The 144,179-nt window shown below is 33.5% G+C and overlaps 9 protein-coding genes and 1 long non-coding RNA gene across 33 annotated transcripts; 4 read left to right on the top strand and 6 right to left on the bottom strand.

Moving 5' to 3' along the window:
• The first annotated feature begins 20,128 nt into the window (after positions 1-20,128).
• Positions 20,129-24,382, top strand: LOC120086971. Of its 2 annotated transcripts, none has more exons than XM_039043803.1 (7): positions 20,129-20,493; positions 21,117-21,424; positions 21,528-22,253; positions 23,010-23,141; positions 23,238-23,441; positions 23,665-23,865; positions 23,955-24,382. In XM_039043803.1, the coding sequence occupies exons 2-7, from the start codon at positions 21,128-21,130 to the stop codon at positions 24,081-24,083; spliced, it is 1,689 nt and encodes a 562-aa protein (XP_038899731.1). In that variant the 5' UTR covers positions 20,129-20,493; positions 21,117-21,127; the 3' UTR covers positions 24,084-24,382. The 2 variants fall into 2 exon arrangements, with proteins under 2 accessions (XP_038899731.1, XP_038899730.1); XM_039043802.1 differs by having other exon boundaries at positions 20,129-20,918.
• An 86-nt stretch (positions 24,383-24,468) lies between these two features.
• On the bottom strand, positions 24,469-29,348 carry LOC120086973 (probable histone H2A variant 3). Its single transcript, XM_039043804.1, has 2 exons — positions 29,086-29,348; positions 24,469-25,026 (listed from the first exon to the last, which is right to left on the bottom strand). Exons 1-2 carry the CDS (start codon positions 29,191-29,193, stop codon positions 24,730-24,732), a joined length of 405 nt encoding a protein of 134 aa, XP_038899732.1. The 5' UTR covers positions 29,194-29,348; the 3' UTR covers positions 24,469-24,729.
• A 16,929-nt stretch (positions 29,349-46,277) lies between these two features.
• On the top strand, positions 46,278-46,634 carry LOC120086132. The gene has a single exon (XM_039042596.1). It carries the CDS (start codon positions 46,278-46,280, stop codon positions 46,632-46,634), a length of 357 nt encoding a protein of 118 aa, XP_038898524.1.
• A 10,574-nt stretch (positions 46,635-57,208) lies between these two features.
• LOC120086754 lies at positions 57,209-60,780 on the bottom strand. Of its 3 annotated transcripts, none has more exons than XR_005484316.1 (4): positions 60,622-60,780; positions 59,940-60,351; positions 57,922-59,699; positions 57,209-57,531 (listed from the first exon to the last, which is right to left on the bottom strand). XR_005484316.1 is itself a non-coding variant. In XM_039043541.1 (4 exons), exons 2-4 carry the CDS (start codon positions 60,324-60,326, stop codon positions 58,435-58,437), a joined length of 1,089 nt encoding a protein of 362 aa, XP_038899469.1. In that variant the 5' UTR covers positions 60,327-60,351; positions 60,622-60,780; the 3' UTR covers positions 57,209-58,434. The 3 variants fall into 3 exon arrangements, 2 of the variants coding, with proteins under 2 accessions (XP_038899469.1, XP_038899468.1); XM_039043541.1 differs by having other exon boundaries at positions 57,209-58,597; positions 59,161-59,699; XM_039043540.1 differs by having other exon boundaries at positions 57,209-59,699.
• Positions 60,781-84,784: 24,004 nt separating this feature from the next.
• On the bottom strand, positions 84,785-86,617 carry LOC120086627. 2 transcript variants are annotated; one of them, XM_039043365.1, is made up of 3 exons: positions 86,480-86,617; positions 85,546-85,975; positions 84,785-85,454 (listed from the first exon to the last, which is right to left on the bottom strand). In XM_039043365.1, exons 2-3 carry the CDS (start codon positions 85,936-85,938, stop codon positions 84,795-84,797), a joined length of 1,053 nt encoding a protein of 350 aa, XP_038899293.1. In that variant the 5' UTR covers positions 85,939-85,975; positions 86,480-86,617; the 3' UTR covers positions 84,785-84,794. The 2 variants fall into 2 exon arrangements, with proteins under 2 accessions (XP_038899293.1, XP_038899294.1); XM_039043366.1 differs by having other exon boundaries at positions 85,546-85,957.
• Positions 86,618-88,017: 1,400 nt separating this feature from the next.
• Positions 88,018-94,043, top strand: LOC120084461 ((6-4)DNA photolyase). The gene is made up of 14 exons (XM_039040244.1): positions 88,018-88,499; positions 88,602-88,673; positions 89,350-89,430; positions 89,565-89,744; positions 89,816-89,887; positions 90,167-90,253; positions 90,404-90,502; positions 90,581-90,664; positions 91,390-91,476; positions 91,600-91,671; positions 91,764-91,877; positions 92,205-92,292; positions 92,620-92,715; positions 93,533-94,043. Exons 1-14 carry the CDS (start codon positions 88,143-88,145, stop codon positions 93,727-93,729), a joined length of 1,686 nt encoding a protein of 561 aa, XP_038896172.1. The 5' UTR covers positions 88,018-88,142; the 3' UTR covers positions 93,730-94,043.
• Positions 94,044-99,038: 4,995 nt separating this feature from the next.
• On the bottom strand, positions 99,039-100,557 carry LOC120084462. The gene is made up of 2 exons (XR_005483728.1): positions 100,000-100,557; positions 99,039-99,910 (listed from the first exon to the last, which is right to left on the bottom strand). It is a non-coding gene; the product is annotated as an uncharacterized LOC120084462 (long non-coding RNA).
• Positions 100,558-106,443: 5,886 nt separating this feature from the next.
• Positions 106,444-109,813, top strand: LOC120085217 (39S ribosomal protein L41-A, mitochondrial-like). The gene is made up of 4 exons (XM_039041110.1): positions 106,444-106,863; positions 107,167-107,231; positions 108,452-108,534; positions 109,566-109,813. The coding sequence occupies exons 1-3, from the start codon at positions 106,719-106,721 to the stop codon at positions 108,521-108,523; spliced, it is 282 nt and encodes a 93-aa protein (XP_038897038.1). The 5' UTR covers positions 106,444-106,718; the 3' UTR covers positions 108,524-108,534; positions 109,566-109,813.
• Positions 109,814-111,544: 1,731 nt separating this feature from the next.
• On the bottom strand, positions 111,545-114,319 carry LOC120086091. 2 transcript variants are annotated; one of them, XM_039042532.1, is made up of 3 exons: positions 114,162-114,319; positions 111,911-113,111; positions 111,545-111,779 (listed from the first exon to the last, which is right to left on the bottom strand). In XM_039042532.1, the coding sequence occupies exons 2-3, from the start codon at positions 113,095-113,097 to the stop codon at positions 111,776-111,778; spliced, it is 1,191 nt and encodes a 396-aa protein (XP_038898460.1). In that variant the 5' UTR covers positions 113,098-113,111; positions 114,162-114,319; the 3' UTR covers positions 111,545-111,775. The 2 variants fall into 2 exon arrangements, with proteins under 2 accessions (XP_038898460.1, XP_038898459.1); XM_039042531.1 differs by having other exon boundaries at positions 111,545-113,111.
• Positions 114,320-117,024: 2,705 nt separating this feature from the next.
• LOC120086166 (geranylgeranyl transferase type-2 subunit beta 1-like) lies at positions 117,025-140,540 on the bottom strand. 19 transcript variants are annotated; one of them, XM_039042665.1, is made up of 11 exons: positions 140,386-140,538; positions 132,101-132,149; positions 131,703-131,785; positions 129,173-129,339; positions 128,853-128,959; positions 126,114-126,193; positions 118,452-118,600; positions 118,028-118,161; positions 117,838-117,936; positions 117,649-117,724; positions 117,025-117,503 (listed from the first exon to the last, which is right to left on the bottom strand). In XM_039042665.1, exons 3-11 carry the CDS (start codon positions 131,729-131,731, stop codon positions 117,397-117,399), a joined length of 948 nt encoding a protein of 315 aa, XP_038898593.1. In that variant the 5' UTR covers positions 131,732-131,785; positions 132,101-132,149; positions 140,386-140,538; the 3' UTR covers positions 117,025-117,396. The 19 variants fall into 19 exon arrangements, with proteins under 19 accessions (XP_038898593.1, XP_038898583.1, XP_038898595.1 ...); XM_039042655.1 differs by having other exon boundaries at positions 129,173-129,323; XM_039042667.1 differs by having other exon boundaries at positions 131,703-131,777.
• Positions 140,541-144,179: the final 3,639 nt, after the last annotated feature.

The following is a 144,179-nucleotide window of genomic DNA, read 5'->3' as shown; positions in this document are numbered from 1 at the left end:
CTATTAATATCATAAATATCTAAATGGTCCACTTGGTGGATTAATAGGTCCACATATATCACCATGAATTCGTTCTAAAAACGCAGGTGATTCAGTTCTCACTTTAACTGGTGATGGTCTAATAATTAATTTGCCTTGAGAGCAAGCATCACATGATAATTCATTACATTGAAGAAGTTTTTAGCTCTTCAATGGATGTTCATTTGAATTCTCAATAATTCTCTTCATCATTATAGACTTTGAATGACCCAATCTATTAATGCCAAATAGAAAATATATCTGGATTTATAAACTTCGAGTTCTTTGTTGCATATGTTTGAGTATTATACAATTCAGATGATAGAGCAAACAACTTTTCCAGTATACATTTTTTATTTGAGATAGTAGACTTAATGTATAGATATTTCACATTCTTCTTACTATCAGTCTCAGTATGTGATGCTTTATTTTATGATGTGGAATTATGAATGAAATGCGATGATGGAATTGCATTGAGCAATCAAGTTTTCTCAGTGGAATCCAAGTGTAAACCCCATTGAGTTTCCGGGTAAGTCTAGGGTCGAACTTAGGGACTTGAAAAATAATATGCGGTGGTAATTTTTAGGAAAATCTTGCAGTAACCGGTAACTCAAATAGTTGTTAGTTTTGTTTGATTGCGGTAATAAAAAATAAACAAATGCGGCGGATTTGAGAAAAGTTTGATTGTGTGATAGATGCATTGAGTATGCGGATGAACGGGTTGAGAAGGCCTTTAGTTAGCGTTACTAGGAAATGTATCAGACCATGCGATCATGCTACATCCATGCACAGAAAGTCATTTTCCAATGCAAATGTTGTGCTCCTAAGTCTAGGACGCATGTGTTGAATGCAAAAATGTCCATAGAGCTTGTCCCTAAGTCTCTACTCTTTTCCTATGCGATGATGCAAGATGCACGAAGGCAAGGTGACCGCACACAATCATATCCTATCTCTATGATGCATGTGATGCATTAATAACAAACAGTGTTTATTCCTAAGCTCCTATATCTTGATTATGCGTTCTAATCTGACTCTCCCGAGCCTAGATTCTAACCTGACTTTTTCAAGCCTAGATCCTGTCCTTAGACTACCCTCCCGAGTATCTCTAATGGATGAATGAAGTGTACATAATACAAGATAATCGCATAGAATGAAGATCCCCAATTGTGCTAGCTAATTGCTTTTTAACCCATTCAACATATTTAGCTACTCATGCGTAAATAACAGAGAGTGAACAGATATAGAGAAGTAAATTCCATTTCTATAAATGAGTTTGAATACAAAATAACAATGGAAGGTAAAGGTAGAGAGCCTGGTAGCAATCCATTGTTGATCGAGGCTTTTATACTGGCAATCTCTATTTGGTTCAAAAGATATTCCTGCTACCGCAGGAACTGGCCCTCTCTCTGATCTTGAAGCTTCTGACGCTCTCCCAAGCTTACCGGAACGATCTGTCAGCACAACCTTCTTCTCTCGCTTCCGCCTTAAAATAAAGGAAAATCTAAAAACAAGGCTAAACTATCTAAGGAAAAATTCTCTAACTCTGGACTGTTTTTCTGAAGGCTACCTTCGGTATTTATAGAGCTTCTCGGGTGAAAGGCGGCTTCCCTCTTATGATTGCACAAATGGGATGGCTTTAATTCTCTGACTGATGCGCCAAATATTTGTCATCGAAAAGCTGAGTGTACTTGTTATCGTTAGCGGCTGTCAACTTAATTTGGATTCGACCATCATCAGCTTTCTGTCCCATCGTGATTAATTATGCCTTTCACCCAAATGCGCCCACCAAGTTACGCCGCTCTATGCGAAAATCCTTATTGAGCAGATGTTTGCGAACATAAATCACCGCAAAGCCTTGTGATAATGCTACGTTCGTCCATTGATTTCTTGTGATCGCTCTTTCCGCCTTGCGTCAATGTATATTCTACATAAAAATACAAAAATCAACTATTTCTATGCGATAAATGCATGCGACCACAATGTTATAAACTTAATGCTTTTTGGACGCAATCTAACATATTTCATCAACGCAAACCCTCATTGTTTAATAACTTAGTAATGTAATAACGTGCATTTCTGCCCGTTATTAATATGATAACCATTGCAACTTATATCTTTAAAACTTAGAAGAGTTCTATTTGATTGACTAGAGAATAATGCATTGTCAATGGTGAATTTTGTTCCTCTAGGCAAAATAATATTTACTTTTCCAAATCTTTCAATTAGGTTTGCAGAACCTGATATTGTTATTGACTTTTGCTTCCAGCATTGTCAATTTAAAAAATTATTTTTTATTTGTAAGTATTGTGTGTGTAGTTGCACTATCTGCCAGACATATATCTTCTTTGTTCATTTTTTAATCACCCCACGTATGAAAACGATCCATGTTTTTTCATTAAAAGAAAATAATTACAATGAGAAAAACAACCCTTGAAATATACAAAAGTTAACATTTACTTTTTTTATTAAAGAAAATGAAGATAGATAAAAGAAAACAACAACATTAAGTCTAGATATTCTCAAAGTCAAAAGAAATACTTGATGTTCCATCAACCGTGTCAATATTCTCTTCAGAAGATTCAAAAAAATATGCCACATCCAAATTTGTAATATGGGACGGGTCAAATATGTCATTATCCTGGTATGCAAAAATTGTTTCTACATTTTTCCTTTTTTCCTTTAGGGAGACTTGATAGAGGTCAACTGAGTGTTTTGACATACAACAGGTATGTGACTGATGCTCAATCATTCCACATTGAAAGCATTTATTTTCAACACTATTTGAACTCTTATATTATGGAGTTTTTTCTTTGTGATCATCATTTTGTGTGGTTATTTTGAAATTTGAATGATTAGAATGACCACCACAAAAATAATTATTATTTCTTCCTCTGCCATGGTCCCAACCTCGACCATGATTATTAACATTCAAAGCATTCATTTCAAGGAATGGTGTTGTTCCAGTTAGTCGAGATTTGTGGTTATTCATCAATAACTCGTTATTTTGTTCGGCCATGATAAAACATGAAATTAGTTTAAAATATTGTTTAAAACTTTTCTCTCGATATTGCTGCTGCGGGAGCATATTTAAGACACGAAATGTAGAAAATGTGTTTTCTAACATATCGGTATCAGTAATTTTCTCTCCGCATAACAACAATTTTAAGTTGATTTTAAATAATGTAGATTTGTAATCACTTACTGATTTAAAATCTTATAGCCTCAAATGCATCCACTTATAACGAGCTTTAGGAAGAATAACTGTTTTTTTTTTTTGTGATCATATCCTTCTTTCAAAATTTTCCACAAGGTACGGGGTTCTTTTATTGTAAAATACTTCATTTTCAATCCCTCGTGGAGATGATGACGAAGGAAAGTCATAGCTTTTATTTTGTCATAAATAGATGTTGTATTTCATTCTTTAATTGTTTCTCATCAATATGTTTGCTTTTTCAAGATCCACAAAATGTCACTATTTATAGGCAAAGTGACAAGTATGATGTAGTCTTACATGAACACCAACCATGAATAACTACAACACACGTAGATAACATGAAGAATGACACATAACTTTTAAGACGTTAAATATTAGACATCGGTTTTTGTAATAAAGATTTAAAGGGAAGGTTGAGAGATTTTATTTAAATATTTTTATTTATAATATTTGGTATTGTCTGTATATGAAAAAGAAAAAGAAGAAAAAGGGGGGGCTAGCTGGCAAAGAGGTTAATTGGGAGAATGGGAGGCGAGAATGAGATAGGGAAAATCCTTATGGCAGAAAGGGGGAAGAAAAAGGGGATAATAAGCATGACACGGTGGCCCCCACAAGTGACAGGCTGTACATGAATTTCCACGTGGTACCCAAATTACAAAAATTAACCCAACCACCATTTTCTGGGCCCCACCTCCTGACTCTCTGTCTCTGCCTTCTGTCCCTCACACTCTGATGTGACCATACTCACTACGGTATCTTTCTTTTTCTTTTTTCTTTTTTTTTTTTTTGAAAAAATGCGCAATGCAAATGCAATGACAGGTTCAATTTTTAAAAACTAAAAACTAAAATAATTATGAAATAATTAATGAAAATTGAATTTGTTTTTTAAATTAAAAAATTTTCCCGACAATAATCTCCGAATCAACCCTTCATCGTTTAACGGTCGTCTTCTCGGGGATCTCGCTCGCCTGCTTCCCCGCTTCCCTTTCTCCGCCCCCACCTTTTTTTTAAGCCTTTTAATTTATAATTAATATATCTTATTTTCATTCTCATATATTTCCCACACTTGTCTATTTATTATGTCCTTATATTTTTCTATTTTGTCTATTTTAATTATGTTTTTTTCCCTCCTTACTTATCGGTGGATATTATAGGAACTAAATTATGCTTCCATTTGAATTAACTAAAGAAAAAATATATATTTTTTAAAAAATTCATTTTTATTTAAACACTTTTTATAAAGTGGATTAAAATACATATAAAAAACTATTTTGAGTAATTGTCAACACTTCAATTTCTTCCAAAAATGATTTATTTTTTAAATTAAAACCTAAAAATATATTCCAAATACACCTCATACTTGTTAAAATTTATGTTATAAAAAAAATTTGATTGTTTTAGCCTAATATTTTCGATCATAATTTTCAAATATATTAATTAAAAACTCCTAAAATAAGAATTATATCAATTTAAACTTAAATTTTTTGTAAGTGTATCAGTTTGTGCCTCTCTCAAATTTTATTAAAAATATATAAAACTTATAACTATTTCAATTAAATTTTCTGATTTTCAAGAGTGAATTAAATTAGACCTTTTATTAGTATCGACTTTGAAAATCATCAATGCATCAATTATTATACGTGTGTTAACTTCTTCAAACATTGGATTAATAAAAAAATGAACAATTTTCAAAGGAAATTCTAACCCATAGTCTAAATTGATTTGCCTACGAAAATTTGAGGGATTTAATTGATAAAATTATAAGTCTCAAATAATTTTTATTCAAACAAAGATTGAAAGTGTAAATTGGATTCATTTACCAAAAAAGGTTTAAATTGATATTATTAATAGTTTAGAATTTTAACTTATGCAACTCCCAAGTTTAGGTATGCATTGATATTTTACCAAATTTTTAAATACATCATTATATCTAATAATTTTTATTTTTTTTTTTTTTTGTAGATTTGTATGAATGAAATTGAATTTTTATTATATTTAGAATTTTGTAAATATGACTAATTTGAGTGATCACAACTAAAATAGACCGTACGAAAAAAATATAAAAACTAAATTGATATTTGCACAACGGAAAAGATTGAATTGTCTCCCAAAAAAAAAGTGTAATTATGCATGGCTTGAATTGTCTTCCAGTTTTATATAATCTAATATTTAAATATAGATGTTCAAAGATATTTATTTTATTCAGAAAAAAAAATAATAAAAAGAAAATTGTTTTAAATGTCAAAATGCTATAAATATTTTTTAATATAGCAAAATATCACCTATCATTGTCTATATATGATAGATGATAATAGTCTATCAGTATCTATTATTGATAGACAATAATATCTTGATGTATTTATAAATATTTTGATTTATTTTTCTATATTTGAAAATAGTTCAAAGAAAAATTCTCAATACACTCTTTTTAATCGAAGACAAAGTATCTATTTTTTTTCCTACTGTGTCACTGATGTTGTGAATTGCTTTCAAAAATGAAAATTTTATTACATACGAAAAAATTATTCAGTATAACCACTTAATCTAAATTCAAATATCAATGCTCCTAACGACTAGATATAAAATAAGAGACTTGTACAAAAAAAAAAAATCAAGATACTCTTATTGTTTCTCTTTTATGAATCTAATGATTAGTATTATTAAGAGGCAACAAAATTAGCATGACCTTCTTTACTAGAAATCGAAGGTTTGATCGTTTATCCTCACAATTCTTATACTAAAAAAGACATTCTGGCAACCTCGTCCGATAATTTCTCTCAAATTTTATTCTTTCATTTGGATTTTATAAAATCTTTTACCCACATATGTTGTTGGAGCAAAAACTTTTTAAGCGACCAACATGGAATTGCTCGAAGACAAATGTGCTTCAACCATATATATGACATTGAAATAGAAAATGCATTTGAGTTGGCATTATATAATAGTCATCAATTCTTTTAAAATTCATTTCAATTTTTTTGTTTTTAAACTTTCCTTTTTTATGCTTGTATATTTTCAAAATTGGCCACTTGCAAATATGAAAATTTCGTCTAAATTAATTGCACATATATAAAAATATATATATATATATTAAAAATTTGCAAATGTGGAACCATTTGATTTCAGCCCACGGTAAAAGACTAAAAATCCCACTATTAGTGTTTTCTTGAAGCACAATCAGTCCCACTATTAGTTTTTTTTTATCAATGATCCTTTCTTAAAAACTTTTCTACTACTGACATTTTATCCATGCGAAATACTAAAATTATCTTCAGTTTTTAAAAATCCTCAAACCGCACCACATTTCTTCTTCCTTCAACAATTTCTTCAGCCCTTCGTTCAATGTGCATTCAATACAATACCAACATTCCACCAAAACATTTATTCCCAACTAGTATTCTACCAATAGCATTGAATAACATTGTTAGGAAGAGAATGGAAGGTCAGTCTCAGTATTCATTTTCTGTCGAACTCCCCATGAAATTCTCTCATTGTTCTCTCGTAGCTTTCTCTCAGAGTTTCAGTTCAACATCTTCGTTGATCGCTTTGATCGTCAGATTTAGAAAAGAAGAGAATGTAAGTGATATTCTATGATTTCTTGTCCCAGATCACTTTCATAATAAGTGTCATTTAACATTAAATAAATGATCGTGTAGTAATATATACATGATCGTTCATTACAATATAAATGATCGTTTATAAATTACTAGATGATTGTTTGTTACAATATAGACGATCGTTCATAAATTACAATACAATCGTATAGTACGTTATAAAAGATCATATAGTAAGTTATATAAACGATCATGTAGTAATTTATTAACAATCGTATAATAATTTATAAACGATTGTGTAAACATTTATAAATGATCGCATAGTAATGTATAAACGACCGTTCAGTAATCAATGATTTGTTTCTCCCATTATAGATCAACGATGCTACTTCGCATCTTTGTACGATTTGGTGGAGATCGGGATGAGTTCAGAAGAAATTATATTAGTGGTCATGTGAAAAGTCTAAAAGTCAGAAATGATATAATAGTCAGTGAATTAGAGAGTATGATGCACCAACAACTGAATATCGATCCGGATATGTTTGATATACACATCAAATGTTGTTACAATTTATTGGTCCCAACTCGATGATGAAGACCTTAGCTTTTTTTTTAGAAAGTAGTGATGCATCCCAGATGCCGTTATTTGTATCAGTTACACCTTGAGAAAGTCATGGAATACACACGGAAAATATGTACCAACATTGCAATCCAACCGATCAACCCATTTCAAACAGTCAAAATTGTGGGTTTGCAACCATTCTGACACGCAACAACCATTCTGACATGCAATATTCATACTTGTATAGAGTTTAATTGCAGCGAGATCTCGTGCTCCCATGCAATATCTATAGCGACCCTGAGAAATATTAATGTTCAAACATTATGTGCAAAATGGTTTATAGTTGAGTTTGTGCTTGCTGCTTATGCCAAACCAATCTTCCTAGCTGGAAACAAACAAGAATGGCGTCGAAGACCAAATTTTAAAGATTTTGAACCAATTCTACCACCGCGAAAGAGTTTGTATATTCTTAAATTTTATAGATTTTCTAGACGATCGTTTACATATTCTTAAACAATCTTGCAGATAATCTTAAATGACCCTTTACTTAGTTTTGGGTGATTGTTTAGTTATTTATTTGCTTAGTTAAATGTAAAACACCAATTATATTCTACAAATTTTGCACAAATTTATCACAAAAATATTACCATAAATATTTATTTGTCCACAACTGGGTAACATATTATTTCCTATACAATTCCATATTCACCTGGGTTAAATCAGCCCTATCAGCTCTAGTTACACACTTTTCTATAAATTTAGCACAAAATAATCCACAATCCAGAGACTTTGCCTCTTGGAGGATCGTATTCGATCCCCTAACTTCCTATTGCCTGTACTTAAACTTCTTATGTTGTTTGTCGAATCCGAGAGAAATCAATACGGACGGTATTGCTCTGGCCACAAGCATCAGATGACACTCAACTATGTCGCCACTAATGTAGTTCGTCATGGAATCAAATACAAAGATTGTGCACTCATGTAGATCGATGGCAAGCATGAGCCAGTGTTGTTTGATGTTGATTGGCTCAAATACGTAGTCAACGTTCGTCCATGCTGGTTTGTATTCTTCATATTATCCGAGTATACAGTCAAGGAAGAAGTGAAAGTCTGCCCAAAACCTTATGTGTGCTTCTTGATCCAACCAGCCTGCCACTTTGCCATCCTCTATTTCAACACCGTCTGGCCGGATCTTAGAAGCAACACCCTCTGACTCCATCAAGGCATCTTGGGAAAGGCAAGATATAAATACATGCTTAAGTCTGAAGGAAATCAAACACAAGGATTTTTATGAGCAGCAGAAAGATCATTCCAAATTACAATCATGTATGAACATTATAATTATAGTTATAAAATGAAACAAACGGTTATGCATTCATTATAGAAATTACAGCATGATAGAACAAGAAATCAAGCAGAAATCTTTGTACACATTTATAGACTCATCTCCACGCTCCTTGGTCACGAACACTCGACCACAGCAACCTCGAACGCTCGAACAACACGACCGCTACACAACACGAATACCGCGCACTCGAACTCAGCGATCGCCTTAGTCACGAACACCCCAACAGTATGAACGGCCTCCACTGAATCTCGACAGTATTGAGTTGAGTATGACACCACCAAGACGGCTACCTTAGTATTCTCGATGTGAGAATTCAGAGGGTGGGCTCTGTGTGGACTTGGTTTGAGGCAGAAAAAGAAGGAAACAACAATCGTGTAAACGATTGAGCAAGTGGGAAAAGACAGAACCTATCGTATAGGTCGATGCCTAATCGTTTAACAAAAGTTAAGCGATCGTCTAGCAAAAGTTAAGCGATCGTCTAGCAAAAGCTAAGCGATTGTTTAGCTCATCGCTTAATTACGTATCTGTCGCCTACAAACACTATACGATCGTTTAGCTTTGTCAAGCTGTCGCTTAGTAAATCTTATTTACTTGACAACTTCCGTGAGATTCTTTTTCTGAGAGAGAAATCTCAAAATCAATTTTTTCAACATTACTAAAATTAGGAAAATAATTTTCCTTTTATCTCACGGTTACCATGAAACCATCAATAACCTCCCACTCAATTGGTTATTAGAGAAAAATATTTAATTATCCAATAATTAATATTATTATAAATATAAATGATAACCAACTTATCATACTATATTTATAACCTATAGTTTCAATATTTCATCTCATGAAACATATAAATCATAGCTCTTTTTCTATTCTATGGTACTTAATGTAAATCTCATTTATATTAATCCTCCATTAGATGTATCTCATACATCATACCGATCATATCATATATAATCAAATTACCTCCTATCAATTTGAACATTTCAAATCAACACCAAGAACTAATCCTCAACTGAATCCATTGAGCTACCAAGGGGACCTTAAGGACCTGTAGCTTGAAGCTCCAACAGCACGTGAATAACTGACTAAACTCCTTAGTCACGGGATCCACCATCCGTTAACTGCCAGGCACTCCACTAAATACCGATAGTTAAACTCTCTTTACCACAGATATATTACGTGTCCATCTTAACCAATCAGCAGTGCGGCAACCCTTCACAGATCACTTGTAAGTACAGCTGGGTCAATAACCGTTATGCCCCTGTAGTTACATCTATCTCCTTAAGTACCACTAATCCCTCTAATGGACATAAGTCATGGTCCTACTTTGACTGAGTCTTCTCCTCCAAAGAAAAACTGAGCCACTATGTTCAAGCCTCGGAATCAGCCCTTAAGGGAGCAATCTCTCAATTTATCTCTGCTTCGGGAAAAGAGTGAATTCCATCTTGTAGATTGAGTTCCCAGCTCCCAAATAAGGCAAATTCCCAAAAAGGTAGGCATGTTGAGTTGGTAATCTAACCACTCTCACCCATACTAATCAAAGGACCGCCCTCAAAGGTAGGAGTTCCCAAAACACTTAGAATTTAGATCGTGTCACCTATGGTCGTTTAGGTGAAATGTAAGTCTCTAGTATCAACGACGTTATATATAAAGTCTAGTCGTCTCGTGGTATGGTCTTATACAAACTCTTTGTATAGGATACCTCCGCTCGCACGTCTTCATATGATTGGTCAGGATCTAACATCTATAGTAGTTTACAACACTTGTACAAAGGAGATCGTATCCGTAGTGTCACCAAGATCAGGTATCCCACCTTAATCCTTATACTACAGATCTATTTAGGTTATCACTTAAGGCATGATCCACTTGTATATCACATATACATGCTTAAGTTCACATAAGATAACCATGGAGCTTTGTTTATTGGATATGAGTAAATGCTAGAATGAAATAACAATTATTTTATTCATCAAACAATGTGTATCACTACAAACAACAAGACTCCGGGAGAATTAGGACACCAATCCCAACAAAGTTAATAGTAGTTTCAACAAATATGTGAAATTTCCATACCGTGAAGCTCGAATCAATTACCATGAATCAAATCATACAAAGGTCAGGTTTCGAGTGCAAATGTTTATGCACGTGCATCAAGGAGATCCATAGTCTGGTACAACAAAGAAAAGTATAAGTTGAGCTTAAAAGTTCATAAAAGAAAATTATAACCGATCGTTTAGAAACTTCTAATCGATCGCTTAAAATTTTCTAAACGATTGTTTAGAAGTTTCTAAGTGATCGTTTAGAAAAATCTAAACGATCGTATAAAATTTTTTGAAAAATCGATCTTGGTTAATGAATTAACAGAAATACTCACGTCTCCAAGCACCTATATATTTTGCTCAAACGTTTTGAAGAAATCCTTTGTTCTGAATATATATACTACCATCCACTCCTCGTTTTTGTTTTATGATGTATTTTCCATTTATTGTATGCATTCCATAAAACATCAGGGACTAGGAAGCATGAGTCATAGGAATGAACGGTCCTTATGGGGAACTCAGGTACAGAAACCAAAGGGTTGATATTGTTAACACTAATGACCGATTTCAGTGCCACTATAGGTGGTCCACCTTCTTCAGATTCGGGTTGCGGAGACCTTGGAGGTGAATGAGGTTGAATTGTTTCTGAATGTGGTTAAGAATGGGGCTAAGAAGATTGGGGCTAAGTTTTAAACTTCTTCCCCTTTTTGAAACACTCAGGTGTGAACTTGGCTGGTTTTTTCCTTTTTCGATGTTCTCGATCATTTATTTCTTATATGTAAATTATAAATTAATGGCAGTACAATTTTAAGAATAATAATTCATGCAATAGTCGTACCTCGACTTTAGTGGCATCATTTTCAGTTGACGTCCCCGAATTGAAATGGACCCTAACACTGAATGCTTCAGTTGACATCCCTATAACTGGCTCCAATGTTTCATCAGCGGGTTTGAGAAACTGGCTTTTCATTGAGAGTCGTTTAATTGATGGAGGTGTTCATCAATTCAGATATTGGATCCTGATCGTTGATAGTTTTGGACTACTCATTGATCATCCCAGCTGGCTATTCACTGTGGGTTTCTTGGTGGGTCTGAGGGGGATCTTGTGCATCCGTCTGTGGGGGATCATCATCATTACGAGGTTCTTGATTATTGTTACCATCATCATTATTATCATCACGAGGTTCTTCATCATGATGAGTCCTTATATTATTATTGTTACCATCATCGTTATTATCATCAAGACGACGTGGTCATCGGCAATCTCAAATATATTGCTATCAAACTGGGTTTTCTTTTCGTTTCCAATCATCACCGTTTCAATGAACAGTGTCAATGCAACCTTGACAGCATCTTTGTCATTAATAAAATGCTCTTGAAGGCAATCTCTACATCCTTGCAAGAACTATCCTTTCCATTTGGGTCCTTGAGTCCATGAATGAGTTCTCGCAACCTTTCATTACTTGTTTCTCTTTCCACCGTTTCCTTGGTTGGCCACAACCTAGTTATCAAGTTAAAATCCTCTTGGGAGAATGTTACCTTCTTCCCTAGAATGTTGAATGAAATAATGTCTGGATTCGCATCTGCTACATTCCTTAACAGAAAGTAGTGCAAAAGTTGTCCATTGAAAACAAGATCTATATCCATTAGAGGACCAAAGGTCGTTTGCCTATACAGTCTCATCTGTTCTTCTGTCAAATTTTTCTCAATGACAGGAGCAATTTTGTGGACTTGGCAAGCGACTGTAACAGGAAAATATTTCTCAGTAGAGACGACCATCTTACCAATCTGAAAATCGTGTACATTACAAGAATTAGTAAGCAATCGCATAACAAAAACTAAGCAATCACATAACAAAAATTAAACAATCGCATAACAAAACCCAAATGATCATATAACAAAAACTAAACAATCGCATAACAAAAACTATCACATAACAATTAACTAAACGATCGTGTAACAGTTAGCTAAATGATCGCACGATATGAACCTAAACAATTTGATCGCTTAGTAATCTCTATTCGATCGCTTAGTAATATCTAAATGCTCGCTTAATATTCTTTAAACACTCGCTTAGTATTCTCTATATGATCGGTTAGTATTCTCTCAATGATTGATTCCGAATGAACACACGATTAAACCCTAAAAGATAGTCAAACCTAAAATATCAACATTCATTCTTTAAGGAAAAGAGTCTCGTGTCTTTCAGATCACGACGACGGTGACAATAGCGTAGAGACGACCGACGAGAAACCTGCGAGGAATGCTCGGCTTCGAAGAGAAAATGGGAGCAAAATCGAGAGAAAACGCTTCGAAGAGAAATGCTTTGAGCAGGAAATGAATGAAATGGAGGGAGACCCTATCGTTGTAAAGTATTCATAGAAACCTGCGTTCATCAAACGGTCTGAAGGTTTTTTTAAAACTGTGGGTAATTTTGGAATTTCACATAGGCAAAAGGTCAGTGGTAGAAAAGTTTTTAGGAAGAAGTCATTGATAGAAAAGTTTTTGGGGTTTTGGTCATTTGTGAAATTTTCCTTCCCTTTTAGTTTTCCGATTTTTTTTTTTTTTAAAAAAAAACCCTAAAAAAACAACGATCAGCCGCTTCCCTTCTAGTCTTCCGGTTTCAATTATTATTCTTCCTATTTCATTGTCTTCCATTTGGTCTTCTAGTTTGGAAAATTTAGGCTGTGAGAAAGCAATCAATCAAGGAAATCTTGAAATCGATCATTAGAAGTGATCGCATTTCAATAATTGTTCTTTTGGTTTCAATAATTCGACTGTGAGATACCCTTTTTTCCTTTTATTCTTTCGATTTTGATGATTCATTTTAACGAAAACAGAAAAAGTGAAATCGGCCATGAGAAAGCAATCGTGTGAGGGAGAATCAATCAATTTTTGGTAAAATCTCTATTCAATAGTGTTGAAATCAGTCATGAAAACACAAAGTAAGAAAAGTAAGTAAATGTATAGTTTCATTGCTATTTTTTATGTCGTTAGAATATATTGTTGTTGATTAGAATCAAATATTGTTTTTAGTGTTTTTTTGTTGTTGTTGATTAGAGTCTATCAGTGATAGATTTCTATCCTTGCTAGACTTAAAGAATGGTGAATTTCTTTCCTTTGAAATGTAAGTAAATGCTTCGTTACATTGTTGGTTTTTTTTATAAAAAAAAATAGAATTCATCAATGATAGGTAGATTCAAAGGATATTTAATTTGTTTTCGTTATAATGTGAGTAAATGTTTAGTTGTACTATTTTTTTTCTTTTTTGGAATCTATCAGTGATAGGCTTCTATCACGGATAGACTTGAAGGATGTTGAATTTGTTTTCATTTGAATATGAGTAACTGCTTAATTACACTAATGTTTCTTTCTTTCTTTCTTTCTTTTTTTTAAGTAGCATCTATCAGTGATAGGTTTCTACTGATATATTTGAAGTATGTTGAATTTGTTTTCATTGAAATGTAAGTAAATGCTTAGTGCACTACTTTTTTTTTTTTTTTTTAGTCTGTCATTGATAGGTCTTACTCACTGATAGACTTGAAGGATGTTAAATTTGTTTTCATTGGAATGTGAGTAAATGCTTAGTTGCACTACTTTTTTTTTTTAGTGTTGTTGATTAGAATTTATCAAGGATAAAAACCTATATTATTTGCTATATTATTTTATGACGGATAAACTCAATATATATTTATTAACTTCTAAATTAATGTTAACATTTTAGGTTGTTTAAGCAAAGGCAAAAATTAAAACTATAAAAATAGCAAATAATGCTAAAAATGTTCAATCTAAACCAATGTTGGGGTATGCAAAAGACCAGAAGAAAACTTCTCCAAAACAAACATGTCATTTTTCTAGAACAAAGGATTATGCACCTGAAAATCTTTCAATAATGATGTAGTACGATAGTTTGGTGGAAATTGTAGTATATTAAGTTTGTGGATATTCTAGAACCTTAGTTTTGTGGACATTTGTAGTATCTCAGTGATAGAATAGATTGATGGTAAACTTCACAATGACATTACCTTCACATGTACTTGGTTTTGTCATATGAATATAGAAAAGTGTTGGATCACATTTTAAATCCTTGCAAGTTTATGTGATTTTATGTTTCTATTGAGTAAACTTATAAGATTAAAAAGTTGTGACTCTTTAATGGATGCTAAAATCTATTAATAATAGACTATATCAATGATAGACTTGACATTACCTTAATATATAATTGATTGATCATACTAATATAGACAAATATTGGATCATAAGTTGAATCTTTGCAAATTATGTGCATTTTTTTTTATTGAGAAAATTACATATTAAACAACTATTATTCATAATGGGTGCTAAAGTCTATCATTGACAGTGATAGACTTCAAAATGTTGGATCACAACTTGAATCACTGCAAGTTATGTGCGTTTGTGCTGTTTATTGAGAAAAAAATATGTTAATCTTAACACATGTTGAAGTCTATCGTTGATAGAGACTATCAGCAATAGACTTCACAGTGATGTTACTTCATATTATAACTACTTGCTTCATAGCAACAACTCCGATCATTTATATACTTCAAAATATATTGATAAAAATTGTAGGTTATCATCGAAAGACTTAAGTCACAAACAAATTGAATGTATTTACTACTAACAAAAATGAAAAAATGAATGTTCTTTTTTCCTCAAGCAAAATGATTCTTATCAACATTGTAATGTCACATCATTGTAAAAATGGTAGAAAATTACACTTTCTACGGTTGTGACCAACACGGCGATAATGACTGCATTTTTAGCAACTTTTCTCTTCGCCAATTGATAATATTATTAGTTTTCAAGGTCATCCTGCTCGACACTTGAAAACTAAAGGTAGTACATTCATGTCAATTCATATAGACTTTCAATCACTTCCATCAATCATTGAAATTCAACTTCATTAATAGCATTAACATGAAGAAAATGACAAACATAGTCAACAAATTAATTAAGATCCAGCTCTCAAAGTTTATCAGTGATAGACTATATCACTGATATATGTGTATTATTGATAGATTTCTATCAGTGATATAAACAATCACTAATAGGAGTCTATTAATAATTGGGTCTATCACTAATAGATTTTTCTATATTACCCACTAATTAAATAAATTAATATCAACACACATAAATAAGTTACTCTTATTGTGAAGCTTCTTGAATTTTGATAACATTCTACCATTACACTCATAACATTGATAGAAGATAGAGTCTATCGGTAATAGACTAATATCATTAATAAATTAGAATACAAGTCTATCTCTGGTATATAAATAGACTCATACATAGAAGTACATCACTGTTTGCAAAAGAAAAATAAAGCCTCAACCTAAAAACCAAAGTTAACTCATGAAGTCTCAAAAGAAGAATATTTGTGGATGAAGTGATAGACTAATATACCTCATATCACATGAAGCCCTAGATTTCATCTCAGAATGAAACAAATTTCAATTAAACAACAAAATCATCAAATTAAATTAAACAACAATCATCAAATTGACTAGTAGAGTCAACATACTTCATTGAATGGTAATGAAATCTACAAAAGCACTAATTAAATAAAAATTTAAAAATTAAATGAAGTTGAATGGAAAAATTGAAGAAAGAACACACCTAAAAACAAAGATGAAATCTAATAGAATGAGGGGGGAAAACTGTAAACAAATCCAAAGAGTTAGAAAATTTGATCATATTAACAAATTCAATAATAAAATTGATTCAAAAATCTTATCGCTAGCCTTGTGAATCAGGAGCGAGAGAGGACTGTTATGGTTAGGGGTGTTCGTGGGTTGGATTGGATTAGGTAGAAGGACTTTTTGGATCCAACCTAGTTGTTCAGGTTGTTAATTTCTTCGACCTAAATAACCCCGATGAACCCAACCCAACCCAACCCAAATATTTCATGGTTGGGTTAGTTCGAGTTGATCGGGTTATTTTTGTTCTAAAAGAAAGTAAGTTGTTAATATGTAAAAATTTGATTTAATTATTTTGATATATTGAATTAACATTAACAACTCAAATTCAATTTATATAATGAATAATTTCTTTCCAAAGTGCTAAAAGACTATTTTTATGAGTTGTTGGAGAATAAATTATCCAAAAAATAATAAAACTTAAATAAATAAATAAATAAATATATATATATATATATATATATATATATATATATATATATATATTATTAAGTGGGGGTTTGTTTTTTTTAAATCTAAGGTTTTAAAAAATATACATTATAAAATTAATAATAAGTTCGGGTCGGCTTGGGTCTGAATCCATGAACCAACCCAACCTATAAAAATTTCATTTATTTAAACCCAACACAACCCAAATCGCATGAGTTAAATTGGATTGATCGATTTTTTCGAATCATCAGGGTTTTTAAACACCCCTACTTATGGCATTGACGATTGAAAAGGAGAAGAGAATGTTGGGAAGAGGAAGGGAAAATCGCACATAGGTATGATGCTTGTTATGCATTTGAGAGAATGGGAAGAGAAAATCGCGTGAAGAGAATAGGAAAATATTTCCATTTGGAATCAAGGTTATTTTAGGAATATAAAAAATGTAGTAGGATATTGAGAAAAATGGTTATATTTGCAAATTGTTTTAAAAGATTCTATATTATTAGTTAGTTTCCATGAAAAGGATACCCATTACAATTTCCCACCATAATATATCATGCGAGTTTATTCATGTCTTCTAAGTTTGTCACAAATATTTGATGTCAAATCATACTTTAAATATATTTGGAAGTGATCAACAAAGTCAATATTTTAAAAGTGTGCCACCAATTATCTTTATTTTTTTTAATTTGAAATTTATGATAATTTGTTATTTTCTGTTTTGTATTGACCTTAATAATTATATTAATTTTAAAACTTAAAAATAAATTAGACAAATATCAATTTATATTCTCGAACTTTGAATATTATATCAATTTAAACTCTAAACTAAGAATTGTATCGATCTAAACTTAAACTTTAGGGATTGTATCAATTTAAACTCTAAGCTTTGGGATTTATATCAATTTAAATCTCAAACTAATAAGTATATCAATTTAAATCATAAATTTTCATAAGTGCTATCAATTCAAACTCTGAACTTTCATAAATATATCAATTTAAATTCTGAACATTCATATGTGTATCCAAATAAAATATAGTGGAGGATTTAGTTGATACAATTATAAAAGTTAAGAGTTTAAATTGATATAATTATCAATTTAGGGTTTAAATTGATACAGACATATAAATTGATATTTGCTTAAATAAATTTCTAAAAGCTTAATTTTGCTCATTCAAATTGATTCAAAAATTGAAACCTAATCATCTAAAAATGAAAAATCTTCCCAAAAAGAGGCATAAGTATTTAATATATAAAGCTTCCATTTTTACGGAAGCCATTGTTTTTTTTAATTATTATTATTATTTTTTTGTCTATCATCAAATCATTATTTCCTAAAAAAAGGACTATTTATTGAGCGTTATAAAATCAATTAGATTATTAATATTAAAGGGCCCACTTCCAATTTGTCCAAAAACGAAAAAGGTATTTTAGTAAAATGGAAAAATTGTGCCAGCTTTGCAACAGAGTGGGCCGTGGATTTATTAATTAACATTATTTTTACAGTTTTTTTTTTCTGGGTACCGTCCTATGGGCTATGACTCATATAATATATTAATTAATTAAATAAAATAATTAGGTTAAACTTTGATAGAAGTATTTATGGGTAACTATTTTGTTGTTTATTTTTAGTTTTTTAAAAATTAAGCTCCTTTACTCCTTATCTCTTAGTATGATTTGCATTTAATATAATAGTTGGATTTTTAGCTAAATTTAAAAATAAAAATAAATTTTTAAAAGCTGTTTTTTTTTCTTTCTAATTTTCAAATTTTCAGTTGATTTATTAAATCATTTGTAAAAAGTAAATAACGATGAAAGAAATTTGAAGGTGGAAATAGTGTCTATAGACTTAATTTTTTAAAATAAAAAATCAGATTATTACAAAACAGGGTCTTAGTCATTTGAATCTAGGCCACGTTTACCCCACTAAAAACGTAATAGATCAATAAAAATAAAAAATGAGTCTCATTTGATTACTTTTTGTGTTGTTTACTTGTGTTATGCATTTGTACTGACACATGGGCTTTACATTCAAATTTGTGCTAAAATAATGCAATCTGATTGGTGAATAAAGAATACTCAATCCGATTGCACTTGAGAATTATGTCCTATCACTATCGTTAACGCTGTAGTTTACAGCTACCATTATTGTCACTATTAGAGCTGAAAAATTATCAATTTTGACATCTTTATTGCTACTGTTACTGTTACTATTTAGGTAAAGGTAGGTAGAGGTAATGGTAACAGTATATTTGACAAAATTCATAATATTAAGTAAATGTAATCAAAACCAATCCAATTGTGTTTTCGATTCAAGCTCATTACAATTGATCAATCAATCAAATTTCATTACAATCGCACCAATTTTCGTTACGGTTTGATAAATGTGGTCTTAGTAGGTAACAATTTAATCCCTATACTTTTAAATTTAAATTTGTAATATTTAATTCATATACTTTAAAATTCGAAACAATTTAGTCCACATTATGAAAATTTTTGTCAAATTTAATTTTCAATTTTGTTAGTACAATGATTGCGATGATGGGTCTCGAGACTTTAACCTTATAAGAAGAATGATCATGTCAGTTACGAGCTAAACACACTTTAGCTTGATTTTCAAATTTGATTACATAACGACTCAATCTTTTCATAAACCAATATTTTCTATGAAGATAATTTATAAACGTGTAAATCTATAATTTATAAATAGGTTTGGCTCTTAATTAATTTATCAATTTACAAGGGTAAGAAATTTTAAAAAAAAATGTTAAATAAAATTTTTTACAATAAAGACATTATTAAAAAAATTAAAATATAAAATTTAAATTGATATTTACACTTTATAAATAGAAAAATCCAAAAAAAATATTTATACATTTAATTCATATACTTTCATAATATTTATGTTGTGTACTTTTGATTTTTTTTTTTTTTTTTTTTTGCGTGTAAATATTTTTTAATATTTTTTTATATTTAAAAAACCCATTTTTTAGCTTTTGAGATTAAATTATTATGAATTAAAATACATGGAATAATATTACAAATATGCAAACTTGGGGGTTAAACTAAATCAACCAATAATAATAACAATAATAATAAAAGGGGGAAAAAAAAACCGCCCTATGATCCCTCACGATGCTTACGAAGATTCGTAATTTTCAAAATGTTATTTTTTTGAAGAAAAATATTATTTTAACATTTTTATGAAAATATATAATATTATTATTTGCTTTGTAAGTGCAGAGCTAAAAAAGATATAAAGAAACGAGAAACAGAAACAGAGAGAGAGAGAGAGAGAGAGAGTTGGAATTCAAAATCGAACATCATTCTGGAAACGTTCACAGAGAAAAGGAAAAGTTTTTTATTTGAAAGCTCCATTAATCCATTGATCTTCTCTGTAAACAGAGAACAACTGATTTGAAGCCCTAGCCATTGTCCATCTATGGCGTTCTTATTGGCTTTCCCCCAATTTTTCCGGCTTCTTTAAGATTCTAATCTTTACCCCTTTAAGTCGCCGCCGGGAAATGGCCGATAAGCCGCCGCCCGCAGATGGGTTCTTAATTCCGCCGCCGCCGGCTAGGGTTTCACTGTGTTCTCGGAGTCCCACATAGGTTTGTTGTTGTTGTTGTTGTTGTTGTTGTTGTTGTTGTTGAGTTTTTCTTCTGAGGAGATTTGTCCGATCAATCGGAGGCATTTTTGAAGGATTTTAGGTTTGTTGGGTTTGTTTTGTTTTGTCTTTTTTCCTTTTTTGGAGGGGGCTCAATCGAATTGATGGCGAAGGGTGGGTTTTTTGTCGATAAGATTCGGAGATTTTTAAGGACGTTGTTCTTTATGGTGGCTATGTTGGCGTCACTACTCGTGTCGTCGTTGCCTGTTCTCGTGGCCATTGGAGACATGTTGGTGCCTTGTATTTTGATCTCCAGTTTTACATGTGTTAGATGCTATGGCTTCAAAGAGCATTTGCATCGATACGCTTTCAAAAGCTCTTTGACTGATATCCCTTTCGTTTCGATGATCAGATCTCTGATTATTATCTGTATGATCCTGCTTCTCTATCATTTTGCTATTTCTGTCAATTTTACACCTGTATCTCTCATTTTCCATTCAGTTTACATTCTGGGTCGTTGAGAAATTAGAAAAAATAGAGATAATTGTGCGTTAATTCGATTATCATCATCAGGGTTTCGGTTTTTTGCCCCCCTTTGTGGTTAATGTTTCTGATGTTTGATCGCAGGTGTTTATTCAATGTGTGATGGCCCTGCGCTTTCAAATGGTCCTTACCTTGGAACAGTGACTTTATGTTCCTTCATCTCCATTCTTGTTCTTTCTATCAAGGTTTGTGTCTTTACTGTAAACTCCCAGTTGGAGGCTGAAGCTTCATCTTCACCCTCAAGGCAGAGGCTTCACTTAAAGAAATCATGGGGCATGCCAGTTTTGTTTCTATCTTCAGTAGCCTTTGCCCTCGGCCATACGGTGGTAGCTTACAGAACAAGCTGCAGAGCACGTAGAAAGCTTCTATTGCATCGAGTTGACCCAGAAGCTGTAAGTTTAAGTCTTTAACTACATAAAGAAAAGGCATGTTCATGCCTGTTTCATAAACTTCTTGTTGAACCTGCTCTTATAATCATCCCATATGACTTGACAGGCCCTTTCTTGCAAAAATGTTTTCTCTGGCTATCAGAAGATCCCTCGATCTCCAACTCCTTCTGGGTCAAAAACCCCAAAAAGTGACAGTGAAATCAAGTGGAAAGTTTCAGGTAATGCCCGGGATGAGAGTGAACTGCCGGTTAGATTACTTGCTGATATAGATAGTTTGTTCATCATATGTCAAGGCCTTACCATTCATTACAAGATCAGCTTGCCCGGGTCGCCACCGCGGTCGCTATCCTCTGCTGCATTTCTTGAACCCGGTTTTAGTTGCAACTCTCCAAAGAAGGCCATGGGGAGGCCAGTAGTTGATAGGCATCCATTTACCGTCTTATCAAAAAACCAACACAACATCCATAGGAGCTATAGCAATCAGTTTCACAGTTCGTCTCTCTATGACCCACTATTAGATGGCTCTGCATCGAATTCTCCTGTTCTTTGTGATGAGATTCCTGTGATAAGTCTAGATGATGTTGAAGAAGAGGAATTTGGCAAATGTAGCTTAGATGGAAACTTAGAGAATAACGGGCAATTTGGTATCATATTGGTGCACGGTTTCGGAGGAGGAGTGTTCTCATGGAGACATGTGATGGGGGTGCTTGCAAGGCAGACCGGTTGCAGAGTGGCTGCTTATGATCGGCCTGGTTGGGGATTAACCTCTAGGCTCCGTGCTGAAGACTGGGAAGAAAAAGAATTGCCTAATCCCTACAAGCTTGAAAGTCAGGTAACTAGGATCATGCATTCGTTTTTTTTTTTTCCCTCCTTTTTTTGGTTAGAGCTGTTGCTTGTTTGTGATTGATTTGGTACTCTGCATTTTTCTTTCTGGTAGAGCAGTAGAGCTACTGCTTGTGATTTGGCACTTTTCATCTTGTTTTCTGACCTTTTACTGTCTTCAACAGTGGAAGAAAAAGGTCTACCATTGAAGTATAGATCTCACTTTGCTGTAACGTTGTTTTCCTGTTATTTCTGTCATCATCATTTAACCCATTTTGATTTTAGTTTTCTGTTTCAAAAAGTTGGGCTTGTTATTTCACCATTTCTTTAATATGATTCACTTTTTTCAGAAAGGTATTTGAATATTCAGCCAAATCCGGAAAACAAAAGCAAAATTTTTTGAAGAAAAACTACATTATTTTGTAGATTTCAAGATTTGGATTAAGTTATGAAAATATTTTCAAGTAGACTGCAAAACGAAGAAACCACATATAGAAGTAGTGTTCGTAAGTTAATTTTAAAAAACAAATGGCCGTTAATATTAAACTTAAATCTCATTTTAATCTATGAGCTTCCATTCTATATCCTCAATATTAATGATTCATTAATCATATTAAGCAAGAACCCAATTCATTTGGAAATCCAACACATTATTACACGAGTAAATGAACAAAAGATGGTGCTAGTATCAGCTTTTTATGGAGTGAAGTCATTTGAAAGTATCTTTTGTTGGCTTGATTGGAATAGTAATGGATGGTTTTTTCAGGTGGAGCTACTGCTCGCATTTTGCTCAGAAATGGGGTTTACTTCAGTGGTGGTAGTGGGCCATGATGATGGAGGACTGCTTGCTCTCAAGGCTGCGCAAAGGCTTCAAGAATCACCAATAAACTCATTCAATGTAAGATTTCTTTGGTGGGGTTTCGATGAAAGAAGTAAATTAAGTGTTGGAGTGGACTATTGCTTAGTTCTTCTTGGCTTTTTGTGAATTGTGCAGGTTTCCATTAAAGGGGTTGTATTGCTGAGCGTGAGCTTATCAAGAGAAGTGGTTCCTGGGTTTGCAAGGATTTTGCTAAGAACATCACTGGGGAAGAAGCACCTGGTTCGGCCTCTGCTTCGCACAGAGATAACTCAAGTTGTGAACCGACGTGCTTGGTATGATGCTACCAAGCTAACAACTGAGGTCTTAAATCTCTATAAGGTAACATCACTACAGAACCTTTGCACCTTCATTTTGCTTTCCGTTAGTGGTTTTAGATTTCCTTTTTTCTTACCCTTTCATTGCTTTACCTTTATTATGAACCAAATTCTTAGAATCTACGTCTTTCCTTATCCTCTTATTTCTTTTTTAATATTTAAAATTTTATAAAATACTTCAACATAAACCGCTAATATGGTATGTTTCTGTTTCTGAATGGAAGCAGAAGGCGTTGTGTGTGGAAGGGTGGGATGAAGCACTGCATGAGATAGCAAGATTATCGCACGAGACGGTACTTTCTCCTCAAAATGCCGAAGCTTTGGTGAAGTCTCTTGAAGAGATGCCTGTGCTGGTGGTCGGTGGTGTCGAAGATGCTCTCGTCTCCCTCAAATCTTCTCAAGTTATGGCTTCCAAACTCCCGAATTCGGTATGTCTCTCAATTTTCTGTACTCTCTTTTGTTTTTGTTTCATTGAATCGATAAAGTTAACGAGGATGGGATTGTTATTACAATGCAGAGATTGATAACGATATCTGGATGCGGACATCTTCCACACGAGGAATGCCCCAGCGCCTTACTTGCTGCACTCTCACCCTTCATCACTAGAATTCTTTTGCAAAAGCCTCAGTCCCACACCCCTCAATAGGAACACCAATATCCACCATCCCTTTTAGGTTTAACAAAAAAGAAAAGGATAGACAAACACCCTTTCTTCTTCCCCCTTATTTAAGAATATCACTCACCCACAAGAAAACTGGCAAAAAGGTCATTTCTTTGGGTGACAGTTTTTGAGGTCCCTTTCCAAAAAGCCCAAAAAGGCTTTGTTGTATGTAGAAGAAGACTGTTATTTCCCACTCCGTGTTGTGGAGATAACCTTATATTTGTACATCTTTTTTCTTAGATTAGATTTTCCAAAACTCAATCAAGAAAGGAAACTTATCCAAACTGTTTTCCCTTTAATTCTTTTTCAGCAATGAATGTGGGAGATGTTAAATATACATATAAATAAATGGCAAAAAGGAGAATAAGAATAATGCAAAGTCATCAATTACATTGGCGGTAAGTAAATTGGAATTGGACAGTGTCAAAGCAACCCAGAAAAATGAAAAAGATTAAACTTACAAAACGAGCAATATCTTCTTATCTCCTCCCCCTACTACTAAATGGATAAGTAATCATCACAAAAGTAGAATTTGATAATATGACACTACTAGATTAGACCAGACAATAACATGACTGAGCATTATGACAACCGCTCAACTAAACTGTAAGATGAAGATAAAACAGACAGCCTATTCCTTGGAGGATTTGTTAATAAGTGACTTGTGGATGTGGGGGATCACTCCTCCACCAGCAATGGTTCCTTTAATCAGTGTGTCCAGCTCTTCATCTCCTCTGATTGCAAGCTGCAAATGCCTTGGTGTTATACGTTTCACCTTCAGATCCTTGCTTGCGTTCCCGGCCAGCTCCAACACTTCTGCAGTCAGGTACTCCAAGATTGCTGCTGTGTATACGGCTGCTGTAGCCCCGACCCGTCCATTTGCAGCAACCCTTGACTTTAGTTGCCTGTGGACCCTTCCCACTGGAAACTGCATCATCCAGCCATTCAACAACATACCCAACAATGAGAAAAATGTGAATTAAAATAACAGCCCAAATTCCAGATTCCACATTCTAATTATCTCCTTATACTTCACATAAAAATGCTGCTAAGTCATCTCAAAGAAATTACCGGCAATTATGCTTGTGATTCGCTATAGAAACACAGGTGAAATTCTAAACATACCACAATCCGCGGCAAAAAAATTTGTAGTACACTAAAAAGAGCATATACCAATGAAGAAACTATGCACAACATTGAAAAGAAAGCATTAAAACAAAAATGTACATGGAGGAAAATGAGAAGCTAGTAGTTAAGAAGATATACAACAAGAAGGGCTGGAGCACCAGATTCTAATTCAAAAAATTTAAAAACACCACTCTTCTTTACCAGTGACATTTTATCCACCCAGTCCAGTCCATCAAAAGTTGTGAACTGATCTCTAATAAAAGAACAAGAGGAAAACATGGAAAAATGGGCGACAAAATTCATTTAAGGCATAACAAAATAGATATTATATATGTAATATGTAACACTATCTCCTTCCTCATTGGAATGTGACATTACCAGAGAGGCTCAACAGGAATGAAGAAAGAGACACCTCTCATTGATGATGTTAAAAACATACAAGAATCTGATATTCCCTCACAAAGAATTTTGAATATACAAAAATGCTATATTCTATAAACAGGTTCCTGGTTTTCACTTTACCGACTGATAATCATACAACACAAGGCATGAAGTAGACCATTGTCAGGATTCCTTATTTACATAAACTTAATTGATGATTTTCTGACGGTGTAGACAAAAAAAAGAGTTCAGGGAAGAAAGGGGTTGTACATACTCAAAAACCATTCAAAAGGCACTTGATTATCAACTGAACTTACCAAAAGAAAGTCAAAATTCCCAGACTTCCACAATCTGCAAAATTTTTACGTCTGAGTTATGCTACAGGGGAAACCCTATGGGTGAAGAAAGGATGGAGAGGTCATCAATTATAAAATTCCATATCAGCTAAAGTTATATAATCATCACCTAAAGTTATATAATCTCAGTCCAACACCCAAATCCTCATCATCCAACACCTCGTCAATTCTTGGTATGACTATCGTGAATGTTGTGTCATGTACAGTTTTTGAACTTTACAAATGTTGTCTCATCGTTTGATCCAATTGTCTATACAGAACTTAAGACTCATCAATCATCTCCACTGGCATTCTAGGCTGGCGTGAATGATTAGTTGTTTTTTTTTTTTCTTTCTTGACTGATGACTGACCAACAACTTCTAGTACAACCCTGTTGTCAGTTGTTAATAAACTACCCAAAAGATTTCTAGCCATATTCATCAACAATGATCTTATGCCACAATTAGAGAGTTATTCTACCAAATATTTTAACAGCCTTTACAAATCAAAGCCATATTTTTTAGCTCAAAATTCCAATACCAAGGCCACCAAAGTCCATAGGAGAATTTTCTCCATCCAGAAATAGACCTTCCCCTTAAAATTTCCAGATAACTTTTTAAATTAACATTCTGGTGGTAGAGAATTTATAAAAGGAGGCAGTGTACAAGAATATCGGTTAAAATTGCCTATATATCCATTTCTATTTTGAAAGATACAAATCCTAATTACCATAACTTTCCACAACTTCGTCAGTCACCAGGTTCACACAAATCTGCTACCCCCACCCAAGAAGTCATTTAATGTAAACATATGCGAAGAAAAAACTTTATATGAAAGATTTAGACTGTGTTCCAGACAAAATACCAGCAAGTATTGTCTAAGAAAAAGTAGCCCCATCCCCTAATCTAATAAAGTTCGTGCAAAATATTTAACATACTCTGAAATCCTCTTAATGCTTGTCTTCATTATCAAAACAATATAGAAGTGTCTTGCAATATTTCAACTGGGGCACTCTATTTAGACCTTGTTCTGCAGTGAATAAAACCCACCACATTTTTTTGTACCATGACATACGCCTCCATACAATCTGTTTTCCACTCTTACCTTAAAATTTCTTGTCTTTGGAGGTTAGGGCAAGATAGTCCACAAGATGGCCAAAGATGCCACCTACCAGAAAAATCACTAATAGGGTAATAATATCTTGATCAAATAAAATTCAAGATAAATTTTTCCTTTTAATAAATAATAATAAAATCCACCTCCATATGAAAGAGTTCAAAGACCACACACACCAAGCAAAAAAAAAAAAACACAGATTCCTACCATCTTGATCTAGCAACAATCAGTGAGGCAAGATGGGAGGAGTGGCAAGGAATGGATGTCCAATCAAGCACATGTGGTGGGAATTACCTAGAAGCAAGACAAATGGTTGATGATAATGAGAAAGATCTAAAGGAGGTCAACACCAGTGACATAAAGCATGATCGGAACCAGAATCATTAAGGAAGAGAGATCAAAGAAACCCTTCCTTTGATTGAACTGCACATGTAACTTGCAAGTTCCAGAGAGGAATATATTAGAGCAATGGCGGGAGAAAAAAACAAGTGAATAGGCAGACAACTAGCGGAAACATCATTGATGCTGTAGCAAGGGCAAGAGCTAATGGTAGCTTTTTAGTTGGGTCTTGACTTGAGTTATTCAGGACCCAACCATCTCTCCACAGGTCGAAAAATTTAACAGGATTGTTGAGACTCATTTTCCACCAATAGAAGTAAATAATTCAAGCATCACGGTTGTGATGAGTTCTAGAGTCGTGTTATACAGATTAAACTATGGACTGAGCTTTTTGTTACAGGTTATTTGCAACAGCTAACAAGGTTCAATCTCTAGGAGGAGAGTACCTATGGTTTGAGGAGTGTACCCATGGACTTGAGGAGTGACTTGAATTTCATTACAGAAATAAAGAGTGGAAAGGCAAGAGATGGGAGAAAAACTTATTGCCACTTTTGATTTTGCTCCATATACGTTTTTAAAAGTTTTCAACATGAGAAACTATTGGTCAAACCCACATTGAGTACAATGTTTATTTCTATCCCACTAAGATAAACGTTGTGTATACCTACTGGTATATGGTGGTTAAGCATTGTCCTTAGTTTCTTGAATTACTTAGGATGATGCAGATACTTGATGTTTTCAAGTTTTCAATACAACTTTTAGATCAATGTCCTAGTTTCTATCACTCTAACGGTAGGAAAGACTAAACAGGTTATGCAACATGTACACGAATAAGTTGTCTAAAAGCCTCGAGAACTGGGAACCATTGAATTTATGATAGCGACATATCTAAACATAAAAAATGGTCAAATCCAAATCCACCTTCAATATATTGATCTGTAACGTCTTTTGACAGACAACTTCAACAGCATGAAGAAAAGATCTAAGCTTCATGCTTCACACTTGGGCCTATCCTATTTGGGAATACTTCTATCAACAATGAACAACCAACGTCAAAAACTTACAAGTTATCAGCCTAAGTCTAAGTCTAAGTCTAACAGGTTCCCATTTTTTTTCCACCCAATACATTATCTCAACAAAAGAACCTGGGCCGTAGGACAATTTCTCCAACCACGACGAACATTAACAAACCGAGATTACACGGGCTTAAAGGGAATCAAAGCAACACATTCAAAATAGAGCAGACTCAAAGGCATGCATCTACTTCTAACATCAAAGAGAATGACTTGGACGCACCCCTCTAGAGATTCTCAAACGAACACCTCCTAAACATTCATCAACACTCGATCTCATACTGTTTCTACTCCACTAAGCAAAACCCATAACAAAACAAACTTAGAAGTCGCCATACTCTTCAAGAGAGACGAAAAAACAAGAAACAAGGGAACAAAAGGAGGACCCATCTGCAATAAACAAATATAAAACATTCAAACACATAATTAAATTACCCCCACCTCCCCACGCCCCAATGTCCAAACACAAAAACGCATCTAAATTGGAAAATTTGTGGCTTTGTTGTAGAAAAAGAGGCATAAACCTAAAACAAGCAGCAGAAACACAGATCCAGAGAAAACCCACAAAGGGAAGGTAGAAAAACAAGTGATGAAAGTGTAAAGAAAGAGGAAGACCTGGAGACCAGCGCGGGAAGAGCGAGAGACGGGTTTCTTTTTATCTTTGTCCTTGTTGTTGGAGGCAGATTTGCCCATTATCAGACCCTTGGCTCCCTTCCCCGACATTTTGCAGCCAAAAAATTAGGGTTCTTCTCTCTTTCAGTGGAAGGAGTAATGGAAGAGAAGATTTTTTTTTTTTTTTTGGAAGAGAAAGAAAAAGAACCGATAAGGCACGACGGCAAGCGAGGTAGATAAAAAGTAATGCCTCTCAAACCCCAACCCTCTCTTTCGATAACTCGACGAAGACTTCGAGATTCAGTTTCTCTGACCCTATTTGACCAAAATACCCTTCTTCTTTTCCAATATTATCTTCTAAGTCCCGTTTTCGCCTTCTCCTCCACTTTCCCTTTTTCCCTCAGCTTCATTTTTTGGATTAAATTATAAAAAGATGTCTGAAATTTATATTTTGTGGCAAAAATGTCCTTCAAATTTCAAAAATTTCAAACATACCCTTAATTTTTTTAAAAAATTCAAAAATTACCTTTACTGTTAGTTTTAGATGAATATCATTACAATTTTATTTAAAAAATATCCCTAAACTTTCAAAACGTTTCAAAAATACACAACTTAATAAAAGTTCAAAAATACTTTCACGGTTAGTATTTGAATAAAAACCGTTAGTTCCTTGTTGCAATAATTATTTTAAAAATTAAAAACTCTACTGATCAATTCATTTAAAGTTTTTTTATATTAGAAAATAGCTAATTTTAAAATAAATTATATAGATATCCTCCCTTTTTTTCTTCATATAGCTACTCTCATGTTTCTCTCAAGTTCGAAAATTAAGAGAAATATGAAAATATCTATATGTACGATAAATAGTCAAATACTTTTTTTTATTTGAATATTTATCATTTTGATGTGTTCCAAGAGAAGATTTTGATTTTGAAATTTTGTAAATTTTGTGGTATATTATGTTTTAACTTAAAATCTTCATTTTGTTTATTTTGGTTGTTGAGAACATTGGTGTAAGCTATGAAAAGTTTAGAGAAATATGAGAATATCTATGTGAAAAGACGAGGATTTCTATATAATCTATTTTAAAATTGGTTTTTTTTGAACTTAAGAGAATTCAAACAAATTGATTGTTAAAAGTTTTTTTTTTAATTTCTTTAATTTTTAAAGTCATTTTTGTGATGAAGAATTAACGATTTTTTTACAATAGTAACGGTGAAGGTATTTTTGAACTTTTATTAAGTTAAGAGTATTTTTTATATGTTTTGAAAGTTCATGGGTATTTTTTAAACAAAACTTTAACGATTTCCATCTGAAACTAACGACAAGGGTATTGTTTGAACTCATTTTGAAAGTTTAAAGATATTTTTAAAACTTTTGAAAGTTCAGAGGTATTTTTAAAACAAACCTTTAACGATTTCCATCCAAAACTGTATTGTTTGAACTCTTTTTGAAAGTCTAATGGTATTTTTTAAACTTCTAAAACTTCATAGGTATTTTTGACAGAAAGTGTAAAGTTCATAATTTAACCTTGTTTTTTAATTTTGAAAAATATTTTTTTGGCAAATTGTAAAAGTCACCCCTAAAATATGATGGTAGTTGCAATTACATTTTTAAACTTTTAATTGTCAAAATTAGGTCTTTAAACTTCTACAAGTGTTAAAATCAGACCCTCGTATTTACAATAGTTGTAGAAATTGGACCAACATATAATAAAAATTGAACTCTTAAAATTATACAAATGTTACAATTTGTACAATTATGTAAATTTGAATATATGTCCAATTTGACTCAATTACATTTATATAATATTGAGGGTTCAATTTTTAAAATTGAAAGTTTAAAGGTATAATTGCAACTACCACCATACTTGAGGACGATTTTTGTAATTTGCACTATATATATATATATATATTTTAACTTTTTGTCTATATAAATAAATAGTAATTATGTCGTTTATTTCTTTTATATATAAGGGGTACTATTGAAATTTTTGAAAGTTTGATATTTTTTTATATATAAAATAGAAAATTTAAAGGTATCTATAAATCAAAATACAAAGTTTAAGGGTTTTCTTCTATAATTTAGCCTCAAATATTCGGTATTTAGTGTATATGGATGATATATTTCTTTTGGATAATATATGTCTAAACAAGTTTGCACACGACTTGGAAAATTTAATGAAACAGTCCGTCAAATCTTATAGTATTTGAGGGTTGAGAAAAAATATGTTATTAAAACGTAGATAGAAAAATTTAAATATTTGATCGTGTAGTTAATATAAATAATGTGTTTAATCCGTTGAGCTATCTACCATATAAGTTGGAAAAAAAGGGTTAAATTATACAAAATTAATTATACTTCAAGACTTTTAAAAGGTTTGATTTTAACCTCATGGTTTTACATGGTTTCGAGTTAAAAAAAAAAAAAAAAAAAAAAAAAAAAAAAAAAAAAAAAAAACATTTTCATTTTTTATATATAAAATGAAATATAAAAAAGTTTGAGATTGATAAAAGGTTAAAAATTACTTTTAGTCTCTAAACTTTTATATAAGTAATAATTTAGTCATTGAACTTTGATTTGTAACGATTTAGTCCCTATACTTTCAATTTTGTAACAATTTAATCCATAAACTTTACTATTTAACAATTCAATCCTTGAACTTTAAAATTTGTAACAATTTAGTCCCTGTTGTAAAAATTAATGTTAAGGTTTAATGAGATTTCACGTATTGTAAATCCTGAACCCTAATTTCCCTATTTGTGTATGTTCACTACTGAGACCAGTATGGTGAGTAGGTTAAAGTGATAATTAATGTTTAATTGTAGGGAAAAGGGTGAAGAGTTGGAGGAAATGTTTAAGTTTGGAAGCTTGACTCTCAGGTGAAGCTAGAAATTGGCTAAGTGTTGCCCATCTGTTGGCTTTGTGTTAGGCATGGGAGTTGAGCCATGCGTTGGCCTTACTTATTTGTTGAGGTTAGTTGGGCTCTTAAGGAAGCCAAGTGTGACCGAGGGAGGTGAAGCCATGCATTGGTTGTGCACGCCAAGAGGAGCGTGTTGAGAGCAAGCAACCCTATGTGTGGACAAGGCATACGACAGGATCGGGTGTGTGCAAGCATGGGCGTTGGGTATTGGAGTGTTGCGCATGGACAATCGCATAGCTACTTGTGGCTCTAGATGACGAGCTAGGCGATGTGCTACACGATAAGCGTAAGTACTAAACAATGGGCGTGATGTGCTAGACGATGGGCGTAGGCGCTACACGATGAGCGATAGCGTGAGCATAAGACTATGAGCGACAACGAGAACTATGCAATGGGCGCAAAGCTAGACGATTGAGGCATTGTGTGTGAGAGGACCAGTCTGGGCGTTGAGCGCAAGGTGTTGGCTACTTAGTGTGTGTTTGAGTTGTACACTAAGTAAGGCTGACTATGCGTTGATCAAGCTTGACATGCGATGAGTAGAGCTTGCGTTGGCCAGGCTTTGCAAAGATGAAAGGGCTAGAGTTACGATGATTGAAGTCGAAAGGAGGCCAAGGCATAAAACACATGCGTTGGAATAAGTTTGCGTGATAACCATGGTGTGCGTTGAACCTAATTGAAAGCATGCATTGATAGTAGGTGAAGTAATCAATCTTAACCACCGATTAAGAGGCACCAGTTATCCTAAGCTCCGGAATTAACTCCACTTGAAATAGAGGTGTCATGCTAAGCATTTATGATCAAGGGTGGGAGGTAGTATAAAATGAAGGACAAACTTCAAAAACTCAGTTTGAATAATTCCTCCATACAAGTTGAGAGATTTTGGTGTCTCTGAAAAGCTCTGAGAGTCTAGTTTTAGAGGTAGTGTTGTTGGAAGAAGATGTCACCAAAATAAGGCTGGAGAAAGAAGAAAGTGACAAGAGGTTCATTTCACGGGTGAATATGGGCCGTTGATGAAGATTTGAGGCTCCAGGATGAACAACAAAGAGTTTGAAGCTGAAAGTTTAAGGTAAGCTTTCTAAGACAATTATAAACAAGTTTGTAGAAGGAAATTTCTTAAGATGAGCTTTATAATTCGAGTTATTAATGAAGTAAGAAGAATCTGGAATTTTATGAACAAGCAGGTAGCTGATTGGGTTGTGTAAGTTGGCAGCTCACAATAGACGCTCGGGCAAACTAAGGGCTAAGCACTACCATGCGTTTGACCTGCTATTTAGGTTGAGGAGGCTTGCTTGAAGTCTTGGATGCATAGAGGCCTTTGTGAATTACCATGTGTGACTGAAGGAACACTTAGAGCAAGTGTTGATTGCTTAGTGGGAATGTGTTTGTGAGGTGTGTTGCCCGCATAGCAAGAGCCAAAATCTCAAGGAAATTTCTAAATACTTGACCTATAGCCAGGTATGCGTTTGAGTGAAGGTCTTCTAGAGGAAGGATAAACACAAGTTTAATTAAGAATTAGTCTAAAAAAGGAGACCATTGCTAGTAGCTAAATATATGTTGTTGTGTCTACAAGATTGACACCATTGCTAGAAGCATATCAACCTTTAAGAAGTAGCCCTAAAGTTATGAGTGACTAAGTATTTATAATGTTTTTAAAGAAACCGTGATTTTAAGAAATATTATTCTCATTAGCTATTTTACAAAGTAGTTTTCCAAACAAACTATGAGTTTATGTTTCAAACACATGCCATGTGTGAAAGTATGTTGTAAAACTATTTATGTGTGCTCATATGCACAAAACATGCATTAGTACATTTAAAGATATATTCCTATGTGTTTAGCTTCACATGCTTTAAAGAATAAGTCTTAGTATGACTAATATTACTTCAAGCTCGATACTAAAGGACATTGAGAAGGTATCCAAGTAACTCGATACCGAAGGACACTGAGAAGATATCTCGGCAATAGTACCTAAGGTATGATGGTATTTAGTTATAACCACGTGCACGTAGGTAGTTTGACGTCAGAGATTGAGCAAAAAGGTTCTCTATCGACTAAGGCTTGACGTTGGGACTTAACCAGAGTAGGGTTACTCTCAACTAAGGATCAATTTAATGTTTTATGATGAAAACAACTTTAATGTTTAATACTTGTAAAGTTTATATGTTCAGTACAAGGTAACTGTAAAGTTTATATTTTAGTACAAGGTTACTGTAAAGTTTATATTTCAGTACAAGGTTATTGTAAAGACTTATGTTTCAGTATGATCTCTTTATTGAGATTTATGCATGAGAACTCGTTTTTTTCTTAAGTCACTCACCGGGCTAGTAGCTTACTCCATTTTTTAAATGTTTTCTTTCCCCCAGGTAGCAGTCAAATCCTCCGAAGATAGCTCTACATCTGCTTTGCCACTTAAAGTCAGAAGTTCTAGTAACCCGTCAGCTAGGTGGTCACTGTAAATGTCTGTACATATTTTGTAGTCGTTTCATGTAGGGACTAAGTTTGGGAGTTGGAACTTATGATACTTGTGTTGTAATTCTGTAAATGTTTTGTGTTACTGGTTAATGTTTCTTTTGTTGGGGATGATGCTCTAAACTCTCGTTCCCTATAGTTTGTAAACACATTTTTGTACGAACACTTGTGATGTATAATATATGATTTTTTTTCTTCACTACTTGTCTATAGACCATTGGATATTTTATTTGCTTTACCACAAACCAATAAACTAAAATCCTTGGTTGTCATTATGTAATTAAGCATGTATGTGGTGACATACAACTAAATCATGTCTTAAGTGATAACCAAAATGGTCTGTAGTATATGGATATAGGAGGGAAACCTTATGCTGGTAACGATACGGATGCGGCCCGCTTTGTAGAATAGTTACAAGTGTTGTGACTTGCTATAGATGGTCTGATCCTGATCATTCGCATGGGAACATGCGAGCGGGGGCGTTCTTGTTTGTATAAGACTTGACCACGAAGTGTTAACGTCTCGTTATATAACGTCGTTTATGACAAAGACTTCACTTCACTAGGATGACCATAGGTAACATGACCTCAATCTTAAGTGAGTTGGGAACTCTTGCCTTTGAGGGCGGTCCTTTGATTTACATGGGTATGAGTGGTCGCCGACTCAAACCTACCACTTTGGGGATTCGTCTGATTTGAGAGTTGGGAACTCTACACAAGATGGAATTCACTCTTTCCCCAAAGCGGAGGTAAGCAGATAGATTGCTCCCTTAACGGCTGATCCCGGGACTTGAACGATGTAGCGCCATACACCTTCTCATGGTCCGAGAGGTATCCATACATAGTATGACTATGTTGTATTATTCATTAGAGGGGTCAGTGGTACTTAAGAAGTTAAATGTAACTTCCAGGGCAAAATGGTAGATTAGCCCAGTTGTACTTACGAGCATCTATGAAGGGTTATTGTACTGTTGATTGGTTATATCCGATGGACACAGAAATAAATCTGTGGTAAGGAGAGTTCATCTTTCGATCTTTAGTGAAATGTCTGGCAGTTAACGGATGGTAGATCTCGTGGGTAAAGAGTTTAGTCAGCTATTCACGTACCATTGGAGCTTCAAGCCATAGGTTGGTAGCTCAATGGATTCAAGTTGAGAATCAGCTTTTTGGTCAGTTTGAAATGTTCAAATTGACAAGAGGGAGTTCGATTATATATGATATGATTGAATTTATTAATTATATTTGATATTATTAACTTTATGTATGAGATATATTAATTGGAGGAAATTAGATATAAATATGATTTATATCTAGTGGAGAAGAAAACACTATGGTTAATATGTGATATTAAACTATAGGTTAATAAATATAATATGATTATATTTAATATATTTAATTAGACAATTATGTGATAATTGGTCACCGTTTTCTCCGTAACCGTGTGATAGTGGGAGGTTTCTTTCAGTTTTCGTAACTGAAGAATAAAATGAAAATTGTTTTCATTTTGCAAAATAATCGAGAAATCATGGAATTCGCTCAACTAAAGTGTATGCTACCTATCGCTTAGTCAATTAAGAGACTATATGATAGCTCAAATTTACTACATGATCACTTACATGCGCGCGCATCTTCTAAAGGATCGCTTACGTTTTTCTAAAGGATCGTCTAGCGCCAAGCATTTTTCAAACGATCGTTTACACGATCGTGGCCTGTTTTCTAAACGATCGTATACCTTCGTCTAAACGATCAAATACGGTCTATGCGATCGACCTACCTTCTCTCACTTGCTTGGTCATGTTGTACGATCTTCATATCCTCCTCCCCTCTATCAAACTCCAACAGAGCCCACTCCTTGGATTCTCACACTGAGATTATCGAGGGTTCTAAGTGGTGGTGTCGTCTCAATTTGTTATGTTCGTGTGGAGACCGTTCGTGAGTAGACGACCGGGTGTTGGTGAACGATTGCTTGACGTTCCAGCAAGAGCAAGAGCACCAGTTCGCTTGGAGAGAATGAGATTTGTTGTGGAGAATTTTTTTTCAACTGGTACGTATTTCTTGTTCTCTTAATTTTGGTTTGAAAGCATGCCGGTAATTTGTAGTTTAATGCATATCTGTCTGTTTGAATGTAAATGTGGTAATTCTGTCACAATGTCTTTGGAAAGATCCGCTTCCGCTCATAGGTACTCTTGTATAAGAGTTCCTTCATTGTTGGCCTTAGTGGTAGCCGCTGAATTTGAGATTGCTTGTTATTATCAAATTATTTAAAAGAGAGTTAGTAGGCAGTAAGTGTCAGAAAAAGGATTGATAACTAATGTAGTCATGTTCTTGCCTGGGCTAAGAGAGTAGTCAGGGAGGGGGTGTGTCATGTATAAATAAACCGTTAAACTAATCAGAGACTTAATATTACAAAGTACAAAGTTTACATCATAAAGTATTAAAAATTGACATCTAATTTTGATAATTTTTTTACGTTAGGAACTAAATTGTTACAATGTCGAAAGTACAATGACTAAAATTCAGGAACTAGATTGTTACAAAATTAAAAGTGTATGAACTAAATCGTTACAAACTAAAATTCATAGACTAAATTGTTATTTTCATGAAAGTCTAGGAATCAAAAGTATTTTTTAACCTCGATAAAATGGCATTCAAAACTTTAGTGCAAATCTGTCATAAAATTCTAAGGGTTTTTTTTTTTTTTTTTTTATGATTCAACCATTATTTGAACTTTTTTTTTTTTACAATTTAAAAGTTCAACAATTTTTTTTTTTTTTTACAAGTTTCAAAATTTTAAAGTAAAATATTTACATGATTTGTACTTTAAAAATAAATCATGTAAGTAATATGAAAATATCTTTTTAACTTATAAACTATAATCTAATGTTAGCGGATATTTTTAGGTGCCACGACGTTTGATGGAGCCATAGATCCAACATATACTGAGGTCTGGTTGGACTTGATTGAGAAATGCTTTAGTGTTATGAGATGCCCTGAGGATCGTAAGGTCGAGTTAACGACGTTCCTGCTGCAGAAAGAGACTGAGAAATGGTGGAAAGTGATGGAGACCAGGATGAGTAGTTCAGGAGCTATGTCTTGGCCTGAGTTTAGAAAAGTATTTAATGATAAATATTACCCTAGTTCTTTCAGGGGAGTAAAGAGGGATGAGTTTCTTAGGTTGAACCAAGGATCGATTACGATCGTTGAGTACGAGCAGATATTTATAGAGTTATCTCAGTATGCCCTTCCGATCATTGCGGAAGAGAAAGAGAGATGTAAGAGATTTGAGAATGGCCTAAGGAGAAAGATACGTACTCTCGTTATCTCTACAATTAATTAGGTGGATTTCACTCAGTTAGTAGAGACAACTATCAAAGTTGAGCGAAGTGTAGTGGAGGTAGACCAACTTCAGAAAGGTGCGGGGCAGCACAGAACTTTAGTAGAGACGAGATGTAAGAGTTTTAGATCCCCGTTCTCTGGACAGTTAGATATGAGGAGTCATGGAGGCGCGAGTCGGCAGGGTTCAAGTTGGAAGAGGTCATGACCTGCAGCTGAACCGAGTAGTAGGTCAGTAACAGGTTGTGCTAGCAAGTCAGTAGCTAGTACAGGGAGGAGGTCACTATGTGCAAACTGTGGTAAGCACCGTACAGTGATATGTTATGGCGACAGAAACGTTTGTTACCAGTACGGATAGGCGGGGCACTTCAAGAAAGATTGTCACCAACTAGTTCGTGAAGCACCGGGTGAATAAAGAGTAGTTACCCAGGTTGTAGACCAACCTAGAGCGACCAAAGCCAGAAGTAAGGGATCCGGCGGTAGTTTTTAATCAGTTTGGTTTTTAGGTTTGACCATAATGTCTACTATGAAAATTTCATATCAATTAATTAGGGCATATATCAATTTACACCTCTAAACTTCGGAGATTGTATCAATTTAAACCCTGAACATTTATAAGTGTATCCAAATAAAACATAATAAAGGGTTTAAGTCGATACAATTATGAAAGTTCAAGGTTTAAATTGATACACTTATGATACTTCATGGTTTAAATTGATACAATTATTAGTTTGGGTTTTAAATTGATACGATCCTTAAAGTTGATTGTTTAAATTGATACAATTTTAGTTTAGAGTTTAAATTGATACAACACCCAAAGTTCATAGGTATAAATTTATATTTATCCAGATTATTTCAACCACAATATGTACTATGTTAATAACAAATAAATTATTGTACAAGAAAAAAACAACAAATAAATTGGTTAATAAGGAAAATTATTTCAAATGGTAAAACTATTGAAAACTTTACAAGATATAGCAAGATTTTAGAATTACCAATGATAGATGTTGATAGACACTGATAGACATCTATCAGTGTCTATCAATGTTGATAAAAGTCTATCAGCATCTATCATTGATAGTTCTAAAATTTTGCTATATTTTGTAAATAGTTCTGGTTCATTTTTCTATATTTAAAAACAACCTCTTTTATAATGTCATTATTTATATAATTGGTATTGCATAATTCACCTACGCCCTATGTAAAAATTTATAAATTGGCACTTCATAATTTGTGTAAGGTGCTTAAAAATTTGATATATTTTCGAAAATAATTAGAGAAAAAATTTGGTCTGTAATAAAAATGAGAGCAAGACGGCACACCACGACAATACGAATGTCGAGAAAATATAATATAATATATTAAAATGAAATAAAATAATAAAATAATATCATATACAAAATTAAAATTGTTTGAAATTTTTCTCCAAGCTTTTTGGATTTCTCACCAATATGCATACCGTATTGTCATATGACGAAAAAGAAGACTCAAGCAAAGAATAGCAAGACGAAAGTTGCAAAAGAAAAATATTTCCATTGCAATGAGGATGAGCATTGGAAAAGAAATTATCCTAAATATCTTACTGAAAATAAGGTTGAAAATGCAAACCAAGGTTAATTTAATTTACTTATAATTGAAACATGTTTAGTGGAAAGTTCTCATTTGACCTGGATACTAGATTCAGGCGCCGCTAACCATATTGCACTTTCTTTCAGAAAACTAGTTTTTGGAGGCACCTGACAAAAAACGAGATGACTTTCAAGGTGGGAACAGGTGAAGTCATCTCGGCTGAAGCAATGGGAGATCTCATGTTATTTTTTGGAGAAGCATACATTTTGTTAGAAAATGTGCATTATGTACCAGACATGAAAAGAAATTTAATTTCAATCTCCTGTTTATTAGAACATGTGTATAAAGTTATTTTTGATATCAATGAAGTATTCATTAGTTCAAGAGGTGTTCAAATATGTTCTGCTAAACTTGAAAATAACTTATATATGTTGAAATCAACTAAGGTAAAAATTATTTTAAAAATTGAGATGTTTAAAATAACTAAAACTCAAAATAAGAATCGAAAAATTTCTCCTAACGCCTATATTTAGCACTTAAGACTTGGACACATAAATCTCAATAGGATTGAGAGATTAGTAAAAAGTAGATTTCTAAACCAATTAGAAGGCAATTCTCTACCTCCGTGTGAATCATGTCTTGAAGGTAAAATGACCAAAAGATCTTCTATAGGAAAAGGTCTAAGAGCCAAAGAACCTTTAGAGCTTGTGCACTCAGATCTCTATGGTCCGACGAATATTAGAGCTCGAGAAGGATCTGAATATTTCATCAGTTTTATTGATGACTATTCGAGATATGGTTATGTTTACCTGATGCGTCATAAGTCTAAAACTCTTGAAAAATTCAAAGAGTACAAGACAGAGGTTGAGAACTTATTAGATAAAAAGATTAAGGCATTTCGATCAGATTGAGGTGGTGAGTATATGGATTTAGAATTCCAGAATCATTTGATAGAACATGAAATTCAATCCCGACTTACTACATATAGTACAACATAACAAAATGGTGTAGTATAAAGGAGAAATAGAACCCTGTTAGACATGGTTCGTTCGATGGTGAGTTATGCCTAGTTACCTCAATCTTTTTAGGGATATGCAGTACAAACTATGGTATTTATTTTGAACATGTTTCTCTCGAAAAGTGTTTCAAAAATACTATATGAGTTATAGAGAGGGCGTAAAGGTAGCTTACGTCACTTCAGGATTTGGGGATGTCCAACACATGTGATGGTGCAAAATCCAAAGAAATTGAAATGACGTTCTAAAGTATGCCTATTTATAGGATACCCCAAAGAAACAAAAGGTGGTTTGTTTTATGATCCTCAAGATAATAAAGTGCTTGTATCGACAAACGCTACATTCTTAGAGGAAGACCACATAAGAAATCATAAACCTTGCAGTAAACTAGTATTGAATGAGATGTCTAGAGAAACAGAAGACAAATTAACAAAAGTTGTTGATCAAGCTGGTAAACTGGTCCGTCACATCTTTCTTAAGAATTGAGAATACTTCGACATAGTGGGAGGGTTGTTCAACAGCCTGACCGATATATGAATTTAACAGAAACTTAGGTTGTCGTATCTGATGATGGCTTAGAGGATCTATTGACCTTTAAACAAGCAATGGAGGATGTAGATAAAGACAATGTATAAAAGCCATGGACCTTGAAATGGAGTATATGTACTTCAATTCAGTCTAGGAACTTATAGATCAACTATATGGGGTGAAACCTATTGGTTGTAAATGGATCTACGAGAGAAAACGAGACCAAGCTGGTAAGGTACATACCTACAAAGCTAGACTCGTGGCAAAATAATTTATCCGGAAAGGGGGCAGACTATGAAGAAACCTTTTCTCTTATTGTCATGATCAAGTCTATTATAATACTTTTATCCATCACCTTTTATGATTATGAAATATGACAAATGGATGTCAAGACAACCCTTCTAAATGGCTATTTTGAAGAAAGTATCTACATGTCTCAACCAGAAGGGTTCATTGAACAGGGTCAAAAGCAAATAGTTTGCAATTTAAAAGATCCATTTATGGGTTAAAACAAGCATCTCCATCTTGAAATATAAGATTTGACACTGTGATCAAATCTTATGGCTTTGAATAGAATATTGGAGAACCCTGTGTTTATAAGAAAATTGTCAACAAAACTGTAGCTTTTCTGGTTCTATATGTTGATGATATCCTACTCATTAGGAATGAGGTAGAATTCCCTGATGATGTCAAGAGGTGGCTAGCATCGCAATTTCAAATGAAAGATTTAGGAGATGCACAATATGTTATTAGAATCCAAATAGTTTGGAATCGCAAGAACAGAACGTTAGCACTATCTCAAGCATCTTATATAGACAAGATGTTTTTTAGATATAAAATGCAAAATTCCAAAAGAGGTTTATTACCTTATAGACATGGAATTCACCTGTCTAAGGAATGGTGTCCTATGACACTTCAAAAAGTTGAGAATATGAAAAGAATTTCTTATGCATCAGCAGTCAGAAATTTAATGTATGCCATGTTGTACACACGCCTAGACATATGTTTTGCAGTCGAAATACTGAGTAGATTTCAGTCCAATCCTGGATATAGTCATTGGACTGCTGTTAAGAACATCCTAAAATATTTTTGGAGAACGAGAGATTATATGCTCATGTATGGCTCTAAGGATTTTATCCTTATTGGATACACTGATTTTGATTTTCAGACCAATGTGGATTCCAGGAAATCTACTTCAGGATCAGTATTCACTCTAAATGGAGGAGCTATATTCAGGAGAAGTATAAAGCAAAGTTATATTGCTAACTCTACATGGAAATGGAATATGTAACTACATGTGAAACAACCAAAAAAACAGTATGGCTTAGAAAGTTCTTGACTGATTTGGAAGTGGTTCTAAATATGCATCTGCCAATCACCCTCTATTACGAGAATAGTGGAGCAGTTTCCAACTCAAATGAACCAAGAAGCCATAAGCGTGAAAAGCACATCGAGCGCAAGTACCATCTCATTCGTGAGATAGTACATCAAGGAGACGGGATCATCATGCAAATAGCCTTAAAAGACAATTTCGTTGATCCGTTTATGAAGGCCCTCATGGCTAAAGTGTTCGAGGGTCACCTAGTCGGACTAGGACTACAAGCTTCATAAATCTAGGGCAAGTGGGATAATATATAGGTATATAGATGCCCTAGTTTATCATATTTATTCTACTATACTCAACATAGTATATTTGTATATTTGAAACCCATTGAAGTTCTAGTCTGAGAGGGAGTTTGTTGGATTATATGTCCTAAAATTCGTAGTTTGTAACTTTTAAACATATTACTATTTACAATAAAGATGTTATTGAGAGTATTTCAATAAGGTTGGTATTGAATATATAAATTGCATTAATTGATTTTCAAATCTAATAAACTAATAAACCCAAGGTTACAACGTGAATGCTTCAACTTTATGTAGAGACATAAATAATGATCAAGTTTGAGTATATAGCCAAAATGGTATGTAAATATATGGATAGCTGTGGATGCATTATCCTGAGGACACTATAGATGCGGCCCGCTTTGTATATTGATACACACGATGTGATTTCAAAGTCGTTCATGTGGAAACATATGTGTAGGAGCATCTTATGAAAAATATGTTTGCATAAAACTGAACCATGAAATAGTCACTTTTCGACCGTTTACTGTTAAAACTAACTATTTCAATTCGATGACCTAAGATAACTCGATCTCAATCCTGAGCTAGCTATGAAGTCCTATTTATTCGATATTATCCCTTAATCTGCATGGGTGAGAGTGACTTAATATTGTTATGGGTAACTATTTTGAATTATAAAAATCTAAAAATAGGAAAAAAAAACTATAACTATTTTGTTTCTAAAATTAACTTTAGGAACATTATTCATCTTGAATTTATTTATTTGGTTATTTACTTTTTATTAATATTGTTATGGGTAATGCTAATGTGGGTTTAGTTCAACAGTAATTGACATAACCTTTTCAATTATTGTTGGGCTAAGTTCAATTTAGATTTTTTTTTTTCATTTTAAAGAAAGTATACATAGTTTCATAATACGAGAAAGAAAAAAGCATAAATGGTTATTATTATTTTTTTAAAATCAGATTATTATTATTATTATTAAACTTTAATTTTTAATCACACGCCATCTTACTTATATTTATGGTTAAAAAATACTTTTGGTCTCTATACTTTTATGAAAGTAATAATTTGGTCCCTAAAATTTAGTTTGTAATGATCCAAATTCCGTAACAATTTAGTTTATGAATATGTAACAACTTAGTCCTCGTACTTTATCGTAACTAGGGGTGTTCATAGGTTGGGTTGAAAGACTTTTTAGACCCAACCCACAGGTTATAAATTTCTTCAACCCAATTGTTCAGATTATAAATTTCTGTAACCTAAATAACCCTTATTAAAAAATGAACCCAACCCAACCACGAAATATTTATGTTGGATTGGTTAAGGTTAATCGGATCATTTGTTTAATTTTTTGTTATAAAAAGAAGCACGACGTAGATATGTAAAAATCTTATATAATTATTTATATATATTAAATTAAGATTAACAACTCAATTTCAATTTAAATAGTGATTTTTTTCGAAAGTGCAAAGAAACTACTTTTAAGAGTTGTCAAAGTATAAATTATTCAAAAAAATATTGGAATTAAATAAAATTAAAATCAATATATGTATAAAAAAAATTGTGTTATAAGTAATAAAAAAACATATTTTAAAGGTAATAATAAATTTGGGTTAGTTCGGGTTGGTTTGGATTATATTAGGTGAACCCATGAACCAACCAAACCCGTCAAATTTTCATTTATTTGACCTAACCCAACCCAAATGAGTTGATAACTTAACCCAAATTGCACGGGTTGGGTTGGGTTGATCGGTTTTTTCGGGTTATCGAGTTTTATGAACACCCATAATTATAACAATTTAGTCTCTAACGTAAAGGAAATCAACAAAATTAGATGTTAATGTTTATTAGTTTATGTATTTTATAAAAATATCGAGTCTCTAATTAGTTTATTGATTATTTATACAAAAAATTTTAGTAAAATTTAACCATAATTTTTACTATATGAACTAAATCATTACAAACTTTAAAGTAAAATGACTAAATTATTATATAATAAAATTAAAAAATTAAATTATTATAAAAATAAAAGTATATGGACTAAATTGTCATACATCAAAATTGAAAAACTAAATGGTTAGTGGTATAAAAGTTTGATCTTTAACCCAATGAATTTATTATTACTATTATTTGGACAAAACCAAAACAGCCTTACTTGTATTTTTTCGTTATTTAAAAAAAGAAAAAAAAATGGGGGTGGGGCCCAACATGTAATGGTCAAATAAAAGTTCGAAAAAGGAGCTGAAAAATCTTAAAAAAGCACACAACTCTCGTGAAACAGTCCAGCGGGACCACTCGCCACGTCATCCACGCATCCCAAACCTTATCCATTTTTATTTACTCTTTTACCCTTTTCCCGCTCCCTCATTTTTCCATTCCCTTTATACCCTTCCCGGTCAACTCTCACACTGCGACCGTACAAGTCACTATTAGATGTTTAAGGTTAATTACAACTTTACATTCTTAATCCCTCTTTGATGGTTCATTAGTAAGGATGTCCTACAAAATCGCTCCATAAATGACGCTTTTATAATTATGAATAATAGGGAATTGTGAATTTCTAAGATCATAGTCTAAAAAGTTGATAAGATATAAAAATATTTTTTAGTAATAAGATCCACAAACCCTTTTAACTAAACAATAAGAATAAGTGCAGTTCACAACTCGTACGCCTCAACTTTTTGAGGCAAACATAACTTTAATATTTTTATCGTCGTTGTTTTTACTCTCGCTTCTTGTTTAATTATACTTTTCTTACTTTTTTTGGGTTTAATAAATCTTTCAATTTTAAAAGATATCTATTAAATTTCTAAATTCTTGATTTTGTATTAGTTAAATCTTAAATTTTTATCTAAATTTAAAAATTTATTAAACAAATAATTGAAGGTATAAAGACTTGTGTGATATTGTAAAGTTCAATAACCTAATAAAAAATTGAAACATTAGAAAGATAGGAATTGCTTTTAAAATTAAAGTTAAACAGGTTAGACATTAGAATTTTAGTCTTATTTTAAATGTCAAGTTAATAAATATCCCCTAAACAATGAGGTTGGTTCAATTATATCTTTAAATTTTTTAAAAAATTTATTTAAAATCTTAAAGTTTGAAGTTTGAAGTTTGTTTCAAAACAACCATTATATGCTTTTGCCATTAAATTCATATATGGCAAAGTTTGTATATGCTTATGCGTATATATATATATATATATAAAAGATAATAATAATAAAGACACATAGTACATCTATGAAACATATCTCTTATTATTTTCTTTCGTTCAATATAACACTTCTAATTTTATGTCATTTCATTCCAGATTTTTTTTAAAATTAATTTTAACCCTCAAATTTACTTATGATAGGTATATGTTTAGATTTATTCATTTAAATAATATAAACATAAACCGTCTTTTTTGTCCATGAATTTGAATGACAAAAAAAACTTTTAAGGTGTTTTGAAGGGAAGAAAATTCAAACTTTATCTACTTAAATGAAAAAATTAAAAGTTTGGGATGTAATTGAAATTAATCAATAGTTTAGGGGTATGTTTGATAAATGAACCTATTTTATAATTGAAAAGACCCGAACCGGACACGGTCAGCCGATTTCATATGGTTTTAAAGCACCTGATTACAACCCACCTCCCTCTTCGCTTAAATACCGTCCTCTCCCGGTAACTTTATCAATTTATCTTTCTTTTTCCAATCCCTACCTTTTTTTTGCTTCTCTCATGGCGACCAATCTTGCCGTTTTCCATCCCGCTCCGATCAGAGCTTCTTCTTCTGGAAAATCCGAACCTAATCGCCGGAAGGCCACCGCGCCAAAGTGGTGGTCCCCGATCTTCGGCTGGTCTTCCGAACCGGATTACGTCCTTTCTTCCGCCGCGGAACAGTCGGTTCTGAATGCCGAACCGGAGCTCGAAGGTGGAAGAACCAGATCCAGATTTGCACCTGGATGCTTCACGGAGGAGAAGGCGAAACTTCTCCGAATGAAAACGCTGGAGAGCTCCACTTTCCATGACATTATGTACCATTCGGCGATCGCGTCGCGTCTCGCTTCCGATTTGTCGGACCGAAGCAAGAAATAGATCTACGAAGTTTGGCGCAGTGAGGTATTGTATTGTGTTTTTGGAAATCTGTATCTGTACTGCCTTTTTTCTGTAAATCATCGTAATAACGAAAAATTTGGGGAAGGACGTAATTCTTCATTTCCTAATAAATTTACCTCTTCTCTTGCCTTTTAGAACGTTTAGATTACGGAAACTTCATACCTACTGCAACTATTTTCCGTCTGATTATTGATCGACGACGATTGATTTTACATTGTTTTCTCATTATAATCAGTCTATTTGCATCATTGAAATGGCTGTAGATGAATCATACATCTTGATGTTGACGGCCTAGAAATCTACGCCGGCTGTTGTTAATTTTACAACTAAATAGTGATTAGTGAAGTGATTATCTAAATCTTTCCTTATCGATTCTTCTTGGTGTCAATGGAGTTGAGAAAGAATTTGATGAGATGTTTGAGTAATCATCTCGAGTGGATAATTTACATAATTTTTAAATGGATCTTCACTGTTTAAGTTGGATTATCTATAATTGAATCCAGACGAATTTTCTGTACGGTGAATGATCTAGTTTTTGGATCGAACAATTTATTTGTTTAATTGAGGAGGAATTATTACAATGGTTGTTCTTTTATGGAGAGCTAAAAAATCCCCATCGGTTTTCATTTAATTTGTTACAAAATCTGATGGATTTGAAGACTTTCATGAATTTAATTGGAATGGATTTTGTTAATACATTCAGTTAATCGGATTACAATTCAATTGATCTTAAAAAAATCGTCGTGACATTTATTAATTATTATTTTGGATAAGGTTATTTAATTTAATATTTATTTCGTTAGTTGGGCTTAATTTTCACAATTATATTCGATGTAGTTGAAAAGAAAAAAGTTGAATTAAACAAAATATTATTCTTTTTATTTCTGAAATAAATGTTCTATAAATGAAAAAATTTTAAATAGTCTAACTCAAATATTGAAATTGCCGTCACTTTAATTTGAATATTAAAAAAAAAAATTATGAGAGTTTGTGTTTTGATAAAGCATAAACTATTTAACTAAAATACATTTTATTTTCTTGAAATGTAAGGCGGAAATTTCGGTCTATTATTTTAATCTGCATATTAATTCTGGAAAATAGAAAAAAGTATTTAAAAGAATGACGAATGTCTTTAATTATGTCAAGGGGAGGGTGCTGTTCTATCTAATATATATATATATTTTACTTTCAATAACAAAAATCATGATTATTTAGATTAATTAATTCGAGCAGTTGTTTTCGAATTAGGTCACGAAGTGTAATAAATAAATAATCACAAAGAAGGGAATCTCGATGACTCACGAACACGAGTGATGATAAAATAAGCAAAAATTCTTTCTTTTAGCTATGACTAAATGTTAAGTTAAGAAATGTATTATTATTATTATTATTATTATTTCGTGAAAATATCAGCTACATACAAGTTAAATCACCAACATTACGACGACATTAAATCCTCCTTTAAAATAAGAAGGGGGAATTACTCAATAAATTGAGAAAAACCATCCTAACTTATTATTAATTTTTTTAAAAAATATGTTGTTTTTAGAAAAAGTATTTCAAATGATAAAAATATTTATAAATATAGCAAAATTTTAAAATCTATGACATTGTTACACCCCTGTTACACACCAGGATCTATCCTTGATAAATTTTAAAATTTTGTTATAGTTTTAATATTTTGGTTCATTTTACTATATTTGGAAACAATCCTCGTTTTTATTTATGATACAATTATTTTTCATATATTTATATTTATTTTATATTCATAATTTTTTTTGGTTAATTCATTCTCCAACAACTCCTAAAAATAAATTTTAAGCACTTTAGAAAAAAGATTATGATATAAATTGAAATTAAGCTATTAATCTTAATTTAAGTATATGAAAATAATTAAATGAAAATTTGACATATTAACATTTTATTTAATTTTAAAATAAAAAATTGAAAAAATGACCCAACTAATCCAAATCAACCCAATCTAAATGTTTTATGATTTTGTTGGATTGGGTTCATTATTTAATAAGAATTATTTGAATTGAAGAAATTTATAATCGAACAATTGAATTGGTCTAAACAGTGTTTCAACCCAACCTAACCTAATCCAACCTACGAACACTCCTAATTTAAATAATCTTTGCATAATTGGATTCAACGATCATGGGATGGCTAGAGTTAGAAAACAGAATACGAATTTTTCCTCTGCTGTATATTTGCTGTACATTTGATAAAACCAATACAAGGCTTTAAATAGCCGTTGGAGAGAAAGAATAAAGAGATGAATGGAATAATTTAAATACAGGTGTATACTTTTGATTGGTTGAGTGTAAATATTCTTTCTAATCAATTACTCTTCTAGAAGGAAGGTGACTTGGCAGTGGTGCAATTGACTTGGAGGTGCCTTTTATGTATGTGTATTACTTACTAGACTGCTGACATGGCTTTCTTTAACAGCTAGATGGATGGTAGAACCTCCAAACTTCTCAAAGTTAGCAAGTAAACCCTCTATCCAATTATTTTTGGGTTGTAAACATTTTCAATTTAATTAATTCAACCTAGCAAATTGCAACATAACTCAATGGATAACCTATCAATCACCCAAATAATTATTAAGCTAAAAAATATAGTTAATTCAATCTATGTGATAATTTGAATAATTTAGCTTATTTGAGTCAATAAAATCCCAGTTTAAAGTCATGTTTGATTACTATTTGATTATTGACAATTATACATGTTTTCTCAATCTTCGTTTACAATTATTTTCATCTTCTCTATTAAAGATTTCAATGCAAAATCAAAATCTAAAAACATAAATAGGTTTTGAAAATATGACTTGAATTTTATAAGCATTCCTTAAAGCATTTCTAATAAGTAGAAAACAAACTAAAATTACCTACTGGTGAAAAAAATATTTATAAACTTAATTTTTAAAAATAAAAAAATCAATAACCATAGACATTTATAATCAATTTTTCACACATCTAGTCCAAAATAAAACTAGTAGATAGAACTGACGAGATGATGTTGTTCACATGTTTATTTCAATGAGAGTTTCACAAATAACCAATATTGAATTGAAGAAAAAAAAACAATCAAACCGACTGAAATTAACAAATTCTAATATGAAATCCCTAGTACTTTGTAATATTTAGGAATTATTTTTGGGTTGAGAATTCCTAATTTTAAATTACTACAACACACAAAATCAATTAGCATTACTCCAATAGGAAGAGTTGGAGAAGATTACCGTAATGACCCGACCTCTTGAGTACTCTGACAAAGGCCGTTACGACTAAATACATATTTAAAACTCAAATATTTTGTTCAAAAAAAAATTCATTAAAACAATAAGGATAGTTAAACTCGAAAACAAATAAATAATAAATAAATAAAACTTTTATTCATAGTTTTTCCAAAATAAACTCGAAAACAAATAAATAATAAATAAATAAAACTTTTATTCATAGTTTTTCCAAAATAAACTCGAAAACAAATAAATAATAAATAAATAAAACTTTTATTCGGGGTTCCCTAAATAATATTCATAAAGAAAACATTCAAAACGTTAAAATTTGCTGTCTCACATTAAATTCTAGTTTCAAAACATTCAAATGACAAAAACATAGACTATGCAGAAGCGATTTCTCTTGTCCTCTGTCACTTGCCAGCTTATTCCTATCATTCCCTGAAAACATAAAGGAATAAAGGACATATAACAATACCTAGTAAGTGATCCCTTTACCGAGATCATGTTGTACATTCACATGCAATGAATGGTTGTGATTAGTGGAACTTTCATGGTGAAGTTATTCCTGAATAGCTAACTAAGGGGATAATCTGACTCGCCTTAACTTACATGTCTAGTGGCCTAGTAGCACATCGTCAATCATGGGAAAAGAAACATAATCGTGTACCTGTCGGTTCACGCATGTCTAGAGCCTAAAGACACACCGTCAATCATGGGAAAAGAAACATAAACATGAACTTGTCGATTCATGCATGTCTAGCAGCGTGAAGGGGGATTAGACTATGCATCCACACGCAGTGAATGTTGGGCTTGTGGCTCAAACAACTACAATTGTTTCAAATAATGAAAAGAAATAAAATAACGTTCTGTCTTGCCTTGACTTGCATGTTTAGTGGCCTGATGGCACACTGTCAAACATGGAAAAGTAACATGAACGTGAACCTGCTGATTCACGCATGTTTAACGGCCCAAAGGTTCACCATCAAACATGAAAAAGTAACATGAACGTGAACCTAAAGATTCATGCATGTCTAGCGGCTCGAAGGCACACCGTCAAACATGGAAAAGTAACATAAACGTGAACCTCTCGATTCACGCATGTCTAGCAGCCCGAAGGCACACCGTCAAACATGGAAAAGTAACATGAACGTGAATCTATCGATTTAGGCATGTCTAGCGGCCCCAAGACACATCATCAAACATGAAATTAGACCCGTAGGTCCTCTGAAATAAAACATGCATTAAGGCGAGACGGTAAACTGTCATATTGGTCTAATCACGCATCACAAACATAATTTCATGAGTAACCTCACAGTTCAGATCATAGCATAGCATGAAAGTACAAACATGCACATAATACTTATAAGTGTCATGCAACAAGTATATCATAAAGACAAAATCATGCTTCTAAAGTCCATTAATTAATTTTATAAATCTAATCTAGGCCGCCTGACACGAAGGCACCGATAATAGTACCACTTACCTCAAATTAAGTCAAGGACAGTTATCTCGACAACCAACTCCAACAATTCACTTGAACTAAAACCAACGAAAGAACCGAACGATCGTAAATCCTGCTAGAAAGCACGCCACTGAACTCCAAACTTCGAATAGTAAATGTTCAAAAACTCGTTTCCCTTGTTGGACATGACCAGAAATGCTCTCAAACTTCAATCTAAAAGCGAAACGTAAAGGATATCAATCAATTTGGGCCAAAAGCTAATGGGTGGTCAAGAACCTCCAAGAATTCTAAAACTTACCCAAAATATCAATTTCGGTGACAATGGCATCAGCGGTGATGGCAACCATAGATAGACAACGGGTGTTGCTTTTGGATGACATAAATTGTTTAGGCTAGCGGCTGGTAGTGAGGGTCTTGCATGAGGAGGGTTTGCGAGAGTGGAAGGGAAGGGGAATTTCTAGTTTTGTAGATTTTATTCAGTAGCAATTACGAACAAACCAGAGCTTCAAACAACAATCCAACCGTTCAAAATAAAACTCTATATGTCTCAAACAGACTGACCAAATTTGAGCACGATCCAACGGTTCAAAATCCGAAAATCGACAATTTTAGGGAAGTTATCGCTGAAAAATCGAATTGCTTTCTTCTTGATTTCTAGCCTCTTTTCACTCTCATTTAATTCTGAAAAAGCTCAATTCTTTTATTTTTTCAAATTTTGAAAAGAGAAATAAAATATTTTATCACATTATCTCCAAAATCTCCAAAGAATCTATTAAATAAATAAATCGATTAACTTTTTAAATGATCTTAATTTAGGCTTCAAAAACCAAAATTAAATGGTATAAGATCTGCAAATGATCCAATAACCACCCTTCCTTTTTTTTTTAGTAATTTTAAAATACTATGGTGGTTCCGTTGCTTTATTATTTCGTTTGTTATTCAACAATCCCAAAGTTTCTTTTTTTAAAAAAAATAAAAAATAAATATTTTGTAGTCTTTCATAATAGAAATATTGTTAAGAGTCTTTTGTCGTAAAAACAAAAAAGTTTGTGACGCTGAAAGAGGCCTCCGATAACTTAGCTAAAATCGGAAATGCCTTTTATCTCATACTACTCTTTTGATACATAACCTAATGGTTTAGAAAAAATGACAAGAAAAAAAAATTCTCATATCGAATTCAAATTAAATCATTCCAAATATTTAAATCAATTCAAAACCACATGAAATTAATTAACTCCTTAATTTTTTTTAAGTTGGTTTTAAAATCCAAAATCAAAGGGAAACAAAATTCAATATTGTCAAGATAATTAGTTCGAATATCTAATCAATTAAATTCAATTTAACCAATAAAAGTTTTTCAATTATTTCAATTTAATCCCAATTTTTCAAATGAAAGGTAAATTTAAACTCAATAATTTTAGATAATTAACTTAAATTTCCCTAAAATTCGAGATGTTACAATTACGTTATAATTGAAGACAATGAGAAGAAACGCTCTACAGGTAAGTTGATCGATCTTGCTGAATGCTGAAACATGCAAACAAATCATGAACTACAAAGGTTGGAATTGAAATTTAATTATTGACACATAGAAAATCTAATTCCAAAATTCAAAATCAGACGTAAAGTGTTACATCCAAACTCAACCTATTAACCAATTAGCTAAACGATGGTTCTACACCTACCTAAAAAGAACATAGTAAAATAACAATCTAATTAAGTCATAACAAGGACCCAAAAGTCAAAGCATACACTAAAAATAAAGTATGTACTTGTAAAAGTTACATTAATGAATGTTCTAACCAAGTTGAATCAATATCATCTTGTAATAAATTTAAAACCAATTATAAAGTTTTTTTTTAATCCATTTTTTGTTTGTTGAATCATCTCTTTTGAGTCCACCTTTGTTTACATGTGAGAATTAAGAGCTAATTTAGCTTATTGGCCTTTGAACACGTGATGTGTCTTAGAGGTACAACAAAGACATATTGAAATTTGTTTAGATCAAACTACAACTTTTTTTTTTTTTTTTTTTGTCAATATGAACGTAATTCAATTGGTATAGTGCATACTATCAACCTTGAGGTTAGAGGTTTAAATCCCCACCCCACACTTTAATTACAATACATTTGAAAAAAAAATCTTACAACTTTTTGTTTATCGTTTTTGAGTTTGATGCTTTAAAAAACCAAATTGATTGAAAAGTGTGGTCCAATCCACCCGTTTTGTTGTGTGTTGCTTGGTCAATTTCAGCTTGCAATCTTTTCAGAAGAAAATGAAGGTTATCTACTGCACGCCAGATATTGTTAAGAACAATGTTACAACATTCCTCAAAACATTAGATAGTAACAAACATAAATAATAGAGATACCGAAGTTTGATAACCTAGCTCGGTGAAATATTGCCTATGTTTCGGCAAGCAGTGTGTCCAGGAAAGATAACTTTATTAATATAAATGTTAAGCAATTACAATGTTGTACTTATTTGTGACAACAACATGATTATAGTGACATCCGTAAAGCTTAATCACTCAAATGTTCTCCTTAAGTTTGAGGTTCCCTCTCGAAGTGACTTAAGCTCCCCTTAAATTGTGAGCCTCCCTCTTACAAGAACTTTTATCTTTTCATTTCAAATCAAGAGCACTCTACTTAAGCCTAAGCTTGAGAATCCCTTCTCAAGACGTTGAGAAACAAATCTATACGGTTCAAAGTAAATCTCCAAACTTATAGCAACACGACTTTAGTCTTTTAAAAAATTGACTCACACACTTATGAAAACTTCTCACCAAACAATGACGCACCTAATTCTCATGAAAATGGCCAACGTATAGAACACCAATCACGATTCTTTTATATATGCAAAGCGTAAAGTTAAGAAAGTAACCCTAGTTACCAAAACAGTTGTGTCAAAAAAGGCAAGAAATCTGCAAGAAGACTATTGACAAAAATTTTCAAATAAAGAAAAATATATTCCATAGGATCAACCTTTCCAAAAACAATCCTTTTGTCAGATAGAACATAGACAGAAACAAAAACACCTCGAATAACATCTACCAGACTTAAACAAATATTACGAATACAACTCTAATATTTTCCAGTAGGAATACATTAGCTAAGAAAGCATAGTAGTAATGTCATTTTAGGGAATTTAAATTGATGATGTATAGACTAAATTAGAACTTATTCAAATTCAATCAAAGCATATAATATAATCCACAATTTTCTTAAAAAATAAAACTGGATAAGGATGTTGAAGCGGAAATACTTAACAGCACACAGGTAGTTTAGAATAATCATAATAATAGCCCACAAAATAGCCCACAGAACCTCCACACCGTTTTTTCAACTCACAAATTTAAGGGGCTATGACTCATAATCTTAATGCAATAATAAATATTTGAAAAAGAAAGAAAAAAAAAACTATGCCAAAACTTTCAAACCTTCTCTCTTTATTTGCAAAGTACAATAGTTTTATTTTTTTAAAAAAAAAAATCAATAAATAAAATAATCCTCATACTTTGTAGGTTAAAAACTATTTTTTTTTGGCGGTTTGGTTTAAAGTTTTATAAATATCTAGAAATAAAGGATGCCAATAAGATGTCTGGGAATGGGAATAGAATGTTTGAGAATAAAAAATAACTGTATTTAGTTGTGCATGAAAATGTTATTAGAATCTTATGAACGAAAATTGTGTTGCATTTAATTTATGAAATTAAACATGAAAATCTTATTATAACGATAACAGATTAATAAATTAAAGAATAAATAACATCAGGATAAAAAAATTAATTATAAATCAATAATAATTTTAATTATAAATATTTGAAGATTGAGTAATTTATAATTAAAATTAATTAATGAATGTATTTAATGAACGTCTTACTGATTGCAATGCTTAATCAAGTTCATCTTTCTTGATTTTTTTTTTTTTTTTTTAAGTTAATTACAAAACAAGTTAACTTCATTCCTCAGAATCTAATACTTAATCAACTTCATTTCTTGATTTTTCTAAAGTTATTTTTTTAAAAGTTAATTACAATCTAAATAGTGTTTTGTAATATGATATGCTAATAAAGAATGAAGTAATAAAAAATAATCAAAATAAATAATTAATAATGATTATATGTTCATAATGAACGATCAAATTAAAATTAATCTAAAAAATAATTACTTGATTATTCACAAAAAAAATAAAATATTCAATATTATTATTGAAAAAATGAAATCTTATACTAATTAAATTTAACTAATCCGAGTTTACTAATTAAATATATTTAAGATATTGTTAGCTAATAAATTAATAATTTATGTAAAAAAATAATTCCATTCATTTAATAAATTTTTATTATAAAAATAAGTTAAATAAATATTTTAATAGATCATTATTGATTTATTAAAATTAATATTTATATTATTTTTGTTAAATTAATATTAATTAATTTATTAATTATATTCAAAGTGAAATTATATAAAATGAAAAATATATGGCAAAGGGTAAGAGAACCCACAATTTTGGAAGGGAATAGAAAACTCTTAGTGCATATTCCCAGGCAAAGAGTTAAAAACTGTAAAACAAACCTGGGATTTGGATATTTTTGTCAATTTCGTGGTAACAATTTTGTTCTTGTACTTTTAATTTTGTAACCATTTTATCATTGGACTTTTGTGTATAACAATTTAGTCCTTGTATTTTCAAAATTATTAACAATTGTTACTATAGTCTTAAGTTATTATAGTTGAGTTATAATAGTTTGTGCTTGAGGTATAGATCATTTTAGTTTGGGTTATAATAGTATGTGTTTGAGGTGGAAATTATTTTAGTTTTAGAAGGAAATATACACTGTAGTAAAGAATAAAAAAATGATAAATGTAAAATAGTAAAAAAAAATATAGCAAATAATAAATAATACAACAAATCGAGATTTTGAAATAGTGTTGATTGTACTTAATTGGAGACTATAAAATAATATTTATCGTAGCAAAATGTGGTTATAATAGTCTAAGGATAGTCCTCACCCCATTAGTCTCTAAAGTAAAAAAAATTCATCAAAATTTGATGTCAACTTTTATCATTTTATGATGTAGACTTCGTATTTTATAAAAATATTGAGTCTTTAATTTGTTTGTCATTTTATTTTAAAAATCTTATCAAATCTTAACACTAATTCTACAATAAGGACTAAATCATCATAAATTTTAAAGTACAATGACTAAATTATTACATAGTAAAGTTGAAGGACTAAATTATTACAAAATTAAAAGTATAGAGACTAAATCATTACAAACCAAAATTCATGACTAAATTGTTACTCCTACAAAGGTTCATGGAATAAAAGTGATTTTTTACCTACTTTGTAATATGCATACTTTATAACTATTTATTTCTTGATTTTTTTTAAATTAATTACAAAACAAGTTTTTTTAAGCATCATGTGATAACCATTTGGGATTTTAAAGTTAGACTTGCTTTTTTACACTTTTTTTTACTATTTTTTACTATGGTTTTCATCTTTCTTAACTAAAGACTTAAATTTTTAATCAAATGCTAAAAATAAAAACAAATTTTTAATAACTTTTTTTAACGTTTATGAGCTTAATTTTCAAGAAAAATAAATAAACAAATATTTATCAATTGAGACTTAAGATTTTGAAAATTTTGATTATGTAATGATAATTCTAGAATTGGTTTCTTTCACATTGAACTAATCAGATAATTGATCACATCATTAATAAAAACTCAACATATGTAGACTAAAATAATCCAAGATCCCCCGGCATTGAAAAAGTTATAATCACATTATATGTAAATAAAATACTTGCCGAAACGAACTTAACTCAATTAACATATAATAAGTATTAACGACTATGAGATTGATAACTCAAATTTCTCCGTATTGTACTAAAAAAATATGTAAATAAAATACATGCTAATAAATCTAAGTTTAAAGATTGAATGAGTCACCTACTGGATTCGATAACAAAGAAATTAAAAAGCAGTGGTGGAGAAGGGAGCACGTTGCCTGTGTAAAGCACGAGGGCAAAATCCTCTCTTTACCAGCATCACCCGCCGACTCCGGCATGAAGATTTCCATGCAACAATGAGTAGCTGAGCATTCTCCTTAAACTTTGAAGCTCAATCTTCATTAAGTTGCTCAGCCGCTTCATTAACTGATAATAAGTTGAAAAACTAAATCATTAATTTCAAAGAAGTTAAACTTTTAATCTTCCAAAGCATTATTTTCTAACAATGTGAAATACAATTATAAGAGTTGGAAAATCATAAACTTCTGTCATTCACTGTCAGTGAATAGCAATGTCGATTTTGTTTGAAGATAGTTACTTTGAACTGCTATTCTCCGCCTTACCCAGTTGCTTTGCCAACTGGTCAGAAGAGGAGTATGAAAGATCAAAGCTATCTCTGTTCACTAAGAAAATTATCAGGTATTTGAAAGATTGCAGATAAAACAAACAGATATGTTTCTCTTCATCAATTATAGTATGTTTAAATTAACTTCTATGTGCTTCTAAGTGCGAAAATAATTTTTTTTAAACACTTACAAGTCCTTAGTGTTGCAGTTTGATGAGGATAAGAAAGGACCATCACAACCATTGCCCCTGTCGCCTGAAAAAATCTTGGCCACAATTGTTCATTCACAATACAAATTTCTACAGCATAAACGGTTTTTTCTTTCTGTTACCATAAAAAAGAACACGATCATTCCCTAACTGCAGGCCTGTACTGAGTTTAATCTACATTGTCCAGAATCCAGAGAGAATAACAAAACGAAGTATACAGCAATATGGATGTACGTAATGGTAGAGATCAAAAGTAGGAGAAGGTCAAATAACAATTCATAGCAACTGTGAAACCTACAGAAAATTTACTTTTATATGGTTTTCAGAATAACCCAAATGAATCAGGGGGGAGTTGAACAGAGTCTCTATATAACCAGTATTCAATTGAAGTTCTACGAACATAATAGATACAATGTCTAAATACTGGGGATTGTTATCATTTTTTCTTTTCTAAAATTGACTGGTTTCAGTTATCACCTTGCATCTCTACTGCTATCAAGCATAAATTAAATTAGATTTCAGGAAAGCATAAAAAAGCAAGAGATTACTCAACCAATGGCTTGCCGTAAGCACATAGGCAAGAAATTTGGACGTCATATCCCATGATGATCTACCGAGAAAAGAGCCAAGTATTTCCTCAAATGAAGTGCGCCATAGGCTGCCGAGGACATTATAAGATTAGATAGTTTACAACACAATAAGTACACAGTATACCCTGAGCAGATAAGAGGAAATGTAAGGACCCTTCACATGAAGTGGACAAAATTCATCTATGAACTCTTCAATATCCTAATGCTACCAAACAGACCGTATAAGTGAAACAAAAAGAGTGAAACTGATATTACAAAAAAAGAAAAAAGAAAAAAACTAGAAAGAAGTATTATTAATAACAGCAAGCCATTATCGTTTCCCAATAGTATATACAAATCAATTGGGTGCTTTCCAAGTTTCCAAACAAATGATGCACAGTGAAATCATACCCCACAAAATGATATCAAGGGATACAGAAGTAAAAATTAGAAGCAAAAAATAACTGTTCAAATCAATCATACGGATGTCCTTTTATTAGCAGACATTAGATTTCTCAGCTCCATCAAATATTCATCATTAGATACGTGAAGTGAAGCACGAATGTTTGACACCTCCCCTTCATCTTCCCAACTTAGAGGTCCAGAAGCATATAATGCCCTAATAAAAGAACGAAATACACTTAGCTCTGACCTGTGGGGTCTAGCTAATACTTCCTCATGGGAGCATGAATTTTCTTCCCCATGTCCCCTTCCTGTAGATGATTCCGCGTCACTGTAATAATCCATATTCTCAACTTTTTTACTACGACGAGCTACAGAAACAAATGGCACATTGAAAAAATCATCAGTGGAACTATTACTGCCGACAGAAGATGTACAATTATCTGTGTAAATGTGGGTTGAAGTTCCTGGAATAAGGTTGCCCTCTCTCAAACCAGCATCACCTGTAGTGACTTCGGTATTTTCAGTCGGAAAGTTTGAGCTCAATCTTAATCTAATTGTGTTCAACTCTTGGGTTGAGTACATATTGGTAGTTACCGCTGATGACCTAACATCTTTTTCAGTGACTTTCCTTTTCTGAACAGATACTTTGTGATCTATGAATTGACTAGGCAATGGCCTCTTTCGAGGTCCTGTAGGAAGCATTACCACAAGCTGTTGATCCTTGCTTCTCATCATGTTTGGCTCTATCTGCCTATTTCTAGACAATGAACCTGAATTTTCCATGGCCTGCCAAAGAAATATCGTATGAGATGACGGTTCAATAATGGTTTCAAGTACAAAATAATATGTAATTTGTAATACAACGCATACAGACAAATCACAGTAATCCAATAAGACAAAAAATCTGGCAAGCAAACATATGACTTCAGAATCCATATTACATAAACAAAAACACTGCAATTGTAAACAAAGTAAAATATGAAATAGGGTTTATGAAACTTTGTATGAACTTGTTAGAAGATGTACCTTCCCTAGGAGAATCCATTGTCCATCATGCCAAGCTTGTCGCATTCTCAGATTAGATTTCCTAACCATGACGTCTAATGGTGATCCAAGTAATCTTACTATATAGCAATTAACCCCAACGATCTTCAATATTTTTGCTTGTTTCCAGGAGGAATTATGGAAAGCTTCAGCAAGATCACCAACATCCCAAACATTTGAACCTTCAACAGGGGGAGGACAAGGCCTTATCGCCTTCCTCGGTACCTTCTCCATGGCTTCCTGGGATGAGAAAAATTTCACGCTATACAAACGACCATTCCCAGAAATAATTTCGGCACAACTCCATGAACCATTGGAAGCCTCCTTCTTACTCAACACCTCAACTTGATCCCCCTTCCTTAGTCTCATTCTTCCAATTATCCTAATTCTAACCCTGTAAAATCAACAAATAATTTTAAAAAAAAAAAAAAAAAAAAAAAAAAAAAAACGTTTCTACTCATTCAACCAGACAAAAATAGTAGCAATCAACATATAGAAAACAGGATATAAGTACAGTTTACAGAATCTAAAAAGAAAAACGAAACTCAAAACCAAAAAAAGAAAAGGGAAGCAACGTAGAAAAGCGAACGGAATCAAAAGAAGTGAAAATGCGGAATTGAAGTAACGAAACAATAAATTTAGAGGTAGAGAAAGCGATCGATACCTGAAGAAGAAGAATTAAGGCGTCTGAATCTTGCCAAGAAATTCTACAAAATTGAGTGAAAAGCAAAAACTTTTTTTGAGAGAGATTTTATGAGCAAAGAGTAATTTATAAAAACAAGTTTAAAATTCCTAAACCAATGGGGACTGGGAAGTAATACGGTGGTGCCGTGGTGGGGACGCTCCCGAATACTTCGCTCTCTAATTTCCTCCGTCTCTTGGCTGCTCTGTCTTGGCGGCGAAATCATTTGGGCCTATATCTTTGGACTTAAATATGGGCTTCGGCCCAATTCTCAAACTCAGCTTAATTATCCTCGTCCCTAATCTATGCTATCCCGGTCTAATTTTAGGTTAGTTTTTTCCTTGAATTTCCTAAATTTTTTAAATCTATCTTTAGTCCCTAAACTTTTATAAATAGGTTTAAAAATCTCTTAAATAATTAATTATTATTATTTAAAAAAATATTTCTTTTTGGTCCTTCAATTTTAAAGAATTTATACCTTTGGTCTCTAAAACAACACATGACCTCCTTTACTTGTTGACACTTTTCATGTTGGCTCCAGAAAACAATTCCAAATTGTAACATCCCAATTCCAGGAAAATTTAAGTTAATTATCTAAAATTATTGAGTTTAAATTTTACTTTTATTTGAAAAATTGGGATTAAATTGAAATAATTGAAAAACTTTTATTGGTTAAATTGAATTTAATTGATTAGATATTCAAACTAATTATCTTGAAAATATTGGATTTTGTTTTCCTTTGATTTTAGATTCTAGGGTCAACTTAAAAAATAATTAATTAATTAATTTTATGTGGTTTTGAATTGATTTAAATATTTGGAAAGATTTAATTTGTATCAAAAATCTTATGCCCTTTAATTTTGGTTTTTGAAGCCTAAATTAAGATAATTTGAAAAGTTAATTGATTTATAAATTTAATAGAATATTTCGAGATTTTGAAGATCTTGTGATAAAATATTTTATTTATCTTTTCAAAATATGAAAAAAAAAAAAAAAAGAATTGAAATTTTTTCGAAATTAAATGAGAGTGAAAAAAGGCCAAAAAAAATTGGGGAAGAAGCAATTCGGTTTTTCAGTTACAGCTTCCACAAAATTATCAATTGCTGAAGTTTAAACTGTTGGATCATGCTCAAATTTGGTCAGTCTGTTCGAGACATATAGAGTTTCATTTTGAATGGTTGGATCGTTGTTTGAAGCTCTAGTTTGTTCGTAATCATTGCTAAATAAAATCTGTAAAACTCGAAATTCTCCTTCTCTCTCACTCTCGTAAACCCTCCTTATACAAGACCCTCATTACCAGCCGCTAGCCTAAACAATTTATGTCGTCCAACAACAACACCCGCTGCCTATCTATGGTAGCCACGAGTCGACGCGCCATCAGCGGCCACTAACCAATCTTTGTCGAAATCTTGAGAAAAACCTTGGATAAGACTTATTTTTCCTTATAATTTGGGAAGTGAAATTCACCCATTTGATTTTGGGTAAATTAGTAACCTCTCTTTGGTGTGAAACTTAGATTCAATATTTGAAAGTTTTGAGACATTGACCATCGAGCTAGAGACCATTTTTAGTTTTGCAAAAAATTGGTAAAGATTTTGGGTAAATTGTTGGTTGGTTATTCTTTTGGATTGAGAGTAATAGTGAGAAAATTAAGTTATTGATTTTGGATTTAATTTTTGATCAAATTGGCTAATTGAATCAAGTTTTGGAATTTGTTTTTGACCAAGCCACAACTTTGGGTTGATTCAAATTTTTCAAAAGTTTTAAGGAATTATTTATGTGGACTTTTGTGACCAAGTTGAGGTAAGTGGTACTATTACCGGTGTCTTTGTGCCAGGCGGCCTAGATTAGATTTATAAAGTTAATTAATGGACTCTAGAAGCATGATTTTATCGTTATGATATACTTGTTGCATGACAGTTATAAGTATTATGAGCATGTTCGAATTTCTAATCAGTACTGAAATTATGTATGTGATGCATGAATAGACCAATAGGGCAGTTTACCGTCTCGCCTTGACGCATGTTTTATTTCAGAGGACCGACGGGTCTAGTTTCATATTTGACGGTGTGCCTACGGGCCGCTAGACATACGTGAGTCGACAGGTTCACATTCATGTTATTTTCATGTTTGACGGTGTGCCTACGGGCTGTTAGACATGCGTGAGTCGACAGGTTCACATTCATATTATTTTTCATGTTTGACAGTGTGCCTACGGGCCGTTAGACATGCATGAGTCGACAGGTTCACGTTCATGTTATTTTTCATGTTTGACGGTGTGCCTACGGGCTGCTAGACATGCGTGAGTCAATAGGTTCACGTTCATGTTATTTTTTCATATTTTAAGGTGTGCCTACGGGTCGCTAGACATGCGTGAATCGACAGGTTCACGTTCATGTTATTTTTCATGTTTGATGGTGTGTCTACGGGCCGCTAGACATGCGTGTCAAGGCAAGACAGTACGTCCTTTGGTTTCTTTTCATCATCTAAGGCAGATGTAGTTGTTTGAGCCACGGGCCCATCATTCTCTGCTCGTGGATGCATAGTCTGATCCTAGTAATGGGATCACTTACTGAGTATACCTTTCTTAATTTATGTTTTTCAGGTAAGGATAGGAACAGACCAATGGGTGACGAGAGGGACCTATGATCGTGCCATATGGGACATGTAAATCGCTTCCGCTCAGTTTACGTTTTCAAACTATTTAAAAAAAATTTATTTGAAACTCGATATTGGTCAAAATTTTATCTGTTTAAGTTATTTTTTTTCTTCATTATTTTAGGGGGCCCCGAACAAAGGTTTTACTTATTTATTATTTATTTTGAAAAACTGTCTTTATTATTTTAATGAAATTTATTTTCTTCAATGGTCAAAATATTTTGAATGTAAATGTGTAATTATGAGTAACGACCCTTATCAGAGTACTCAAAAGGTCGGGTCGTTACAATTGGTATCAGAGCCTAAGTTTTAAGTTCTGTAGACTGACTTACAATATAAGTCTTGGTTTTGTGTCCCTTATGGTTATTCACGGATCATTCGTCCTCGCCAGATATGTAATTTCATTAAATGTTTTATGGAAGATGTGTTTAAAAGCCTTCATGTCTAAGCTTTATGTATTGACTGGTTGTTATTACTAGTTTAACGACCTGAAAGAAGTTAGTATGAGATGGCTATTTTGTTTTGGTGTTATGGAAAGAAAGAAGGATTATAATAAGGCCATTTGGCATTAGTTTAATTCGTGGAAGGACCGTTAGAAACAGACATATATTTCGGTTCAGGGATATTGAAACCCGATAGAACTATGAATTGTTATGCACTTATGACATGAAAGAAAGAAATGGCTGTATTTGGTTAAGCTATAGAATAAGGTAGGTGAATTGGAAATTCACTAGGGAATAATATTAAATTTTGCATTACGAGAATAAAACTAGTGGTGCTACAAGAAACTTTATCACAAGGCACACACGTTCTTAGTTACGAGATTAAAGTTTCTTTATAAGGTAAGAAAGAGGTGAAGAAGAGACTATAAATTCTATTAAGGATTACTAGATGTTGAAGTCAAAATGTTCCAAGAAAATTTTTGAAAGGATTAATAGGTCATGATCACTTTCATGGTATTGAAGTTGGTGGAGCGAGTAATATATGATGTTTTGGTTTTTTGTGTAACGTGCCTAAAAGGAAGAAGAATTACCAGATGGAGCATAAAGCGATAGTATGAGGAACTCTTTACAAGACCTAGGTAAGATGAATTGGTCAAGGAATGCCAAGATGGTTGAAATTATAGTTGCCTTTAGATGGGAGAAAACGAGTTATTGGATTGAAATTCTTAAGGTGCTTGAGTTTGAACTATGTGTTTGTTGCAATGAAAAGGTTCAAGTTTAATTAACCATATCAAGAGGAAGGATAAACGTTTTGAAGTTTAAAAGCAATGTTATCTTGTAGGGATACCCTACTAAAGTTCCAAGTTTGGAATGAAATTTGATTTTTGGAAAAGATTATAAAGGGTCACATGTCTTGGTTGAGGGATTATGTTTCACTCGGAAAGTAAAAAGTGCACTTTCAAGTTGTTGGGTTAAGCAAGGATAAATGTGAAGAAAATAATAGTATTCAAGGAAAGGTTTTATTCATTTGGGGAGATAAATGGAAATTAATGTGTTCAGATTCTCAAATAGTTAAGAAAGGTTTGGATTTTAAGATATGGTATGGGTGGATACAAGGCATGGTTTGGTGTAAAATAGGAATCTCTCATTACCATTTGGAACTTTGCATTGCAGTATGCATTGTTCAAATATATATATATATCTTGCTTAGGTTGTTGGATTGTAGATTGTGAAAAGGGATTCGAACTGTCTCTTATACACATCTAGATGTGTATAAGAGACAGGTCGCATGTTTTAGTACAGATATATTTCACTAGGAAAGTGAAATAGAGCATCTTGGATTTATTGGTCTTGGAAAAGATAAGGGAAGATGAAAGGATTTGAGAAATATTTTATTGTTTTGAGAAGGTAAGGGGAATTAATGTTTGAGATTAAGAACAAGGGTTTGGTTTGGTGTCCAATAAAGGAAATATGTGTTTATGAACCTCTAGAGTTGGTATGAACAATCTCATTACTATTTGGAACTATGGATCTTAGTATTTGTTAGTTGAATTAATATCCTGCCTAAGTTATTGGTCATGGAACACTGTTTTAGCATGAGAATTTGATTAAGCTAGACTATCACGCATTGGAAGAGTGCTTAGCAATCTTCTTCAAATTATAGTGGAGTCAAAGGAAATAACGTTTTATGAAAAGATGTTTAGTAGCAATAGTTGCTAGAAACTATGGAGATGGAAGGGGTAAGGCCTCGTTAAAGAAGAAGAAGACGTTGAAAGGTATTAGCAAGGTTTAGATGTTTTGATTGTGGACACGAATATCTAGAACAAGAAATTAATGAAGCCATCGATTTGATTTGAAGGTGAAAGTAATCTAGCTCCAAGTAAGAAACAAGCTATATAAGTATTAAGGTTGAATAAATTTGATCTCCTAGAATGACCCCTAACACTAGAGATGAACTTGAGTTGAGAGCAACTCCTATCCTTAAGGCTCCTCATAGAAGGACCTTAGTAGAGTTGGAATAGCCTAAGTCACTGATACAAGAACCATTTAGCAAAGTGTTTCATATGTGCCTTAATGTTTTGTCTTGGAGCACATCAGCTTTGTTTATTAGGAAAGAAAGATGATCCATGCGACTTTGTATCAACTATTACGAATTGAATATGATAGTGTTAGATCAACACCAGTACGCAACGGAAGAAATCAGGATCCATAAGCATTCTAATTCATTAATTTTGGTTGAAACAAACATGCTAAAAACAAAGTATAATGGGTTTCATGAACATACCTTGGCCGAACCATTTAAATCTTCATTTTCAGCTGCAAAATCCTCTGAATCTTTGTGCAGACCACCACTAGATCTTCCCTACCATCCTCTTGGTGCTCTAGATAGAGTTGTGGGATTCAAAATAGGTTGGAATCAAAGGGAGTATGAAGAAAGCTTACTGAACCAACCCATTGAAGAACACCTTCTTCATCCGAATTTTTTAGCAAAAATTCAGTCGGTTCACCACATCTTTCTTCACTCCAATCTCTTCAATATATTACAGACTATCATCAAAGAGATGTGTTGTATGGGATGCAGCTCATGCTTGGAGTAAACCAAATGAGAAGGTGAGTTCCTTGTAAACTACTTTGAAGATGACTTGAAAAACCCATTTTCAAGTCTTGTGTAATTTTTCAATTTTCAAAAATCCATTTTGATTTTAAAATCATATTTTATTTCTAAAATCAAAATTTATTAATTTTACAAATTAATTTCATAAATTAATTTAATATCAAATATTAATTAATTTTTGCACAATAATCATCTTCATACATTTAAATCATATCTAAATATATTTTCTCCAAATCCATTTGATTCTAATTTGAACGTTTCAAATTAACTTATCACGCTATTCTAGAGTTAATCCATTTCCGAGCTAGTAAGAGGACCTCATGGACCTATAGATCATGGGCTCCAATGATCCGAGATTAATCGGCTAAACTCATTAGACCGATCTAACCTACATTCGTTAACTAATGGGTCACTGTAGATATATTATGTCCACTCGATATAACCATGATTAGTAAGTTAACTCTTCACAGGTTGTTCGTAATAACGGCTAGGTCAAATCTCTGTTTTCCGAGTTCCTCTCATACCAAATGAGAAGGCGGGATCCCTTGTTCAAGCCCCAGAATCAGAACTTAAGGGAACAACCTCTCTACTATCCCTAAAGTGGGTAGAAGTGAATTCTCTCTTGCAACCTATGTCTTCAGCTATCTATCCGGTCTTACCCCTGAAATAGCTGTCATATTGAGCCGGAACTGTTGAGCCAACCCTCACCTATGTAAATCTGAGGGCAATTCCAGATAAACAGGAGTTCATAGGTAGCACAGGATTAAGGTCAAGTTACCTAGGTCATCGCTTTGAAATAGTCAGTCTTAAATAGTAAACAACGTTATGAAGTAAGAGTGACTCATTTCGTGGTCCGAACTTGTACAAACTCTTTTGCATAAGGACACCCCTACTTCTCATGTCCAACATGAATGAATTAGGATCACATCGTTTGTAGCACTTTACAACTTCTTGTAACAACTACAGAGTTGGCCGTATCCAACAGTGTTACCAGAATAAGATACCCAACCTTATCCATGTACTATAAATCATTTTGACTATTTACTCGAACCTGATCCACCTTTATGTCAAGTTCAAGTATTCATCCAATGGTCAAGGGACGATTTCTATTCAAGTAATAGATATATTCAAATAATAGATATATTCAAGTAATAAATCTATTCAATAATACCTTTATTGAATTTCCAGCATAAGCTCCATTGTTTATATACCACGAGTTTTAGGACATAAAACTCAACAAACTCCCACTTGGACTATAACTTCGGTGGTAACTTATACATCTAATATATAAGACCGAGTTTCTGAGTTTTATAGAGAAATACAATAACTAGGGCATCCCATACCCATCTTTTACCATTCGGTATCTCTATACCCGATATTTCTCCCACTTGCCCTAGGTTATCTGGTATTCCTAGTCGTACTAGGTAATTCTCAAACACTTTAGTCGAGAGAATTATTGTAAACATTATTAGGTATACAACAGGCTTTTGATAAAACTATAAGGGGATTGCATCTTAATCTCAATAATGGTAAGGAAACACATTTTCCTCCCACTACATCAAGGTACTCTCAACTTCTTGAGCAAGATGCATATGACCCGCCTCAAACACTCTTTGTTAACAGTCAGATCTAGAAATCTTTAAACTTTCTATACTTTAATCTAGCTATTTAGATATTTGAATATCTACAAATAACATTTAAAAATTTGATTCTCAACAGAGGTTGCTAGAACAAAGATAATTTTTGAAAATGAACATTTCATTCATCCCAAAAATATATACAATTTGTTCTATACAAGATTTAAAAATTAAAAACAAGTAGCAACTTCTCCCACTGGATGAGCTGAGCAAATGGTCCCAGGGTCAAGTTAGCCTTGTTACCTTTTCTCTGCTCTCTTATTGACAAGATATTGAGGGCAGTGTCTCCTCCAGTGTCTTTCATCGTTGCAATGGAAACATTTTCCTTTGCAGTGTTATCCTTGCCTTTCAATCTAATAGGCTTCTTTTTCCCTTTCCCTTTGCCTTTCTTCACAAGAATACTCTAATTCTTTGAAGAGGAAGCAACTTCAGGCTTGGAGGAAATTCCTCATTTCTTGGTAGTAGTAACATTTACTTCTGGCATCAGACACTTTGTTCTCAATATTGTCTGGTAAGTCTGTAGCTCATTTAGCAGAGTAGTCAAATTTTATTCATTAATGAATTCAAAATTGCAGAAAACTCTTCAGAAGAGATTATAGAATAAAACTAACTTGACTTCTCTCATCTAGTACCGTTTACTTCTGTCATATAAAAGTGGACCATCATGTCCAGGACATGTTCACAAACATTGGTCCCCACTTTGAAGCGATTGTTATAAACGTACTTAATGGCATCCCTCGCAGAGATTCCATAATCTCTTTGGCAGTACTCATATCCTCATGCTTCTTTTGTCAACACATCAGATAAGCTGGCGATGATATAAGCACAGGCTATATCATTAGCCTTGACCTATTTGTCATATACATCCCGAACATTTTGGTTTGTTTTTGGAGCTAGGAATGGGAGGACGGTCATCAGTTAAGACAAACCGCAAATTGTCTATCACAAATATCGAGTTCAAATTTGATTTCTAATTCATATATTATCCCCAATAAGTTTATCTGACGTCAACACTTGTATTATTGAACTTGTCATTCTGAAATTAAATATCCAATCAAGTTTTAGCAATTTTAATAATTTACCTAAGATTATTCTTTTGCAACGATACTACATCAAGGCATTCTTGACTAAATACTACCTCCAGAATAACTTATACTCCGACAGTCATTTAGTTACCGCTTTTGGTCAGACATTATTAACCCTTAATAATTCTGTAAGTGTAGACCCGCCATTTTCGGACGTCAGAGGCCATTAATGACCAAAGAAATCCTATCCATTTCTGGAGCTTAAGTTGTTTTGAATCCTATATTACAACCCTCCGAGGGGATAGCCGTCGTTAAACAACTAGCAAAGGGTCGCTTAAAGCTAACCAACAGGTGCAACATAGGAATCTCACGGTCCAAACTAATGGAGGAAACCGTAGGATATGTTAACACATTTTCTTCACCCACTTACTATGAACTACTTCCTCCGTTCACCTTGGTATTGACGCATACATTCTCTTTTCGAAGGGAGGTCACTCCTAGGGTGACACGAAGTGTCATATGAATCTCACAGTGTGAACTATGTGAAGATGTGGCAGTTGAAATCATACACTTGATTTCTGTTCGAACAACTTCCCCTTATTCACCCGAATCTAAATTTAAGCTAAAAATACTCTCCGAAGGGAGATCACTCCCAGGGTGATACGAAGTACCGCTTAAATCCAGACTGTGAACTCTTAGGGATGCAAGAGCTAAGAATAACATACCGCGTATGTTATTAATATCCCGCTAAAGTTTTCTAATAACTCTATCATATAAAAGTTATTCACTACCACTGAAGTGTTATAATGTTTGGGTAACTACATACTTAGGTTCTTTTTCGGCTAAATAAAAATAATCTTAAGTCTATGTGGTTTATCCATGTATAACTCTTATAAATAGACTTAAACTTACGATGTCTAGGTGATAAACGCTTTTATTACTTCACATTGCTCACAGATACTCATAAAACTGGTTACCAACGCTCAATTATTCGACCATAATCCCCAGGTAAGAGGTGTTCCATAGATCATCAACTTAAATACCCCCAACCTTTGATAGGATTATATACCGGTTGAGTTTTAACCCTAGTTTTACAAGTTTAACGACCTATTTTAACTAATTAAAACAAGTGCTTAACTTACGTGAGCATGCAGCTGTTCTTCGTTATGGATTTTAAATGTCTAACCCAATTTTATAGTAGCTTATAAAACTTTAGACATGCTAAACATCCACAACATACAAACATTCAATATCTAATATAACACTTATATTAAATACAAGAAACCCTAACATGCATACTATATATTATAACAAATTATAACATACTTTCAATGCATGTTGCATGCTTCCTATAGTGGGATTTTAAATCTAAATGGCATACTATATGCACATACAAGATTTATTTAATTATAACATACATCCAATGCATAAATAATTAAACACGTACTGATATGGTTTTAGTTTTGGCAAAAACAATAAGCAAAAACCTAACTATTACAAAAACAGCTTCAATGCTGCTCGAACCGCTCCAAAACTGCTTGAACTGAACCTGAACTGTATGAACCGGACCAACCACAACCATTTGAAGCTGAACCGAACCAAACCTTAAGAGAATCGGCCGAACCGACTTCTCTTGCTCTCGCTCAAAATCTCGCCAAGTCTGATCGTCTAGTGTTTGCTTGATCGTTTAGCAACCAATGCCTATCGTTTAACAAAGCTACACGATCGCATAGTGTTCGCATTCTATCATATAGTGTCATCGTCTAGTGCCGGACGATGCTACACGATCGCTTAGTGTCAAACACTATCACATAGCTCCATCGTTTAGCACCGTGTCTTGATCGTTTAGCGCGCGTCCGAGGTAAGCGATCGCCTAGTGCTATCGCATAGCAATCAACGCATCGCTCAGCTGCCGTTCATAAGTAAATGATCATGTAAACGATTGCTCAACGCCATCACATAGCTCTTGTTGCATCATTTAGTTTCCAATCAAAGGTAAACGATTGTGTAAGCAATCGCTCAGTGCCATCGCTTAGCTCCTACCCGAAGCTACACGATCGTGTAGTGCCATCGCATAGCACAACAACGCATCGCTTAGCTCTAGAGGTAGACGATCGTCTAGCGCACAACACCTAAACGATTAATGTCTGATGCTAGACGATCGTCTAGCTTTTCTTTCATATCGTCTAACGTATGAAGCTAAACGATCATTTAGCTACTAAAGCTCAATGACGATATGAACAGAGTTTGATTGTCTGGAATCTGCAACTCGGCCCCTTCTTTTGTTTCTTCGAATTATAACTTAATTTCAACTCTAATGACTCCAAATAAATTACACCCTTAGGAAGACATTAAAGCTCATCAAGCAAGAGGCAATTATAAATTTAAACAGGAAATCAAAGAGAAATTAAAGGCCAAAACTCATAAAACCATATCATTACAGCAGTTTCATATTTTCATACAAAACATCCACCAAACCAAAATTAATCCGAATTGAATGCTTATAAGATGCTCCGATACCAATTGTTGGATCAACACCAGCACGCAGCGGAAGAAATCAGGATCCATAAGCATTCTAATTCATTAATTTTGGTTGAAAAGAAACATGCTAAAAACAGAGTATAATGGGTTTCATGAATATACCTTGGCTGAACCATTGAAATCTCCATTTCCAGCTATAAAATCCTCCAAATCCTTGTGTAGACCACCACAAGATATTCTCTACTATCCTCTTGATGCTCTAGATTGAGTTGTGGGACTCAAAAATAGGTTGGAATCAAAGGGAATATAAAGAAAGCTCACTGAACAACCCCATTGAAGAACACCTTCTTCATCCGAATTTTTTAGCAAAAATTCAGTCAGTTCACCACACCTTTCTTCACTCCAATCTCTTCAATATATTACAGACTATCATGCAAAGAAATGTGCTACATGGGATGCAGCTCATGCTTGGAGTAAACCAAATGAGAAGGTGGGTTCCTTGTAAGCTACTTTGAAGATGACTTGAAAAACCCATTTTCAAGTCTTGTGTAATTTTTCAATTTCCAAAAATCCATTTTGATTTTAAAATCATATTTTATTTCTAAAATCAAAATTTATTAATTTTACAAATTAATTTCATAAATTAATTTTCTAATAAAATTAATAAATAATTATTTAGACAATTTAAATAATTCTAATTAATTTAATATCCAATATTAAATTAATTTTTACACAAAATCATCTTCATACATTTAAATCATATTAAAATATAATTTCTCTAAATCCATTTGATTCTAATTTGAATGTTTCAAATTAACTTATCACACTACTCTAGAGCTAATCCATTTCTGAGCTAGTAAGGGGATCTCATGGACCTGCAGATCATGGGCTCCAACAATCCGAGATTAATCGGCTAAACTCATTAGACCGATCTAACCCACATTCATTAACTATGGGTCACTTCATTAAAGCCCATAGTTGAACTCCCCTCACTATAAAATATTATGTCCACTCGATATAACCATGATTAGTAAGTTAACCCTTCATAGGTTGTTCGTAATAACGACAGGGGTCAAATCTCTGTTTTACCCTTGAAATTACCTTTTGTTCTCAAGTCTTCACTAATCCCCTAATGAACAATTGTTTGGTGATCCAATCACAACATCGAGTCCCTCTCATACCAAATGAGAGGGCGGGATCCTTTATTCAACCCCCAGAATCAACACTTAAGAGAACAACCTCTCTACTATCCTTAAAGCGGGTAAGAGTGAATTCCTTCTTGCACCCTATTCCCCAGCTATCTATCCGGTCTTACCCCTAAAATGGCAGTCATATTGAGCCGATACTGCTGAGCCAACCCTCACTTATGCAAATCTAAAGGCAATTCCAGATAAACAGGAGTTCATAATTAGCTCAGGATTAAGGTCAAGTTACCTAGGTCATCGCTCTGAAATAGTCAGTCTTAAATAGTAAACAACGTTATAAAATAAAAGTGACTCATTTCGTGGTCCGATCTTGTACAAACTCTTTTGCACAAGGACACCCTCACTCCTTATGTCCGACATGAACGAATTAGGATCACTTCATTTGTAACACTTTACAACTCTTTGTAACAACTACAAAGAAGGGCGTATCCAATAGTGTTGCCGGAATAAGGTACCCAACCTTATCCATGTATTATAGATCATTTTGACTATTTACTCGAACCTGATCTACCTCTATGTCTCCACATAAAGTTCAAGTACTCACCCAATAGTCAAGGGACTTTTAATTTTATTGGATTTCTATTTAAGTAATAGATATATTCAATAACACATTTATTGAATTTTCAGAATAAGCTCCATTGTTTACATACCACGATTTTTAGGACATAAAACCCAACAGATAGCGTATCTCGGTTGCAGGGGATTGTCAGGGCAATTAGGTGCCGAATCCGAATTCTGAATCCTAGACTTGAGATTCCATGAGAGGTATGTTTTTTGTTGCATGGACAGTGAGGTGACCCACTCTATGGAATGTGAACATTCTCAATATAGATGTATGCAATCATAAAGGTCTTTATCTTAGAAACTAGCATTAAGTAATGGTTACAACTATTACGAGGTTATGATGATGTATATTTGGAATGACAAATGCTCTACAGTATATGGGGACTTCAAGAGCTTCATTTAAGTGAGATTTTCAAACTCGTGCATAGGAGGGTCTAAATGGTGATATGTGTTTGTTTTAAGATTAAAGAGTAACATGATATTGTCTTAGATAAGTTATATAATTCATGGTAGGAGGTGAAGACTTTCTGAAACTTGGAGACAGTACTAGTTAGAAGTTCTTTGGCAGAATTATCGGTTTGAAGAAGCGATTTGGAAACATGAGGATGAGATAAGAACTAAGTATAACGAGCCTTTAAGGACTTGAACTTTCGAGGATGAAAGTCTTTTAAGGAGGGAAGAATGTAACATCCCTAGTTTTAGGAAAATTTAAGTTAATTATCTAAAATGATTGAAAAGCTTTTTTTGGTTAAATTGAATTTAATTGATTAGATATTCGAATTGATTATCTTTGAAATATTGAATTTTGCTTCCCTTTCATTTTGGATTTTAGGGCCAACTTAAAAAAAAAAAAAAAAAAAAAAAAAACTTAAAAGAGATAATTAATTTAAATATTTGGAAGGATTTAATTTTGGTTTTTGAAGCCTAAATTAAGATAATTTGAAAAGTTAATTGATTTATAAATTTAATAGAATCTTTGAAGATTTTGGAGATATTGTGATAAAATGCTTTATTTATCTTTTCAAATTTTGAAAAAAAAAAAAAAAGAATTGATATTTTTTCGAAATTAAATGAGAGTGAAAAGAGGCCAAAAAATTGGGGAGAAAGCAATTCGATTTTTCAGCGACATCTTCCACCAAATTATCAATTGCCGAAGTTTGAACCGTTTTGAACGGTTGGATCATTGTTTAAAGCTCTGGTTTATTCGTAAAATAAAATCTGTAAAACTCGAAATTTCCCTTATCTCTCACTCTCGCAGACCCTCCTCATGCAAGACCCTCACTACCAGCCACTAGCCTAAACAATTTATGTTGTCCGACAGCAACGTCCGCTGCCTATCTATGGAAGCCACGAGCCAACGCACCATCAACCGTCACTGTGCGATCTTTGCCGAAATCTTGAGAAAAACCTTGGATAAGACTTATTTTTCCTTATAATTTGGGAGGCGAAATTCACCCATTTGATTTTGGATTAAATTAGTAACCTCTCTTTAGTGTGAAACTTAATTTATTGATTTTGGATTTAATTCTTGATCAGATTGGCTAATTGAATCGAGTTTTGGAATTTGTCTTGGACCAAGCCACAACTTTGGATTGATTAAAGTTTTCCAAAATTTTTAAAGAATTGTTTATGTGGACTTTTGTGACCAAGTTGAGGTAAGTGGTACTATTACCGGCGCCTTCATGCTGGCCTAGATTAGATTTATAAAGTTAATTAATGGACTCTAAAAGCATGATTTTGTCGTTATGATATACTTGTTGCATGACAGTTATGAGTATTATGAGCATATTCGAATTTCTAATCAGTACTGAAATTATGTATGAAATTATGTATGTGATGCATGAATAGATCAATAGGGCAGTTTACCATTTCGTCTTGACGCATGTTTTATTTCAGAGGACCAACGGGTCTAGTCTTATGTTTGACGATTTGCCTACGGGCCGCTAGACATGTGTGAGTCGACAGGTTCACGTTCATATTAATTTCATGTTTGACGGTGTGCCTACAGGCCGCTAAACATGAGTGAGTCGACAGGTTCACGTTCATGTTATTTTTCATGTTTGACGGTGTGCCTACGGGCCACTAGACATGCGTGAGTTGACAAGTTCACGTTCATGTTATTTTTCCATGTTTGACGGTGTGCCTACGGGCCGCTAGACATGCGTGAATCAACAAGTTCATGTTCATATTATTTTTCATGTTTGACAGTGTGCCTACGGGCTGCTAGACATGCGTGTCAAAGGCAAGACAGTACGTTAATTAGTTTCTTTTCATCATCTTATGTAGTTATTTGAGCCACGGGTCCATCATTCTTTGCTCGTGGATGCATAACCTGATCCCTGTAATGAGATCACTTACTGAGTATTTTTATACTCAATCTTTCTTAATTTATGTTTTTCAGGTCAGAATAGGAACGGACCGATGGGTGACGAGAGGGACCTGTGATCGTGCCATATGGGACATGTAAATTGCTTCCGCTCAGTTCACGTTTTCAAGCTATTTAAAATTTTGTATTTGAAACTCGATGTTGGTCAAAATTTTATTTGTCTAAGTTAATTTTTTTCTTCATTATTTTAAACTGTCTTTATTATTTTAATGAAATTTATTTTCCTCGATGGTCAAAATGTTTTGAATGTAAATATGTAATTATGAGTAACGATCTTTATTAGAATACTCAAAAGGTCGGATCATTACACAAATTCATCATCTTATATTCAGAATTGAGATAGACCCATAAAATCAATACACTTACATTCCAGCTAGATGTAAATTGCATAATACTCCAATTGAGATGGGAGATACAACAAGTTCATAATTAAAATTAAAAGAAATGGAGATACACCCATAAAAATAATATTAAAAATATTTCTTAATTAGCATCAAACTAAAAGAGGAATTGATGGGACTGCTTCATATTTTGGTTGTGAATCATGAGAGAAGATGAGAGGAGGGAGAGGAAGAGGGAGAACAGAAAAATATTAAAAATATATATTTTTTTCTATGTCACCTTGCCATATGAGCAATTTAATCAATTTAATGAGTAAATTTAATAATTTATTGAATTGAGAGACCTTTTAAACCTATTCTTAAAAACTCATGAATCAAATTGGCAATTTTGAAATATTAGCAATCAAATGCATCTATTCTTAAAATTTAAGAATTTTAAATAATTATACGTCAGTTGAAATTAGAAAATAATTTTAAAATATATATATACTCTCTAAAATTAAATTAAAAAATAATAATTTTCTAAGTTTTAAAATTTTTTTTGAGGACTTTTATTTTTTATTTTTTAAATTAAGGGACTAAAAAAATATATTTTGAAAATTTATGAATCAAATGCATTGTTTTTAAAAGTTTGGAAGTTAAAAAAATACATTATGTAAACTTAGAGACTAAAAAGGTAATTTTTCATTCTTCCTAATAGTCTTGAAAGGTTTTAACTCCCGGTCTTTATAGTTTTTAGAAATTTCAAAATCTTCATTGTCACTAATGTCATGATTTAAATGTGTGAGGGCTAAATTGAGTTAGATCGTAACTAACATGAATTCGTATTTTTTAATTCAGATATTTAAATTATCGTAATTTATTTGTTGTAATGACAAAAAAAAAAAACATTAAAAAGATTTAAGAGTGACTAGAGATGTCTAAAAAATCCACGGGGCCGGATCCTGAGGCGATGAATCCTCTAATACATGGGGAATGAGAGAGGGAAATTTTTTTTTTTTCCCATTTATAGTATGGGGCCAATTTGTGCCGCCCAACTTTTGCATATATTTTGGAGACCTTGTTAGGATAATCATTGATGTTTTAATTATTTAAGTTTGAGACTTTATTACTTTAATTCATTAGATGTTGTAATATTTAAAATAGAATGTTCTAATTGTCGAACTTTAATTTTTATGAATTATGAAAATTTAGTATTTTAATTATATGTTTTTAAATTACATGTACATTATTGTTTTTATTAGAAAAATTGATAATATTTTATTTAAATGAAAATTGTGCTAGAAATATTTTAAGAATTGTAAAAATATATATATTTAATTGAAATAAAAAAATGGTTAAAAAGAATAAAAGCAAGGAATTCCCACCCTTTTCTCGTAGTTTTAGACAGAGCGAAGAAGGAAGAGATTTCTACTACTTATTTCGTATGGAATACTTAAGATCTTATGGGTTTTTTCTCCAATTTTTTTTCATAGAACCTTGAGAATTGAGGTCACATATTTATGAAAATAGTGTTAATTTCCATTCCACTAGAAAAATTAGAACGTTAACAAAAATAATTTATAGTTATGTTCAGTTAGCATTCTCATAAAAGAATATCAATTTAATTGAGCTAACATAGTTGATTTCTATTTAAATAATAAAAGAAAAAAACTTAAAACTAATTTGTTCGAAATTTCAAAGTTTCTTGAAAGTTACTTGAAATTTTGTCGAAATGGGGAAGAAAACAAAACTCTCCCTTACAGAAATTTTAAAGCCTTCAAAATCTCGAAATTTCTAGATAAATTGAAATTTTACGCTTTACAATATACCTATCATTATATTTTCTCCAAATTTCTCTCTTCAACTTATCTCCCTGACCTAATATATTTATTTTTAAAACTTCTCAGTTTTCTTTCACTACTATTTTTTTCTGTTAGATAAAAATATCGTTAACTTTTCTATCTAAATTTTTCTCTCACTGCAATTTTTCTCTGTGTGAAATACCTTTTTTATCGGACCTTTAATATTAATATTGTTGTTTTTAAAACTTATTAGAGAAATATTGTTGTTTTGAAACTTATTAGAGAAATATTGTTGTTTTGGGAATTCGAGACTAGAGGTCGAACGTTGAGAACTCGACTAATGTGGAGGTCGAACGAGAACTCGACGAACAAAGAAAAACTTGGAAATAATACATAAGCCGAAACTTCAACCCTCGACAAGGGAAATCTTGCGAATCTTGCTTAGGTTGTCGAAGGTTGAAGTTTCGACACACATCCACTATCGAGATTGCAGGTTTATTACTTTTCTTTTTCCCTCATAGAGGAAATAAAGTAATGAGATGGTATACTATATGTATCTGTGTACTCGAGCTGCTTTTAACAACCTATGAATTTTATTATCATTTCGAATTAAATAGAGGCTTGTGGGATTGACGTGAGGGGGTGGGGATGGCTATATTTCTGGGAGCGAACTCCAGACGAATATGAAGCGTATGGATACAAGTTATGCCTTGGAATGAAAGACAATTCCGAATTAGATTTGTCTACAAACAAAAAAGTAGATCCATAATCAAAAAAAGTGTTTGTGATTGTTCCAGAAGAAATGAAAGCTAGTAATCATCAATGGAAAAATAACAACAATAACAAAGAGAGCAGATATTGAGAGAGAGAGAGAGCGAGCGCGCGAGAGCGAGATCTTAGAAGAGAGTGAGAGTGAGATTGAGAGAGCGAGATCTTAGGAGATAGCGAGAGTCTTCACTTTATTTGAACTTTCCATAGAAATATATATATATATAAGAGAAAAAAGAGCTAATAATCATTAGATTATAATTGAATATATTAGATTATTATACTATAGTTGAATAATCATTAGACTATAGTTGAATATATTAGATTATTATACTATAGTTGAATAATCATTAGACAATAAATTGAATATATTAGATTATTATACTATAGTTGAATAATCATTAGACTATAATTGAATATATTAGATTATTAGATTATTATATTATAGTTGAATAATTATTAGACAACAAATTGAATATATTAGATTATTATACTATAATTGAATAATCATTAGACAACAAATTGAATATATTAGATTATTATACTATAATTGAATAATCATTAGACAATAAATTGAATAAATTGAATATATTAGATTATTATATTATAAATTGAATATATTAGATTATTATAATGTAAAACTTTAATTGATTACAAAAAAAAAAAAAAATTGAATATACAGTAGATTATTATAAAAAAAAAATTTGAATATACAATAAAATGAATATTTAAATAAAAAAATATTTATTATTCAATCCCTAACTATCTGGAGCCCGTCTTAGTAACGAAGGACACTTCCTTCGATTATATTCTAACTGGGTTACAAAATCCACATCGTTGTCGAGTAGCTAGTTCTGTCCAATCCATCTCGTTGTGATAACGTGAACTTTTCGGGTGTCAGTTTATGTTTATCGTGTCGAGTGTTAGTTTCAAATTCAAAAGTTCAACAAAGCAATTGAAGATATCAAAGGAATAAATCGGAGCTGCCTAAGTTTTTTTGACAACATTATTTTAGAGCAATGGACTTGCACATGATGGAGGATTCAGATATGGGTGGGTGACGACAAATCTATCAGAGTGCATAAATGGAGTCCTCAAAGGAGCTCGAATGTTGCCTATAAATGCTCTTGCTCAGATAACATTCTTCAAATGCGTTAACTATTTCGAGAAAAGAAGAGCATAAATAAGGGATGCATTGGAGCGTCAAGATAAACCCAGGACCTGTTGATCCCGATGTTTTGTACGATCAGTCCATTCATCGATCATATGTTGTATGGTGGGTTCGTACTACTGGAGAAATATCTTGTAGACGTCGAGAGGTAGGATTTATTCAGTTGGACTGGCATCTGATCACAGCCTTGGTCGAGAGATAGAAGCCCGAGACGTATACATTCCATATGTCTGTTGGAGAGTGCACTATCACTCTACAAGACATAGAAGTGTTGTTAGGGCTACCTGTTGACGGTGAGCCCGTCACCGAAGTGATGTACGCTGACTAGTTAGAAGTTTGTCGACTGTACCTCGGTGAGACCCCACCTGCCAACAAGATTAAAGGATCGAGGTTAAGTTTAATATGGTTAGAAACACAATTTCGTGAGCTCACAGATGATGCAGACGAGGAAACTGTCATAAGATATGCGTGAGCATATATACTACAAATGATAGGTGGAGGTCTATTTTCAGATAAATCAAGTCATTTTGTTCACTTGATGTTCCTGCCACTGTTAGCTAACCTTCATGATGCGGGGCATGAGGTGGAGCATGCTTGGCATGGTTGTATAGACAACTATGCAAAGCAACAAGACCTGAGGTTCGAGAGATAGCTAGGCCTCTCATACTTTTGCATCTATGGGCTTGGGAGCGATTTTCAATAATGGTTCCACAGCTACATCATGTTAATGACGCTCAGTTAGTTGGACGAGCCTACGGTTCTCGGTATGTTGTTTTAATTCAATTTAATTTTTATATCACTGATCTAGTTAATTTAAATTCTAAACTATCAATTTAAAAATTTAGGTGGAGAGATAAAATTTGTGTGACTAGGACAGCCACACATGTAGTCAACCAATATAGATACATGTTTGATCTGTTTTAACCTGAACAGGTACATTACACTAAATCTAATTGATTATTTTATTCACATTTTTACTGTATTTGTCTTTAATATTCTCTAATATAATATTTTGTGTTTCAGGTTATTTGGGAGCCGTACAAAATTATTGTGCATACTTTGCCTAATTTTTGTACGAATGGTCAAAACATATGGCGGATAATGAGTCCTTTCATATGTTTTCACATTGGTGAGTGGCATCTTGGTGATGAGACAATTCGATTTTCAGCAAGATATCCCATCACCTTGTAATACTGAACCCGTATTGCATGATATTGACCTAAGGATTGGAGATTGGTCCGAAAAAAGTTGTACATTTGGTAGTGTGATGGCACTATCATGCAAGGTTTATTACAGTGGGGGTTTCTCTTGAATAGTTTGACACAGATGTCACTCCAAAATATATTCATTGGTATAATAATATCACAAGGCGCTACGTCACTTGTCCGGGAGCAGCTGTGGGTCATCTGGTAAATGAATGAATATTATCTAATTTTTTTTAATTTAAATATTGTCTAATTATTTTATAATTCACAGAGATCGAACAACAGTAGATTCCGTGAGATTGTGAATGATCCAAACCAGGTTCTTGCTATATGTAGTGACAACCAAAGCTATATGGAGGAAATTCATTATATGTATGATATACTCCTATTGTTCCTCCACCAGCTCCTAGACGTAGAGGATCTGTTCGGAAGAGTTGCCCCCTATGACGCAGATGCAGAGTCAAACTGATTATGTTAGTCCGATGATGATGATGCCAGCATTTGGTTCAGAACATTATGACTCAGAGGCTGGTCCTTCGTCTTCATACGTGCATGGACATGGTCGGGGTCGTGGAGAGTAGAATGAATATTTATATTATGAAGCGCCTGCAGAGGTACCAGAGCAACATCAAGAAGAACCCAAGCAACCTCGAGTTCGAAGTCGACGGTGACAACTAGCTCGAAATCGATGACGTCCGCCTTGTGGGACACATTGATTTTTGTAATTATTTTTATATAAATGAAATATTTAATTTACATTTTTTTATTTTTATGAGTTATTATTTTTTTAATTTATTCTTTTTAGAGTTTAAATAAAAGAATAAATATTTTTTTGTTTTTTTATAAAAATGGATTTTTTTTTAAAAAAAATAAAGGATTAGAAAGAAGAAGGTGGAATGTGTAATAATTAAAAAGGAATAAAAGAAAAATTTGTACGGTATTCTCGCTCTTGCTCACGCTCACGCTCAAAATCTTGCTCTCGCTCTCTCAAACTCTCGCTGTCTCTCATAATCTCGCTCTCGAATTTGATTGGGAAGTTCAGTGGCAAAAAGAAGGAGATTCATTAGCTCGTTATTTAGTCAGACTTGTTGAGATGACATAATCCGTTTGAAAACAACAATATTTTCTTTAAAAAAAAAGGAAGGTCGAGGGTTGAAATTCGACCTCAACAATATTTTTACAAATAGTTTGAAAACAACAATATTTTCCTAAATAGTTTCTAAAAGTACAATATCCTTTTAATTTCCCCCTTTTTATCTCTAAAATTTAGAAAGTTTCTATTTGGTTTTTATAAAATATTACACTTTTAACTATTAAGTTTTAAATTTGATTTCAATGTAGTCCTTAAATTTCAAAATGTTATAATTTTATCTTTAAATTTATGAGTTTTGAGTTTTTTCCTATTTAGTCCATAGTTTTCAATATTTACACTTGTAACGTCGATTTTTTACTAAATACTCATTTCAGTAAAATTAGTTAATTATAATTTGTTTAAGTTAATTATCAAACATTAACATTAATGACTGAAAGTGAGTATTTAACAAAAAATCGAGGTTAAAAGTGTGAATCTTGAAATCTAGAAACTAAAATTGAAACAAAATTCACATCTCAATCTTAAATTGTAGCATTTTAAATCTTAGAGACTGAACTAAAATCAAAATTTAAAACTTAGGGGACATTTGGGGCAAGAAATTGATTACTACAGTTATAGGTTATTATACTTGGGTTATAATAGTTTGTGTTTGGATTGTAGATTATTTTAGTTTGAGTTGTAATAATATGTGTTTGAGGTGTAAATTATTTTAATTTGAGAAAGAAATAGTAAATATCGTAGCAAAGAATAAAAAAACGATGAATGTGAAATAGTAAAAACTGTAGCAAACGAGAGTTTTGAAATAGTATTGATTGTAGTTGATTGGGGAGTACAAAATAGTATTTACTATAGTGAGAGGTGGTTATTATAGTCAATGGATAATCTTTGCTCCAAACGCCCTCTTGATGACTAAAAGTGTAACATTTTGAAACTTAGGGACCAAATAAAAACTAGACCCAAAACCTAGGAACCAAAAATGTATTATTTTTCTTTTTCTAATTTTTTCTCACCATAATTTTTTATTTGTCTAGTTTATATTTATTTCTCTAATATAATGCTTATTTTGGTTCATATACTTTTAACTTTGGTTCATTTTAGTCCCTACCTTCAAATGTTCATTTTCGTCATTGTGCTTTTAAAACTTAGTTCATTTTAGACCTCATGCTTTTAGAAAGTTTCCAATTTGGTCCCTTCATTTTTCATTGAACTATTTTGAATTATAGTAAAATGAGGCAACTTATTTACAATATAGAAAAATGTCACTATTCATTGATTGACACTTTCTATATGATAGATAATGACATTCAGCTTTATTTAAAAATATTTTTAGTAGTTTTGTCATTTAAAACAATTGCATTTTTTTTTTTCTTTCTTTCTTTCTTTTTTTTTTCTTTTTTCTTTTTTCTTTTTTTATTTTTATCAAAATGGTCACTTTTTGAAAGTTTAAGACCAAAATGAACCAAAGTTGAAAGTATCATAACTGATATAGAGACCAAAATGAGCCAAAGTTAGTAGTATAGGAACAAAAATGACAATTTTAAAAGTATAAGGACAAAAACAAGACAAAGATAAAAATATAGGGATTAAATTAGTATTTAAACTATCATTTACTCACAACTTTTACCTAGAGATGTCCAATTTCCCTGCGGGGATTCCTCGATTAGACCGGGAATGGGGGAGGGAGTGGAGGAAAAAAATTCTCCTTGAGCTAAACGGGGACAGGGACTGGAAATGCATTCTTCATCCCTGCCCTCGACCTCGGCCCTGGCTCGATTAGCTTTTACATATTTATTTAGTATAGTTATCTAATGTCATATTATTATTATTATATAAATATTACTTTTGAATTTTAAATTTGATTATTTATAGGGAAAAATAATGAATATGTTTAAATTTAGATTATATATGTGAATAATTTGATTTATATTTATTTCTTTTTACTAAAAAATTAATTAGCTAAAAATTTGAGTAATTTATCTTTAAATTCAAATTTTCATATAAAACTAACCATAATAAACAATTTAGTGATAAAATTAATTATTTAATTAAAATTTTAATTAAAATTTGTTTACATTGATTTAAATTAATTAGCATTTAAAAAAAATAACGGGAAAAAATTCTCCGCAGGGAATCCCCGCCCCGATCCCCGTGAATAATGGAATGAAATAGGGAGTGGGGACGGGGATGGCGGCCTCGATCCCCGTGAGTAATTTCACGGAGATGGAGAATGAAATGGAGAGTGAGAATGAGGATGACGGCCCTGTCCCGTGGACATCTCCACGGTTTCACCTTCATGGTGTTTTATGTGTTATTGACCGTCTGAATCGCCATCTTGGCCATGGCTCCTTTGCTCGGCAGTATTGGATACTCAGTTTTTTTTTTTTTTTTTTTTTTTTTTTTTTTTTGTTTTTTAAGGGTTTATTGTCTTTCTATTTTATTATGTGATCGACGATCTTTCTTGTAATCCGCTGTGATTTACTCATTTCATTTATCAATTATTTTTTAATCTCTAAAAAACAAAATTTTCCCTTTCTTTTAAAAAAAATCATTTTAACTTCTTTTATCTCTTAAATTTCTCTCTCCAAATTATATATATTTTTTTAGTACAATAATTACAGAGCGGTAGATTGAACTTCCGACCTCTTGGATTTCAAATGGTATATATATACAAATGAATTGGGTACTCTCCAAGTTTCCAAATGACAAAATTTGCCGCAAAGAATGATGTCAAAAAAATACAAAAACTAAAATTGGAAACAAAAAATAGACATTCCAATAAATCATACAGATGTCTTTTTATTAGTAGAGATTAAATCTCTCAGCTCTAACAAATATTCATCATTAGATATGTGAAGTAAAGCACGAATATTTGAAATCTCTACTTCATCTTCCCAACTTAAAGGTCCAGAAGCATACAATGCTCTAATAAAAGAACGAAATACACTTAACTCTGACCTGTGGAATTTAGCTAATACTTCCTCATAGGAGCATGAGTCTTCTTCCTCATGTTCCCTTCCTGTAGATGATTCAGCATCACTGTAATAATCCGTATCTTCGTCTTTTTTACCACGACGAGCCATAGAAATAAACGGCTTCTTGAAAGAATCATTAGTGAAACTGTTACTACCAACAGAAGATACACAACTATCTGTGTGAATGTGGGTTGAGGTTCTTGAAACAAGGTTGCCCTCCCTCAAACCAGCATTGCTTGTAGTGACATTAGTATTTTCAATAGGAGAGTTTGATTTCTTTAACTCTTGTGTTAATGAAGGCGAACCGACTTTCCTTCTCCAGATAGATAGATTTTGATTTATGGGTTGACAAGGCAATGGCCTCTTACGAGATCCGGTAGGAAGCGTCACCGCCGGCTGTTGATCCTTGTTTTTCATCAGGTTTGGCTCTGTCTGCCTATTTCTAGACGAACCCAAATCTTCAATGCCCTGTCAAAGAAACAACATATGAGATGAACTTGTTAAGGGAAGTTACGAAAAGGGTTAAGGCAAGTTAGTCTGAACTTGTTAGGCAATGTACCTTCTGTAAGAGAAACCATTTTCCATCATGCCAAGCCTGTCGCATTCTCAGATTAGATTGGCTAACCGATATGTCTAAATTAGGTGATCCAAGTAGTCTTACTATATAGCAATCAACCCCAACAATCTTCATTATTTTTGCTTGTTTCCATGAAGAATTGTGGAATGCTTCAGCAAGATCACCAACAAACCAAATATTTGTGCGTTCAACGGGGGGAGGACATGGTCGTATCGCGATCCTCGGTACCCTCTCGACTGTTTCCTCCACAGACAAATATCTTACGTTATACCAAAAATGGTCATTATCAGAAAGAATTTCAGCACAACTCCATGAACCACTCGAAGCCGCCTCCTTGCTCAACACCTCAACTTGATCCCCCTTCCTTAGTCTCATACTTCCTACGATCCTAATCCTAAAACGAAATGCAAAGCTGTAAAGATAAAATTTTAAAAATCAATAATCAATAATGTTTTTCAGGAAGTTTAACCAATGTTCTAATGGAAGATCATTGGTTCATTGGTATAAATGTGAGGGACAATATCTCTAATGGGTTCGAACCAAAAATCAAAATCACAAGGGCTTGTGTTAAAGTGGACAATATCATATCGTATATTTGATTTTTCGACGGATTTACATCTTTCGTTAATGGGAAATCTTTAACATCATTCAGCAAGACAAAAAAAGTACAGATGGAACCAGATAGAATGGCACAATAAGTATAATTTCCCTATACAATGTAAACGACAAATTCAAAAAGAAGAACAAAGCTTTAACCAGAGAAAGTTCACAACGCAGAAAATTAACGGAATCAAAGTAAATCAAATGCGGAATTGAAGTAAAGAGAGAGCTGAAATCGAATGATTGAATGGTAAAACGAAAGGAAAATAAAAGATTAAGAAACAACAAATTTAGAGGCAGAAAAAGCGATCAATACCTGGAGAGAAGAATTAAGCTCTGAATCTTGCTAAGAAATTCTTCAAATTGAGTGAAAATCAAAGAGTTTGTGAGAGATTTTATGAGCAAAGAGTTAATTATAAAAACAAGTTTAAATTCCTAAACCAATTGGGAGTAATACGGTGGTGCCGTGGTAGGGACTGTCCCGAATAAATCGCAATCTAATTTCCTTGGTCGCTTGGCGGCCAAACCATTTGGGCCTCTACCGTAGGCCTTAGATGTGGGCTTCGGCCCAATTCTCATTCTGAGCTTAGTTACATTTTAGGTTCATTGTCAATATAACTCTTTTCAGGTTGGTTTTAATTTTGTATTTATATTTAACAATTTTTTAATGTTCTAAGTTTCCTAATCTTTATAGTTGTATGAGTTCACTTTTTTCTCTTTTTGGGTGATTTTTGCTGAAGCTTTTTATTTGATGTATAGTTAAAGTATGGTGGATTTGAATTATCTTTCTCGAAGTTGTAATAGAGTGATCTATAATTTAGTCGATTATACTTTGTTTTATTATTCTTCTTATTGTTGAACTGTTGATTTTTCTAATGGACTTTTACATATGGTTGGGGCTGAGAAAGATGAATGATCCTTGGATTGCTATTCATTATTTTTTTTCAAAAAATAAAAAATAAAAAAATCAAGTCTTACTATAGAGTTATGGAAGAAAGAAATATATTGGTGTTGATGTGATAGAAAAATGAAATGGTATTTTTGATCTAACCAATTTTTTGAGTTCAAGGACCAGTGGAATGAGATTTAAATTTTCTATTTTTTGATTGCATGTAACCAACTTAGTAATGTGTTAGTTAATCCGACCTAACTAATTTTATATGATATGAGGTTCAACTAAAAAATCAAAGGAAAATAAAATATTTATGCAGATTTGTCCATTCGGATTTTTTTTAACATCAAACAGACCACATACAAAATAACATATTGTGTCACATGACAATTAGACCACTTGGGATAAGAAATTTAAAGAAGACAATAAGTTTGCTCTTCCAACGCCTTAGACGCAAGATCAACCAATATTTGGTGGCTCTGCCTCACATGGGAGAATGTAACATTATAATAATCTCATACACAATCGAGATAGTCTCTCCACTGAAAAAAGAGACTTTAATAAGATCCATGAATCCGTTAGTTAGTAATTAATCTTCAATTTTAAAATAAGCTCATTAATTTAATCTTTAAACTTTACAAAATATTTTCATTAAATTTGTAATATTCGAATCAAAATGTACATAGTTGTTCTACAATTAACCTAAAAATGAGTGGTTGGATTCACAACACACATATTTATTTTTTTTAAAAATGTAATTAAAAAATATCCAATAACTGTAAATTTATTTTGGTGTAAATAAAAAAGAAACTAAATTTATTTGAAAATAAAGTGTCCGGAAAAGTTGCGACGTGGCAATCGCATATCCTCTAACGTCAAAGAATTTATAACCATAAAACCGTCCATCTCAAAATGATACGACGTGTCGTCTTATTTACCCTACGCCTCCCACGCATTTTAGGCTCACTCCCACAGCAAAACGTTGCCGTTTTACTCCATGTGCGCACGTTAGCAAACAAACACAAAATTCCCCAGCGCTTTTGGGCGCGAAAGTCATCACCAACACGAAACTCCGAATTCAGTTTCAATGAGAGCAGCGATTCAACCATTTTCTCTTCACTGTTCGAATTCAAGCAAGTTAATGGCGTCCGGTTCGAATTCTTTGATGTGGTTTCGGAAGGGAATACGGATTCACGACAATCCGGCGCTTGAATATGCGGCCAAGGACGTCAATTTTCTCTATCCCGTTTTCGTAATCGATCCGCATTATATGGAGCCTGATCCCTCTGCGTTTTCCCCTGGATCATCTAGGGCTGGATTGAACCGCATTCGTTTCCTTCTTGAGAGTCTTGTGGACCTGGATTTGAACCTCAAGAAGCTCGGCTCGCGCTTGTTGATTCTACATGGGGAGCCTGGTGAGGTATTGATCCGCTGCTTGGAAGAGGTATATTTAGTGATTTTTAGGATACTGGTATAGTTGATGTTACTATTGCTTCCGCTTTTTGGTATTGACTTGTTGTACGTGGATTCATTCGCTTTCCTGCAGTGGAATGTCAACAAACTTTGCTTTGAGTATGATACGGATCCTTACTATCAAGCTTTAGATATCAGAGTTCAAGTAAGCTTCTTTCGTCTTTTAATGTTGGCCGATTATTGTTAAAGTTGAGTTTGAATATGTAAGAATGACCAGGTACTCTGAGTCTAATCATGGACGGCAGCTTAGGTCCCGTTTTCTAATTATTTGTTTTGTTTTGTTTTTTTTTTTTTTCTTTTTAAATTGTGCTTTATTTTCTTATAATTTTTTGTCATGTTTCTTATCTAAACATGTGTATTCTTAACGGAATAGTAAAAACAAAAATAAGTTTATAAAAACCATATTTTTTTTCTTTTTAAATCTTGACAGAGTTAGTTTTGAAAAAACTCCTAAAAATAGATAACAAAATAAAGAAATCAATTGGTAGAAGTAATAGTATATTTTTCAGAAATCAAATAGTTATCAAACGGAGCCTTAGTTTCTCATAATTTTAAAAGTTTTTTATTAAATGCTTAACATTTTACAGTTTTTTTTCCTAGTTTACTCTTGAAATCTTGAGAATTGAGATTATACTTTAATTGTTACTTTTCAGCATACTTGAAATAATTAGAATGTTAACTTTAGCACCTCGTGAAACAATTTCTGGGTCTATTCATGTTGTATTCCCAGAAAATGAAATGAAAATTTATTGGTAACTTCTGGAAAATATTATTCTGACGTCTTGATGATGGAAATTTTGTGTCCATCTGTTTTCTCTTAGAACCATGCGTCAGCTGCTGGGATTGAAGTATTTTCTCCTGTGAGCCATACCTTGTTCAATCCGGCAGATATTATCCAAAAGGTTAGTTTAAAGGTTCTTTTTTATATCAGAACATGAGCATTATTTTTGTGTGGAATTTGTTGATTAGTCAGTTTGTTAGTTTCCTTTTTTCTCCCTCTCACGATGGTTAATTTTTACTGATGGTTGTTGAGAAGAATGGGGGTAGTCCTCCGCTGAGTTATCAATCCTTCCTAAAACTTGCTGGTGAACCCTCATGGGCACGTGCCCCTCTGTCTACCACGATTTCTTCACTTCCTCCAGTTGGTGACACTCGAAGATCTGAGATTTCTGATGTTCCAACAATTAAAGATCTTGGTTATGAAGACATGGAAAAGGTTCGAACTTCATTACGTTTTAGTATGAATCTGTTGTCTGTTACTGTGCTATAAGAATTAGTTTTATGCAGGATGAATGGACTCCTTTTAAAGGAGGTGAAACGGAAGCCTTGAAGAGGCTGGAAGAATCATTGAGTAACAAGGTACACTTCCTTTTGAAAATTCTTTCAGGTTTTAAGCTTCCACATCTCCAGGGATCCTCTCTCTCTCTCTTTTAATCTCATTATCTCATTGTAATTGTTTTGTGATAACAAGAAAAAGAGAAAAAAATGATATTTTGGGAATTACCATTTGGCAAGACACCTAAATTCATCAACAATACCTTTAGATAAGCAAACCAACTGTAGACAACCTAGTAAATGGATAGCTATTTGGGTAATTCAGTAATGAATGTGCTAGGTTTCTTAATTGGAATTTTGCAGGACTGGGTGGCAAAGTTTGAGAAACCCAAAGGTGATCCATCTGCATTTTTAAAGCCAGCAACAACAGTCCTATCGCCCTATCTGAAAGTGAGTGAATTGTTAATATTTTTGTCATTGATTTGTAAGTTTGCTATTTTTTTCCCAGTCTAATTATGTAATAATGAGCCCCCAACACCCCACACATCCCTTCAACCCCCCCAACACCAACACCAACTTTTTTTTTAATTTTTATGGCAGTTTGGATGTCTCTCTTCCAGGTACTTCTACCAACGTGTTCAAGAAATTTATAAAAATGTCAAAGGGCATACATCACCTCCAGTTTCCCTTGTGGGACAGGTTGGTTAGTTGTGGCTATCAGACATGTAATTAATGTCATGGTGACTGTGTAGTAACAATATTCGTCTTCCTGGACAGCTCTTATGGCGGGAATTTTTCTATACAGCAGCTTTTGGAACACCTAATTTTGATCATATGAAGGATAATAGAATATGCAAACAGGTAGCTGATAATTAAACATCTCTTCCCTTCATCTGAATTAAGGACCTTGCCCAATCTTTTTGCCAGTGAACTAGATACTTAATTATACATCTCTGACTTCCTCCTTTGAGATAAGTTCTGGTGCTGACTGTGATATTGCACATAATTGTAGCCTGCTTTCAATGCATATAATTGTAGCCTGCATGCAAGAAGTGAATGGACTATATATTCACAATTCAGTAGGATATGAACTCTAATCTTTCACGGTGAAGCTGGTTCCAGCATTTCAGATCAATAACCTTGCATCTGATTTTAAGTTTGATGGATTTTTCTTGTGGATTAGCATACAACTGCAATAGAACTCTAGTTTCTCTTCGTTTAAAAGATTTCTCAAATTCCAACAGTATTTGTCCCAACATGCATTGAAATATTTTAGCTTCAATATTACGGATATGCAAGACTTCGATGTCATCAACGGTTTAAGATCTCCAAGTGCTTTTTGTCATTGGATAAAGTAGAAGTAGGCTATGCATAATTAGGGAACCATCCTGTAAGTGTAGTTTATCAATAATTTGAGGAGATTGACCTGAATCTAGTTGCTACTGAATAAGTAGAGTTGTGAAAGGACATTTATGACTTTTCAAATATCAGGCCTGACATTAACAGGGAGGCAACAAGAGGACCTGGTAGGATTATGTTGTTTACTTAAGGTTGTATGTGCTAAATTGGATAAAATGAATATGTAGATACCTTGGAAGGATGATAAAGAACTCTTGGCAGCTTGGAGAGATGCAAGGACGGGATTTCCTTGGATTGATGCTATCATGGTTCAGGTTAGTCTGGTTTATCCTTTAACATTACTATCTATATATATAGTGCAGGTGAGAAAGTTCTACCTGGTCATATGATAGCAAAACAGTTATTATTATTATTATTATTTTTTTTTTTTGTTATAGCTTCGTAAATGGGGTTGGATGCACCACCTAGCACGACATTGTGTTGCATGTTTCCTAACTCGCGGAGATCTGGTAAGTGACTTAGCTTGGGAAATGTTAGGCATTGAATTCTAGTTATCTTGATGTCATTATATTATATTTTCATTTTCTCCCTCTGCATTTAGTTTGTTCATTGGGAGAAAGGACGTGATGTGTTCGAGAGGCTTCTGATTGATTCAGATTGGGCCATTAATAATGCAAATTGGTTGTGGTTATCGTGCTCATCATTTTTTTATCAGGTTTGATTCATGCCTCAGTAACTGTCTTGATGTTAGAATCTTAGTTTTTTGCCCCCTTCTTTTGTTGGGAACTTCATCCATCAATTGTTGCTCATAAAAGCATAACATGTATCCTCTATCACCATTATGAGGTAACATGAAATTATACTGGCTTGGAGTGTTGTACGCATTAAGCGGACTCGTGGCTTTAAATTTAGCGAATTGTTTTTACTTGCTGGATCATCTGGGTCAATTCTTCAGAAAATGCTAGAATTCATAATTCTCTCTTTTTGTTATATTACTTCACTCATACATTTATCGATCTTGCTGGTTGTCTTTGGCTGACAGTATAATCGTATATACTCTCCTGTCACATTCGGAAAGAAGTATGACCCGAACGGTGACTTCATTAGGCATTTTCTTCCAGTATTAAAAGGTAAAGAAAGGGTTTGTTTGGAAACTATAATTTGAACAGTTTCTGTTTTTTAATATTGTACAATTTTCCTACTGTTTATTTTTAAAATGTTTTTTTGTGTAAAAAATTCTATTTATTGTAGTGTTATACTGTCTTTCTGTCTTTCTAGGATAAATATGTTGAATTCACATAATCGCATGCTCGTAAATAGTAGTTTTCAAAAAGAAAAAGAAAGAATATAATGATTTGAAAACAATTTCTTTAGCATATTATAAATGCCTCATCTTCCATCATGATTGATGTTGTGCTCTATTTTGTCGTTATAAAATTCAACTTTTTGATTGATAGATATGCCCAAGCAGTACATATATGAACCATGGACAGCTCCTCTTAGCATTCAAAAGAAAGCAAAATGCATCATTGGTAAAGATTACCCAAAACCAGGTTAGTTCTGTGACAGCTATTTCGGTTAATCATTATTTATCCCTTTTGATCGGAAGCATTACATATCATAGCTTTTAGGAATAAACAGCAAACAGTATTTGAAAGGGGCAAAACCTGTAACTGGCAGTGGACTACAGTAGCTCTCAGAACATCTCCTTAAATCGTCCAAAATCCATTTTATTAGTTTTGTCTATTCCTCTATTCTGATTGCCATATGGTCCATATCAACTGTCTCCATATACTTGTAGGGACATTCTCTCTTCATTCCCCTGTATATAATTGGTCATTACATATATTAATCTCTGCAAGCAAGCCGACTATTGACAGCGTCTTGCAAGAGCTTACTTCTCAAAGCAATCTTTTATCGAATTGGTCTTGTCAAAAGATGTATGTAATTTTGAAAATAAGTCAAAATACAGATGTGTTTGGTTTAACTTTTCAAGTGTTAGATTTTGGAAATAAGTCATTTTAGAAACAATTGAAGTTTTTGGCAACCGCTCAAAATAGCTTTTGAAACACTTTCAAAATGTATTTTAAGCTCTTTTTAATAAAAAAAGATTAATTAAAAATGACTTTTTTAAGTCATGACATTTTTATCTCTAGTTAGTCCAAACAAATCCGTAGTCTAATACGATCAAGTATGTGTTCTCAAGAAGTTGAGTGATGATATTGAATTTAGGTAGATGGATAAAATGAGTAATTTTTATTACACTTCGAATTTTGCTGCATCTTCCTGAGGTAAGGATTCGTTTTCTTTTGGTTGATTGGGTTCGATCGCCTCTTCAATTGCTCATGTTCTACCATCTTTCTTTTTCAGTGGTGTCACATGATATAGCTATCAAAGAATGCAGAAAAAAGATGGGTGAAGCATACGAACTAAACAAAAGATTGAAGGGTTTGATAAGTGAAGAAGATTTGGAGAACTTGAAAAGAAGTTCAGAGGAGGAACAAAGTCAAAAGGTTCAAACAAAACGGAAAAGACAAACACTCATTGACTGGATTCAGCCACAATAGTGCTTCTTTTCTGCTAACCCTAGGTTGTGGGAAGTTATGGTCCAACTCCATCTTCTTTAATCCTTCAAGTTAACGGAGATCAATGGACGATGATTAGTAGCTTCGCACTGGACTAACTTAGAGCTTGTTTAGATTGACTCTTTTAAGTATTTAAAAAGTGTTGTTAAGTTTAAAAAAGTATTTTTAAGTACTTGATAAGTTAATCCAAACATGTCTTTATTCAAAATTTCCATCACAGTAAAATTAAAATGATTGAAATGTGGTGGGTGTTTCTTCCCTTCTATCTTATTTGGAGAGTCTGTTGTAGTTTGTGTCGGGACGTTGACTTATAGACATTATTTTGAATTAATGAATTAAGAGGGGGCTTAAAATTTCAATTCATCCAATACTTCATAGGGTAATTATTTTAAATGGTAAAAATGTTTGAAATATTTTTAAATATAACCAAACGTCATCGTCTATCAGTGATAGAAGTGATATATAGTAATAAGCACTACAATGTCCATCACTTCTATTATCGATAGACGGTGATATTTTGTTATATTTATAAATAAATTAGCTCATTTTACTATATTTGAAAATAGTTCTATTTTAAACTTTCCATTTTATGTTTGAGAGGTCTTTACATTTAAAATTTTGTCTAATTAGAATGGTTGAAAAGTTCGATAGGAATGTACTAGTCACAAATATTTTTAGACGATTTAGTCAAAAATTTAATTTTATATATAAAAAATTAGTTAACTTTTAAGATGGTGTTTAGGGCAATGAGTAGTTTATTATAGTCCTAGGTTATTATAGTTGAGTTATAATAGTTTATGTTTAGAGTGTAGATTATTTTAGTTTGAGTTAGAATAGTATGTGTTTGAGTTGTAAACTATTTTAGTTTGAGAAGGAAATAGTAAATACTGTAGCAAAGAATAAAAAAAATGATGAATGTAAAATAGTAAAAATTATAGTAAATAGTAAATACGGTAACAAATAGGGATTTTAAAACAGTGTTAACTATAGTTAATTAGGGAATACAAAATATTATTTATTGTAGCTAGAGGTGATTATTATAATCTTAGGACAATTCTTGCCTCAAACACTCCCTAAGGGGGCATTTGAGGTGTTGAGTGCGTTATAATAGTCAGTGTTTATTATAGTCTGTGAGTTATAATACTCTGTTGGTTATAATAGTTTGTGTTTGTGGTGCAGATTATTTTATTTTGTGTTATAATAGTCTGTGTTTGGAGTGCATGTTATTATAATCTGTGGTATAATATTTGTGTTTGGTGTGTAGGTTATATAGTATGTGGTATAATAGTTTGTGTTTGGTGTGAAGGTTTTTATAGTACGGGTTATAATAATCTGTACTGCAGATTATTATAATAGCCAGTTATAATAGGATGTAAATTAAATGCATATTATCTTAGTATATATCACAATTGATTATACTTTTTCATATATCGAAGAAAAAAAATTAAATGAAATATCATATTTTTACGAACCTAAATAAAATTGTTTTTTCCACCAATTTGTATAAAATGTGTTGAACGTTGCATTGTCTTCATACCACCAATTTTAACCATGTTTGACGTATCAAACTTCGTGAGCGTGCAACAAATACAATTTCATTCTCTTCAAAGGATACTAATCATTGCCCAACACATCAATGTATGAAGAGATAGAGAAATTTCACAAACAGCAAAAAAAGAAAACCAAATCACATTCATGTCCATTAAATAGTTTGGATTGAAACATAAAAAATATTATAAAGTATAAGCCATAATTTAGATATGTCCAAATCAAACATGGAAAAGCAGGTGATGAAAATAATTGGTTAGGCGTTATCTAGAAGAAAAATATCGCAATACTCTAATTTCATATCTGTTGGAACAGACAAAAAACTCTCTTGTGTACATTGCGGAATACGATATTCATAAGCTTTACCTTTTGTTGGGTTTGCAATTCTAGAATATCGTTAAGTCCATTCATAACCTTGACACGTAGCTCAACCTCTGTTGCACGCTGCTCTTTCGGCAAATCAACAATGGACTTCAGTTGGTCATTTCACTACTACAGAAATTGGATTACTTGACGTTTTTCCAATGTCAAGTAGAGGGTATACTTGACGCTAATAAAAGCGTCATCTATTCGACTGTTAAGTATAATTTCATAACTTGATACTGTAAAAACGTCAAGAGAAATAATTCTTGACACAATTTCCGTGTCAAGAAATATAATATACTTGACACTAATGACATGTAAAGTGTATTAATTCTTGACACTTATTATTGTGATTACTCTTGACATTTTTTATTTGTCAAATATATTTTTAATCTTGACACGAAATAATGGTCAAGTAATCTAATTCTTGACACATTTCCAATGTCATCTATGCTTTTTTTTTTTTTCCAAATTAAACATTCGAATTTAATTTCCATTTCTCATTTCCTGCATTACATTTGTTCCAAAATTTCATCAACTAAAATAAACAGTAACACATATTTCAGGTCTACATATCAGTCTAATATATCCAACGTAACAATTAAGAATACTAAAATAAACAATTCCATTCTTCTATTACTCATGTCTATATGAACGATTCCAAAATTTACAAGACCAATCGTACAACAGTATATACTCTATCAACCCACCCCAATATATGATAATTCCAAAATTGTAAGATCAATCTATATGTGCTATGTATTCCAAAAATCATAAGACTAAAATTCTATCCTCCACCACACATTTCTTTGAAGTATATAACCTATAATGGCTGAACAAAACATTTATATAAAAAAAGTTTTGGGCATCCCATGTAGCCACATACACAAAATTTATAGGAAGTGCATCAGATATAGCGACCTAAATATTCAACCCATTCTACATATACTTCATCCAATTCAAATTGCGAGTACGAGCTCCTCGTATCAATCTATAAAACATAGAAAGTGAAATATACATTTGTTTACTATTTACACTATCTATAATGTTACAATATATATAAATAGTTTAAAGATATACCGCATCTGTGATAATATTCTTATCTTTAGTCATGATTTCTCACATATATCTCATAACGTAATACCCACAAAGGCACTACAATACAAAGCCAATAATTAATACACATATCATACAGATGCATTAAATAAACATCATTCTATTATTTTTTTTCAATGCTCTTATACTTACCCTTACCGTTTTCTAGAATGTGGTTTTTCGAGTCTTTTGCAATTTTTTTTTAGACTGAAAAATGGTCATTGCCCTACATTTGTCAAAGAGTATAGTATAATATTCAGAATGATCACTAAATAAAATACACAACTAATTAGTAAGGTTTCGAGCTCTACAAAAATATGTTTCGACCCTTTATTTAAATCAACAATGAACGAGTTTAGGTACCTACAATAATAGATCGAACACATCAACTTACTACTAATCAATAAAGTGATAATATATCATAAACAAATAACATTTACTTATGCGATATAAGCCACCATTGATAAAGTCTTCACTTTTTGCATGCTACAAAACTCGAACACATGTCCTTCAACTTCTTCCCTTCCTCATATGTGGTTGATGCACTAACAACTTCCTTCTCCTATGATATAAATATAATAGTACAAATTAAACAAATAAAAAATCATCATAACTAATAGTTGTAACCTTAACGTATAAATTAAATAAGAAAGAATAAAAGACTAACTGTGACCCCTTACCTAGTAGTGGTTTGATCCAAAACCACCTCAAGATCTCAACTCCAACCTCCAAAGTCGATCACTGAAACAACTGGACAATAAACTTTTGCCTACACAACTCCTTCCAAGAATTCAAGTTCAGAACCGAAAACCTAAGGGCAAATCAAATTTAACCCAAAACACCAAAATCGAACCTCAAACACTATTGGATGGTGGTTTTGTTGAGATTGGTGTCCTAATTCTCCCGGAGTCTCGTTGTTTTGTAAAGATACACATTGTTTGAAGAATAAAATAATTGTTATTTAATTCTAGCATTTACTCATATCCAATAAACAAAGCTCTTTGGTTATCTTATGTGAACTTAAGCATGTATATGTGATATACAAGTGGATCATCCTTAAGTGATGACCTAAATAGGTCTATAGTATAAGGTTTAAGGTGGGATACCTGATCCTGGTGACACTACGGATACGACCCGCTTTGTAGAAGTTTGCAAGTGTTGTAAACTTCTACAGATGGTTGATTTTGACCATTCGTGTGGAGATGTGCGAGCATGGGTGTCCTATATAAAGAGTTTGTATAAAACCTGGACCACGAGATGATTAGACTCTGTATATAACACCGTTGATACTAGAAATTTGCATCTCACCTAAATGACCATAGGTGATACGATCTCAATCCTGAGTGTTTTGGGAACTCCTACCTTTAAGAGTGGTCCTATGATTAGTATGGGTGAGAGTGGCCAGATTGCCAACTCAACATGCCTACCTTTAAGGAATTGTCTGATCTGGGAGCTGGAAACTCAATCCACAAGATGAAATTCACTCCTTTCCCGAAGCAGGGATAAGTAGAGAGATTGCTCTCTTAAGGGAAGGTGAAATAGTAGGTTTAGAAGCAGGAAACTCCTGAAGTTGATTCCGAGGCTTGAACATAGTGGCCACAACTTATCTTTATAAGAGAAAGACTCGTCATAGTAGGACTATGACTTATGTTCATTAGAGGGATCAGTGGTACATAAGGAGACAAATGTAACTACAGGGGCATAACGGTTATTGGCTCAGCTGTACTTACGAGCAATCTGTGAAGGGTTGTCGCACTGCTGATTGGTTAAGATGGATACATAATATATTTGTGGTAAGGAGAGTTCAGTTGTTGGTCTTTAGTGAAGTGCCTGGTAGTTAACGGCTAGTGGATCCGTGACTAAAGAATTAGTTAGTTATTCACATACCGTTGGAGAGCTTCGAGTACATGTTTCATAAAGTCCCCTTGGTAGCTCAATGGATTCAGTGAGATCAGTTCTTTGGTGTTGATTTGACATGTTCAAATTGACAAGAGGTATTTTGATTATATATGATTATAATCGGTTTGATGTATGAGATACATTCTAGTGAAGGATTGATGTAAATGAGATTACATTAGTACCATGGGAATAGAAAAAGAACTATGGTTTTATATTGTTTCATTTGGATTAAATATTAAAACTATAAGTTATAAATATAGTATAATAAGTTGGTTTTTATTTATATTTATAATAATATTAATTATTGGATAATTAATTCTTTTTCTTTAAATAACCAAATGAGTGAGTGGTTATTGGATTCATGGTAATCGTGAGTTTAAAAGGAAAATGGTTTTCCTAATTTGAGTAAGATTTACAAACTGATAAAAAGTTTTGGAGATTTCTCTCTCGCACAAAAGAAACTCACGTAGTCGTCAAGTAAATACGGATTTACTAAACAACGGCTGGACGAGCTAAACAATCGTGTAGTGGCGAGCTAAACGATCATGCAGTATTTACTAAACGATCACATAATTTTGCTAGACGATCGCTTGCCCAAAGTAAACGATCGTGTAGAGTCTGTAGGTGACAGACCGAGCTAAGCGATGAGCTAAACGATCGCATAGTTTTTGCTAGACAATTGCTTAGATTTAGTTAAACAATTGGGCATCGACCTATATGATAGGTCTCCGCCATCTCCCACTTGCCCAGTCGTGTACACGATCGGTGTTTCCTTTTTCGTCTACCTCATTCCAAGTTCGAACAGAGCCTACCCTCTGGATTCTCACACCGAGAATACCAAGGTAGCCTTGTTGGTGGTGTCATACTCAACTCGACACCATCGAGGTGTTGTGGAGGCTGTTCGTGCTGTTGTTGAGGAGTTCGTGGTCGAGGTGATTGTTGAGGATGAGCGCGAAGTGTTCGTGCTATGTTCATTGCCGTGTTGCAGTCGTGTAAATCAAGCGTTCAAAGTTACTGTTGTTCGAACGGTCGTGCGCAAAGGAGCGTGGAGACGCATCTGCAATTGTTCATACAGTTTTTCCCTTTGTGCATTTGAGTTTTTTTCATGCTGTAATTTCTCTGTGAATTATATAACCGCTTGTTTGAAGTCGACTGTAAATGTATTGTTCATTCATGATTGTGATTTGGAATTATCTTTTATCCGTTGCTCATGAAAATCTCGAATCCGATTTCCTTCAGGTTTAATATCCTCAAATTCCTGAATCCATCATCCAAAATTTATGGGTTAAATAAGTATTGGGCAAAAATTTAAATGGGTAAAGTTTCAAGAAAAACCCAAAAACTTACACCAAAACTCAAGATCCAGCGAAAACCCAAGCGGCAGCGTTCAACAACGAAAAGACTGATGGCCGTTGGCCAGATCTTAGAAGCGGTTGTCGGATGGTCGGTTGAACGTAACCCGAAGGAATAGAGCTGCGGCGAACGGCTTCAGATCCGACGAACGGCTTTAGATCTTCAGTTGAGCGACGGCGCGACAACGAACAGAGCTGTGCGGACGACTTCAGATCCGGCGACGGTTGGGCGGACGTGCTGGTTGCAGAGAGAGAGGTGGAGATGAGGGGTTTGGCAGCTAGAAGAAGAAGGGAAAGGGAAGAGAGAGAAAAATAGAAAAAAAAAAGAAAAAAAAAGAAAAAGGAAAGACAAAAAATAAAAGGAAAATAAAATAAAATATTATATTATAGTCCAACCAATCAAATTAATTTCTTTTTAAAAATAAAAGGAAAATAAAATATTATATTATATTATAGTCCAACCAATCAAATTAATTCCTTTTTGTTTAAACAAAATACATAAATATCTTCCTTTTCTCTCTCAAAATTTTAATCTCTTAGATTCTCTAGCTAATTCAAATCCCTCCACATTTAAAAAAAAAAAAAAATTAAACTAAATCAAATCCAAAATTCCAAATATCTTAACCAATATATTTGAACCAATTATCATATCAAATTATCTCAAACTACAACTCTAAGCAAATAAAAACCCAAATAATTTAATACAATTAAATTAAAATTACTGAAGTTTGGGGGGAGGGAGGGAAAGTCAGTGGCTGGTGGGGTGCGAGAGGGTTTCAGAGGGGAGGAGTTTTTTTTACTAGGGTATTTAACCCTTTTATTTTTTTAAAATAATAATTTATTTGATAATTTTAGTAGGAGGGAAACCAAATTTGAGAGGAAAATGAAAATGGGGAGGGAGGGAAACAAAAAATAAAGATTAAAAAAATATTATTTTTATATTTTGCTTGACACGAAAAATATGTCAAGTAATAACTTCTTATACTTGACGCAAAAAACGTATCAAGCAAGACCTTATATTACTTGACACGAAAAACATGTCAAGTAATGGATCACGTGAAAATATCTAAAAAATTCAGTCAATCTCCGCCTTTTTAACCCTTTTACTTGACTTTTTTTTTTTCCTAAAAGGTCATTACTTGACCTTTATTTCAAAGAAACATCAAGCAATTAAAAACTGCAAGTGTCAAGTAGTGTAGATTTTATAGTAGTGTTTGCAAAGTCCATTATTAAAAACCTCAACCAACTCAGACTGATATCTGCAACGTTTTCTCTTACTACCCCTCGATGAATTGCCTCCTTCGAAACCAAAAACAGTCGAGATTCCATCAAACTTATCCTGTGATCGGTCATGTTCCTGCAAATCGCCAGTAAGAGCACCTTCATGCATACGCCCTGGCACATTTGAGGCCATGCCACAAGGTGTCTCAACTCCTTCTCCAATTGCCCGATCCTTATTGAAAACGTAGGCTAAGTCATCAAAATATGGGAATGACTTGTTGAGGAGCCCTTTTAACTTACCCAACCATCGAACGTCCCTTTCTCCACAGTGATGCATTGTAATTCTTCATTCCAACCAAACCCGCTGCATGTCGGTCCTCGCATTTCTACTATAGCTTGGTACATTCTTTTAAGACTCCTTACCATACAATCTATGGTGGGGGGTCCCTTGTATTGTATAGCCAGGTATCTTATCAGCCATCATACGCTGTAACTGTGCCAAATACCCAGGGCGACAGGTCCCATTGTCTGATCTCCATCCACCAAATTCAACCAAAGTCACCAAACATTCCACCAGCTTCGACTCTTCCTCCTTCGTCCAAGTGTGCTTTGGAGCTTTAGAAGAACTTTTCATCGTGCTACATGTACATCGTAGTACAATTTAAGTAGTAAAGAAAGAAATTGTCATATGATGTGTTATGTACAATGTATAAGGGAGTAAATCTAATTATATTAAGAAATTTGGAAATTGATTTCAATCTAATTATATTAAGAAATTTGGAAATTGATTTCCAAAATCACATACAAGAAATTAAAAAAAAAAATACATTGTAAAAGCCGCAAACTAAACATGAAGCTACTGATTGTTACGTAACTCCTAGTTAGAAAACATATCATGTGCCAGTTCATCTCTCCATTATGTTCATTCATTTGAATTCTTAATATAATTGATCTCGTCTCCACCAATGGTATAGAATGTGAGTCCACCTCGTCTAGATCCTCGGGCATTTTGTCAATATTCATCTCCTTATTAATAAAATTATGAAGAAGGAAACATGTCGTGATTGTCCGAGTTTGAACTTGCACGAGGTAGTATGATTTTCTGCGAAGTATTGCCCATCTCCCTTTCAACCGCTCGAATGCCCTCTCGATGACATTCCTCGCAAAAGAGTGTTTCATGTTAAAAAATTCTCTTGCAGTTCTTGGTGTATTCCCTCCTCCACGCCATTCCGAAAGATGATATCACTCTCCTCTATATGGTGCCAAGAAGCCCTCTACATTTAGGTACCCAGCATCACATAGATAATAATACCATATACAATGTCCAACATCTACAACTTTTGTTCTCACTACTTGGCAAAACATCTTCTATCCATTTGTGTGCTTTCATGACAACTTAAATCAGACTCATGGATTAGTTGAAAGTATGCTAATTTCCTAACATGATGTCTAATGTAATGTGGCGGGTATTCTATCCTCCTATGGTCGTTGAGTAACAACTCTAGTGTTAGTAGTAATTGACGTTGGGTAGTTGTGAACACCATTAGTATGGTTACTACTTCTGGGGGTCCATTATACCGAAGATTACGAAAATTGACTCCTAAAACATTTTTCATAAGTGGTTTTCGAAATTTACGCAAAATTTAATTTTAGTTTCAAACTAATGTACTTTTAGTCTAAATAAGAATATACTTATCATGGAATTTTAAATGCATGCAAAATTGTATGAAGTAACAGTAGGTTGCAATACTTTTCAATATTTTACATTAAGATTGAAACTTTTATCTAAATTTAGAGTGCAATTGGACGAAACTGAAAGTTTGAAGTAAAAATGCATATTTTTTTTTTCTTTTCTCTCTTTTCTACTTCTTTAACAAATAAGTTTAAATCGTTATCTATGGACTTTTAAGTTTGTTCACCTTAATTCTTAAAGATAGTTATTCATAGCTGTTACTTTACTTTTAATTTATCAATAAAAAATTTTGTTTGCATTTTTACCAAAATATATTCAACCCTACCAAATGAAGCTATCAAATGGGTATTATTAACATTTGTTGTTGATCACCAGCATGCTTTAATCCATAGATGAGTGCTAGTCCTACAAACTTTTTTTTTTTTTATTATTATTATTAATCAACAACAACAACCATACATTTTTTCAATATGAACATGGAAATTAAAATTCTCATTGATAAAATAGTCTTGACTTTAGTAGGTTTCATTTTAGGCTCACGATCAAATCTTGAGTTAATGAAAAATAAATCAATAAAAAAAATGTGATGAAGCCTAAAAAGTATTTAGGAAGAAAATCAAGTCTTTTAAGAATGGAAATTGCTGTGATAAAACAACTGCAAAAGCATAATTAATATATAACTAAATTATTTTAAGAATTTAAGTTTTGTATCAACAAACACTTCAATTATACAGGATGAAATTTGAGAAAAGAAGAAGTACAAATTAGTTTCCACCCGACCTAAAACATATGAAAGAAAAGATTTTAAATCTACCAACCATATAAATAAACAAGAAAATAGTGAGACAAATAGTACAAACAAAGACAATAAGCAGAGAAAGGAAAAGACTACCAAGAAGGATACAAAAGAAAAGAAAATTGAGACAAAGAAGAGTACCACCTTATGTACGATAGAAGGAGGAAATGTGAAGCTTCGCTTGTTCTCTAATAAGTTGAACACTATGACAATCAATAAACAGATGCCTTAGTAATACTGTGTAAAGAAAAAAGTGAAAGTGACTTAACAAAAGATGTGGTAAGCAACACAAAAGAGAAGGAGGGGAAGAGATTTACCAACAATGGTGTGGTGAAGATGGGGTTGTCCTCGTAGTTGTAAAGAAGAGAGGTCTCATTTATAGAGAAGAAAAGATATTGACTATGTGATGAGTAGGTTAAGTTTAGGTGTATCTATGGCAATAAGTACACTTTAGAAACCTCATCTAGTGAAATAAAGTAAATAGTGTACCATTGATGTGAACCAAATACATTGGGAACTACTATTTGCAAACCACTACTCTACAAACTACTATTTGCAATCAAACTAGAGTAAACCAAACAAGAACAACTTGGGAACAAAACAAGAGTTATGACATAGATGCAATGAGATTGGGGAAAAAAAAAACAAGGAAGATAATAAAAATCAGCCTCAGAGCAGCGAAATTCTTTCCTAAATCGTTTTGAATTTCATATAATATGATGTATCATGGTAAATCAGATACATTGATTATTAGAGTCAATGCAAAAATAGTCATTGAAATAGTATCATACATTTGACCTATAAACAGAGACCAAGAAAGAGAATCACATCATGGAAATAGCATTGTAGTCAATGTTTATACAGTGACAAAAATGAATATGGACCGATAATTAGAGACCAAGAACGGGTAAAGAAAATTATAAATGCAATTATAATCAATGTTTATACAGTGACTGATGATCAGAGACCAAGAACAGATATCAAATCTCAGGAAAATACAATTATAATCAATGTTTATACAATGACATACAATTATCAGAGACCGATAATCAAAGACCAAGATTTGAACACTGAAATCAAGCATATAGCAAAATAATCGGAGTAAGCTGCAAAGATGTGTAAAAAATAAGTTTATATTTGTCAAAAAAAAATGAAGGAAAAGAAATTACAATGACTCATCATCGACTGGTGAAGAGAAAGAAGATTTACCATTTGATCTGGTAACCTTCCCAAGATCTGAACACCATCCTCCATCCCTTACCATGCTCCAAACGAGGATCTTCATCCCCTACCAAGCAAGATTTGAGCTCCAACATGGTTGTATGATTTTGGACTCAGATAGATATAAGGGACAACATAAAAGATTGGATAACCGAAAGAATGGCAAGGGGAAACCCTCGTTTGAAGCAAAAAAAGCAAAGAGAACCGAAAGAAGTGGCAAGATAAAACAGGAACAAGAGTGGCGTTCAGAACGGCAAGATGAAAGAGGAAGCTGAAAGAAAGGGTTACAGATCTAGAGAAAAACACAAATCTAGATACCAAACATACTAGTCTAGATTTGCGAAGGATTTCCTTAAATCCGGGGACCACAATGGTAGTTGATCGGCATGAACGGAGAAGAGGAAGCTCCAAAACCCACCAGGAATGATGCCAATTAGGAACAATAGCAAAACTCTAAGGAGAAGAGATGGAAGGAAACAGAGTAAAATAATCGAGCAAAATAATACAGGGGAGAGCAAAATAGCAAAATAATCTATGGGTTAAGTGGGATTTGGGCTCTAACTAAAATAGTTGGAGCCCCAAACGTTGGGTGGGTTATAATAGCCCACCCGCCCAACTCTATATAGGAGGCCTAAATGCACCTTAAAAATTTTTAATGTGTCAACAAAGTTGCAAGTATAGTGATTTATTATGTATTTTTTTTAAAGTTCAAAAGACAGTAAAAGTGAATTTGAAAGTTCTGAATACTTCAAAAGATCTTTTAAACACAAATTTATAACTTCAAGAACTAGAATTAATTCTTCTTCAGCCTAAAATTTAAAAATATTTCTTTTTCACTGATTAATGGTGGGCTAATTTTTCTTTTTTTTAATGAACTATTGTAATGTGGATGCCTCTAAACAGGATGTATTTTAAAAAATTTACCTCTTAATATCCACTCGATAGGAGTCCATACAAATTAACTTGTAGCTTCTCTTATATATTCAATAATCATATTAATTTAAATCTTAATTTTGTTTAATGTATCAATTTATACTTTTTATTACATTTTGTTAGAAAAAATCTTGTATAAAAATTATAATTATATCAATTAAACTTCTAAACTTAATTATTAACTCATGATTTGAATTGATCTAAATTAATATTTACATTTTTTAAATCTTCCAACTCCATTTACGTAAAAAGTCTAACTTTTAATTTGATCATACAATTTATTGTTATGCTTATTTTGAGCTCAATCCACTCGATTGAACTTAAAGTTTAAAATGTTGATGACCATAAAAATATCAAAGAAAATTTATAAAAATAAAAAATTATGAAAATAAGTTTAAATTAGTAAATAAATAATATAGGATCTTTAAATAAATTATTTGTTTACTAGTTATATTCTATTTACATAAGTGATAATTTGTTACTTATTATTTTATGTTTCATGTCGCGTGGATATTAAGCAGGTAGAAATACGAAAATATTGATGGAAATATAAAAATTAAAAAATTTCATTATTTTCTTTTTCCTTTACTCAGGAGGGGCTGGGGCTCTCACTCTCTTCCTCTCGTATAGCACTGATACTAGCCGCTGCAGCCATAGGTTCAACGATTCTGTAACCTATTCATCTTTTCCCTTCGGCGAGTTGAAATTCCGCCACCGTAGGATAAGTCCGTCGCCGATTAAACCCTGCGAAGACACACGAGCCCGTCTGACAGATAACCTAACCGAAGGAATTTCAGAAAAGGGTTCTGGGACTGTTCTTTTATTTGATTGAGGCGATAAAACTTGGGAAATGGCGTTGGGACTAATATTGGGACTCGGAAGAGCAATGCGGAGGAAGCGTACATCTTCTCTAGACATTCTTTCATCTAAACGAGCTCCACGAGATTACTATAAGGGCAAGAATTGCAAGCCTACTGGTTTTCATACGCGCAAAGGTATTCATTCCTCTTCCACCCATCCTAATATAAATTTTAGGTTTTATGATATTTCTCCTTGCCGAGAAAAACGTTTGATGATTTTATTTAGTTGATTTCTATGTCGAAATCAATTTATAGTGCCGCTAGATCCAATTGTAGAAGTTGAAAATCATTATTGCTTCTAGGAATGTGATGTGATTAGTAGACTACTGATTGACTTCTCATACTAGTTTTTAGTATTTGAATTTTGTATGGTTCTACCATAAATTGCTGTTTATAACTACAAAAATTGGTTGCATAAATTGTGAAAGTTTCTTGCAGGTGGTTATGTAGTGGTGCCAGAGAAACTGCCGAACTATGTCGTCCCTGATTTGACTGATTTCAAGGTATTTTTCCTAGTTGTTTATTCTTAAATTAAGAACTGATCTTTCCCTTTCCTACCCATTACGGCATTATATATCCTAGTATTCTGAATATGATTGCAGAGATTAAAATAGGCTACTAGGGAAAAGGTGTACAAAATCTATTTTGGCTTTGTGTGCTTCTTATGGTTCTTACTTCTTAGGTTACCTTTTCGGTTTTCCTTTAAAGTTTTCTTAAATCTTAATGAATTCTGATTTGTATTCTTTCCTTCTTTTCTTTTAATGCATTGTTTCTTGTTGGGTATTCCGCGAGTGATTTTGGTGCAGCGAGATTTTTCTGATAGCTTCCCCAATGATACTCTTGAGTTAAATACTTGTGGGGAAAGTAGAGCTAGGGGACTTTTGTTTCCCAAGGAAATTTGTTTTTGGTTGGTGGTAGAGCAACTAGCCGGCACCTTGGCCTTTGAAACGTTGCTGCTCTTTTAAGAGTTTTGTCATAATTCTGTAATAACGAGACGTGCATCAATTTGAAAAATCACGATTAACGGTTCCTAACACACAATTCCAATCCAATGCAACATTATGGTATTTATTTGTTCCATGTGTGTTTCATGTTTGGAAGATCAGCAAGCATAAGTATGTCATTGATTGATAATAGTTCATTGTAGGTTGTCCCATAGGTCTTGTTTAGAGGTCAACTTGAACAGTTGAAAAAAACCAAAATTCACTCTTAATACTACTACTCATCTGCAATTTCTGTCAATGTTGCTTAGAATTTTTCTTAATATATGGATGGTTTTGTGTTGTGCAGAATGTATGTTTTTCAGTGTCTCCTACTTAGTTTGTTGTTCTCTTCTATTGTGTGTATTATTCACCATGCATCATTCATTGGTTAAGTATACCCATTGGAGCTTTCTTGAGTTACACAATTCTCTATGGAACTTGGTTAGAGTGTTCTGATAATAGATACTGTCATGTTAGGATAAATATGGCAGGCTACTTGTTCATGACCGTCGTGTTCTTGAAACTTCCATTAACTTTGTTCTTTTATAATATGTTTCTTCATATTTAAAGAAAACATTCTAGAGTTCCAGTAGTGTCAAGTGAGTTCCGTTTTATTTCACCATCCGTTGGCATAATCACATTAAATATAAATTTGTAACTCAAAGGATTGGATGTGAATTTCGAGTTATCAATCTGCTTCCTAAACCTGCATGAAGATGTAACTTGTTCTTTGTTTGTAGCTGAAGCCTTATGTATCTCAATGCCCCATAGAAGTTAAGACAAGTGACAACAACGAATCAGCTAAATCATAAGCGATGAGGAGGTATGGTATCTTGTAATGCTCTGCGTGTTTTTTTCCCCCTTTTTCAAATTAATTTAACTTAGCACAATTGAGGGGTTGTGGATTTTGATTCAAGTGCTAAAATTTTCTTGAGAAAAATATCTTTTTGGTTCTTAGGTTTTGGGTCTAGTTTCTATGCCGTCCCTAAGTTTCAAGATGTTACACATTTAGTCCTTAAGTTTTGAGTTTGGTTTTAATTTAGTGTTTCAAAATGCTACAATTTTACCCTTGACATTTGAATTTTGCTTCAATTTGGTCCCTACATCTCGAGATTTACACTTTTAACCTCAATTTAAATACTCCATTTCCGTCTTTTGGAGTTAATTTATATTAATAAATTAAAATAGTTAAAAGAATTATAATTAATTAAGTTCCACAATTTTTATCACTTTTAAAATTAAATTAAAAAATTTTCTTTTAATTATTTTTGATTAATTAATAGAAATTGACGTCAATGATTGAAAGTAAGTATTTAACAAAAAAAAAAAAAAAAGGTTAAAAGTGTAAAATCTTAAAATCCATGGACCAAATTGAAATAAAATTCAAATATCGAAGGTAAAAATGTAACATTTTAAAACATAGGGACTAAATTGAAACAAAACTCAAAACTTAAGGATTAAATATGTAACATTTTAAAACCTAGGGACTAAATAGAAACTAGAGTCAAAACTTAGGGACCAAAAATGTATTATTCCTAATTTTCTTTTAAAATGGGCCTTAATTAGATGCTTAAGAGAAATTATTTTAAATTACAAAACTGTTAAAAATATTTACAAAATATTATGGTCTATTTATGATTGACAGCGATAGACTACTATCTGTGTCTATTCAGAGAGAGTAAAATTTTACTATATTTATAAGTATTCTGGTTCATTTTCCAATATTTGAAAACAGTCCTTAGCTTAAATTCATAATTAGAAATTTCTCTAAGGTAAACAGATTAGTAGTTTAATTTGGAATTGTGCGAGTCTCTGTTGAATATGTTTGTACTGACCCATCAACATATACTGTAGGTAAATATGAGTACGATGATGTCGGTGACGATGTGGAGAGGACTTGAAGCAAAAGACCATTAATTGCTTTTGCTGGATTATTTTACTACTTGTTAGCAACTTCAAGGTCCGTTTGTTGAGAAACTTGTTTTTCAAAGAACAAACAATCGACGACAAAACAAATCTTGTTTCACTATAATATGAATTCATATTTGGTTCCCATTTTAATTTTAAAACTTTAGAGTTCAATTCGATATTTGAATTCAAAATTTGAAAGTTGTGTTTGGTTGTTCATTTTAAAATTTTTAATATTAATGTTGGTACATTGAACTCCATCTGCATTTCTTCGTAAAACAATCTTCTGAAAATGGATCACAAAAGAAATGGAACCTCAACTTTTTTTTTTTTTTTTGGCTTAAATCTTATTTTAGTTCCTAAGCTTTGAATAATGGTCTATTTTGATCTCTAAACTTTTAAAAGTGTTCGTTTTAGTTTCTAAATTTTGAATATTGTTTTATTTTGGTTCCTAAACTTTTAAAAATGTCCGTTTTAGTCTCTGAATTTTTAAAAAGTGTTTATTTTGGTATTTGATATATTAAGATTTTGTTAACCTTTTAACAAAATGGCGAGGGGACTTGTATTTTTTGATAACTAGGTTACTAAATAACGTAGCTACACTAAGATATCTAGGGTTTCAATTTTGAGGGTGGAAAAGTAAAAGATATTTTTAGTTCAAATTTTGATCGTTCATTATTTTCATATTGGTTGATATTTTCCTTCATCTTTATCTTGTTTGATACATCTAGAGTTTAGTCAACAAAAAATACAAGCTCCTTTACATTTCTGTTGAAGAGTTAATACAATTTAATAGTAGGAACTAAAATAAATATTTTTAAAAGAGACTAAAATAGAAGAAGATTTAAAATTTGAGACTAGAGTAGGATTTAATTTTTTTTCTTTTTTCTCTGTATTTGTTCCAAAATATAGTTATGGGTGATTTTGTTACTTTTCTTATTTCGAAGATGATGAGTTATTCGAGTTTACTTCGTAAATTTGAGGTTGTTTTTTTTTTTTTTTGTTATTATTACTATTTTGCATGATTGGAATTGATATGAACTTAGAGGATTAAATACTTATAAAACAAAAGATAAATCAACAATATAATTAATCTATTCATAGAGGGAGTATGATACATATACTGCCTCCCTATGTGAATAGATTATACTTATAAAGAAATAAAAATCAAGAGAATCAGATTATGTTTGAAGACTATATTTATATCCAAAAAAAGAACATATATCATTAAGTTACGTTTTGATCTTTAGATAAAATTCAATTTTGACCGGATATTGAGTAACAAACAAGATCAACAAGTTATTGAAATCTATTTTTATCATCGAGTCGAATTGCTTTATACATTCATTTTGTGGATCGTTAGAATGAAACTCATCAATTTAATCAGATGAACCAATTCATTGATCAAATCCAATATCAATAACTGTTTAACCTATACTCATTAGATAAATCCAATTGTTCGTTCCTGAATGAGCAACTATATGATAACATATATTTATGTGCATATTTTATTATTTATAATTTATAATAATTGGTCTCTTAGTTCCAAATTATGCATTTTTTTTAAACTCAAAATCATGCAATCTTACCATCCTCCATTACCTCCATTGGGGAAAACTTTTACAATAACTCTAAAAAGAAAGCATTTTAGATAATTTCGAACTTTCAATAAAGTACTTTAGTTTTAACATGTTTTTTTTAACTACGTCAAGGAATGTTAAAGTTGATTGATGTTAAGTTTAAATAGAATAATACTTGATAAGTAAGAAACATTTTAGACTAAAAGAATTATTCTAACTTAAAAAAAATGGCAAGATTCTAATTATTCCTCCAAGTTTTTGAATTGGGAGACATTTACCTTATTGTATGATTTCTGATGGAAACAAAAATCGAAAATATAAACTAAAACGTTCAAGTCCCATATCAAAAGTAAATAAACAAGTGTAATATGGAAATAGCTTATCAATTCTTACGATTTCTTAGCCAAAAATAATAATAATAATAATAAATAAAGGCTGTTCTTCTCCACGCAACGTGAGAAAACCAAAAGGAAATAATCCCATAAAATGTTCTTCAAATCTGGCTTTAAGTAATAAACATGAAACTGAAATTATGAGTGGAAAAGAAAAATCTGAACAACCTGCAGCCCGGTTTTGTCACCTGTAAAGCAGCGTCAAATGTTTGTCAGATTCTAAAGAATTCGGTCACCTACCCTTCGAAATTCTAATTCACAGCCAAATGCAGGATCATAAATGCTGCTAAACTTGTTTGGAACTCATAGTGTATTGTACCTCTCGTTGCGGTTTGATGATGACCACCTCTGATTTCGCCAACGAAGCCGAGAAGCATGAGGAGAATTTTTGTACATGCTTCCGTGTTGCCTACGTGGTTCAGGGGTGTGTGATGTACTCTCAAATGATCTTTGGTGTCTATCAAATGAAGACTGACTCCGCCAACGCAATCGTCGGGATTGAGACATACTCTCCACCGCCCTTTGCCGTTGATTCTGTCCATGCAGCTGAATAGCACGAGGCATATGATGAGATGATCCAAAATCCCGCCTTCGTGCATATTGGGAATAAGGTCTAGTCTCCAACGACGAATTGTTTCCAACTCCAGTGGAAATATTCAAATTGAGATCATGTTGCACATTCTCCATTCTGTCTTGCAAAGACTCTAAGTCTCTCAAAGCATCCAACATACTGTCTGAAAGCAAGTCCATGAGTGAATCATACATTTCAGTTACAAAGGATGACATCCAAAATCTAATAGCCCTTGTAAAATTTTCTTCATCACCGTCAACAGCATAGTTAGACTGCACTAGACTAAGAACATCCTCAAAATCCCTTTCACGCTGCCATCTTACCCAATCACGGCGGCGCACTGGGTCCACCTCTGATGGCCGGACATATGGATGTTCAGACCTGGCATGTTTCCTGAGTTCAGAATATGTCCCGCTAAAATCACAAATTTCTGATGAACAACTCCTTACTTTGGAATTCATATATTGGCGAGCAGGCTCTACCACGATATAGCCATATATACTGCCCCGACAAAGTGGGCAAACCAACTCCGATGCAAGCTGATCCCTACCATGTCCATTTTGTACAGAAGGTGGACATTCAACCATATGTCTGTGAGAGACTACATGTGTAAAAGGAATTTCTTGCAATTCGGTAATTAAAGGGATTTGTCCATATAACTTACAGAATTGTTCAAAACAGTTCGAGTGACGGTAGCTGTTGTTGCACATATAAGGCCTGCAACCTCTATCATGAGAGGAACATTTTAAAAGAACAGCATTGTGGGGATGTTCCATGCAGATGGGGCACCTAGCTTGCTCCCATTCTTTCACATTTTGAGCTGATTCTAAGGAATTAACATTTTCAGACGGCTCGATGTGATTTTGGCTGATTGGATAAGGAGATGTCCTACTTTTTTCCAGAGACAAAGAGCTTGCCCTTCTAATCTTTGGCATGTCGATGATTAAAACTTGTGCAAGAAAAAAAGAATGACAACACAATGCAGAAGAATCAAGGTTATGACTAATAAATAAGAAAAACAAGAAAATACAAAATCCAACTGATATACAAAAACTTCATCAGATTTTCAAACCAAGATTTATCGAATGATGAATAGCTTTATGTTCTAAATTCTAGAGATCCTTTCAACAAGCATTAACAGCTCCATGATGTGTTGACTCAAACCTCTTCAACATGACTAGCTGATAAGAATAGGCTATAAACCACTACACGACTTTGATGCTCTAGACTAGCTAAATCCTTCTTTTTTCCAATATCCACGAGTGTCGAGCCGTGAACCCGTCTGACCTTACAATATTTGGATGTCTAAGGAAACCTATAGGATATTAAATCCTAGGTAGATGGTCACTATGGATTGAACCCATGACCTCTTAGTCCTTTATCAAGGTCATGCCTCCTATTTACCACTAAATCAATCCATGATAGTTATTACACTAAATCCTAAAAACAACAAATTCATGGAAAAGTCAAAATACTTTCTTAGTATTGTAAAATGCGTATATAAGATCAAATTCATCTCTCATAAGGATTGATAGATTTTCTCGATCATCATTTCTTGGATAAGAGATTTTTTATTCCTAATTCTGAATCTCCCTCTATTGTACAACAACTTAAAAGTGGTTGCAGAGCAAGATATAAGATATATAAAAACAGGGATTTTCGCGATTCAAAAGAAGACTTCAAAACATTAATACACAAACCAATTTTCACTCAAAACCACATACCTAAACATAATTTACACCAACACTTGAATAAGAATATGTTTAACCTGACTTTCAGATTCTAAACCGTGAGTGATCAAAGCGAAAAATCAGAAATTGATATCGATTAGCAATAACATCGAGATACCCAGAAAACAAAAAGGAGAGAAAAATTCATTGCAGGTTCATTCTAATCCGTGAACATGAAATTGAGAAAAACTGAAGAAGGGGATAATTAAGAAAGACGAAAAATCGTAATCTAAATTGCGATCGGGTCAATCTAAGATTGCAGTGCTTACCGGTACCCTTGTCGTCGATTGGGGAAGAAGAATTCAAAGAAGATGAATGGTGTTAGAAACGAAGAAACGAGAGAAATTGAGCCGCTGGAGCTTGATCGAAGAGTCCGGAAACATAAATTGCAAATAAGGAATGGCCGTATCCTTTTTAATAATCCTGACGTAAATTATAATTATTTATATAAATGTAACTTTTTTTTCCCTTTGAAATATAATATAAATGTAACTCCTTTTTTAAAAAATAAAAAAAACAAAAGTATGTTTATTTTTCTAATATCTATAATATAATAAGTTCAAAAAAAGAATCTATAACCTAATGCTTTAGAAAATATCTATGATGTATTTTCTAATCTTTAAGAAAATATTGTTGGATCATTCTACCTTTTTATAATTTATAATTTCTAATTTCTAAAAGGTATATTAACGTATAATCTTTAAAAATATATTTTTGGATTATTTCTAAAAAGCTTAAGTATTGTATTATCTTCATTTATTTATTATTATTTTAGTTCTACATGTGGGGTACGGATATTTTTTTTAAGGTATATATCTAAACCATTTAGTTGAACCATGATTTCAAATCTTATATAAAACAAAATACGGAAATCTATATCTATATATTATCTAAAAGGGATGTATACTATCTATCTAAAATCTAAAAGGAGATATGGGGAATTTTTTTATTTTTTTTAATTGTTCTTTTAAAACTAGAATAATCATAGGATTATTTTAGATAATTTGACATTTAAATCACTAAATAAATTATTTTCCTTATTTTTAAGTTTCACACCTAAAAGAAAAAAAATATATTTAAACAAATTTCCTATTTTTTAGCATGCAAGTGAAATAAAAAATATATATTTTTATCTCAAATTAATATTTATTACGTTAAATAATGGAATTTTTTTAAAATCACATTTATCTCTAATTAATATATATTTCTGGTTAAATAAAGGGATTTTTTTTAAAAAAATTATCTCTAACTAATATCTACTGCACATTACATAAAATGGATATTTTTTATTAAAAAATATTTTATTTCTAAGCAATATCCACTACACATTAAATAAAAGAAATTTCTAAAAACAAATCAAATTTTATCTCTAACTAATATCTACTAGGAGGAATTAAAAACAAATTATCTTTCTTTTTTTAACGTTTTTTGTGAAGTAGCTGGGTATCACACTTTATTTTTTTTATTTGTTTAAGGTATATTATCTTTTTCTATTTTTTTACTTATTATTATTATTATTATTATTATTTTGTTGGATTGAGATTGAGACTGAATATTTTTTTAAAAAATAAAAGAATAGTAGTTATAAACATATTAGAAATCAATTTTTACTTCAAATAAAAGTGAACAGCTTTTATTTTAAAGTTTTGTTATTATATATGTAAATATTATTAGTTAGTTTGTTTTCTTACAATCAAAGTTTAAATTTAGAGACTAAAAATTCTTCAAAAACCTTAAGAAAAAAATAGTTTTTTAAAAAATATTAATCTACATTTGTTTGAGTAATATGATTTTTTTTAAAAAAAAATGATTATCAAGTACAAAATTCTTATTTTAACTTATACATATACATTACATTTCGAACGTCATGAAATACGTGTGATGTACGTAGTTGGTATCCAAGTTCTTTAAAGTGACAATTTAATATTATTGAAAATTAACCTAATAGGTTGAGTTGAATTGGGTTTAAACACTTTTAAGACCCAACCTAATTGTTTGGGTTGCAAGTTTCTTCAACCCAAATAACCTTTATTAGATAATGAACCCAACCCAACCCAACCCAACCCAAACACTAAACATTGAGTTGAGTTAACTTGGATTGATCATTTGTTTAAATTTTTGTTCTAAAAATAATTAAAGTTAATATGTAAAAAAATTATTTAATTATTTTTATATATTATATTAATATTAATAGCTCACTTTCAATTTATATTATAAATTTTTTTCTTCAAAGTGCTAAAAAAATATTTTTAGGAGTTGTTAGAATAAATTATCAAAAATAAATAAATAAATAAAATTAAAATTAATAATATATACTTGTCCAAAATTAATAATAAATATGGGTTGATTTGAGTTATTTTAGGTGAACAGATGGATCAACTCAACTCATAAAATTTACGACCCAAACCGTGGATTAGGTTAATCAGATTATCAAATTTTGTGAACACTCTACTTAATATTCCATATTTGTGCAACATGTGGTAACATAAATATATTTTGCAAGATGTGACAATTAATCTATTATAACTTATAAGAAGTAGTGATCCAGAGGTGTAGATTAGGCTATATATTTTCTAGAATTTGTATAAATTTAATTTAATTTTTATGATTAAAATCTATATCACATTTATAAAAAAAATACGTGTTTGTGCTTTATACATTAAATTTGATATCAAGTTTGGGATCGAATGACTTAAGATTACGACTTAAGATTATATTAAACACAAAATATTATAGAGTGAAACCAACCAAAATATCACTAAATTAGGTGTGAAACTCAATAATCAAATAGAAATTTTAAACCATCACAATATTTTATAGGTTTTTCTTTCGAACAAGAGACACGACTTTTCATTGATGAAACGAAAAGAGACTAACGTTCGAGTGATATATATTCCATAAGAAAGTGAATAAGTAAAATAATAATAAAATATAACGATAACACAAAAACAACCCTACGATATAACAAGACCCTGTTAAGCATAGATAAAGGTAGTCCACTTTAGATTTATATCTCGCAGAGAGTAGCCTTCAAATGATTTAGATGAAGAACATCAACTGAGGCATTGAGGTGAGCTGATTCATAAAAATCCATAAAAACTAGATTTATCTTCAAAAGTCTGCATGTTTAAGTAAACCAAAAGAAAGAAAGAGCTATAGATTTATCTTCCAATAAAACTTGATTTGGCAGTAAAAGAATTGAATTGTAGAATTGTATAACATAATAGTTTCACTTAGCCACTTCGGCCACTACCTTGAAATGCAAAAGAAAAGAAAACAAGATGAAATCAATAGGCAGTTTCTAAATCATTGTACTTAATCAAATCCTGCTAGTAACAATACAGCATGATTCACCTTTCTTCATAGGTCTCTAAGACCCATATCAGTCCAAAACTCAAGATCCAAGAGCTAAATTTGACTAGTGATCATCAATGGCTTCCCATCATCAAATAAAGACTATATGGAATTTAACTTACCAGAACTTGGAAAAAAGATAAAGTTCTCTTAGATAGCATGCCTTTTGCCAAGACGAATCCTATTCACGACGTCGACTGGTAAAGCGTATGCTGGATCTATGGCTTTCAACGATGGATATTCAAGAAGTGAAAGTCCTGCAACATTCATTTACGTATAAATTTACATAAGATATTATTCACATTAGCCAACAATAAATATTTTCAAGTTAACAACTATTTGGTTCTCTGCAATGGGAAGACGAGATATAGAAGATTGTCTGCTTAAGATAGTAAGATGAACCTGCTATTCCAAAGTATGTGTGATAGACATCAACAGCATCATCTGGTCTATCTGAAATTCCACCATTTTCGGTATCCTGCACTTCTCCAATTACAAGAACGATGTTATGGAATTTATCTCAGATTAGAAACAATACAATCCCTAATTTACAAGCCATGCTAGGTAATGAAACAATTTGCTTAGAGTAACCTGGCAGTCTAAGATGAACTTGATCAGTTTTTCCTTATTAATCCAGTGGACCCTGTCAATCATGATCAAGCTAGAAAGAACCCACCATGAATAGCAGACCTGAAGCAACGAAACAAAGTCTCTAAGTAGAAGTTCAAAAGCGCAACTAACGGAAACAAACTTAGTAATAATGATCTTATCCCAAACCCACATCAGGGAGTTTTTCAGGGCGACCATTAAGACCTCCAGATTTAACTTGCCGCTCACACAGCCACCATCCAAGAAGATCCTTGTCAATATGGTGAAGAGACCCCGTGAGAGCAAGAGCACCAACACAACAGAAAACTGTATTTACAGCAATGCATTGGCGTTTAGATATTTGCATTGGATTAAAGGACAATGTAAATGATTGTTAGTTGGGCAAACGTCAACAGTATTATGTAAATCAGAAACATATTCTCACCCGAATAGTTTAGTTGCAATTTATTCAATATTGTGAAGTTTATAGACCAAAAGCAAACTCGTGCTATCACCAACACTGATGGCATATTATCCACTATCTCACTTTGTAAATTGATCATTTTTAGGAACAATTTTGGAGTACTTGAAACATAAAGGAAGAAGTGGCTACATACTTTGCCCAGAATGTGACTCTCCACCAGGTGTACATCCAAAACCACCATCCATATTTTTGCAACTAACGATGAAGTTCACGGCCTTCTCAACATTGATTTTATCCAATTGATGTAACAACGATAGGCATAAAATTGCAATATATGAAAATCTGAAAGGAGGAAAAAAGCGAAGCTCATAAATATTCTATGCTGGGTAACTTTGTATCATATATAGTATCATACCAAGCATTGATTCCTTAAAAGAAGATACAATAAAGAAATGGACAGAGAGTCAGAGACTACCTTGAATCAACTTCACCCCAAATATCCCCAGAAAAGGAGCCATCTTCATTTTGAAGGCTGACAACATCTAGTGTAGGGTTAAGTGTAACGATAGATCTTGCCGCTCATGAGAGGGTCAACTACCCTAAAATCTGATACTTTACAAAACTCATCATCTGTAGTGCTTAACCCCAAATGGTGCATTCAATCGGGCAGGAGACTTGAATCGCACTCTTCATCCTTGTCCCTTTGCACTCAAGATTTATGGGAAGTTTTGAAAGACTTGGTGCCTTTGATACCTTTTTTGGTTGTCATACTATGATGGAGAAAGTGGTTTTACACCCTCCTTGAGACAGGATCTTATACTTCGGCAGGCCAATTTTTTGCGTCTTGGGGAATATTTAGCCGGGAAATAAAGGGAATATTTTTTTAAGAGTTGGAAGGCTCTTGGGAAGACGTTGGAGAAATGGTACATTTTCACGCCTCTTTTTAAGTTTATGTTATGAAGCTTTTTTGTTGTTTTTCCTTTTTCCCTGTTCAAAAGACTGAAGCCACGTACTTTTTGATGGCCCGTTTTCTTGAGCCGGTCTCTGTTTTTGTATGGCATTATATACTGCCATTCATCTTAATGGAAGTGATTTTTCTCAAGAAAAAAGATATACAAGGGAGAATCAAGTGCGTCTAATTTTCATTGTTTCTGTAGGTTGAAATGTCGGAATTCCCCCTTCCTAGCCTTGGTTGTTCTGGGTAATAGATGGTTTAGGTAAGGAGAGCATTTTTCAATGGATTGATAGACCACCAATATTATTGCTATATTTCAATAGCAAAGGTGGAGGAACAAAGACAATATGGGAAAGATTGGAAAATGCAAATGTGCTTCATCCAACTGAGGGACCAACTTAGTTAGTTAGAGAATTTGCATTTCGAATAAAGGGGGAGGCGGAGAGTTGTGAGGGTTGTTGAGTATTTTGTGGTAGAAAGGTTGGGCTAAGGCTTTTCTCTCATTTGGGAGAAAGAGCAGTAGAATTTTATTTCCTTTGCATATGTTCTGTTTCAATTCTTCTTGAATTCAATAAAATTCCATTTTCAGTTTGATATTCTATCAAATTGGTATCTGGGATGAATGGCTCAGAAGAGATTTGACGAGAAGCTGGAGTTGTTGGATCAGGAGATTTTCGGACTATGGGTAGAGATGCAGAAACTACCTACTATTGAGGAGAATTTAGCGTCCTTGGCGAAGAGTATTGATCAGTTGGGAATGCAAGCGGAGAAGCACCGGAAGATGTTAATCTTGTATGTGGCGGAATGGCGAAGGGAAAAGCAGTACCTACTAAGTAATGGAGGGATTGAGGAACGAACAAACCGAAGGATCAAATGACAAAACTCCGGATGTGTTGAATAACACGGCCAAGTTGGGAGCAAAAGAGCGGGTGAACGATCGAAGTAAATTTAAGAAGGTCGAAATGCCTGTTTTTAGTGGAAGTGATCTGGACTTGTGGCTATTCAGAGTGGATAGGTATTTTCAGATCCATAAACTAACTGAATCGGAGAAGATGATAGAGGTCGTGATCAGTTTCGATGGGGCTACGCTGGATTGGTATCGCTCCAAAGAAGAACGTGAACCATTCAAGGACCGAAAGGATTTGAAGCAGAGACTCTTAGTTCAATTCCGATCGTTCGGAGGAGGATCGATCTGCAGAAGGTTTCTGGTGACGACAATGGCGGCATATCGGAACTTGTTCGACAAGCTGGTGGCTCCGTTACCACATCTTTCTAATGAGGTTTTGGAGGAGACGTTCATGAATAGGCTTGCGTCGTGGGTCAAAGCAGAGGTTGAGTTTTAGGAACTGGTTGGGTTGGCACAAATGATGAAATTGTCCCAACGAGTTGAAGACCGTGAAAACACGCGAATGGATACGGGTCGGGCAAAGTCATTCGGAGGTAGGATCCAAATCCTGAATAAGTCTAAAATGAACAATGACGTTGCTAATAAAGTAAATAATACCAAAGAAATGAAAGAAGGAGGGAAGACTACTAAATCACTTCCGATGACGACGATTGCGTTGAGAGGGGTAACAGTGGGAGAAAATCGGAGGGAAGGAACGTCTAGATGGCTGACGGACGCTGAGTTTCAAGCTAAAAAGGAGAAAGGGTTATGTTTCAGATATGATGAACGGTATTCGGCTGGACATCGTTGCAAAGGACGTGAACTCGGAGAGTTGAGGTTACTGGTTGTGAATGCGAACGGGGAGGAAATGGAGCTATGCGAGGAGGACGACCTGAAGGAAGAAGTCATAGAGTTGAAAATGTTGACTGTAGAGGAAGTGTCTACAGTGGCAGAACTTTCAATAAACTCGGTAGTTGGATTGACCAATCCTCAAACGATGAAAATCAAAGGAAAAATAAGAGGGGAGTCAATGATTGTGTTGATCGACTACGGAGCAACACATAACTTCATATCCGAGAGGTTGGCAAGGTGATTACTTTGACAATGACAGAAACTTCAAACTATGGAGTGGTCTTGGGGTCTGACTCGGCAGTCAAGGGAAAAGGAATATGTAAGGAAGTGGAGCTCGTGATTGGGGAATGGAGGTTGAGGGACAATTTCCTTCTGTTAGAACTGGGAGGCGTGGATTTATCTTGGGAATGCAGTGGCTACATTCGTTAGGAAAGACAGAGGTGGATTGGCGTAACTTAACCATGACCTTCAATCTGGAACTCGCAAAGTAACTCTCCAAGGAGACCCTAGTCTGACGAAGGTGAGAGTGAGTCTGAAAAGTATGATGAAATCGTGGACAAAAGAGGATCAAGGCTTTTTAATCGAATGTAGAATGATGGATGGAGGAGTATCAATGGCGGAATGGTATGGGATAGAAGAGGACACTATTTCTGAATCACTTCCCACGTTGCTGAATAAGTTTGAGGATGTGTTTGAGTGGCCAGGGGCATTGTCTTCGAGAAGAAGTATTGAGCACCACATTCATTTGGAGGGAACGAATCTGGTAAATGTGAGACCTTACCGATATGCTTACCAACAGAAAGTCGAGATGGAAAAACTTGTAGAAGAGATGTTAAATTCAGGGATCATAAGACCCAGTACAAGCCCATATTCAAGTCCTGTGTTGTTGGTAAGAAAGAAAGATGGGGGCTAGTGGTTCTATGTTGATTATAGGGCCCTCAATAACGTTACTATGCCAGATAAATTTCCTATACCCGTAATAGAAGAATTGTTTGATGAATTAAATGGGGTAAAGTTATTTTCTAAGTTGGATTTGAAGTCAGGGTATCATCAGATCAGAATGTACCCAGGAGATGTGGAGAAAACAACATTTAGAACTCATGAAGAACATTACGAGTTTTTGGTAACGCCCTTTGGATTGACCAATGCTCCTTCCACGTTTCAAGCCTTGATGAACAATATCTTTAAGCCTTACCTTCGACACTTTGTCTTAGTCTTCTTCGATGATATATTGATTTATAGTAAGAACTTGGAAGATCATCTGCAACATCTAGAAGTAGTGCTGTCCATTTTGAGATAAAATGAATTGTATGCACCAACCTTAAAAAATGTCAGTTTGCCAAGGAACGCGTAGAGTACTTGGGGCATATAATCTTGTGTAAGGGAGTGGAAGTGGACCCAGAAAAGGTAAGGGCTATTTTGGAATGGCCAACTCCACAAACCATCAAAGAGATCCATAGATTTCTGAGGTTGTCAGGTTATTAAAGGTTTTGTTCAAAATTATGGAAGCATTGCAGCACTGTTAGCTCAAGTTTTGAAGATGAGGAAGCTCAAGCGACATTTCTCTCATCTGGGAGAAAGAGCAGTAGAATTTTATTTCCTTTGATATGTTTTGTTTCAATAAAATTCCATTTTCAGTTTGGTATTCTATCATGGATGTGTGCCTATAGCTGAAAAAGAAGCTAGGTCCTGTGATTAAATGCTGGTAAGGCTACTGTTTCTAGCTTATAGATAGAAAGAAATCCTAGACCATTCAGCTATAAGTGCGGATTAAGATTTTTGTGATTATACTCCTAAAATCAACTCAAATCAGGGTAGTTTATATTAAAAAAATAAAGAATAGGGAAGAGAAGAACAACAAGGTTACGTGGAAACTCTAATACAGGGAAAAAAACCACGATATAAAGACTTTTCTTATTCTTTAAATTTAATACACTGAATACACAAGGACACACCGTATAAATAGACAGTAGGAAACCCTAGGGGTCTTACACAATTACATAAATGCCCCTAGGTTAATTGTCCTATTTATTTTCAACACTCCCCCTCAAATTGGAGCATAGATATCGACAAGGCCCAACTTGCTTACACAATAATTAAAATTTTGTCTCAATAACCCTTTTGTAAGTACATCAACAACTTGTTGGTTTGAAGGAATATAAGGGATGCATATGTTTCCATTGTCCAACCTCTCCTTAATGTAGTGTCTGTCTATCTCTACGTGTTTAGTTCTGTCATGTTGAACTAGGTTGTTTGCAATACTGATGGCAGCTTTATTATCACAAAACAATTTCATTGGAAGCTCATTATCTTGCTGGAGATCCGATAATACTTTCTTCAACCAGATTTCTTCACAAATCCCTAGACTCATGGTCCGATACTCAACCTCAACACTACTTCTAGCAACAACTCCTTGTTTTTTACTTCTCCAGGTGACTAGATTTCCCCAAACAAATGTACAATACCCAGACATAGATTTTCTATCAACAACAGACCCAGCCCAGTCAGAATCAGTGTAAGCTTCAACATATCGTTTATCGGTTTTCTTGAACATTAGGCCTTCACCAGGAGTTCCTTTGAGATACCAAAGAATACGTTCAACTGCTATCATATGATCCTCACAGGGAGCTTGCATAAACTGACAACACTTACTGCATAAGAAATATCTGGTCTTGTGTGAGACAAGTATATCAACTTCCTAACTAACCGCTTATACCTTTCTTTATTAACAGGAATTCTATCATTCTTATCACCGAGTTTCGCATTGTATTCTACTGGTGTGTCAACAGGTTTACACCCAGTCATATCTGTTTCTTTTAGCAAGTCCAGAGTATATTTTCGTTGAGAAACTGATATATCCTCTTTTGAGTGAGCCACTTCCATTCCCAGAAAGTATCTTAGCTTCCCGAGGTCTTTAATTTCAAACTCTCTGGCCATCTCTATTTTTAGTCTCGTGACCTCTACATCATCATCTCCAGATAAAACAATGTCATCAACTTAGACAATAAGAACAACTATCTTCCCTGATGTTGATCTTTTTATAAAAAGTGCGTGATCGGAATGCCCTTGAACATACCTCTGTACTTTCACAAACGTTGTGAACCTGTCAAACCAGGCCTTTGGAGACTATTTCAATCCGTATAGTGACTTCCTCAATCTATACACCTTATTTTTGAATTGACTCTCGAACCCGGGAGGGGGACTCATATAGACTTCCTCCTCAAGTTCCCCATTCAAAAACGCATCTTTAACATCAAGTTGGTGTAAGGGTCAATCTTTGTTCACAACAACTGACAAAAGCACTCGAATCGTGTTAAGTTTAGCCACAAGTGAAAAAATCTCAGAATAATCTACTCCATAGGTTTGGGTAAAGCCTCTTGCAACGAGTCTAGCCTTGTACCGGTCAATCGTCCAATCTGACTTGTACTTTATAGTAAACACCCATTTACATCCAACTGTAAATGGGTCCTTCACCCATTTACATGTACTTTATAGTAAACACCCATCTGACTTGTACTTTATAGTTAACACCCATTTCCAATTGTCAATCATCCCATCTGACTTGTACTTTATAGTAAACACCCATTTACATCCAACTGTCTTGTGCCCTTCAGGCAAAGTCACCGATTCCCAGGTTCTATTCTTTTCCAGAGCTCTTATTTCTTCCATAACAACAGACCGCCATTCTGGTTTTTTCATTGCAACATTTATGTTATCTGGAACCACCTCAGTGTCCAAGCTAGTAGTAAATGCCTTGAACTCGAATGCTAGATTACTATACGTCATGTAACTATGCATAGGGTATTTAGTACATGAACGAGTACCTTTCCTCAGGGCTATAGGAAGATCGAGTGATGCATCACGTTCTTTCACCTCTCCAGGCTCCTCACCATGATTGACTATCTGTGTATCAGAAACTTCAGTAGTATCTTCCACATCAGAATTAGCAAGGATCATTTCATCCTCTGCAGTTTCTCCTTCTATCACTCTTTTAGTATTACTGCTTCCTTCCCCCTTGTCTTGCCTGCCTTCATCAGTCTCCATGCATATATCAACATCATTAGGAATATACGTACCTGGACCTGATGGCGGGTCTGACTCTTGTACTGGAGTCGGCAATTCTGGTTCAACAAGCAACACTGCTTCCTTCCTGAGATTCTTCCTGTAGTAAGTTTTCCAAGGAACTCGATTGGTAGGAAGGACCAGACTATCATGCTTAGGACTAGGGTTAAGAAGATGACTAACAGGGAAAAATGACTGATCATCCATGGAGACATAGTATTTTCGAGATGACGGGTGATAGCACTTATATCCACATTGATGAAGTAAATATCCAACAAAGACACACTTCTGAGCACGAGGAGTAAATTTCGTGCGGTTTGGACCATGGGAGTGACAAAAGCAACACAACCAAAAACCCGAAGAGAAACATCAGAAATCAATCGAGTAGTAGGAAAGGACTCTTTAAACAATTCTAAAGGAGTATGAAGATTAAGAATACGAGAGGGCATCCGATTAATGAGATGAGCAGCAGTGAGAACTGCATCTCCCCAGAGGTACGACGGAGGAGTGGTGTATAACATAAGAGGCCGAGCTACTTCAACCAGATGCCGATTTTTACGCTCAGCTACTCCATTTTATTGCGGAGTGTAAGCACACGAGCTCTGGTGGACAATACCTTTAGAAACAAGAAACTCTTTGATGGAGGCATTAAAAAATTCTCGTCCATTATCACTTCTTAAAATCTCAATCTTTGTTTTAAATTGAGTTTCGACAGTTGTGTTAAACTGTTGGAAAATAGAGGACACTTCAGATTTATCAGTAAGAAGGAAAATCCAGGTGAGACGGGTGTGATCATTTATAAATGTGACAAACCACTGTTTTCCAGTGGAAGTAGTAACCGGTGAGGGACCCTATACATCACTATGAACAAGAGAAAACGGACTCGAGGGTTTGTAAGGCTTAGAACGGAAAGAAACACGATGTTGCTTGGCACGAATACACACATCACAATTAAAAGAAGAAGTACTATACGAAATAAATGAGGAAATAAATACTTCATATATTGAAAAATTGGATGTCTTAAGCGAAAATGTTATAACAGAACATCATGTTCAGAAACAGAAAAATTTAAAGACATAAACCCAGATTGGTGATCATTCCTAGAGGAAGCTTCGTCAGAAAGGAAGTATAGTCCCCTATCGTGCCGGGCAGTGCTAATCGTCAACCCCGATTTCAGATCCTGAAACAAAACGGAATCTGGTGAGAAAATCGCCTTACACTTCAAATCTCTTGTTATTTTACTGAAAGATAACAAATTATACGATATTTAGGCACATGTAAGGTATCACATAGGATTAAACCATTAAACGGAGAGATATTGCCTTTTTCCCGCAACAGGGGCAAAAGACCCGTCTGCAATTCGAATACGCTCATTACCAGCACTTGGATTATATGACATAAATAACTCTGAGGAACTTGTAAGGTGATCAGTAGCCCCTGAATCCACAATCCATGGTTTTTTACCATTTATACTAATCAGGCCAAAAGAAGGGAAATTACCTGATTGTGCAATTGCACTCACCCCAACCGTACTCGAGCTGTGTTTACTGTCACCAGAAGATTGCTTCTGAGTTTGTTCATCTACTGAATCACTTATCAGGGCACTACTAGTATTAGATTTGTCATGAGACTATTGTCGCCTGCTATTTGGGGGCTTTCCGTGTAATTTCCAATATTGATCCTTTATATGCCAAAACTTCTTACAATGTTCACAAACAGGTGGAGGTTTTTTATCACCATCAGTACCGGACGGCTTGGCGACGAAGGCGGCTGCATTAGTAGTAGAAATGGTATTATTCATGGCACACGACCGATCCTCTTCCAGCTGTATTTTAGAACAGACTTCTCTAAGTGAAGGAGTCGGGCGCTGGCCCAATATCTGACTACGGACACCATCAAACTTTGGGTTTAATTAAGCCAAAAACACATAAACACGATCTGCTTCCTCAATCTTCAAATATTGGGCCTCATCCTATGGACAATTCCAGACAATCTCTGTACACAAGTCCATCTCTTGCCACAGCATTAACAGTTTGTTAAAATAAGAAATAACATCCATGGACCCTTGTTTGCATTCATGGACCTATCTGTGGAGTGTATATAGTTGAGAGGCATTCTATCTTTTAGAATATAGATCTTGCACTGCCTCCCAGATATCCTTGGTTGTTGCAGCATATAGTAGTGGTCTTCCTATCTGGGGTTCCATACTACTCACCAAAACAAACCGTAACAATGAATCTTCTCCTTTCCAAATTCGTTCTTGTGGATTACCTGGGGCCGGCTTTGGAATTTCCCCTGTCAAATATCCAAACTTGTGACATCCTTCCAAGGCCATTCGAATTGATTGGGACCAGGAGAAATAATTCTGGCCATTTAATTTTTCCCCTACGATAAATCCTGCAAAATTACCCATCGAACCAGATAAGTAGGAAACATTAGGCACAATAGGTAATGAGTTTACCGGATTTTTTGAATAAACCAATTGAGGATTTGCACCGAACATCGTATCCAAATCAGAAATCTGTTGTTGTAGGTAAGCCAACCATTGTCTCACATTGTCTGGATAACGAGTTGAACTACATGTGGTTGGAACAGGTGCTGGTTGCTCGGGCTGTTCAAGACCTCGACTGTTGAACGTGGAAGGACCATCGGGTCGGGTTGTGAAGGAAGAAGTATTGGCTGAAATAGGATCGGCTGGCGCAAAAAATCGGGCTGTGGAAGAACTATCGGGTCGGGCAAAGACCCTCGAGTCAGAGTTGAAATAAAAAAAACGGGTCTGGGTCTGCCTTGGTTCAACCCAGAACGGCCCGGTTTGCTCCAGATCGGTACCAACCCTGTTCAGATCGGACCGATAAACCTGCTCTTCGCGTCCGATGCCGCCGATTCTGCCTTGATTGAGATAGCTCTGATCAAAGGTCATCTGTTCTTCGTGGCCAGCCTGCTCTTTGCGTCCAAGGTTGCCGATTCTGCCCTGATCGTGATGGCTCCGATCATAGGTCGTTTGTTCTTCACGGCTAGCTCCAGCTCCGATCGTGACCGGATACTCCACTCGCTGGTCAATTCTTCTCAGACCGTTGTTCGTCTGCTCTTCTCGACCTTCTCTGATCGCAACCGCACGATCCACCTGCGATTCTCGAGTTTGGCTCGTTTCTGCGTGGAGAGACCCGATCGGCTGATGGCGACTTTCCGATGATTGCAACTGGACAGCAGAAATGAACTACGGTAGTGCATCCTGAAAACATTCTTTTATAGCTGCTCGGATCACCGTTTTCATGTCAAAACTCGAAGACCCATCAGCAGAAGAAGATTGGGGTTGATTCTCTTCCATAACGGATAGGGTTTCGTCACCGCGCTCTGATACCATGTTAAAAAATAAAGAATAGGGAAGAGAAGAATAACAAGGTTACGTGGAAACCCTAGTACAGGGAGAAAAACCACAATATAAAGACTTTTCTTATTCTTTAAATTTGATACACCGAATACACAGGGAAACCCTAGGAGTCTTACACAATTACATAAATACCCCTATGTTAATAGCCCTATTTTTAACCGTTTGTTTTGAACTCTTAAAGGTTAGATTATAGACATTCTTTTTACCTTTTTATTATATCAATGAAAAAGTGATTTTTTCTTTCTATAGAAAATCAATGTCAAAAGATCCAAAACAATAAGCTCTCGACAACTATTTTAATAAGTGAATGTTGATGAGGAATATACAATTAGAAATTCTGTTACCCAAAGTGGCTCCAATGCCTATCAGGGATTCATGTAAGAAAGCAAAAACTAAACGTCCAATCAAAAGGGAAGAACGAACATTTTTAAAGGATACAATTTGTCACCTTATCAACATCTAAAACATCCAGCTTGTCAAAAAGTGCTAAAACTTGCACAGCACTAAGGGTGTAAAGTATGTGTGGATCATGTCCAACATTGCCAGCAAAACCACCTGCACAATGAAGTATCACTTTTCTGCCTTAGTTATCAACGACTCAATGCCCATATAACACCGAGTAATTACAATGAGTCAGATAAGAATCAGGTAAAAAATCCCCAAATTGATGCCTGGGAGAGTGTAATTGAATAGCAACTTTGTTCAGCATATGCCCATAAGCACAAACTAAAACCGTAATTTTTTATTTTTTATTTTTTGAGAACTGACCTGACTCGTGTTGGCATGACATTACCCATGAAACAACCTCATCAACATCCACAGTGTTGAGCTTTCCAAGGATATCCAGTGCAGTCAGCCCCCAGTATGCACCATTCATCCTTAGATGTTCCATCACCACAGATTGAAAATCATCCTTTCTCTGTGCACAAAACGACCTAAGATGCGGTACATAGAATAAACAGATAGAAATGTACTTTAAAAGCACATAGAAGAAAAAAGTTATAGAAATGAGGAACTAAGGCCACGTTTAGGAGTAATTTTGAAATAACTCAAAAATATATTTTTAATCCTTCAAAATCAATTCTACTCGTACAAAAATTACGTTTTAAAGCGCAAAATCAAATACTAAGGGGTGTTTGGGGTAGGGTGGAATAGTGAGGAGTAAGGAGTTATGAAGTCTAGGAAGTTGTGAAGTCCTAGGACCCAGTGTAAGAGGAAGCCTTGTCTCATTTTCAGTTTGCGGATGATGCAATGTTGTTATGTTCCGGAATGAGGACTCCTTTTTGATCCTCAACCATATTGTGGGGTTTTTCGAAGCCATGTTTGATCTAAAAATCAATGGGAGCAAGTGCCAAATTTTAGGTATTAATTGCGATCAGGATAAGCTTAAGAGATGGGCAGATATCATTGGTTGCGAGGTTGGTTCCTTTCCCTTTTCTTACCTTGGCTTTCCTTGGGGGGGGGGGGGGGTAACCCGAAGGCTATCTCGTTTTGGGATCCCATTTCTGAGAAGATTTGTAAGAGGCTTGCCACATGAAAGAAAAGTTTCTTCTTCAGAGCAGGTAGACTTACTTTGATCAAGTTTTTGTTGAGTGGCACTCCCCTTTATTACTTCCCTCTGTTTCGTGCTCCGAGCAGGATTTGCAAGAATCTTGAGAAGTATATGAGAGATTTTCTTTGGGAGGGAGTGGAAGACGGAAAGGGTTCTCATCTTGTTAGTTGGGAGGTGGTTAGGCGCCCTTGTGAACCAAAGAGGGCTGGAGATTGGTGATTTAAGGCTTTGCAAGAAAACACTGTTGGCTAAGTGGCTTTGTCATTTTTCCCTTGAACCTGAATCTTTATGGCATAGAATCATTATGAGTAAGCATGGTACCCATCCTTTTGATTGGGTGGCTAAAGGGATTAAAGGCACACACAGAATCTTCAGAAAGATATTGCGCTTGAGCTTTCCTCTCTCTTCTCTGATCCATTGTATTGTGGGGGATGGCAGGGGTATGTACTTATGGAAGATTGGTGGGTGAGGGATAGTCCCCTTTGCTATGTGTTTCCCTGTCTCTATCATCAGTCTTCCTTTAAAACTCGTACCATCTTTGATTTGTTGGTTAGGTCAGGAAGCTCTGTATCTTTTTCTTTTGGGTTCTGTTGTCATATATCCAATAGGGAAACAATGGAGATGACCTATCTTCTGTCTTTGTTGGAAGAGTGCAATTTCAGGGAGGGAAGAAGGGATGTTCGTGTCTGGAGCCTCGATCCTTTGGAAGGCTTCTCTTACAAATCTTTCTTTAGTTGGTTATTGAATCCCACCCCTAGTAAAGTGTCGGTCTTTGATGTGGTTTGGAGGATTAAGATCCCTAAGAAAGTTAAGTTCTTTATCTAGCAAGTGTTGTTGTGCCAAGGAACACTATAAATAGGCTTGTTACGAAGAGGACTTCATTAATGGGTCCTTTTTGCTTTGTTCTGTGTCGGAAGGCGGAGGAAGACCTGGAACACATTCTGTGGGGCTGCTCATACGTGAGAACTATGTGGAGTTATTTCCTGCAGGAGTTTGAGATGCTGATAACTAGCCAGAAGGATATTTATACGACGATTGGGGAATTCCTCCTCCATCCGCCTTTCATAGAGAAATATCGTTTTTGTGGTTTGCTGGTGTGTGTGTGGAGTTATTTCCTGCAGGAGTTTGAGATGCTGATAACTAGCCAGAAGGATATTTATACGACGATTGGGGAATTCCTCCTCCATCTGCCTTTCATAGAGAAAGATCGTTTTTGTGGTTTGCTGGTGTGTGTGTTGTTGTGTGGGATATTTAAGGGGGAATGAAACAATAGAGTGTTCAGGGATAGGAATAGGGACCTTAGTGAGGTTTGGTCCCTCGTGAGGTTTCGTGTTTCTTTGTGGGCTTTGATATTGAAGCTTTTTTGTAATTACTCTCTAGGACACATTTTACTTAGTTGGAAGCCCTTTCTATAGTAAGGTTGTTTTGTGGGCTAGGTTTTCTTGTACACCCTTGTATTCTTTTATCTTTTTCTCAATGAAAGTTGTTTTTATTAAAAAAAAAAAAAAAAAACGTGCACTTTTAAACGCAATTTTCATACTATTGAAATTGATTTTTAATGATTAAAAGTATTTTTGGAGCGATTTTAAAAATGACAAAAGTGATTTTTACTATTTAAAATCACTCCAAAACATGTCATAAATGAATTTAAATGATTAAAAACATATTCTGAAGTAATTTTGGTCATTTTGAAATCCCTCCCAAACATGCCCTAAAATGCATAAGATCCATAAATGGAAAACACACCTTTTCAACGGATAATATGTATCTAACATGCTTCTCAGTTGCCAGTTCCCCCATCTGTCAAGTCCCGCTCCTGGGCTGATTAGCTGATTATTTCATGGAAATCGATGCTAATAAAGTATAACATAACGATTACTGAAATTTTGTAAGGATCAACGAATGGTCACTATACAGAATCTCACGGACAACAAGAAAACAATTATTGGGCAACAACTAACATAATATGTGCTACTTAAGCAAGAAGGAATTCAACTGAAACCTTCAACTTAGTTGGCTACGAAAGTACTAACCTGTTAAAAAAAATTTTGAGAAATAACGACAACAGGAAAATTATAATCTCAGTAACAAAGTGATAAATTTCAAGCATTAATGATATCGAATGGAAGAACAAATTTGAAAACCTGGTCGGAGCTGCAAAACCGAAACACGGGAGAGAACGAGCGAATGCGACTGCGCGAATCAGATTGTATGTCAAATGATCCTTTTTTTAATGTAATAAAATATATGCAATGCTTTTTTTTCTCAACTTCTTTAAAATAAACATGTTTTTAGACTTTAAAATATCATTTTAGATAAATAATAATAATAAATAATCTATATATCACTGACACTGATAGATGTTTATCGCGATAGATATTGACATTTTGTGACATTTTGCTATATTTATAAATAAATTAACTCATTTTCGTTTATTTGAAAACAACCCTCATTGAAATCTAATTTGGATAAACAAGCTTTATAATTGATTAAATTAAGATATTTAGGCCTGATTTGGTTTCTTATCTGTTTTTGTTTTTTTATTTAAAAAAACAAGGGATACAATAAAAATACCAAAAATTTGTTTGGTAGTTAAAAAAGAAAATAGATTTCGAAAACGAAACAAAAATTTTATGTAAAATTGGAAAACAATAAAACAATGTTTTCTTGTTTCTTAACCAATATCCAAAAAATTGAAAACATGAGATCATCAATTTAGGGAAAATCATTCCGTCAAATTCCGTAATTTTTTTCAACTCACCAAAAGGCATTCCATTATCACCTCACCATTTAGATATATGAAGAAGAAAGGTGGAACAATCTTTGATTTTTTCTCTTGTCAATTAAGAATTTTCAGATGTATTTTCTTTCCTGAAAAAGATATCCTTCCTTTTGCTTCTTGGACTATAACGAATTACAACTTTTATTATTACGTCATATTTTTTCTACATTAGTTACTCAATTAATATATTCATTATCTATTACTATATTAAAATGGCAACAAGGGATAATCTTTTCTCTTTATTTTGCCCCTCATTTTACCCCTAACCTTTATTTAAGGACATGTATGTATTTTCCCTCCAACAAACACGACTTTTCAAGTATATCTCTTTTGTAAAACAAAGTAACCATATCTGAAAAAAGATTTTCCTCTTCTTTATGTTGGAAATAGATCTTTCTTTTTTCTACAAAGGAAAATGAATAATTCTCTTCTCCGCGTCGGAAAAAGATCTTCCTCCTCTACAAAGGCAAATGAATAATTCTTCGAATGGAAGTCTATCGTGTAGGACACATTGAAAAATGTATCATCAGAAAGGTGTGTTATCTTTCTCTTTTCTAGATTTGTCCAACGTCTCTCTTTAATCACTTGAATTTTTTTTCAAAAGATTTAACGGCAACAACATATTGAAATAAAGGAAAGAAGAAGAAGAAGTCAAGGTTTACGTGAAAAACCCTAAATCAGGGAGAAAAAACCATGATAGAAGAATTCTTATTAATTTCATACACAAGAATCACCACAAACCCAACATATAAATAGACTAAGGCAAATCCTAATACAGTAGAGAGATATAAAACAACTACTTAAATGCCCTTAGGGCAAATACAACTATTTTTAACACTCTCCCTCAAGTTGGGGCATAGATGTCGATAAGACCCAACTTGCTAATACACTTATTGAAGCTTTGCCTTAGTAACCTTTTAGTGAGAATGTCAACAACTTGTTGACTCGACAGAATGTAGGGAATGCAAATACTGCCACTATTCAGTTTTTCTTTAATGAAGTGTCTATCGATCTCCACATGTTTAGTCCTATCATGTTGCACAGGGTTGTTAGCTATACTTATAGCTGTCTTGTCTTATTATCACAATAGAGTTTCATAGAGCGTCATTGTCTTGGTGAAGATCAGACAAAACCTTCTTCAACCATATTTCTTCACATATTCCCAAACTCACAGCCCTGTATTCTGCCTTTGTACCGCTCCTAACAACCACACCTTGTTTCTTACTCCGCTAAGTCACAAGATTACCCCACACAAAAGTACAATACCCTGAAGTTGATTTTCTGTCAGTAACAATTTCTGCCCAATCAGAGTCAGTGTAAGACTCAATGCGTCTTTTGTCATACTTCCTGAACATTAGGCCTTTCCCTGGAGTAGATTTCAAATACCTCAAAATTCGAGTAACAGCCTCCATAGGTTTTTCGTTAGGTGCTTGCATAAATTGACTAACCATACTGACAGCATACTAGCATAGGTTATATCTGATCTAGTATGAGATAAGTAAATCAACTTTCCTACCAGACGCTTGTACCTCTCTTTATCAACAGGAATTCTGTCAAGAGAGTCTCCTAGCTTAGCGTTGACCTCAATAGGGATATCAACCGGTTTACATCTAGTCATCCCTATTTTTCTCAACAAATCAATGGTGTATTTTCGTTGAGAAACAGATATTCCTTCTTTCAATCTTGCCACCTCCATTCCAAGAAAATACCTCAAACTCCCGACATCCTTGACCTCAAATTCACCTGCCATTTTTTGTTTTAGTCTGGTAATCTCAGCAGCATCATCACCTGACAGAAGGATATTATCAACATACACAATTAGAACAGCCATCTTCCCTGATACAGACTTCTTCGTGAACAAGGTATGATCTGAGTGCCCCTGAACAAACCCTTGGGACTTAAAAAAGGTGGTGAATCTATCAAACCAAGCTCTCAGAGACTGTTTCAAACCATATAGGGATTTCTTGAGTTTACAAACCTGATGATCAAATTGAGCTTCAAACCCATGAAGAGGAATCATATAGACCTCTTCCTCTAACTCACCATTCAATAATGCATTTTTCACATCAAGTTGATGAAGGGGCCAATGTTTATTAACGGCTACTGAGAGAATAACCCGAATTATGTTCAGTTTCGCCACTGGAGAGAAAGTTTCCGAGTAATCGATCCCATATGTCTGAGTAAACCATTTAGCAACCAATCTGGCTCTATATCTATCAAGCGTTCCGTCAGACTTATACTTAACAGTGAACACCCATTTGCACCCAATAGTTTTATGCCTTATAGGAAGGATTACACGGTCCTACGTCTTATTTGTCTCAAGAGCTTTTATCTCTTCCATAACTGTTGCCTTCCATTCAGGAATTTTCATGGCCATATGCACATTGGTTGGTATTACTACGGTATCCAGGTTCGTAGTGAAGGCTCTAAACCCAGAAGACAAATTACCGTAAGAGAGAAAACTATGCATGGAATACTTGGTACGACCTGGTCACTTTCTGTAGAGCAATGGGTATATCAAGGGTGGCATCGTACTCTCCTGCTTTACCTGACCTCTCATTAGTAAGAGAATGGTGGTCACACTTGCTTACACACGACAAGTCCTCATCCTCCTGAACTTCTCCTAACGACTCATTACTTCCTGTAGTCTTGTCATTGTCTGGAACAGTCTTATCAATTTCATCACTTTCAATCACGTCACCCTCAACACACTTACCAGTATTATCAGGAAGAGAGGCATCTTGAACTTGAGCTGGTGCTGGTGGTGACGGGAAATTAGCAGTCAATTTTACTCGACAACTAAAATCCTTTGGACGCGGTATGCGATGCATGTTCTTAAGGTATGCGTTGATAGTCATGCATCGATGGTCATGCGTTAGAATGAATATGTGTTAATAAATGTATGCGATGACCATGCATCCTGTCACAAGTTTTCTTGCGTTCACGCCAAGTATAACGCGCACACAGGGACTTGTAGCTATTTGTAAGCGGTAATGTGCATGCGGCGGTTTAAATAAACGAATGGAAGAGAGGTTGCTAAGTTAACCCTACTCCTACTCCTATCTAACAGACAACGCAATGAGAATATGCATGAGAGGTAGAGACACGACAACACTTGACATGAATAAATGAATGAGCAAAGAGATAAAATGCGGAGATGATTTCATTGCAACCCTTAAGAGTGACCGCAAGGGCAACCTTCATATGATCATGTAACACACATACAATAGTAAGCGAATGCTATGGCTTCTAATGCTGAACGCATGTGATATATGCGATAAGTCTATAGGACCTACACATAAGCCTCTATTCTTATTTATGCGATGACAAAGTGACACACATAAATAAGGCGACCGCATAATATCATACCTATTCCTAGGGTGTATGCGATGCAAGTTATCAAACGGAGCTTATCTCTAAGTTCCCCGTTCTTGCCTATACGTTCCAATCCGCTCTCTCGAGTCTTAGATTTAGGTTTTAGGCTACTCTCCCAAGTATGTCTAAATTATGAATGATGCGCTTATAGGACAAGGTAATCGCATGAACTTGGCTGACCTAAGATTATTCCTATCTCTAGTGAACAATGCATACATTGTTTAATGCGACCAACCACTTACCCTCTCGGGTAGTTAGTTGTTGTTGACTTTACTCATAGACAAGCAATGTGTTAGCCTATAGACAAGCGTTGCCGCAGCTTCACACTAAGCAAATAAGATTACTCATACACTTACGCAACGCACACCTCTCGGTAGGTTGCTACATGCTTCATATCCCTAATCCACATGACTAAGTATGCGATACCCAAGCAATCTCACTAAGTTTTGCAATGAAAGTAAAGATGCTAAGCAAAGAAGATGGAGATGGAGTCGAAGGAAACAGAGAAATGCATTGAAAACAAATTGTATTAATTCCTTAATCACAAATGTCATACAATACAATATAAGAAAAGAAAGGAAAATGAAATGACCGGCTGGAAGCAAAGACTTGCTCCCAGCGGATGTGCGTCAAGGCTGCCGATGGTGCCATGGATGGGCGGTGAAGCTGACTCTCGAGATCTAGCTCCGATTGAAAGCTCTGGTCGTCACTCGGAATGCATGAAGGAGGTGAAGAACTCTCAAACTTCTTCTCACGCATTTGTCTGGATCACAAGGATCCGTCCTAGGCGAACCTCAGGCGAAAACCTTGGATAACTTGAATTTCTGCTCATCGGCTTCTATTTATAGAGCTTGGATCGCCGACATCATTATGGACTATTTTGATTCTAACATTCGGTGCGTTAATCCTTTTCTGAACCTCTGCTGCTAACAGCGTGATAGGTGAAATGTCAACATCAGCTTTTGATTTTCTCAAGGTAGATGCATTGATGCGTTCATTCCACCAACCTTGCGTTGATCCCATTAGTATGCGTTATCGCGTAGCTGCATTCATTCAATGACCGCATTCACTTAATACCGCAACTCTATACGATGACCGCAATCGCTTGACGAGCGCAACTCCCATGCGATGGATGCATACGACTGATTACCGCAACATCCATGCATTGATCGACGCGTTCGCCTTTGCGATGGAGTGTTTCTCCGCATGCGGTGGTCCGGTTTCCGCGTTTGCGTCCATTTCCTGTTTTAGCTACAAAAATAGAACATTAAACACATAATAACACAAAATAACGGGTTAGTTGAGGTTCAACATGCTGATCGACGCAAGCTCACTTTCTTATGAATTCCTAGCACAATTGTCGCATATTTTGCTTAACAACCTTCATAATTTTAAGTAAAATGCCTAAGATGACATGCATTTCTGCATGTCATTAGATGATTCCGATTCATGGACAGTACCCGGTGGAGCAACAAGAGGCTTTATTTCCTTTCTAAGATTCTTCTTGTTGCATGTTATCCAAGGCACTTCATTAGTAGGAAGGACTGTATTATTTGAATCCAAGATAGGCTCAGGAAGAAAATCCATAGGAAGAGAATATATGGACAAGTTAGTCTCTTCACGAGTATTCTCTCCCTGAAGAGAACTAACGGGAAAAAAGGTTTATCCTCAAGGAATATTACATCTATAGAGACAAAGTACTTTCTTGAGGATGGGTGGAAACATTTATAACCTCGCTGGTGAAGGGAATACCCGATAAAGACACATTTTTTAGCCCAATGAGTAAATTTAGTTTGGTGATGACCATGACTATGGACAAACACAATACATCCAAACATCCGAAGAGGAGCGTCAGGAATTAGACTCGTGGATAGGTAAGATTTGAAACATTCAAAAGGTGTTTAGAATTGGACAACACGGGAGAGGATTCAATTAATGAGATGGGTTGTAGTCAGAACAACATCTCTCCATAAATATGATAGAGATGTAGGGAACATGAGGGACCAAACAACTTCAATGAGGTGACGATTTTTTCGCTTAGCCACCACATTCTGTTGAGGTGTATAAGCACACGAGTTTTGATGGATAATACCTTTAGAATTCAGGAACTCACAAAGGGTGTTATTAACGAACTCCCAACCATTGTCACTCTGAAGAATGGTAATCTTGGTGTTAAACTGGGTTTCTACTTTAGCATAAAACTGTTGGAAAACAAATGTCATTTCCGACTTGTCAATGAGAAGAAACACCATTGTAAGACGAGTGTGATCATCGATAAAGGTTACAAACCAACGCTTGCCAGTCAAAATAGTGATGTTTGAAGGACCCCAAACATCACTATGGACCAAATGAAATGGCTGGGACAATTTGTAAGGTTGAGAAGGGAAGGTAACCTTGTGTTGTTTTGCTCGTATACACACATCACGAAACAAAGAAGAAACATCCACACTATGAAACAAATGGGGAAATAGATGCTTCATATATTGAAAGTTTAGATGACCAACACAAAAATGCCATAACAAATAATCTTTTTCAAAAGTTGAAAATGAAGATAACAAACTAGTCCTAGAAGAACTCGTGTCGAGTTGTATGTACTAAAACTCGCAATTTGTAAAGTTAAAACATTTTCCATTATCAACAAAGATGTTATTTGACAATTTATTCAATAAAGTTGTTAAATATGTAAATTGCACTTAAAAAGACTAAATCCAATAAACTAAGATCCATGGCTATTACATGAATGCTTGAACTTTATGTAGAGACATAAAGATGGATCAAGTTCGAGTAAATAGCCAAAACGGTCTATAGTATATAAATAAGGTTGGGTACCTTATTCTGATAAGCATATCGGATGCGGCCCACTCTGTAGTTGTTACAATTTGTTGTAAGGTGCTACAAACGAAGTGATTCTGATTCGTTCATGTATTGACATGAAAAGCAAGGGCATCCTATGCAATGAGTTTGCATAAAATCGGACCAAAAAATAAGTCACTTTTACTTTAAGATTGTTTACTGTTTAAGACTGACTATTTCGAATAGATGACCTAGGTAACTCAACCTTAATCCTGAGCTAACTGTGAACTCCTGTTTATTCGGGATTATCTTTAGATTTGCATAGATGAGAGTTGGTTCACATTTTGAGTTGATTCTAAGGAATTATCATTTTCAGACGGCTCGATGTGATTTTGGTTGACTGGATAAGGAGATGTCCTACTTTTTTCCAGTGACAAAGAGTGTGCCCTTCTAATCTTTGGCATGTCGATGATTAAAACTTGTGCAAGAAAAAAAGAATGTCAACACAATGCAGAAGAAGATACAAAATCCAACTGATATACAAAAACTTCATCAGATTTTTAAACCAAGGTTTATCTAATGATGAATAGCTTTATGTTCTAAATTCTAGAGATCCTTTCAACAAGCATTAATAGCCCCATGATGTGTTGACTCAAACCTATTCAACATGACTAGCTGATAAGAATAGGCTATAAACCACAACACGACTTTGATGCTCTAGACTACATTAAATCCTTCTTTTTTCAATTTCAATATCCACGAGTGTCCGAGCCATGAACCCGTCGACCTTACAATATTTGAGTGTCAAGGAAACCTATAGTATATTTAGGCAGGTGGCCACCATGGATTGAACCAATGGCCTCTTAGTCCTTTATCAAGGTCATGCCTCCTATTTACCACTAAGTCAATCCACTAAATCCTAAGAACAACAAATTCACGGAAAAGCAAAATACTTTCTTAGTATTGTAAAATGCGTATATAAGATCAAATTCATCGCTCATAAGGATCGATAGATTTTCTCGATCATCATTTACTTGGATAAGAGATTTTTTATTCCTAATTCTGAATCTCCCGCTATTGTACAACAACTTAAAAGTGGTTGCAGAACAAGATATAAGATATATAAAAACAAGGATTTTCGCGATTCAAAAGAAGATTTCAAAGCATTAATACACAAACCAATTTTCACTAAAACCACATACCTAAACATAATTTACACCAACACTTGAATAAGAATATGTTTAACCTGACTTTCAGATTCTAAACCGTGAGTGATCAAGACAAAAAAAATCAGAAATTGATATCGATTAGCTATAACATCGAGATACCCAGAAAAGAAAAAGGAGAGAAAAATTCATGGCAGGTTCATTCTAATCCGTGAACATGAAATTGAGAAAAACTAAAGAAAGGGATAATTAAGAAAGACGAAAAATCGTAATCTAAATTGCGATCGGGTCAATCTAAGATTGCAGTGCTTACCGGTACCCTTATCGTCGATTGGGGAAGAAGAATTCAAAGAAGATGAATGGTGTTAGAAACGAAGAAACGAGAGAAATTGAGCCGCTGGAGCTTGATCGAAGAGTCCGGAAACATAAATTGCAAACAAAGATTGGCCGTCTCCTTTTTAATTCTAATAATCCTGACGTAAATTATAATTATTTATATAAATGTAACTTTTATTTTCTCTTTTGAAATATAATATAAATGTATCTTCTTTTTAAAACAAAAAAAAAAAAAAAAAAAAAAAAAAAACAACAACAACAACAAAACAAAAGTATGTTTATTTTTCTAATAGCTATAGTATAATAAGTTCAAAAAAAAGAATCTATAACCTAATAATTTAGAAAATATCTATGATATATTTTCTAATCTTAAAAAAATATTGTATTATATAACAATTAGAAAAATATTGTAGTATAATAATTTACAAAACAAAACAAAACAAAGATATGATATAACCTAATAATTTGGATTATTTCTAAAAAGCTTAAGTATTGTATTATATTTTTGGATTATTTCTGAAAAGCTTAAGTATTGTATTATATTTTTGGATTATTTCTAAAAAGCTTAAGTATTGTATTATCTTCATTTATTTATTATTATTTTAGTTTTACATGTGGGATACGAATATTTTTTGAAGGTATATATCTAAACCATTTCTAAAAAGTTTCTTCGTAAGGAGGTTAAAGGCACACACCGGAATCCTTAGAAAGATATTGCGCTTGAGCTTCCATCTCTCTTTTTTGGTCCATTGTGTTGTGGGGATGGGAGGGATACGTACTTCTGGAATATCAGTTTGCTATATATCTAAACCATTTCTAAAAAGTTTCTTCATAAGGGAGTTAAAGTCCACATCAAACCTTTGCTATATGTTTCCTCGTCTCTATCATCTGTCTTCCTTTAAAAATCGTACCATCTTTGATTTGTTGGTCAGGTCGGGAAGTTCTATGTCTTTTTCTTTTGGGTTATGTCGTCATTTATCCAATAGGGAAACGATGGAGATGACCTTTCTTCTGCCTTTGTTGGAAGAGTACAATTTTAGGGAGGGGAGAAGGGATGTTCATATTTGGAGTCTCGATTCTTTGGAAGGCTTCTCTTGCAAATTTTTCTTTACTTGGTTATTGAATCTCACCCCTACTAAAGAGTTTGTCTTTGATGTGGTTTGGAGGATTAAGATCCCTAAGAAAGTTAAGTTCTTTACCTGGCAAGTGTTGGTGGGCTAAATTATTGCGAAAACGACAATTAAAGAACACAAAAAGGAACGTAGAGATAGAAAAGATCGACATACAGATATACTCAAATATCTGTCCTACATTCATTCGTGAGGGGACTCCTAATGGATTATTGAAACTCATATCAACAGGTCTTCCATGGGAAGAGAGGTCAAATGGCAAAGCCATACGTCTGTTTGGCTCCACGGGTAGAGGGAGAACAATATTATTTGAGAGAATGTTTTTAGAAGTTACATAAAAAAACGGTGCCTCTAGGATTAGAGAGTTTATATAGCGCACTACTTTAAACCCTAGGGTCATAATCGTAAAAACTGCAAATAATTAAATATGTTGAATATGAATTTTGAGACCCCCATACTTGGTTGTTCGAAGCGCCAACAAACAGATTCAAGACATTTCAACACAAGTGAACACTATGGATAGGCTTGTTAGGAAGAGGACTTCATTAGTGGGTCCTTTTTGTTGTGCTCTGTGTCGGAAGGCAGAGGAAGACTTGGATCACATTTTGTAGGGTTGTTGCTACGCGAGATCTGTGTGGATTTATTTTTCCTACAGGAGTTTGAGGTGCAGATAGCTAGCCAAAGGAATATTTATATGACGAATGGGGAGTTCCTCCTCCATTCACCTTTTAGAGAGAAAAGGTTGTTTTTTGTGGTTTGTTGGTGTTTTTCTCAATGAAAATTGTTGTTATTAAAAAAAAAAAAGTGTACTTTTAAACGCAATTTTCATTCTATTGAAATTTATTTTTAATGATTAAAAGCATTTTTTTAGCGATTTTAAAAATGACAAAAGTGATTTTTTTACTATTTAAAATCACTCCCAAACATGTCATAAATTAACTTAAATGATTAAAAACATATTCTGAAGTAATTTTGATCATTTTGAAATCACTCCTAAACATGCCCTAAATGCATAAGATCCATAAATGGAAAACACACCTTTTCAACGGATAATATGTATCTAACATGCTTCTAAGTTGCCAGTTCTCCCATCTGTTAAGTCCTGCTCCTGGGTTGATTAGCTTATTATTTCATGGAAATCGATGCTAATAAAGTAAAACATAACGATTACTGAAATTTTGTAAGGATCAGCGAATGGTCACTATGCAGAATCTCACGGACAACAAGAAAATAGTGACTGGGCAAGAACTAACATAGTATGTGCTACTTAAGCGAGAAGGAATTCAAGTTAAGCCTTCAACATAATCGGCTACGAAAGTATTAACCCGTTAAAATTTTTTTAGAAATAACAACGAACAGGGAAATTATAATATCAGTAACAAAGTGATAAATTTCAAGCATTAATGATATCGAGTGGAAGAACAGATTTGAAAACTTGGTCGCAGCTGCAAAACCGAAACACGGGAGAGAACGAGTGAGTGCGACTGTCAAATCAGATTGTGTGTCAAATTATTTTTTTTTAAATGTAAAATGTACACAATGCTTTTTTCTCAACTTCTTTAAAATAAACATGTTTTTACACTTTAAAATGTCATTTTAGATGGAAAAAATAAATAAATAGTCTTTATATAACCGACATTTATGGATGCCTATCGCGGTCTATTACTGATATACTCATATTTTGGTATATTTGTGAATAAGTTAGACTCATTTTCCTTTATTTGAAAACAGCCTATTGAAATTTAATTTGGGTAAACAATATTTAAAATTGATTAAATTAAGATATTTAGGTCTCATTTGGGTTCTTATATGTTTATGTTTTTATGATTTAAAAAACAAGTGATACAATATAAATAAAATTTGTTTGGTAGCTAAAAAAGAAAATAAATTTTGAAAGCGAAACAAAAATTTTATGTAAAATTGAAAAACGATAAAACAATGTTTTCTTGTTTCTTAACCAATATCCAAAAAAATGAAAATATGAGATCATCCATTTAGGAAAAATCATTCAGTCAAATTCTGTAACTTTTTTTCAAATTTGTTGAGACGGAGGGTTTTAGACATTTTTGTAGTATTTCGTGTCCTAAGTTTGATGTTCCATCGAGAGTAACAATCACTAGATGTATATCAACTTTATCTTAAGGGAAAAAAAAGTTGAAATCGTTTTTAGTTAAAAACTCTCAAAGAGTTTGTTTTACTACCAACACATGGACTTCGCTACAAAATGTGAATTATATGGTCATCACTGCACATTTTATTGATTTTGAATGTGTTTTGCATAAGAAGATTTTGAGTTTTTGTCAAGTTATTAATCATAAGGGAGACTATTGGGAAGGTGATTGAGAGTTTTTGTTGGAATGGGGGATTAACAAAAAAATTTCCATCACCGTTGATAATGCAAGTTCTAACGATGTGGCTATTTCTTATGTTAAAAGAAAACTCAAAAATTGGAAATCTGTTGTTTAGATAGAGAACTATTACACATGAGGTGTTGTGCCCACATTATTAATCTTATTGTAAATGATGGACTGAAAGATATGCATGATTTTATTGCTAATGTTCGTAATGTTGTGAGATATGTTCGATCATCACCTAGGAAAATGGAAAAATTTAAAGCTTGTGTGAAATAAGAAAAAATTCA

This window comes from Benincasa hispida, chromosome 9, assembly GCF_009727055.1.
Source record: "Benincasa hispida cultivar B227 chromosome 9, ASM972705v1, whole genome shotgun sequence".
NCBI classification, from domain to species: domain Eukaryota; kingdom Viridiplantae; phylum Streptophyta; class Magnoliopsida; order Cucurbitales; family Cucurbitaceae; genus Benincasa; species Benincasa hispida.
This window is presented reverse-complemented; position numbering and strand designations above follow the sequence as displayed.

What these genes read in the sequence shown, in the direction of transcription:
- LOC120086132 (XM_039042596.1), top strand. Translation starts at nt 46,278, where the DNA reads ATGGCGACCAATCTTGCCGTTTTCCATCCCGCTCCGATCAGAGCTTCT.
- LOC120086091 (XM_039042531.1), bottom strand. Translation starts at nt 113,097, where the DNA reads ATGCCAAAGATTAGAAGGGCAAGCTCTTTGTCTCTGGAAAAAAGTAGG.
- LOC120086971 (XM_039043802.1), top strand. Translation starts at nt 20,654, where the DNA reads ATGGCGAAGGGTGGGTTTTTTGTCGATAAGATTCGGAGATTTTTAAGG. An exon ending in CCTACAAGCTTGAAAGTCAG is followed by an intron (nt 22,254 to 23,009) that starts GTAACTAGGATC and finishes TGGTTTTTTCAG; the next exon opens with GTGGAGCTACTGCTCGCATT. An exon ending in CACCAATAAACTCATTCAAT is followed by an intron (nt 23,142 to 23,237) that starts GTAAGATTTCTT and finishes TGAATTGTGCAG; the next exon opens with GTTTCCATTAAAGGGGTTGT.
- LOC120086166 (XM_039042654.1), bottom strand. Translation starts at nt 131,756, where the DNA reads ATGGGGGAACTGGCAACTGAGAAGCATGTTAGATACATATTATCCGTT. An exon ending in GTCATGCCAACACGAGTCAG is followed by an intron (nt 128,960 to 129,172) that starts GTCAGTTCTCAA and finishes TTCATTGTGCAG; the next exon opens with GTGGTTTTGCTGGCAATGTT. An exon ending in GCCCTGAAAAACTCCCTGAT is followed by an intron (nt 117,937 to 118,027) that starts GTGGGTTTGGGA and finishes TCGTTGCTTCAG; the next exon opens with GTCTGCTATTCATGGTGGGT.
- LOC120084461 (XM_039040244.1), top strand. Translation starts at nt 88,143, where the DNA reads ATGAGAGCAGCGATTCAACCATTTTCTCTTCACTGTTCGAATTCAAGC. An exon ending in AAGAATCATTGAGTAACAAG is followed by an intron (nt 89,888 to 90,166) that starts GTACACTTCCTT and finishes GGAATTTTGCAG; the next exon opens with GACTGGGTGGCAAAGTTTGA. An exon ending in TTGATGCTATCATGGTTCAG is followed by an intron (nt 91,477 to 91,599) that starts GTTAGTCTGGTT and finishes TTTTTGTTATAG; the next exon opens with CTTCGTAAATGGGGTTGGAT.
- LOC120086754 (XM_039043540.1), bottom strand. Translation starts at nt 60,326, where the DNA reads ATGAGACTAAGGAAGGGGGATCAAGTTGAGGTGTTGAGTAAGAAGGAG. An exon ending in AATGGATTCTCCTAGGGAAG is followed by an intron (nt 59,700 to 59,939) that starts GTACATCTTCTA and finishes TTTCTTTGGCAG; the next exon opens with GCCATGGAAAATTCAGGTTC.
- LOC120085217 (XM_039041110.1), top strand. Translation starts at nt 106,719, where the DNA reads ATGGCGTTGGGACTAATATTGGGACTCGGAAGAGCAATGCGGAGGAAG. An exon ending in TGGTTTTCATACGCGCAAAG is followed by an intron (nt 106,864 to 107,166) that starts GTATTCATTCCT and finishes AGTTTCTTGCAG; the next exon opens with GTGGTTATGTAGTGGTGCCA. An exon ending in CTGATTTGACTGATTTCAAG is followed by an intron (nt 107,232 to 108,451) that starts GTATTTTTCCTA and finishes CTTTGTTTGTAG; the next exon opens with CTGAAGCCTTATGTATCTCA.
- LOC120086973 (XM_039043804.1), bottom strand. Translation starts at nt 29,193, where the DNA reads ATGTCGGGGAAGGGAGCCAAGGGTCTGATAATGGGCAAATCTGCCTCC. An exon ending in CTTCCCGCGCTGGTCTCCAG is followed by an intron (nt 25,027 to 29,085) that starts GTCTTCCTCTTT and finishes TGGATGATGCAG; the next exon opens with TTTCCAGTGGGAAGGGTCCA.
- LOC120086627 (XM_039043365.1), bottom strand. Translation starts at nt 85,938, where the DNA reads ATGAGACTAAGGAAGGGGGATCAAGTTGAGGTGTTGAGCAAGGAGGCG. An exon ending in AATGGTTTCTCTTACAGAAG is followed by an intron (nt 85,455 to 85,545) that starts GTACATTGCCTA and finishes TTTCTTTGACAG; the next exon opens with GGCATTGAAGATTTGGGTTC.